Below are 144,179 nucleotides of genomic sequence, written 5' to 3'. Positions count from 1 at the left end.
GCAAGAAAGAATTTCGATAGTCCTACGAATTCCTAGATGACCAGCAGAGCGGTTATTGTGACCTTCTATGAGAACCGATTTCCTAAGGTGCACCGGAACAAATAATTTGTTGGCAGGTGTCTGCACCAGAGCGATTTTCTGGAAGTGACGAATAGTGGCTCCTAAATCCTGGGTGAGTCCGAGATGAATCGTGGTTGAAGGAACAATAGGCAACGGGTCAGGTGACTGAGGATGATGGGCCAAAAAACTTCTGGACAACGAATCGGCTTTAGAATTTTTGCACCTGGACGAAATGTGATGATGAACCTAAATCTGGTGAAGAATAGGGCCCAGCGAGCCTGCCTGTTATTCAGAGTTTTTGCGGTCTGAATATATTGGAGGTTTTTATGGTCTGTGAAGATGGTAATGGTATGTGCAGCTCCCTCCAACCAATGTCGCCATTCCTCCAATGCCAACTTAATGGCCAATAATTCACGGTTTCCAACGTCATAATTACATTCCGCAGGCAGAAACTTTCTCGAGAAAAATGCACAAGGATGTAACTTTTTACTCTGTGGGTCTTTCTGAGAGAGAATGGCACCAGCACCGACTTCCGAAGCGTCCACCTCCACAATAAACGGAAGTCCTGGGTCAGGATGTCTAAGGACTGGAGTGGAAATGAAGGCAGCTTTGAGAGCTGAGAAACTTGCCAGTGCTTCTGCGGACCACTCCGCTGGGTTAGCTCCTTTTCGAGTGAGGGCAGTGATAGGAGCCACTAACGAGGAGAATGAGCCAATAAACTTTCGGTAATAATTGGCGAAGCCAAGGAATCTTTGGATCGCCTTCAAGTTAGTAGGTAGGACCCAATCTTGAATTGCCTGCACCTCGGCGGGATCCATAGCGAATCCTGATGAGAAGATGATATAACCCAGGAATGCCACTGTGGACACCTCAAATTCGCATTTCTCCCGTTTTGCGTACAGATGATGTTCTCGTAATCTCAATAAAACCTGGCGGACGTGCTGACGATGCTGAGATAAGGATTCGGAATAAATTAAGATGTCATCCAAATAAACAACAACTGTTTTTCCCGAGAACTCACGTAATACATCGTTAATCAGGTCCTGAAAGACTGCCGGAGCGTTGCACAAACCGAATGGCATTACGAGATATTCGTAATGTCCCGAGTGGGTATTAAAGGCAGTCTTCCACTCATCCCCTTTCTTGATTCGGATAAGATTGTAGGCCCCTCGGAGGTCAATCTTAGAGAATACAGTAGCTGTTTTTAATTGATCGAACAGAACAGAGATCAAGGGTAACGGATACATGTTCTTAATAGTGATGCTATTTAGTCCATGGAAATCGATGCAAGGCCTCAGGCTGCCATCTTTTTTAGAAACGAAAAAACAACCTGCGCCTACCGGAGACTTAGAAGGGTGGATGAACCCTTTCTCCAGGTTTTCTTTTACGTATAATTCCATGGCCTGTGTTTCAGGAAGGGATAGTGAATATAAACGCCCTTTGGGCAACTTAGAACCGGGTACCAATTCAATTGCGCAGTCGTATTCCCGGTGTGGTGGAAGTGAATCAGTTTTATTCTTGCAAAAGACATCACTGAAGTCCTGGTAGGGTACCGGCAACAATTCTGGACTAGGCTGTATAACTCTAAGAGGCAGGGTCAAGCAGGACGTAGAGCACCCGGGACTCCAACGGACAATCTCCCCTGTTTTCCAATCAATAAGGGGGTTATGACTGCGAAACCAGGGATACCCCAATATCAAAGGAGCAGAGGGACAAGAGATAAGATAGAAGGAGAGCTCCTCCGTATGGAGGACTCCTACAGACAACCGAACCATTGGAGTCCTGGCGAGAATCCTTCCCCCAGGCAAGGGGTTACCATCCAAACCACATGTGGTGATGCTTGATCCTAACCTGATATGTGGAATATCAAGTGTCTGAGCCAAATGTATATCCAGAAAATTACCAGCCGCACCACTGTCAAGAAAAGCTTTCAGGTCCATGGATCTCTCACGGAAAGTTAGACGTCCAGGGACTAGTAAAGAATTGTCTGAAGAGGTAATCTGAAGACCCAAGCGCACCTCTTCACCTGCACTTAGGCTTTGGAGTTTCCCGGCTTGCTGGGACATGAACGAACTAAGTGGCCTGGTTGACCACAATACATACACAAGCCTAGCGAGCGTCTTCTGGAGCGTTCCTCCGGAGGCAAACGATAAGCGCCCAACTGCATGGGTTCAGAGGAATCGGGCAAAGTGTTATCAAGTTTAGCGAAAACGTCCATAGGAGCAGAGGACTCCCGTTCAGCCTTCCTCTCTCTGATCCGACGATCAATTTTTATAACGAGTTGCATCAAATTCTCCAACGTGTCGGATATCGGATACTGGACCAAAGAATCCTTTATCTGCTCAGTGAGTCCTAAGCGAAATTGACTTCACAATGCTGGATCGTTACAGGCGCTATCAGTGGACCATCGTCGAAATTCCGCACAATACTCTTCCGCTGAGCGACGTCCTTGCCTCAGCGTACGGAGATGAGACTCAGCTGAGGCTACCCTATCCGGGTCATCATACAATAGCCCCAGAGCTTGGAAAAAGGCATCCACTGACTGTAAGGCTGGACTTGTGGAAGGCAAGGAGAAGGCCCAAGACTAAGGGGTCGCCCTGGAGTAAAGAGATGATGATCCCTACCCTCTGTTGTTCGGAACCAGAGGAACGTGGTTTCAGACGAAAGCACAACTTGCAGCTCTCTTTGAAATTACGGAAGGCTGGCCTGCTTCCAGAGAATCGGTCAGGCAAATTCATCTTAGGCTCCGGTGTGTCACCAGCGGGAACTTGCTGGAGCTGCCGGTCTCTGGAAGCCCCTTCTTGGACTGCCAGGCGCTGGGATAAACTCTGCACCACTTGGGAGACCAGTTACAGATCTGGTTGGCCAGAATCTGGGCTGGGGACAGATTTGACTCCTCTCCGTCCATGGCCGTATGATACCAATCTTCCTTGGCCGGTTAAAATGTTAGGAACTCCCAAGTCAGTACAGTGAAACTCGGGAACTACTCTGAAGGCCAGGTGTTCGCTGGAGCCCATAGTGGTGGGGACAGACTGGTGTGCGGGCCGACCGAGGGTCGAGTAATGTATACTGACTTAAAGAAGTTTCCAGAAGTGGAGTGATTGGTGGACTGTAGTATAAGAAGAATCCTAGGTCAAAAGGTCACAGGCACAGATGCAATATCCAAGGGCAAGCAAAGGGTTAAACTCACAGGCAGAGAAGCAAAATCCGAATTCCAGGCAAAAGGTCAAGGTCAGAAGAGAAGGGTCACAGGTCCAATAACAAGCAGGGATCAAAACACGGGTAGTCAAATCCAAGGTAGCAGGAACCAAAACGGATAGCACAAGCAGGCAGCAGAACTGAGGACAGAACGCTATAACCGGCAGTGAGGCTGCAGACCTCACTGCCTTAAATACCAGTAGTGGCCAATCAGAGCCTAGCTCTGAAATCACATGGGCAGGCTCAATCCTGCCATATTAATCAGCCCACAGGCTTGTGGGCGCTTCTGCGCATGTGCCCGGCTGTTCCCAGCTGCCGGGACGCAGCGCCCCTGTAATTAGCGTCTGACCGTTGCCCTGTAAAGGCAGGAAGTGACGTCCCGGTTGCCACAGCGACGACCGGGACGCCTGCAGGAACTAGGTGAGAGTCGCGGCGGTGCACGCGGCAGCCGCGACTGCTAACAGTTGGTGTCTTGTGTGAACTGTGTAAAGGGTGGTAATAGGGTAACCTAGTGAGGTTAAGAGGGTGGTTGAGGAATATTATAAGCTTGCCTGAAGAGGTGGGTGTTTAGAGAGCGCTTAAAGGTACCAGGAGAACCCACACATTTTTAGCAGTCTATTTTAGTGGCTCATAGCACATACAACATAGCGCTGTGGCTGTTTAGTAATTGTACAGGGGGCGCAGTTTAAAAAAAAATTAATGCTTGCCGTTAGGAGAGAGACATCAGACAATATAGTAATGGTCAAGAGCATAGTATGTGCAGAATGTGCCAGTTGAGGTCACCAGTAAAGCTCGAAACCTCCGCCTTTTATAGCGCACACTTGTAGCACTACAAGTTCCAGCATGCACTTTCTGATATGAAAGGAACTGGGTAATTTTATAAATAATTGCCTATAAAACCGGGCTTTGTATGGTCTTTTGAACATTTCTAAAAACTGGTTCTCAACAGGAAGTAACCCCCATGTTCTGGCCCTCTACTTATTATGCCTTCTTAAACTAATATGGTCAAATACAGCAAAGGTTAGGACACCAATACAAGGAAAATAATTACAGTTTCCTCTATGCTGTGTTTACATATACATAGTGTTTTATACTTTCATTTATTCTAATTTATGACATATGTATAAAATTCATTTTATTAGCGTTTATCAATAAAATTTCAAACAATCAAAATATGATGATATATGTATGTATGTTATTACTCTAAATGTTCAGATATCCTCATGCAATAGAATGCAGAACTGTGGCTCTCCAGGTGTTGTGAAACTGAAAGTCCCAGCTTGCCCTGCCAGCTATCATCTACTCGTCTACTGGCAGAGGGATATTGGCTATAGACCATACTGGGAGATTTCTCTCTGTGTGTCTGTATCTGTCTCCCCATTTGCAGTTTTGTGTGTGTGTGCATCAGCCCCCCCCCTTGTGTGTGTACCTCTGCCCCCTCTTTGTGTGTGTACCTCTGTCCCTCCTTTGTGTGTATGTATCTGCCCCCCCCTTTTCTGTGTGCCTCTGTCCCCCTATGTTAGGGTCAGGGAAGTCCCTCAGTCAGTATTTTCACTATCTTAGCAGGGCGCGAAGTCTAAGAACCTCTCAGGTCTTCACCAAGAACTGCCACAAGGCAGGATGGGCTTGGCTGCTGAGAAACTGCAGGTCGCAGCCCCTACTAAGCCTACAGACATGAGAGACAGGTAGACAAGGGGCACTATAATACTGGAAAGGTACTTGTAGCCGAAGTCAGATGTACAGCAGAGATTCCTCCAAGGAGCAGTGAAGTACAGCCGGGTCTGGTACACAATAGCACATCTGTGTCAAAGGAAGATTCAATAGAATAGTGAGGTCCAAGCCGATGTCGAAGTCAGCAAATTGGATAAAGTCATTTCAATTAAAGTCTAGCAAACTTGGTTGTCTTTGTCTGAAAAGATGCGTATGGTACGCATCGACGTACAAGGGCACGCTACGGCGTGAAAGGGCGTACGCATCCACTACACGTGGCTTCAACAGTAATTGGTCTTTTACCATACATTCGCACAAACACGCATACTTATAATATAGTACACATTAATGGTAGTTGCAACACATAGTCAGTTATGTCAAAATATAGTAGTATTTATATGTTATATCAGAGTTACATGCATATTAGTGAAATACACGGAACGGGTTGAAGGAATAACATCATGAGTGGTATCATAATGAACCTTGTTACATATCCTACTGTTTGGTTCACTCTGCGAGGGAATCGCAGAGTGCATACACAAGTTATGAATGATAGGGAATTATGAACTACTCAAGACTAAGGAATCTTCGCAAGAAGAGCAGAGCATACCCCCTGCAGAGATGACCCCGGATTCTTTAGGATGAACCAGCCAATGATTGACAACCCCTTGGACATTCCTGAGACCTGGACCAATAGATGCAAGCTATACCATCTTCATTGTATTACTGTATTTGATTGTGTATATAAGCAGCAGCTTGTGATCCAGTATGCAGACATCTTGTCCCCAGACTTCAGGATTGAATGACTGCACTGGATCCAGAGCGCCTGCGATAAGTAACGGCTGTATTTACTATTACTTCGCTTGACCATATTATTCTACTTATTGCGAATAAATCTTTGTGCTTTGGAAACACAAATCGAGGTTCGACAATCGTTATTGGTTAGCGACAATACGCACATAACAATTTGGGGGCTCGTGAGCTTTGGAGGTTTCGTTGCCGACGATACGCAAGACCAACGGATTTCGGTTCCTCAACAAAGGGTGGAGACGCGTCATAAACGGGTAAGAACGCATGGTGTTCAAAACCTGAATTTTACTCTGTGTTGCGAAACCGAATGTCCGTTTTGCATTATCTAGGGCACGCTAACTAGAACCTAGAGACAAAAGAGAAAACTGTTTCTTTTTTCTGTCATTGTGCGTTTTAACTGTATTGCATTGCTTAGCGTATGTGTATTTCCTACTGTGCGTATGCGAACTTCCGGTAGATTTGCCACGTGGTTAAACAATCGTCTTGATAGTTATTATATGTGCATAATATAATTACTTGTGAAAACCTCTGGGACATTATTACTATTGTTGGGAATTCTTTTATTTTCTGCGCAGAAAAGGTGTATGTCGTGTGATTTGTTGACTTTAAATACACTAAGGTTTTATCTATTGCAAAATAGAGTGTCAGTTGCTGTTTGACGAGGCAGGTGCCCAACTGGTGTACGGTATACAAGGCAGGTATAGCGGGGGGCGGAAACTGAATAAGTTTTCGCGACGTGCACCCAAGGGTAATCGCATCGCTTACGGATTAGCTTTAAGCGTTGCGATTGCACCGCACGGCAAGGAAAGCCGTGATTGTGACTTGGGAGTAACGGGGAGGAATTACTTTGGTAAGGCTGGTAATTAACTTTACCGGATGCTACCAGTTGTAATAAACTCAACAGATTTTGTTGGAGAGTCAGGGGTGATCAGGAAGCTAATAACCCTTTAGTCCACATTGATATTTCTGTATTAGGGGTCCTTGTTTAATACAAGAGGAAGCGAGTGGACGCGGCTTGTAGCAAATACATCCACAGGCCGGTAAAATATCTCTAGCGGTAGTGTTGAAAATTAGTGGCTGAATATTGTGTTATTTCTGGAACCCTATTTTGTGGCAGGATATTGTGATATTTCTGGGACCCTATTGTTCAATATGGGTGCTAAGCAAACGCTAGAGAAGGCCAAGGTACTGCCTAAGGAAGGTCCTATTGGTTCAGCGAGATTTCTCATGTGTAAGAAATATGGTGCATACGCAACTGCGTATTGCGACACGTGGGTCAAGATGACCAAAGGTTGTGATAGGCCTTTCCCAACAATAGGGAGTTTTTAATGCAGACTAAATACTAAATACTGTAAAAGATAAAGTATGGTTGATTACCTCAACGAAAGTGAGGAATAAACATAATGATTGTTTAAAATTGTGGCGAATGGAAGGTAACACGTGGCAGAGCAGCGAATGTAAAGCGGAAGTAGGCGTGGCTAAAAGCACGCGCACAACGTAAGTAACCGTCGGGAAGCGTGGCGAACTCAGCGCAAGCGCGCCCCCGCCACCTTATGTGGCGGGAGGGGTAAGTACAGCCGTTGTTAAAACTGAAAATAGAAAAATTGCTAAGTTGTATCCTGTTTTAAGCCAGTTTAAATCAAGTGTATCTGAAAATGAAGATGAACCCACTGTGATTTCGGCCATTGCCCATGCCGTTAGTGTACTAGAGGCTCAGCGCAAGTATGAGAAAATGGCTGAGATAGGTGAGAGTAGCGTGATCACTAGGAGTGAAAGCGTTCTAAATCTAGAACCAGCAAATCCTGTAGTGTCCCCTGAAGTCAGTGTACCAGAGGGTGCGTTCCCAGTCCGCACAATATCAGTTCCCAATGGGAAACCGGATAAGGATGGTGTAGTTCCTTTAAGAAATGTTACAATGCATTGTCCCTGGACTAGATCAGAATTAAGTTCCATTATGACTGAATTCCCAGATCCTAGAAAGGAGTTAGCTAAATGTCAGAAATTTGTTAAAGACTTAGGAAATGCCCACGAACCAACCAATAAGGATTGGCGTGTAGTGTTGAGGGCATGTCTTCCTCCCAATACTAACATACAAAAATTTATTGAAGATTGTTTGTTGGAGGAAGATGACACCTTGACTGATGAGATTAACCAAAAGAATATAGAAAGAATTGTCAAACACTTAGCCATATATTTTCCAGTAGTGGTAAATTGGAGTAAGATTTTCACCATAAAACAAAAAGACAGTGAAACTGCAGCGGATTATTTTGGTAGAGCTCTTGCATCAATGACACAGTTTACGGGGGTATCAGATATAAGGGAGAACCCACATAATAGGGAAGTAGCGGTAACAGTACTGATGGATGGTTTAAAGGAAAATCTAAAAACAAGAGTACAAACCTCAACCCCTGGTTGAAGAGGCAGCACGGTAGATTCTCTTAGAGAAGTTGCTGTGGAACATGACAAAAATATCTTTAGGAAAAGGGAAGAAAAGAGTGACAATTTGATGACTGTGAGTATACAGGCATTAGGGGAAATGCATACACGACCACCAGCATATAAACCACATAACGGGAAATGCAGAATGTTCAGATGTTACAATTGCAAAGAAGAAGGACATATGAGAAAAGATTGTACAAAGGGAAGGTATATTCCTAATGAAGGGTCACATAGATATCCTCCAAGGAGGGATTCACATAGACTAGAAGACTCACATTTACCCGCGCTTATTACAGCAGCAAATGCTGCGCGGGAAATCAATAGTCAGCGCTAAGGGTCAGGTCATACCTGTAGTCTACAGCCAGTGAGTTTAACTGAGAGTCAGAGTGAAGAACCAAAAATGATAGTTGACATAGCTGGTAGGAAACAAACTTTTCTTGTAGACACAGGGGCGGCCCGATCTGTGATAACCTCTCCTTTCAATCTACAGGTGACCAGTAAAACCATTCCAGCTATGGGGGTAACAGGAAAAGTGTTACATTATCCTCTAACTAAACCCGCTGAAGTTACTATCGGGCCTCTGCATACTAAGCATTCGTTTCTCTTAGCTGCAGCGGCTCCTACTAACTTGCTAGGGAGAGACTTGTTATGTAAAATGGGATGTGTCATATACTGTACTTCTGATGGTGTGTTCTTAGATATACCGAAGAAGGTCGCACATGAGGTACAGGATATATTGGACACCCCTCAAAGGTTAATGTTACACTCAACTGTTATAGAACAAAGTCCATCTCAAGTAAAGGGGATGTTGCTGGAAATACCAGGTTCCCTATAAACCAGAGATGGACAGGACACTGGACTGATGGCAAACGTAGCCCCACAGTATCCATTAAAACTGGAGGTGGAACTAGGGGTATATCCTGTTATTGAGAGGCTGTTACAACAAGGGATTTTAATTCGTACAGCCAGTACAGCAAATAGTCCCATTTTCCCTGTGAAGAAGAATGGGGGGAGGGGCTATAGATTAGTCCAGGACTTAAGGGGAATTAATAAAGTAGTTGAGAGCCAATTCCCCGTAGTGCCGAATCCAGCTGTCATCCTCATGCAGATTCCACCGTCTGCCAGTCATTTTACTGTCATTGATCTATGTTCTGCTTTCTTCTCAGTCCCTCTTCACCCTGACTGCCAATACCTTTTTGCATTCTCCTAGAGGGGAGTGCAATACACATGGACCAGACTACCCCAGGGGTTCATTGACAGCCCCAGTATTTTCTCCCAAGCCTTACATGACTGTTTGCAATCCTTTCAACCCCACAATGGGTCTGTTCTAATTCAATATGTGGACGATTTGTTGTTGTGCTCTGATTCTTTTATGTCATGTTTACATGATACTAAATTGTTGTTGCTTCATCTTTCACAAACAGGGCACAAGGTGGCAAAGGATAAATTACAGCCATGTCAGACTAAGGTCAAATACTTAGGATACTGCCTCACTAAGGGGCTAAGACACCTGACAACCGACAGAATTGAGGCCATACAACAATTGACTCTGCTGCAGAGCCAGAAGCAGATTCGTACTTTCTTAGGGATGTGTGGATACTGTAGATCCTGGATCCCAGGTTTTTCTATTCTGGCATTACCATTGCAGGAGCTAGTCTCTTCCTCAAAACCAGAACGTGTTGTACACACAGAAGAGTCAGAGCAAGCGTTCTTTAATCTTAAAGATAGTCTGACTAGAGCACCTGCATTGGGAATACCTGATTATGAAAAGCCTTTTGAGCTATTTTGTACAGAAGCTGATGGTTGTGCAGCAGGGGTCATCGCACAGAAACACGGTGACGCTAGCAGACCGGTAGCATACTACAGTGCACAATTAGACAATGTGGCAAGATCACTCCCAATATGTTTCAGAAGTGTAGCAGCAACGGCTCTTCTGGTGAGTAAGAGCGAGGACGTAGTATTAGGACATAATTCAACTATCTATACACCCCATGCTGTATCAGGTCTGTTAAATTCAGCCCAAACCAGACATGTTTCTTCAGCTAGATTCACAAAGTGGGAACTAGCCCTGATGGCACCCTCAAACATCACCATCAAACGATGTAGCACCTTAAATCCAGCTACATACCTTCCGTATGTGTCTTTAGAGACACAAAGGGTGGGAGGTGAGGAGACCCTGGTTGATGATGAGTTAGGCAAGAATACTGACACGCATGACTGTATGAAACACCTGAATCAGACCTTTACTGCAAGGCCCGACATACGTGACACCCCCTTAGAAAATGTAGATTTTACATTTTATACAGACGGAAGTTGCCATAGACAGACAGAGACAGGAGAGCTATGTACTGGTTACGCTGTTGTAGACGATCAGGATGTGGTAGAAGCTGAACCCCTTGGTCCACCTCACTCAGCCCAGGTGGCGGAACTAGTAGCACTAAGGAGAGCGTGTGAATTGGCAGAGGGTAAATCAGCCAATATATATACTGCCTCTAGGTATGCCTTCGGGGTAGTGCACGATTTTGGGGCCCTTTGGCGTCTTAGAAACTTTACGACAGCAGCAGGTACACCAGTGGCACACTCACAACACATAAAAGGACTTCTGACAGCGATACAGTTACCCAGAACAGTAGCCGTCATAAAGTGCAAAGCCCATACCTTTGAAGAAGACCCAGTGTCATTGGGCAACAACAGGGCAGACAAAGCTGCTAAATGGGCAGCAGGGCAACCTATGACTGTATCGACCGAGACTATGATGGTTTTTCAGACATTAGATACGCAGAAATTAATTGAAATGCAAGATTTGTGTTCCCTGCAGGAAAAGGCGGTCTGGAAGGCGAAGGGATGTGGTCAAGAGTCCTCAGGACTCTGGAGGGATGGACAAGGTAAGCCTGTAGCTCCCCGAACATACTATCCAAGCCTGGCTGAAGCAGCACACGGTCTGACTCACCTGGGTAAAGAAGGTATGTGCAAACTGGTGAGAGCATACTGGAGTGCTCCCGGATTTTCCTCTCAAGCTGGTAAGAAAGCAATGTCATGTCTTACTTGTTTGAGGAAAAATGTTGGGAAAACTATTCCAACTGAGCCATCCCACATCCCTCCTACAGACGGACCTTTTCAGGTAATACAAATTGACTATATCCAATTACCACCGTGCAGGAATTTAAAGTATGTGTTAGTGTGTATTGATGTGTTTTCCGGTTGGGTAGAAGCATATCCGGCAGCCATTAATACTGCTGTGTTCACTGCAAAGAAAATTGTACAAGATTTTGTGTGTAGGTTCGGTATCCCTAGAATCATTGAAAGTGATAGGGGTACCCATTTTACTGGTGATATCTTCCAAAATATGTGTAAACTCATGGGAATCAGTAGCAGACTTCACACCCCTTACCGACCAAAAGCCAGTGGTAAGGTGGAGAGAGTAAATGGTACTATAAAGAACAAGCTGGGTAAGATAATGGCTGAAACTGGGTTGGCATGGCCTGAGGCTTTGCCGTTGGTCCTCCATAGCATTCGAACCACTCCTAGACCTCCTCTTAATCTGCCCCCTTTGAGATACTGTTCGGACGACAACCTCATTTGATCGTGAGTCCACAAGACGACTTGAAGTGTAATAATGAAGTGACTGTACAATATCTTATAAGAATGAGTAGATAGCTAAAACAACAACAACAAAAACTAAAAATGCTGTCACCTGGTATGCCAGAGACGAACTGTCATGATGTTGAACCTGGAGACTATGTTATGATCCGCAATTTCTTACGTTCAGGTTGTTTAACAGACCGTTGGGAAGGCCCGTACCAAGTGCTGCTGACCAGTACTACATCACTGAAGGTTGCAGAGAGAGACACTTGGGTCCATTCCACCCACAGCAGGAGAGTCCATAATCCGGAGAAAGTGCAAGATAAAACTAAGACTGACGACATAGAACTGTCACTTGTGAGCTTGTTCCGGGAGACCTAAAGCCTGCAGTTGAGACACCTGAACCAGAGACGTTGCCTCAGAACTATCTTTCCAGCGATGGAGTGGCGGTTTTTGTTTTTCTTTTGTTCCAGGATTTTCCTTGTTTTTACTCTTTCTAGGACATTCTATTTTTGTGAAGGAGGATGGAGGACGGAGGAGAGTTCTGGGAGTGATACGGATGAAATGGAAGCCGAAGAAAAGTTAATAGGATACTCAGAGCAGCCCATTATCAAACTTGGTCCAGGGGTTATGAAAAGGTCTGCTAGCTCAGGAACTCGGAGGCAGTGTGAGGGGCTATTGTCTGATGAGTATTGTATCTGCAAGTTCTGCGACTCCCTAGTTGAAGAGAGATACATCCAACGATGCCAGTCCCCCAGTACTCTGAATATAGGCGGACATCCTTTGGAGGATTATCACTCCCTGGTGGGTAAGGTGCTAAACCAAACCGAGTGTTGGGTGTGCTCTCACGTGCCTCAAGGGCAGCATAATATAGGACTAGTGCCATTCCCTCTAAACATATCTGAAGTACTCGAATTGAGAGGTGGGAGGCCCATAGAAGGGAGGTACAATAACACTAGGTCCCCTAGTCTGACGCTTCGACAATACTCCATAGGCAGATCTTTGCTCTGCTTAAACATATCTCATGCAAAGCGCCTGGAGAATTGGGAGGCTGACCTATCAGATCAGACAATGGCTCGCCACACTCATTTTAGAGGGAGAGTAACAAGGTCACTACTAGGCAGGAATGTTGATGGAGGTCACAAATTAGGGCGTATAACCAAACATAAGAAGGTATCCATTGGAAAAGTCTCTACAGATAAATGTAAAAATGTCATTAATGCCGACACGTGTCTAGAACAAATGGAGAAACTAGGCATGGTAGTTTTATCAAAACTCTGTGTGATATAATTCATGGGCATACTGCTCCTTATGTTCTCCCTGATGATGTGTATTTTGTTTGTGGAAGGAAAGCTTATTCCTGGGTGACTCCGAGTTCCAAAGGCTTGTGTTTCTTAGCTAAACTGGTTCCTGAAATCATGACTATTACTCATAAAGAAATGGTTGGTATTCACAAGACTACATCACCACCATACATACACACACAGTATGAACACCGTGGCAAGAGAAATATGATTCCTGGTGAGGAACCCATAGCTACAAAATTGATTAGTGAAACTGCTGGTTTCCAAGTTATGGTTGCTCTAGATCTCACCAGGACCGCTTGGGGAACATTATACTTTAAATATATCCAAGACCTAGCTAAATTAATAGATAATATCACCGAGATGTATGATGACATTTTCAGGTATACTGGAAGGAAGCTACAAGCGTACAAGAAGGAGTTGGTGCAACATAGACTGGTACTAAATTATCTCACCTCTATTACTGGTGGGTACTGTGTGACACTGGCCACCCAGTTCGGTGTCAAATGTTGCACGTACATTACTAATAATACGGATGACCCTAAAGAGGTTATAGACTGGAAGATGGATGAAATTTTACAGCTGAAATGGGAATTTCGAAAGAGCCATAATTCTTCGTTATATGAGGTCGGGGAAAAGGTGGCGGGTTGGTTCTCGTGGTTGAACCCTGTGAAATGGTTCTCCGGTCTGGGGGATTGGGTACAGGAAATGGTTGCTAGTGTAGGTAAACTCCTTCTCCTTATACTGGGTGTCATCTTAGCAATTGGTTTAGTTGTCAAATGTGTTCCTACTGTGTTGAAGTGTTGAAATCGGTCTCATAGGAGTAACACTGAGAAAGAGACTGAAAGGGTGGTACCAGATACCGAGATCATGGTCTGTGAAGAAGTATTGTATAATCCTGAACTTGAAACGGTGATTGGGTGATAGTTTATTACACTATCAAAGGGTGGAGCTGTCGAAGTCAGCAAATTGGATAAAGTCATTTCAATTAAAGTCTAGCAAACTTGGTTGTCTTTGTCTGAAAAGATGCGTACGGTACGCATCGACGTACAAGGGCACGCTACGGCGTGAAAGGGCGTACGCATCCACTACACGTGGCAGCAACAGTAATTGGTCTTTTACCATACATTCGCACAAACATGCATACTTATAAAATAGTACACATTAATGGTAGTTGCAACACATAGTCAGTTATGTCGAAATATAGTTGTATTTATATGTTATATCAGAGTTACATGCATATTAGTGAAATACACGGAACGGGTTGAAGGAATAACATCATGAGTGGTATCATAATGAACCTTGTTACATATCCTACTGTTTGGTTCACTCTGCGAGGGAATCGCAGAGTGCATACACAAGTTATAAATGATAGGGAATTATGAACTACTCAAGACTAAGGAATCTTGGCGGGAAGAGCAGAGCATACCCCCTGCAGAGATGACCCCCTCCTTTTGATTCTTTAGGATGAACCAGCCAATGATTGACAACCCCTTGGACATTCCTGAGACCTGGACCAATAGATGCAAGCTATACCATCTTCATTGTATTACTGTATTTGATTGTGTATATAAGCAGCAGCTTGTGATCCAGTATGCAGACATCTTGTCCCCAGACTTCAGGATTGAATGACTGCACTGGATCCAGAGCGCCTGCGATAAGTAACGGCTGTATTTACTATTACTTTGCTTGAGCATATTATTCTACTTATTGCGAATAAATCTTTGTGCTTTGGAAACACAAATCGAGGTTCGATAATCGTTATTGGTTATCGACAATACGCACATAACACCGAGTCTGGTACACAGGGGAAGATGACAATCAAGCCAAAGGGAAGCCCAGCAGAATAGTGAGGTCCAAGCTGGGTCTGGTACGCTAAGGAAGTCACAGGAGAAGTAGGGAGAAATGCAGGGAGAATCACAGGAAGCAGATACAGGTATGTAACCTGTAGCTCTGACACAGGGCTTGTGTCAGAGCATGATTTATATACAGAGGACAGGAGAAGTTTTGAATTCCCCGTCGGGAGTCACGTGATTGGCACTGCCACAAAGTGACTCCCGAAGGAAGTGACAAGAAATTAGTAGAGATGAGCGCTCTCGGATTTCTGAAATCCGAGCCCACCCGAACATTGCGGATCCGAGCCGGATCCGAGGCAGATCCGGGTATTCCCGCCAATTGCAAAACTGAAACCGAGGCTCTGAGTAATAATCCCGCTGTCGGATCTCGCGATACTCGGATCCTATAAATTCCCCGCTAGTCGCCGCCATCTTCACTCGGGCATTGATCAGGGTAGAGGGAGGGTGTGTTAGGTGGTCCTCTGTCCTGCTATATCTCATGCTGTTCAGTTCTGTGCTGTGCTGTGCTGTGCTCTGTGTTCTGCTCAGTCCAGTGGTGCTGTGTCCTGTGCTCTGTACTTCTGAGTTCAGTGGTGCTGCTGGGTCCTGTGCTGTGTCCTGTTCAGTCCAGTGGTGCTGTGTCCTGTGCTCTGTCATTCTGAGTTCAGTGGTGCTGCTGGGTCCTGTGCTGTGTCCTGTTCAGTCCAGTGGTGCTGTGTCCTGTGCTCTGTCCTGCTGAGTTCAGTGGTGCTGCTGGGTCCTGTGCTGTGTCCTGTTCAGTCCAGTGGTGCTGTGTCCTGTGCTCTGTCCTTCTAAGGGGATTGTTATTTCCCCATTATTCCCAAATTCTAAAAAAGTTATAAAAAAAAATTACAAAAAAAGTAATTATAAAAAAAAATATATATCCCAAAACAACAAAACAATCCTGCAGTATAAGTCCATTGGTGCTGCAATATTACAAAGTTCACTCATTCTGCAGTATAAGTCCATTGGTACTGCAATATTACAAAGTTCACATTCTGCAGTATAAGTCCATTGGCACTGCTATATTACAAAGTTCACTGATTTTGCAGTATAAGTCCATTGTTACTGCCATATTACAAATTTCACTGATTCTGCAGTATAAGTCCAGTGGTACTGCAATATTACATAGTTCACTGATTCAGCAGTATAAGTCCATTGTTGTTACTGCCATATTACAAATTTCACTGATTCTGCAGTATAAGTCCAGTGGTACTGCTGTATAACTCCAGTCCAGTGGTACTCTCCTGTGCCGCATATAATTTTTAAAGGCTTTGCCGAGTGTGTGTGGCTTCGGGGTACACTCTCTTGTGCTACATATAATGCAGAACAAAAATTTGGAGGATAAAGTAGGGAAAGATCAAGACCCACTTCCTCCTAATGCTGAATGAAATGCCATCAACGTCATCTGGCAAGCCCGATGCCCAAACTCCTAATACAGGGCATGTAAAATCCAAAAAGCCCAAGTTCAGTAAAAGTAGCAAAAAGAGAAACTTAAAATCATCTGAGGAGAAACGTAAAGTTGCCAATATGCCATTTACGACACGCAGTGGCAAGGAACGGATTAGGCCCTGGCCCGTGTTCATGACTAGTGGTTCAGCTTCACCCAAGGAACTAAGCCCTCCTCCCCCCCTACAAAAAATTTAAGAGAGTTATGCTGTCATCAACAACACAGCAAAGAACTCTGCCTTCTAAAGAGAAATTATCACAAATCCCCAAGGCGAGTCCAAGGGTGTTGGTGGTTGCGAAGCCTGACCTTCCCATCACTGTACGGGAAGAGGTGACTCCATCCACCATTTGCAGCACGCCCTCTGCATATGCTGGAAGGTTCACCCACAGTCCAGTTACAGATTTGGCTAATGAAGGTGTGAATGTTGTACACCGGGAGGAGGATATTGATGTAGCTGGCGCTGAGGAGGATGTTGATGATTATGATGCAGACAGATACCAAATTGCCTTTCTCAATTTATATTTATATTCTAGATTATATAACGGCTGAATAGTTTTCTATTTTACTCCTAGTGGAGAGGGGATCTGATGCAGACAGATACCAAACTGCCTTTGTCCATTTCTTTGTATATTTGAATTTCTAGCTCCACAGTCTGTGCAGCCTGCTTTTTTTATCTTCAAAGTATTTACAAGCCTTGCAATCTAAATTAACAAGAGGTAGTGACGTGCTAGAACTCCACCCTCTATATGCTGCAGAGGATGGAGGAGCATCAAAAGGCCATTCAAGCCTACACAGCCACCTACGACATAGGAAAAGGAGTGGGGATGCGCCTGAGTCAAGCGCACTTGAGAATGATTTCCGTGTTGTGCAAGGTTCTGCAGCCATTTGAACTTGCCACACGAGAAGTCAGTTCCGACACTGCCAGCTTGAGTCAGGTGATTCCCCTGATCAGGCTTTTGCAGAAGCAGCTGGAGAAAGTGAGGGAGGAGCTGGTAAACCATTGCGATTCCACCAAGCATGTAGCTCTTGTGGATGAAGCCCTTCGTACGTTTTGCCAGGATCCGAGGGTGGTCAGTCTTTTAAAGTCAGAGGAATACATTCTGCCCACCGTTCTCGATCCTCGGTTTGAAGCGTATGTTGTGTCTCTGTTTCCGGCGGACACAAGTCTACAGCGGTGCAAAGACCTGCTGGTCAGGAGATTGTCCTCTGAAGAGGACCGTGACATGCCACCAGCTCCACCTTCATTTTCATCACTGTTTGTGCAGTTCCAAAAAAGAGGAACTGCCATTTCTATTGCTACCTTCTTTCTTTCTGTATTTCCTGTGTCCTGTGGTCTGTTCTGCTAAGGGAATTGTTATTTCCAAGTTATCCAAAAGTTCTAAAAAAACTAATTTAAATTTATAAAAAAAATTATAAAAAATTAATTTAAAAAAAAATAAAATATTTTCCAAAAATAATTGGAAAAAAATATTACAAAATTTTAAAAAATCTAGCTTGTACTGCTATTTAAAAGTCTAACTACGATCATTCATTGTTGCTGTACCCAAAAATAATAGGTACTGCTATTAAAGTACAGTCCAGTGGTACTCTCCTGTGCCGCAGATAATTTGTAAAAGCTTTGCCGAGTGTGTGTAGTTATGTATCACAGGTTTTAAGAAGAGGCGCAACACTGACAACCTGTTAGAGAAACTGAGGGAAATAATCTCTCTGTGGCTCACCCCACTTAGACTCTCCTGGGGATTCGAATAACTGCCATTTCTATTACTACCCTCTTTCTTTCTCTATTTAAAAAAAAAAAAATAACTGCCATTTCTAGTACTACCTTCTTTCTTTCTATATTTAAAAAAAGAAAAACTGTCATTTCTATTACTACATTAATTGTTTGTGCAGTCACAAAAAAGAGGAACTGCGCCCTTAACTGCTATGTTGGTTTTAGACGTCCATCCGGTGTCCGCCATCTGTGCACTGGAATTCAGACCAGTTGAGGGTGATATATTGTGGCCCCGATACCAAATTGGGTACCGGACCACTCCACTATGCAGTCCAGAAAGCTACCTCGGTGAAACGTTTTGGACTAAAAACAATATTGTGAGGTGTGAGGGTGTTCAGAATAGACTGGAAATTAGTGGAAATGATTGTTATTGAATGTTATTGAGGTTAATAATAGCGTAGGAGTGAAAATAAGCCCAAAAACTTGATTTTGGAACTTTTTATGCTTTTTTTCAAAATAAATCCGAATCCAAAACCTTAAATCCGAACCAAAACCTTTTGACAGGTGTTTTGCGAAACAAATCTGAACCCAAAACATCAAGCAAATCTGAACCCAAAACACAAAACACGAGACACCAAAGTGGCCGGTGCACATCCCTAGAAATTAGGAGTCCAACTGAATTTTTCTTTGGTCTATTATCCTCAATCCAACAGCCATACCAAAGAGTTAATGAAATTCTGGGGCAATATTTAATGTACTACTTTCCATGCACCAAGATTACAGGTGTGATTTGCTTCCATGAGCAGTTGTTGAGCACTAAAAATAGATCTGTCCCTCATCTAAGTCCAGTTGACCAAGTATAGCTTTTCACCAGGAATATTTGTTTGCTCTAATAAATTGCCATCATCTTATATCTTTTACATTTATTTGTGGAAGCTTTTATTTTTGTAAATCACTATTCTTTCCAAAATGCTCCACTTAAACCTGTCAACATTCATCAACAAGAATTTAAGACTCCTGAGTATCTTGTAGAAAGCTTTAATATCTGGTTGATTGGAAGAGTTAGGGCACTAGGAATATTCCTTGATTACCATGTTCCTCATTTGGTACACTATCGATTACTTAAAATTTCCATTCAAACCTGGCCATCAGCCACCAGTGGTTACTTTTGGGAGAGGCGGCACTGTAAGGTAATGGTCAGCAGTTTCAAACCATTTGGGTTCTCTCAGGTTCTGTATTATATCTAATGTACATATCAGAAAGGGGAAATGGATGCACTAGTTCTATTTAAGAAAGGATTATTAAAAAACAATATTAAATAATAATTGTAAAGTAATAAGGAGAGCTCTTTAAACACATTCAGCAGAAACCAGTGTCAAACAAATAATGTACCATTAATATCTACATTACGTTAAAAAGGGTCTCCTCATAATGAGCTCAATATTAGAAACATCAACAGTTACTGACATAACCAAATACTAGAGATGTGCGCTGACCCTCGCGCTTTGGTTTGGGATGTGGCTTTGATTCTAAAATGTGTTTGTGTTTTAGTTTTGTGACAGATCTTGCCAAAAAATCACGAAAGCTTTTGGTTTTGGATCTAGATTTAACTAAAAATTGTGAAAAATATGTAAAATAATGTCTTTTTCAGCTGTTTTTGCTCCAATATTACTATTTATAGCACTGATATTAATTTCCTAGTCATTTCCAGTCTATTTTCTAATGATCCCTTCACAACTGTCAAAATTTTCACCAATTTTGGCCAAAGTCTGCAGCAAACTGTCTTAATGAAGGATTTGGTGACTTTGTCATTGTTGCATTTGATTTCACCGATTCCATTTAAAAAATAATTAAACTGCATAGTGTTCTCCCTTTCATTGCACCCAAACCTCATTCACATGTTAAATAACCACATGGACACCAATGTAAATTTGGCAAAAGGTCACAGTTTTTATTTAACCAAAACAGTGGCGGAGAGAGCAATGCAAGTCAGCTAACAGCTAATGGAAAAACCGAACAGTGAAAGGTCAAATTTAAATTATACCACTGGTCCCAGGATATAATCCTTTACTATTCTACAGCATCCTATAAACTGTCATAAGCTTTTAGAACTAGCGGGGTGAAGACCTATAGCAACCACTTTTCCCATAGAGTTGGATGCACTCACAAGTACTCGGATGACCCCAGGACTTAACCCAATGCAGTAAAAGCTAAAAAGCAGGAACCGGTTGCATGGAAATAGGAGGAGGGAGTCAGGTGACTCAGTACACAGATAACCAGGGTCAGGCCAGAGGTCGTGGGTCAGAGGCGAGCAGGGAGCATTAGAAACAGGCCAATAGGCTGGGCTGGCAGCAAACAAGGATAGTCCAGAAAAATGCGCCAAGAAGTCAGGTGCAATCAGCAATCAAACAGGGTCCAGAAAGCAAGCCAAGGGTCACAACAGGAATCAATCTTCGGTATTCAGACATTTCACAGCACAGAGAGCAGGTGAGCCTATTGCAGGGCAAAAGTGCTATAGCTGACAAGGAAACTAAGTCCCCCCTGCCTTTTAAACTGATAGGGACCAATCAGAAATAGGACTAAGAGCACACCCCTCATGTCCACTCAGGAGGCAGCAATAATTGAATTACAGCTGCGCACCCAGACTGCCTGTTACTAGTCAGGACACAGCAACAGTGTGAGAGGCATCCCAGTTGCCTGGCAATGGCCAGGATGCAAAAGACTGGAAGGACTGTAAAGCAAAGGACTGGAGCTGTCACGAGTAGTGCGACGATTCGTGACATATAATTGGCTGGAGTAAAATCTGGCATTGGTGTGACTACACCCCTTCTTGATTCAGAAGGGCAGCATTATGGCACAAATCTACTTCACTCCAAGGACAACGCCATCTTGACTTGCACCATTTAACATTGTGCCCTCTCGTCCTTTTTTAAATGTCTACTAATTCTACTGTTGATAGTTGAGGTGTTTTGTCCCTATTGGAGCATTTGATTTCTCCCATTAAATTCCAAAAATAATTAACCAGTCTATACAGTTCACAAACTCCATCACATAGCATAAATCATCAGCCATCATATCTCCATTTATACATGTATTATTTGCCAGTGCTAAATTCTGTCCTCTTAATTTCTCTGAATGTGGACTTTCAATTGCATTGTCTTGTTAAGACATATGTTTTTTGTCAAACAAATTAGCATCAATGTCAGTTATACACACTGTGTAGGAAGGCCAACTAACGGCTTATCTGAATTGTCTGTTTTACATATTTCTTACACTTCACTAATAGAACATATAAATATTATTTAAATACATTCCATATTTGTATATGTGGGTCTTGGGGAGCACCTCTGCTGCAAGTTTTGGGCAGTCCTCTAATCCTGGGGTTAGAGGAAGCTTGCCCTGGGGAAATGATTCTTCAGCCCTCCCTCCCCATAAATATATATGAGTTCCCTGGTTTGATTCAGAAGGGTAGCATTACAGCACAAAGTAAAACGAGGTATCAAGGTCTGCTCTTGGCTATCGATGAATTCTCTAGCCATTGAAAAATGTATTGTTTCTGTAGTCTTTGAAATTTTTATTATGGGTGCAGGCCTCCTTTGTCTATCAGTATTATCATTTATTCATGTAGTGGCAAGGTAAGGAAAGTCCTGCTCTTGGCTATCGTTTAATGCTCTACCAATGCATTATGTGCATAGTCTTTGAAGCTTTTAGAATGGGTTTAGGCCACCTTCTTCTATCAGCATCATCATTTATTTATATAGCAGCAAGGAAAGGAAAGCCCTGCTCTTGGCTACCTATGAATGAAATATATTTTGTGTGTAGTCTTTGATGTTTTTTAGTATTGGTGCAGGACACCTTTGTCTATCAGCATCATCATTTATTTACTTAGTGACAGAAAAATACATAGCTATTTACAATTGGGTATCTACTTGTTTAAATATCTACTGATGCTTCTGTCCATCTAATTACATCTGATTGTTACTGCCTCTTCTCCAAAATGCATGCTGTGTAATGTTCCAAACTTAGTGTGTGCATAGCGTTTCAATATTGTTGTTGTTTAATTATCTACTGGGCTTGCATCAGTTGGTGGCATGGCAGATGAAAGCTTTTTGTAGCTCCTGCAATGTTCTATATGCAATCTATGAATGTTGAAAATGCCCAGAAAAAAACCCTCACACGCAAACATCCTTTATTAAATATAGATTTCACTAGAGGACCCTTTAAAAATTGACAAGTATTGAAAGATAGAAAATATTAGAACATATAGCTTTTTTGAGGGGGTGTATAGCTGCTGCTGGCCCTCACATTCAAACACTCTTTTTTATTATAGATGTCACTGAATGACCCTTTCAAAACTGACAAGTTTTGTAAAATAGAAAAGATTAGAATATATACAACATGAAAAACGGCTACTGTCTCATATAAGTCTTGGGAATAAAGCTGGACTAAAGCAGTGGTTACAGTTCTATCAGGAAATAAAGTAAGTCCCTCTGGGTAAACTAGCCTTGGAATGAAGCAGTTCTAAAACTATCCCGGTTCCTTAACAAAGTTATCCCCAAGACTTATATGAGACAGTGGTTGTTTTTCATGTTGTATTTGGTTATGTTATAAAATTGTTGATTTTTTTTCATTTTGAGCTCATTATGATTACAGATACTCTTTTTTAAAGTATTGTAGATAATAAGGATACATTGTTTGTTTTACACTGGTTTCTGGTTAATGTGTTAAAGTATATTTTATTATTATTTTACATTTATTCTTTAATATGCTTTTTAATGATCCTTAAATACACCTAGCACTGCTGTTTCGCCTTTTTGCTGTGCATGTAACTATATAGTGAGACTGCAATATCTCCCTTTGGCAGGCATCTTGTAGTTAAATGATTTGCCTTGTTTGCTTTTTATTTTATGATACTATATATTCCTCTTAGCTGCAATTGCCACCTTTCTAATAGTGCCGAAGTTAATTGTTATTGAATTACTGTGTACCGACCTGGCTTGATTTGGCAAGTTTGATTTCTTGTAACCTTGATTCTCTGCCTTAATTTTCCATTTGCATCTGTGTTGCCTACCCTTCACCTTGGACTAGATTCTAATTTTAAACTTGAGCTGCATGCCCTGACCTTGGCCTGAATTCAACTTTCTTTTAACAGCAGCAACCTAGCAAGACTAGGCCGCAACATGTGTATATGCCTCAGAGAACTATATCATCAGCAGCAGCAGCATCAACATTTATTATATAGAGCCAGAAAATTCCATAGCACTTTACAATTGGGGCCAAACTGCCAAACTGCTTTATTACATCTGAAATAACAATATATTTTAATATAATATCTATCTTGTATCCAGCGCTCTTGTAGTACACTGGCAAAAGGTGAGAGGGAAAAGGGGATATAGAGAGCTCTACTGAGTAATTTATGCATGAAGTGTGAGGGGTCATTTCGTTCTCTGCTAGTTCCGGCCTAACTCACAATTACAGTACCTTTTGTATAACAAGAGGAGAAAAATCAAATAAAGCCTCTACTGCTAAGGTTGAATATCTTTCTTATACGATAACGAAGAAGCGGTTTATGTTAGAATCTGCTACTTTCTTACTGCCTATATGTATGTATGTGTACTATCCAGATAAGCATTCTATTGTTTTATCTTCTGTATGTGATTTTTTTTTACTTTTAAATAAAATGTATCTCTTTTAAATTTAATATATCATATACTGCTTCTCTGGGGGGAATTCAATTGACTGCATTTTTTTTTTAACACCGTGTTAAGTCATTTTAATGCGGTTTTCACTCATTTTGGAGCTGGTTAACTTTACACAGCATTTAATTAAATTTTTAACGCACCTTTGTTTTTGCTCAAACGGTCCTATCACAGACAAGTTGATGATCCATTGAAAGAATAGGGAGGGAGGAAAGAGGAAGCATTAAAAGCTATTTAATTCTTTTTTTAATGTGGCCCCGTAAACTGTCAAATCTCCAGTTTTATATCGCACCTCTCATGGCTGTGCAAAAAATTAAAAACATAAGAAAACTATTGAAATCATGTAATAATGTAAAAAAAAAAGAAAAATTATGTTTCTCAGTAATGAATAACATGGAAAAGGTGATATTTTTTTTTACAAAAGGCATGAGCCAGAACACAATTACATTTTACAAAATTGAAGAAATGTATTTCAAGCATTAAAAGGCAGCAAAAAGTAGTCATTATATTTATCAAGACACTGGTATTTTTCCAGAGGTCCGATGATTACAATGCATTATGTGGTGCAAGTCTAAGCATTTAAACTGACTTACATTATACTCTTTTACGGCAGCACTTAAAAATAGGTGCTATTGGGGCATTTGGCATATTGTGAACACCAGTGTCTTGATAAGTATAACGGCTACAACTTTTTGCTGTCATTGAATGACTGAAATAAAAATCTCTCTATCTCTCTATCTCTCTTTATCTTGTTACAATGGTACCTGTCATGGGCTGGGAAATATAAGGCAGCAAGTGAACAGTCATCAGTTCTTGAAGTTATGTATTAGAAGCAGGAAAAGAAGTAAGGATCTGAGTGACTTTGAGAAGGGTCAAATTGTGCTGGCTAGACGACTGATCAATCCCATAGAAGAGCTACTATAGTACAAATTGCTGAACAACTTAATGCTGGCTATAACAGAAAGGTGTCAGAACACACAGTGCATCACAGCCTGCTGCGTATGGGGCTGCATAGCCGTAGAAGGGTCAGAGTGCCCATTCTTACCCTGTCCACTCATGAAAGCACCTACAATAGGCAACTGAGTGCTAGATCTGGACCATGAAGCAATGGAAGAAGGTGGACTAGTCTGATGAATTATGTTCTCTTTTACCTCATGTGGACGGCCAGGTACATTTGCGTTGTTTACCTTGGGGAAGAGAAGGCATCAAGATGCAGTGTGGGAAGAAGGCAAGCCAGTGGAGGCAGTGTGAAGCTCTGGGCAATGTTCTGCTGGGAAACCTTGGGTCCTGGCATTCATGTGGATGCTAATTTGACACGTACCATCTACCTAAACATTGTTGCAGGCCAAGTACACCGCTTCTTGGCAGTGGTATTCATGGCCCCTTTCAGCAGTATAATGCGCCCAGCCACACTGCAAAAATTGTTCAGGAATGGTGTGAGGAACATGACAAAGAGTTCAAGCTGTTGACTTGGCCTCCAAATTTCCCAGATCTTAATCTGATTGAGCATCTGTGGGTTGTGCCACAAAAACAAGTCAGAGCCATGAAGGCCTCACTGCGCAATTTGCAGGACTTAAAGAATCTGCTGCTATGGTCAAATGCCACAGGACACCTTCAGAGGTCTTGTGACGTCCATGCCTCGATAGGTCAGAGCTGTGTTGGCAAAGCAAGGAGGGACCCACACAATATAATGCATGTGGTTTTAATGTTGTGACTGATCGGTTTATTTATATATATATATATATATATATATATATATATATATATATACATAGATAGATAGATAGATAGATAGATAGATAGAGAGATGTAGATATATAGATATATGTATAGATATATAAAATAAGTGCTATTGTTTATTGTTTACATGACTGTCTTACTGTGTACACTCACATTGATTATGCTGCCAATGCTCAAGTGCTCAAGGCCACATGTGTGATCTGAAAGATCTTGTAAAAGTTAATCCATGTTAATTATTACATAGAAGATGATAAGATTTCTTACTGATGCATCATCAGCAAATAAATGTCAAGATTTCATTTCACTTTAAACACTAGGGACTGAGACTACAGAACTTTGGTAACCAGACTCCTGACAGACGAGGTCGTCCAACATTGTGATAAGGTACAGAAAGGAAACAGGGTGTGATAACTTAGCAATTTTTATTGCCATTTACATCTACATGTTATGCCGCATACTGGTATTTCTGAACAGCATACTTGAAAATATTATTAATATGATACATGATACATTATACACATGATACATTATCACAATCTACATTTTCTGTAGTATTGCACAATGTATTTACACTGTACATGATATTCTTATAATAACTGATTTTATTGAGTTTCAATGTTAATTAGTATTTCTATTAACATCATTAAAACACATTTAAAAGAGTCAATAATTTAGATGAGACATCCCACAGAAAATTCCAAACTTTACTTTGTTTATATCTACACTGGGCAGTTGCACCCTCTTTGTTGTGGATACATCCTGTCTAATAATTTTTCATTTTTTTTGGTCATGTTTAAAAGTTATGTTTCAGGTCCAGTGTAATAATTTTCACATAAATATGTTTTAGAGAAGCTGTTATTTTCACAAGCTCATGCTTGTTTCTTTCTGTATATCTGAGTATGTTGATTGGAAGTATACAATTGTCAACGTTATTATGTCATTCTTAGGATATGTACATATGGGAGGTACAAATTAATGGATCTGAAGCTCATACATTCTGCTAAATTCTATTTAATGTATAGCTTATGAAGCACAACATTAAATGCACACAAATAGTGCTGGCTGTATTATCAAAAAGGTAACTCAACGCACAGCAATGTGAACCAAAAGGAAACTGCTTGTGTTTATGGTACCACAGAAAATCATACTGTTCTGTTTAGATGCATCTCATGTGTGTCTCAAATGAGGGAGGAATGCATCAAAGGTCTTAGAATTATAGGAGATGCTTTCACTTTAATAGCATATTTCCCGAGTGCGTTACTAGTGACAGTCTATTACACAACCATGGGCTGCAGACACAAGTGAATAATAACATATAAGCTTTCTGTTTAACTCAATTAATGCAAACATACAGGTAGATAGTAAAAAATGGAAAATGAAAAAAAATTTAAATTAAAAATGGAAAATATAAAGTCATTTAATATGGCATTGGTCCAATATTGTGAAGCCTTTGCTGCCTGTATGCACCATGATATTTAATCTACCAATGTCTGGTATAGTACAGGGGGGATTCAGCTCTATTCTTGCACAAGAGAGTCACTCTACTTATGATGGTAGTGGAAAACCATGTCCAAGATATGGTTCCAGAATATCCCGTAAATGCTCATTTGGTTTAGATCTGGTGGCTAAAAAGACCATGACATGGATAATATCAGTGTCATACTCATCAAACCATTGGGTGACCACATATGGTCTGTGGAGGATGACATTGTCATCCTAGTAGACACCTCTCCTATCCAGAAAGAAATGCTGCAGAATGGCCTGAAGATGATTATGAATGTGTAACGTAATATTTGCACCCAAACCATGCCAGGTGAACATACCAAACCACATTATAGAACCACCTGAGCTCTTCACTGTTGAACAAACACTCAGGACTGTAGAGTTCTTTAGTTTGGTACCACACAAGCACTCATCCATTTGTCAAGAACATGGAGGAGGGTGAATTAACTGACAACATATCCTTCCTCCTCTCCTCAGTAGTCCATTGCTTGTGTTCATTGCACCACTAAACTTGGAAACTATTTGCAGGTGTAAGAATCGGCTCGTGAACTGCAACCTGACTATGATATACAGCTCTGTGGAGTTCTTGTCGAGCCATTTATTTTAAAACTGACTGCTCGCACCATAGGTTGAAACTTGTAGTCAATTGAAATGTAGTTGGTCAGTTGTTTCAAATTGATGCCCAAATATCTCAATCCTGGAGTAAGCACTTAAGCTCACTGTGCCCTTTGTTGATGTTTTCTCTCGGATGTCCGTGCTGATATCTCCTCAGACTGCATCGCTCATTACATTTGCCAGTTGAGCAATATTGGTCACTGAAGTCCTTGAGAAATGCACATAACAATATCTTTAGCAACAGAACATAAATTTGTGACAATATAACTGCTCTGTTGCTTCACATAATTTTTTAGATGTGTTATACCTTCATTAAAGGGTAACTCCAGGAAGAAGCTAATTTATAATAATAAGCTACCACAGCGCATGGAAATTACTGTGGGTTCAGGAAATATTCACTCATGGCAAACATTAGTAGGCTAGTATTTGTCAAATGGCCATTGACCCTTTTAGTTACACTGTTTAGGAGTAAGATAAAGTAGACTGTACCTAAAGTTCCCCTTTAAATTATGGAAATTATTTATTGTGTACAGGCCTGAATATGGTTTTTCTAACATCTAGCTCCACATTTGCTGAACCTCTATCCCTTCCCTCTCACCACTACTGGTGCCAAGCTGTATGGCCCAAAACTACACCATGTCCCATTTGTAGAAAATATATCATATTTTAAAAGTAATTCAAATAAAACAGACGTTAAATTACAAACTGATGGCAGAAACTTAAGAAAACATTAGACAAACATGGCAGTCTTCGATGCCACTAGGACTGGCCCATATGGTCTTTCCACAAATCTTGGTTTGTCCAGGAATATATCTTAAAAGAGATTCCAGAGAAAATTAACTGAGCTCACTTGAGAAACCAGTTTTGGATAAGTAGTACTAGTAACTATCCCTGTTACATTGTCACAGGAGAGTCCACTCAATCCCTTGTCTCCTGTCTGTCAGGCCTATCTGTATGTACATGTTACATTGCACTATGCATGTGGTCTGCTGCATTGGTATATACATTGTTATCTATGTGCATTGTATTTCTTTTATTCTAATGTGCATCAATGTATTATCTGGGTTATGTATTACTATTGTATTTGTGTGTTATTACTGTATGTATTTGTTTTGCATTGATGAACCCGTATTGTATGGCACTGCGGAACCTGTGGCTCTTTAACAATAAATTATGACGATAATAATGATGATGATGATGATGATTGCTGTATGTGAGTTTAAAGGGCCAGTAAACATTTATTTAAAAAAGCTACTAATGACATCCAGAAATGTATAGGTAAATGTACTAATATTGTGGTAGAACGTGAGCTTTATAACGCTGTATTTACATTTACTGTGCAGTGGCTAAAGGAGAGGAAAATACTGGCACAAAGTCTGCTGAAGGAAAATATCTACCCTCACAATGACAACCTTATCTAAAATGTATTCAGTTCCAATAAGATCTTGAAACATTTAAATATGTACCTATGAACGCTATTAGTAAATTAGTAGTATTAAATAAAGTTGTTAACTGAAATGTTTATTATCATGGGGTACATATTCTACAATACTATAACATATTCTTATTTATACTGTAATTGAATGTGATCCCAGGTAGTGTACAGTACCTTCTGCTTCATCTTGAAATCTTCATGAGACCATTTAATTAAAATGAATGAATATATATCAATTTAGCTTACATTAATATTTATTTTGTTCTCTACCTTGTTTAGGTCATTTCCTTACATATTATTGTTGGATATAATTAACAAACTACTTACTAACAAGTTCAATAATTGGGAGCAATAATGGAGCCTGTGGGGAACCAGTATGTAGTGTCCAGACCTATATACTCAGAAAATATTTTCTCTGCTGAGAATGAAAAATTGCATAGATATCACAAAACATTTTTGGATCATCTACGTGTATTTTTTGGGTAAGTTTTATGTTTTTACAACATAACTTTAATTTGTTTACCTATATAGCAGTGCATGTGTGGATAATATATTTAAATAAACTCCTATGATGTCTTTGCTTACAGCTAGTGAGTTCTGATGTGATTAGTAAAGCTTATGCATTATAAGAAATAATGTATACTGTACATTATAATAGATATATTCGATGCCAACTAAGATTTAAGTGACTTGTATAAAAGTACTTGCCCTATGACTTTATACCTTTGTGCCATCCCAACCTGCTCATGAGTAACAACACAGCTAATGACATCATTTGTATTTTGAGTGATGCCATTTTCTCTGTTTTCCGTGAGTTTATAAGCTTCAGAATGAGATCAAATTCATTGCTACAAGATACTTATTGAAGAGAAGAAAAAGGTGGCAAAGCAAAGCTAGCATGATTCATTTATCTTTAAGTTTCCTTGAATATCATCTTTGACTAAAACAGCAACACTCTCTACATCTGGAGACGGAAATCCACAAGCGATGGAAGTAGTAGTGATTTAAGACCTATAATATTTTTTTATATTTTTTTGTATGCACAGTACATACATATTTAGTTTGTGATCAATATGTTTGTAGTTAATCCATGTCAACTATTTAGTTTTTGTATTACAGTACTAAGTGTGGGATTGATGTTTATGTTATACTATACTGCCATATATATTATACTATATACAGTATATAAATAAACATTGGATCCTCTGCACTCACCAAAACTTTATTAATGCTGTTCTAGCTTAGCTACTTCAAGCTATGCCCTGTATTAAAAACGGGGAATGTTAGTTCCACCTGTTGCAAGTGGCCAGACCTACACTGAATATAAACATGAATTCAATATGAATTTTTTATATATATAATGTTAATATGTTCTATATTTAAAAGCACAAACATTGCTGTGTGTATGCAAATTATATTTTGCCCCATAACAAAACAATAGGCAGCAATCTTACTTACTGAAGACTCGGGCTGTATTATCTGCTCTTAGCTATTGACAAATGTCTACATTTCACTGATACATTTTTATTAGTATTTTCCTGAGTTAATGGAACAGAGAGGAAATCTAATCTAAGATTGAATTAAATAATGTGGGGATCCTGTGAAAATAACATAAAACTAGTGTTTTACTGAATTAATATTTGCTTGTTTTGTAAACTATTTTCATTATATATGAGTTTTATAATAAATGGCAAAAGAATATCTACCAAAAATAAGGTGCATGTATCATGTTTTGTATTCTCCTGAGTTGCAAATAAACATGTTATTGCCAATCAGAGACAATCTAAAGGGTTAGAAAACAATTGAGTTCCAGCCTATACTTTAACATTGACAAACGGTTGGAGCGCGATAAGACCGTTTCGGTGAAAAAAAAAAAAGATTAGAATTGCGGGAGAAGTTTCCGCGCTCGAAAATAAGAAAAAAAGACTTAACTCGCTCGAAATTACAAACTCGCTAACAATTGAATAGCCCCCTAAATTGCAGTTTAGAAATAAAGGTGGACCATGGTCAGTAGTTTCCCAGCATGCAAAATAAATTTGCAGTTGCACCCCTTTAACTGCTGCATGGATTGCAAATATGCACCATTAACCTTGATTTTCTCATAACCATAAATAAGACCCACACTGTTCCTATATATCTCCCACCCACACATAATATAAGATTTGTTATTAAAAATAATAAATCATGTAGGCACCTTGACAGACATTTGGATTCAAATTATTTGGACTGTATGGACAGTGTGGAGACTTCCCCTCTGCTCTTGCTTGTGATAATGAACCAATTCACATAACATTGCTAACATTGTCTGTGACAGTCTCCTATTCTGAGTAGGCTGCATTTCCAGATATGCCTGTTAGGAGGTGTATCTTTTAAGGCAACTTAAGCCCTGGTGTAAGGATACATGCTGATCATGATCACCACATATCTTTACAAGTGTAACATCTTGGGGTCCCCCTGCAAAAGCTGCACTAGCACAAGGCTATACCAGACAGGGCTGGTCACATTATAAGAGAAGGACCCACAGCACTGCGATCCTCTGTCATAATAGGTACTATATGAATAACGATTGGAGATAGGAGTACAAATAAACCAGATAGTAGCTGGTAGTAAGATGGGACAGATTAGGTGGAAGTAGCAGGTGAAAATTAGAGAGAAAAACCATAGATGCGCATAAAAAGTAATAGATGGAGATGGAATGTTAGGGATGAATGACAATAAAAATAGAAATATAATACTAAAAATGAAATAAAAATATGAAATTATGAAATAACGATTAATTGGATAAATCAATAATTATAATTAAAACTAAATTTATTTCAAACACAAATAATTAGAAATAAATAGAAATTGGAGTAAATTGAATGGCAAACTGTTCTTGTAGTGTAGGTAGGTAGGTTCCAATTGTTTTCCACTGACTGCCTGTAAGATAGCAAATCTGTTTCAAGATTGACTTATTGACATTCAAATTCCTACACAACCAGGGTGCTGGGTACATGAAATAGCTGCTGATGCCCTATACTCAGACTTACTCACTTCGATCTGCAGGTGAAAGGCTACTAACAGTTCCTAAATACTCCCATACTTCATTTTGGGTTTGAGCTTTTAGTTTTGCAGTTTCTACTCTCTGAAACTCACTACCTAATAAAGTCTGCCTTGGGTGTTTATTGCCTCTGTCATTGTGGATGTGACACTTTCAAAAGAATACACCACCTGATTGATAATATTGCACTAAATAGGATGGCCCATTTGTAACTCTTAAGAAGCCATCAGCTCTCAAAACTGCTGATGTTCTGCTCTGAGATTTCTCTTGTCTTTGTGGCATTTAAGTCTGACAGGAGATCTCAATTCATATCCACAGTCTGATGACAATTCTGTTCTATGTTACATATCAAGTTTCAACTGTTGTCAACTTCTCATACGCAAGTTATAAGACTCAACGTATGCATTGTGATGTTATTGCATTAGATATGCTTAATGTTTGTAGATACTCCCTTATATGTTTAAGCTTGAATCTTTAGTGATGGTCCCTAAGACCATGGGGAATGCTGGGAAGTGGGTGTGGGGCGGTGTGCAATGTACCCGGAGTCTGCAAATGGCTGAATAAAGAGCTCAGCAGTGCCCACCCATGCTTCAGTGTCCCGATGAACTGATTTACAAGTATATTAACAAAACATGGTGTCAGAAGAAGTTTTAACTGGACTGCTAGAGCTCAGAGTGTGAAAGGATCCTGCAGAAGTCTGTAAAGCTGTGACACGCAGTGTCTGAATAACTGCCTTGTGCTCTGGTCACATCAAACAGTGAGTAACTATGGATAGGCTGTCTCCTCCAGCAGGCATGCTCATGTCTGGCAACTTGTCTGAAAACTGGAAAAGATTTAAACAAAGGTTTAATATATATCTTGCTGCATGTGGAGCTGATGCAATGGAGGATAAAACAAAGTCATCCATCTTCCTCCATGTGATAGGAGAGGATGTGCTGGACATTTATAACAGTTGTCAGTTTGCTGAAGGGCAAAATATGGTGCTATCTTCTATAATGCAAAAGTTTGAAGATTACTTTGTGCCAAGGAAAAATGTGACATATGAAAGATATAAGTTTTTCACCTGTGATCAGAAGTTTGGAGAAGGATTTGATCAGTATGTTACAGAACTGCAATCACTCAGCAAAACCTGTGAGTTTGGTGATTTAAAGGACTCACTGATTAGAGATCGTATTGTCTGTGGAATACCTGATAATGGACTCAGAGAAAGATTGCTGAGAGAGCAAGACCTAACACTAGACAAGGCAATGACTATGTGCAGATCTGCAGAAATGACCAGACTGCAAGCCAAACAGTTACACAAGGAATCTGATACTACTGTATATGTGGTAAAGAAAACAGAGCCAAGCAAACCACCATTCTCTAAAATGAAGCAGTCTAAAATGCAATCTAATAGGAAAATCTGCAGTAGATGTGGAAATACTCACAATCCTAAAATGTGCCCTGCTTATGGTAAAACCTGCATGAAATGTGGTGGACTTAATCACTTTGCCAAATGCTGTAGAACCAATAGTGAAACAAACAAAGTGCATGCCGTTGAACAAGCTACGTCTGAAGATTTTTTTGTGAATTGTATTGAACTTTGCAATACAGACAAGAAAGAATGGATTGTTCCTTTAACAGTGAACGAGATTGTCATTCCCTTTAAGCTTGATACTGGTGCGCAGGTGAATTTGATATTGTTTCAATACTATAAAACTTTTAGAGTAAAACCTAAAATTCATCCAGCTAATGTGAAAGTTACAGGCTACACTGGGGAGGAAATTCCTGTGAAAGGTACATGCCTAGTGACCCTTAGCTACAAAGGACAAAAGTTCAAAACATCTCTACTGATTGTGGATAAAGATGCACAACCAATTCTAGGATTAAGTTCATGTGAAAAGCTTAACTTGATAAAGAAAGTTTTCATGGTGACATCACAAGTAGAAGATGAATGCAAATCAGTGTTTACAGAATACAGAGACATGTTTGAAGGTTTAGGTTGTCTGCCTGGCGAGCATAAGATAAATCTAGACACGCAAGTTCCTCCAGTGATACACCACTGTAGAAAAGTGCCATTTGCGCTGAGAGAAAAACTAAAACAGGAGTTAAACCGCATGGAAGCTTTGGGTGTGATACAGAAAGTTGATGAGCCTACTGAATGGGTGAGCTCCTTAGTAATTGTTGAAAAGAAAAATGGACAACTCAGAATATGTCTGGATCCAAGAGATTTAAATAAGGCTATTAAAAGAGAACATTTCAAACGACCAACCAGAGATGAAATCATGTCACAATTTGCGGGAGCAAAATGGTTCAGTAAATTGGATGCATCTTCAGGATTCTGGCAAATGAAGCTAGATGAAGCCAGCTCAATGCTGTGTACATTTAATACCCCAGAAGGTCGATACAGATTCCTTCGACTACCATATGGGATATTGTCTGCTCCAGAAGTATATCACAAAAGGATACACATGATTTTTGAACACATTCCAGGTGTTGAAACAATGATGGATGACATTATTGTCTGGGGATCTACAAAAGAAGAACATGATTCTAGACTGAGACAAGTAATGGAACTTATCAAGAAAGTGAATCTAAAGCTGAACAAGGACAAATGTGAATTTGGTGTGAAAACACTTACCTTTATGGGTGACGTGGTCTCGGAGGAAGGTGTGAAGCCTGACCCGAGGAAAATATCAGCCATAATAAACATGGAACGTCCTAACAACAAAGACGACGTGAGAAGATTCCTAGGAATGATTACTTACTTAGGAAAGTTTATTTCTCAACTCTCCGAACAAACAGCATCTCTAAGATGGTTGTTGGACAAAAATAATGAGTGGATGTGGTCACATGAACAAGAAGAAAGTTGGCAAAACTTGAAACGGACCATCACAGAGCAACAGGTTCTAAGATTCTTTGATCCTACAAAAAGAATAAGAATTTCAGCAGATGCCTCGCAATTTGGCCTAGGCTCAGTGTTGTTACAAGAACATGAGGATACATGGCAACCGGTAATCTATGCATCAAGAGCATTGACAAGTGCTGAAACAAGATATGCTCAGATAGAAAAAGAACTTCTAGCAATCACATATGCATGTGAGCGATTTCATCAATTTGTGTATGGTCAAGCGTTTACAGTGGAAACTGACCACAAGCCATTGGTAGCTATCATGGCTAAATCTTTACATGACTGTCCCATGAGAATTCAACGAATGCTTATAAGACTACAGAAATATGATGTCCAATTGCTGTACTGTCCTGGTAAATACATGTACATTGCTGACACACTTTCCCGTGCTGTGAACAAAAGTGAAGGTTCCGAAAGTCTGATGGATAAAGAGATAGACGCATATGTTAATTTGATTGTAGCTTCTCTACCTGTGTCTCTTGCAAGACAAGAACAGATAAGAAAAGAAACAGAGACAGACATCACAATGAAAGTGTTACAAGACATCATTCTGAAAGGATGGCCAGCATAAAAAAATGCGTGCCCACTGTCTATTCATGATTATTGGATGTACCGCACTGACCTTACGGTTGTCAATGGTATTATTTACAAAGGCAATAGAATTGTTATACCTGCACGACTAAGAAAAATTATGCTGTGCAAGATACATGAAGGCCACTTAGGAGAAAAGAAATGTAAACGGAGGGTGCGTGAAGTGATGTATTGGCCAAGAATGAACCAGGACATAGCACAGACAACAGCTACATGTGAACTGTGTCTAATGTACAGACCAAAGCAACAAGTTGAGCCGCTGAGTCCTCATGCAGTGCCAGAGAGACCATACCAGAAGGTAGGCGCAGATTTGTTTGATTGTATTGGAAAAAACGCACATTGTCGTGACTGATTATTATTCTAATTACCCTGAGGTGCAGACTCTACCTACAACTACTAGTAAAGCCATAATCAGTTGCATGAAGTCAATCTTTGCAAGGCATGGTGTTCCTATGGAAGTGTTCACTGACAATGGACCTCAGTTTTCCAGCGCTGAATTTAGACAATTTACTGAAGAGTGGGAATTTGTTCATACAACATCGAGTCCCCACTATCCACAGTCAAATGGGTTGGTGGAAAGTTCAGTAAAAACTGTAAATAGTCTAATGAAAAAAGCACAAGACGGCAAAGAAGATTTCTACAAAAGTCTTTTAATCTACCGCAGTACACCTCTACAGAATGGACTCTCTCCTGCACAAATGCTGATGGGAAGGAGGATTAGAGCAAATCTTCCGATAAGTGATGAACTGCTTAATACGCATAACTCAGCATTGGTGAGACTGAGTAAGGTACGTCAACAGGAGAAACAGAAACTGTACCATGATAGGCGAGCAAAAAGCTTATCTGATCTAAGATCAGGTGACCAAGTCCGTCTCCGAGATCATGAGAAAGGCATTTGGATGCAGAAAGGTATTGTGCAAGCACAAGTAGCACCAAGATCTTATATTGTACGTACAGATCGTGGAACAGAAGTAAGAAGAAATCGGGTCGATTTAGGATCTCAACCCAACCATAGTGATGCCAACACGACTGAAGAATACCCTTCATCTGACATGTATGATGGACTTGATAATGGTGAACAAACCATGATGGAAGAAAGGTCCAACATGGTTGACGAAACACAGACTTTGTGTGAAAGACCCATAAGAGAAATACGCAGACCTGAGAGACTCATTGAAACGTGTTAGATGATGTTCTTAATGTTATATCGTTGAATTGTTATACTGAAGGATACAGGGCTTATCTTTAAAGAAAAGAAGATGTGATGTTATTGCATTAGATATGCTTAATGTTTGTAGACACTCCCTTATATGTTTAAGCTTGAATCTTTAGTGATGGTCCCTAAGATCATGGGGAATGCTGGGAAGTGGGTGTGGGGCGGTGTGCAATGTACCCGGAGTCTGCAAATGGCTGAATAAAGAGCTCAGCAGTGCCCACCCATGCTTCAGTGTCCTGATGAACTGATTTACAAGTATATTAACAAAACATGCATGAGACTATGGAGCAGTATTTACATTATTACATTAGATTTGCTTTAGATGACTGGGTGGCTTTTCTTCATGCTCCCTACAATAATGTTGTACATAGTTCAACGGAGATTAGTCCATTCTTCACTATTCATCCTGCAACAGTTTGTAATACCTCAGTGAGTGGCTTTGTCCAGCCATTTCAGAATGCCTTAGGACAAAAGTTAGGATAAAAGTTCATTGACCTATTCCCAATCATTGCTCAACGCAATCATGTATGTTTCAGGCTCCATCTTCCTGGCTTCTTGAAAATTAATTTAGTATTTCACAGACTCTTTTGAAGTTGTTGGGTTCTTTTTAAATGTTGTAGCCCTTCGATCCCAGTGATGTCATCTCCTCCGTGAATGGTAAAGAGGAATTTTAGGTTTTTGACTTCTTGGATTCACAAATATATTGGGGCCATCTGCAGTATTTGACCCACTGGTGTGGATATGATCCTAAAGACCACTCTTGGAGCTGGCTTCCCATGTCCATGCATCACAGCTTCTCCAACAATTTAATCTTCCTCATTCCAATAAACCAGTACTTTCTGCAACCTGAGGCCACTATTTGAATTGAGATGCGATGTCAAGAAAGAATTATCTATCTCTGAAAGTCAACCACATTTCAGAATGGGACAAATCTGTTCATCCATATTTACAGATTGGCATAAAACAAAGATATATCAAAAGGTTAACAATATTAATATGCAGGGGGAATGCAGGGAAAATGCCATCAAAGTGACCAACTGTCTTAGATTTCTAGGAAGAAATTTCTCTAATTCTGAATATTTGATGTAATTCTCATCATATAGTTATATTCCTTGGCCTTATATGTGTTTCTCTGTATTGAGGAGGAATATTTAAATACTAAAAAGAATACATTATAACCATGTTAAGCAAACATATCATGATAGTGGGCACAAAGGACCATCTATCTATCCAACAGAGAACATGACAGGCTTAGATGCTGCTGTCATTGGGAACCACACACACCCACTTACACACATAATCATCCCTAACAGGAACAATAATACCTGTTACATGTGTTTTATTTCTGAACCAGCTTCATTATTTTCACTACTTTACTTCTGTAATCCAGTAGCACCGATTTATATATTGCAGGAAACCAAAGTTTTATTTTGAAATGCCACAGAGAGTCCTACACATATGCTTATCCCAATGGCATACTATATATATATATATATATATATATATATATATATATATATTAATTTGTTTTCTTTGGGCAAATTCCTTACACTGAGTTTTACCATTTACTTTATAAGGCAGTATTACTGCCAATGTCTTCTTTGATGATGTTATCATTAATTAAATGAAAAGACACCATCCATTTGAGGAAGCAGTACAGTTCATAATTGATCTTCTCAAATCTGTTAAGCATACTCGCCTACTGTCTCAACTTTTAAGACCTGTCCTTTGGGATCTCCCGGAGGACAGGTCTTAAAAGTTGGCAAGTATGCTGTTAAGTGTTTTAATAACTGTACATTTCAATAAGGCTCTTTCCTGTACTTGTAATGGGATATTTTTCAAAACTCCATGAACACTGCGTGGTACATTTTAAGCCTTAAAAAAATGTTCTTGCGCTAGATCTTCCCCTCAGCTATATAACATTTTGTAGAAGAAACATGATATTTTTGTCCAAATGAACAGGGAAAATAATCATTTTTGATAAGTGTAGCTTATCTATGTATCTAATTTTCGCTAGTTCATATGGTCTTTAATAGCTGTAAGATGTATGTATCTGCATTATTATAAAATAAAAACTGGCAACTGTTATCCATTCCAGGTGTTCCAGAGAGAAAGCCAAAAGAATAGCTTTCACATTTTTCCCCATTGCTTCGTGGTTGCCTATGTATCGGATTAAGGAATGGATTCTCAGTGATATTGTGTCTGGAGTCAGCACTGGGCTGATAGCGGTCCTACAGGGTAACCATTTCACTATTATTATTGTTTATATGTTAGGCACCACAGTGATCTGCGGTGCTGGACAGTGGGGAAATAGGACATCCTTAGAATAGGGACATATAAGAGAGAGAAAATAAATGCAGGCATAAAAACACAGGGTAGGGAGGGCCCTGTTAATAAGAGAGCTTACAGTCTAATTGGAAGAGGGCACAGCTGAAACAAAAGGAGAGTGTGTGGCTCAGAATGCAGACTAGGACAGTTGTGTAGGTGCACTAGTGTGTGTAGCATAGGTGGGACCAGGGTAAGTTACCCAATGGTAGCTATTGGGTGTGATAATCAGTAGATTTCATTTTTTTATATGACACCTGTTGAACAATGGGTTGTGTCCCCTATATTTTGGCTAGTTTTAGCAGTTTCATCATCAGCTCTGGGTCAGGCAGCTGATCCACGCAGTGCTTCCCACATACTGAACAGGTGATGCTGTGACAGTTACATTTACACATACCAGGGTTCCGTAAGGTGGCATTTTTAATGTGACCTCACCTTAGGTAATCTGTAAGTCATGTGACAATCCTAGCAGTGAGCTTAATACATTAGCTGAAAAATACCTTAATATAGTGTGTATGTAGTATAGTGTGTTTTGACAATTCAAAATACCTTAATATAGTGTCTGTAGGAGATAAATAATATATTAATTGTATAATATATAACATATATGAAGTAGAGATATATGTTATTATAAACACTTTATACTCTTACGAAATGACCATGTTATCTATTAATATCAATGTCGTATGTTATAGCAAGTCAGGTTTTAGTCCAGGCATAAGACAGTTTCATGTTGCAGCAGTACTTCTAAATCAATTATTATAAACTACAATTATTAGTAATCATTCTAATTAAGAATATCAAACTACGAGGAAATTTGTGTGCATTATTTCAATTGGGTGAGTGGTAGAACCTACTGTAATGTCTAATAGCGTAAATTAAGTAGGTTTTATTTCTATATTGATGCAAAAAATTTCTGAAAGAGGTGACCTAGAAATATTGTAATGTTTGAAGTAAATATGATACATACAGTAGAGTTCTTTGTGGTATCATTAAAATTTGAGACAGCGCACAAGAGCCGCCAAATAAAAATAGAACTGACCCAAATAGACTCCAAGACCCATGGATAGTATTTATACACAATATTACATGAAGTTACCATATAAACAAGAGCTCTTGTATAAAATCCTTGTTAAATCATCAATACAAGCAATATGGCCAATTGCTGAACTATATATACTAGTTACTCATAAAGAACATATCAATCTAAAATAAATCTATAAAAATATTGCCATAAAACACCTTACATTGCAGATTTTTGTGCTTAATACATAAGTATATTTTAAAGGAAGCTAGAAAAAAAATCAGATCTGTTTTCATATAAAATGTACAGCCTGTGAACAAATGACTGTGGACCAGTTCTAACAACACTTAGTTGAATAACGATGTGTTCTTGAAAAACGAACAGCCAGTCTTTAGCAGGGAACCTGCAACTATATTCTCCGAAAGACAAGACACACTCTTAAGAATTGGAATTTTGGCATTAACGTTTGTAATGTCCCAATCTCACTTCACAGCTGGATAAACATGAAACTCAACTAGTGTTAGTAGATAAGACACAGTGATTTGGCACTCTAGAGAACTGCAGTGAGAAAAAAATTTATCAGACCTTTATCCGTCGACTTTTTCTGTGTGTGACGAGCCACAGCTTCTACTCTGTGCGCTCGTTTAACTTTAATTAAGACAGGGTCCCAGCTCGTTCTTGTGAACGCTGAAGTTGTGCAATAAATCACAGCTTTTCCCAAACAGCACTTCTTCTTAGATGTTAAATTAATAGTATAGAATAGAGCGTGACTACTCTTCTGTGCACTCATAAAACATAATCCAAGCTGACAGCAGGTACAGTCGCTGAGGCTCTTGGAGTCAAACTGCAGTTACTCCCAAATAACAGTGCCTGCAGATGATCGCTGTAGCTATCAAACGGAGATCATCAATTAAACAAGTTTCCTTTAAAGATGTATATTAGATGTTTCCTTTGTGGCAAAAATGCTTATAATAAAGAGTAAATAGATTCAATAAAACTCAGTATATTACAAAAAATGTTCACACAGTCTGACCAGTTTCATTGCTATGAGCAATTTCTTCAGAGACCTAAAAAACATACTTTGTAGTATCATAAATAGTGAGCTCTTAGCTTACATGAGGTACAACTGATGTAGACTGAAATATCATCTATAGCCTTCAATAGGATAGTGCCTCTTGTGACCGAATGATCATGGGTACCGGCTTAGCATCTGTAAAGTACACAAGTACCATTGATTTATACATCAAAAAAGGCAAATCAAAAAGTAATTAATGATTCAGCGTTATATCCCTTTCAATGTTTTATAATTTTCCAGGTCTAGCATTTGCCCTTCTAGTGAATGTTACCCCAGACTATGGACTGTATGCAGCATTTTTTCCAGTCATCATTTACTTCTTTTTGGGTACATCTAAGCATATATCAGTTGGTGAGTGGTTTTACTTATATAAACAGTTCATTGCCTCATTATTTTTAGTGTAATGTATTAAATTAATGTCTTGTTACTGAACTGACAACCCCCCTAAAAAGAGGACATCACATAAATAAACTTATGTTACAGAATTGGTAAAATTGAAAAAAGAAACCTGTTTTTCAGTGAAATTAACCACATGAAGTATCTATCATTGAACTATATATGTCAGTAGTAAATGTTGTGAATTCAAATACACAACTTGCATTAAGTATTAAGTACAATACACTATATTTACATTTATACTCTGCCTTGTTTAGTGGTGCAGGAAACAATATCTGAAACTACCAATGCATTTTCTTGTTTAAGTAATGTTTTTTAGTTGAACAAAATTTTGGTATTGTAAAGTGTCTATTTTTTAAAAGTTATTTTGTAATAAGAACACATTTAGCAATAATCGGAGACTCTAATGGGTTGATTCAGGGGCGGGCCGCTCAGTCAGACCGCTATTAGGGCCGGGGGGTAGGCTGGCCGGCCGGCCCATGGATGCAATATACACATTTTCACACATGACAGATCGGTTAAAATTACCTTATAGATGTGGAGATTCTCTTGACTTATTCTAGGATAACAGCCAGAGGTCAGTAAACTTGGGCTAATTTGATCATTTCACATCTTTGTACTTTAACTTTTCAAACCCAATATTTTAGGTCCATTTCCAGTGTTGAGTTTAATGGTTGGCACCGCTGTGCTGCGCTTATATCCTGAGAATAACGAGGATCCAGATTTGCTTCAGAAAAGAGTTGTTGTGGCCTCTTCTGTGACGGTACTTGCTGGAATCTTCCAGGTAAGTGGCGCTGGAACATCTCAATCCATTCACTACTAGCCATCAAATACACTGACTAAAACTAATCGCTGATATTTTCTTCTAGTTGGCTCTAGGACTCCTACAAGTTGGATTCATAGTCATCTATTTGTCTGATTCCTTAATTAGTGGGTTCACAACCGCTGCTGCTATTCACGTTTTAGTATCACAATTAAAGTTTTTATTTGGATTAACAATTGATGCATACAGTGGACCTTTGTCCTTGTTTTATGTAAGTACATTTATGTCTTTATAATGTTTTGCTGCACATGGAATGTTTTTCTCAGCATGCTTTTTTAAATACAAAGACAGAATGAATAAATTGTGCTAAACATTTTAATATTTAAAATATGTCACCTCTTTGCAATCTTCAACTCACTTCTCTGCCCACCTGCACCTCCCCCCCCCCTTCCTCCCTCACAGCCTATGATTTTGCCACTTACTTCAGCAACAAAATTGACACAATTCGACATAATATTTCATCATGCCAAACTCCACACTTCATCCACTCTACCCACCTTCACCTGCATTCCCCAGTCTGCCCTTAATTCATTCTCTCCAATAACTTAAGACGAAGTCTCTACAGTCATCATCTCACCCTACAGTCTGTCCCCTCGACCCTATTCCTTCCCAAATTCTCCGCTCTCTCTCCTTCACTGCATGCCAACATATGGCTTACCTTCAACCTGTCTTTTTCCACTGGCACATTTCCATCCTTCTTTAAACATGTGCTCATTTCACCAATTCTAAAGAAACCATCTCTCAATCCAGCCTCTCTCTTCAACTACCTTGCTATTTCTCTCCTCCCTTTTGCCTCCAAACTACTTGAGCGATTAGTGTAAAAAACACCTGTCTCACTTTCTCTCCTCTCACTCCAATCTCGACTCTCTGCAATCAGGCTTCCGACCCCAACATTCAACTGAAACTGCTCTCACAAAAGTGATCAATGACATACTTACTGACAAGTTTAAGGGTCATTTCTCCATTCTCCTTCTCCTGGACTTGTCTGCTGCTTTTGATACTGTTGATCACCCTATTCTCCTACACATCCTTCACTCCATTGGCCTTCATGACTCAGTTATTTCCTGGTTCACTTCCTACCTATCAAACCATTCTTTTAGCAATTCTACCTCTGGCACATCCTCCCCTCCACTCCCACTATCTGTTAGGGTCCCACAAGGCTCTGTTCTTGGCCCTTTACTTTTTTCATTGTACACATCTTCTCTTGGGCACTAGTTCGCTCACTCAGCCTCCAGTACCACCTCTACACTGATGACATCCAAATCTATATTTCTCCCCCTGACCTCTCCCCTTCTGTACTATCTCGTTTAACCAACTGTCTTTCAGCTATCTCCACATGGATGTCCCAAGGCTACATATTCAAAACAGAGCTTATTATCTTCCCTCATGCCAGAATCAACACCTCCCCTCAAATCTTCCTCAATGTCAATAACACCACAATTTCCTCAGTCTCCCAAGCCCACTGCCTTGGTGTCATATTTGACTCCGCCCTCTGCCACATTTAGACTCTCCTAGTCCTGTTGATTCCACCTTAGAAACATTGCCAGAATATGCCCTTTTCTTAATCAACATGCTACCAAAGTCCTTATCCATTCTCTCATCATCTCCCTTGACTATTGCAACCTCCTGCTATCAGGCATTCCCTACACTCATATATCCACACTTCAATCCATCCTAAATGCTGCTGCAAGACTGATCTTCCTCTCCCACCACTCCACATCTGCTGCACCACTTTGCAAATCCCTACACTGGCTCCCTGTGTCCTCCAGAATCCAATTCAAATTACTCACCCTTACCTCAACAACACCACCCCTTCATACATCTCATATCTAAATACTCTCCCTCCTGCCCTCTTAGATCTACTTCTGACCTGCAACTTATCACGTCTCTGGTAACCACCTCTCACTCCCGCCTACAGGACTTCTCCCCTGCTGCTCCCCAAGTATGAAATTCCCTACTATGCCCAATCAAGCTTTCCCACAGCCTTCCAATCTTTAGACATTCTTTAAAATCATCTCTTTTTTTTAAAGTTTTCCTTATTCATGAAAATACTATTCTCACTGTTGCACCCTCACAGCTGTCCCAATCTCCACTCTAAGCCACACTCGCTCCTCTTGTTTTAGCTGTGCCACCTTACACTTAGAATGTAAGCTCTCTAATGAGTAGGATCCTCCATACCCTTTGTTTTCATTTCTGAATTTATTTTGTTTGCCTTGTGGGCCATTGTTTTATGTATGTCCTGTTTTCCCTACTGTGCGGCGCTGTGGAACACTGTGTTCTCTTGTTCTAATACTTCTCTTCCTTTCAAGAATGTTACATTAATATATTATAAAAAGCAAACACTTATAGATTATAGATTTTTTAGACTAGTCAGTATGGAACCTGCCCCTTATGCACTGGGAGGGCCCTGAACCCCTACTCTAACACTCCTGAACCCCTACTCCTACACCCTTCATATTGTAACTGAGGGTGGTTGAGAATTTTATCAGCTTGCCTGAAGAGGTGGGTTTTCAGAGAACGCTTAAAGGTTTGAAGACTAGAGGAAAGTCTTATTGTGCGAAGAAGGGAATTCCACAAAGTGGAATCAGCCTGAAAAAAGTCCTGTAACCAGAAATGGGTGCATGTAATAAGAGTGGATGATAGACACAGATCTTGTGTAGCGTGGAGGTGTCTAGTTGGAAGTTATTTGGAGAGAAGTGAGGAGACGAATGTTTCTACAGTTTTGTTGATGGCATTGTATGTATGTTATAAGAAGTATTTTATATTGGATTCGGTGAAAAACAGGCAAACAATGTACAGTGGCCCAGCAGAGGAAGAACAATTTTAAGGAAATCAATCTAGCTGCTGCATACAAAATAGATTGTAGGGATGAGTGTCTGATTCGAGAAAGACCAGTAAGGAGAGAATTGCAATAGTCAATGTGGGATATGATGATTGCAGGATTTAAAGTTTTTGCAGTATCTTGTGTGAGATATGTGCATATTCTGGACATGTTTTTTAGATGTATGTAACATGTTTTAGATATAGGGTCGATGTGGGAAGCAAAGTATAGTTCTGAGTCAAGGATCACATCTAGGCAGCGAGCTTGAGGGGTTGAATTTATGGTCATGTTGTCAAAAGAAACAGAAATGTCAGGTAGGTAACTTATGTTGGAGGGTGAAAATAATATTGTCACATTATTATTGGAACTGGAGGATTGCTTGCTGGATTTGGCTCAACTCTACAGAGAGGTGCGGAGTCTAACATGCCTCTGGTCTTCGCCAGGGACCCCTGCAAGGGAGTTTGAACTTAGCTCTTTGGCCTTCAAAGAGAGTAATCAGCGAAGCAATTAGACCAAAGAGAGATCCACAAACTTAGTCAGGCAGCCAAAGGCAGTCAGGAATAAATGACCAAAACCAGAAGGGAGAACCAGGAGCAGGTCAGGATACAGCTGAGGTTATGCACAGGAACAGCAGGATGCAAATAAAACACAGGAACCGCTGAAGTAAAGGGACCCAATACTCTGGCACCCTAATGGTGCCAGAGTTGATTATAAAGTATAAGTAAAGGGAGGAAGGAGCGAAATTACCGGCGGCAGTAATTCACAGTGATATAGCGTCCCATTGTCTAGCAACGGGACGAGCATATGCAGAGCCGTCCAGTAGGTGGGCAGAGGCTATGCTTCTAGTTGCCGAGCAACTAGACGCGAGCGTGTCACAGGGAAGGTTACATCCTGTATTATAGTGCTAGTAAACACTGTAGAAATGTAGAAATATTTTTGCAGAACCGCTTCAAATAGAGTGGGGCATGATGATCCTCCTTGTTGACCCAGGATCTCTCCTCTGAACCAAAACTCTTCCAATAAACTAAAAACTGACGACTGCCATGGAGAATACAGGAATCCAGAATTCGACTAACCTCATACTTGTCGCCTGCAGAGGTTTGAAAAGGAGCTGGGCAAGAAGGGAGTTGGGTAAATTCATTAATTATCAGCGGCTTCAGAAGGTAAACATGAAATGTATCATGAACCTTGAGGGAGCAAGGCAGGTGAAGTTTGCAGGTCACTGGATTGATGACATGAGTAATGGGAAAAGGTCCAATATGGTGAGGAGCCAGCTTTAAGGAAAGAACTTGGAGCTTAAGATTACAGGCAGACAACAGACTTTGTCACCAACATGGAACACGGGCAGAAGTCGCCAATAATGGTCAGCGAACTGTTTGTAGCGTTGGGAGGATTCCAAGAGTCTAGCTTTAGTCACTGTCAAGATGTACAAGAAATTCCGCACCAAAGAATCAGCCGCGGGAACAGGGGAAGAGACACTGGATGAGAAATATGGGAGGGTGGGTTGAACCCCAAAAACTGAGCAAAAAGGGAGTGAAGCCAGTGGACTCATGAACTTGAAAGTTGTGGTGAAAATTCTGCCCAAAGAAGAAGGTCAACCCAGTCCGCTTGATTATCAGAAGAGAAACATTGTAAAAATACTTCAAGATCCTGATTAACCCATTCGGTTTGCCCGTTACTGTGCGGATGATAACCAGAAGAGTATTTTAGGTCCAAGTCCAGGTTTTTACAAAAAGCCCTCCAAAAGCGAGACACAAATTGGACACCCCGATCTGAAATGATTTCACCAGAGCAACCATGCAGTCTGAATATCTCCTTAATAAAAATGAGAGCCAGCTGAGATGCGATAGGAAGAGTGACTGTGATGATTAGGTAGTATATCTAATGACTGATTGTTATTTTTTGTTGAATTCATGTATGACAATGTGTATATTTTATGTTAACTCTCAAATTATGCTTTGCTGACTGACCTAGATGACCTGTGCAATTAACAAAGTCTTTTGAAACTAGCCAGATAGATAAGGATCTCGGAGGAGTTTGCAGCCCCAAAGTTGTAAACCAGCTAGCCACTCAAGCAGAGCAGAGGTGAGAGATTCTCTGAGGTGCCCAAACCATATATCTTAGTGATAGATAATTTACTTTAGAAAGCTCTGTGTCATTTTGAGAATCAATCTAACTTAATTAAAAATGTAATTCATAAGGTAGGGGTGAAGAGCCTGTAAGAAGGATTTAAAATCTTCTGCTTTATACATTACTGTGTGCATTTTCATGAGGTAGTCTATCAAGACTGAAATGTCCCATGTTCCTCAATTGTGTTTCCTCACACACCAGGGGGTAAATGTATCAAGCTGAGAGTTTTCCGGCGGGTTTGAAATGCCAATCAGATTCTAGCTATCATTTATTTAGTACATTCTACAAAATGATAGCTAGAATCCGATTGGTTGCTATAGGCAACATCTCCACTTTTCAAACCCGCCGGAAAACTCTCAGCTTGATACATTTACCCCCAGGTCTTAACCAGTAAGTAGTAATTCTGATTTTATTTCCTATTTTATTTTTTGAAAATCATTTGTGCAACATATTGTATGTCTTGTTATTAAAGTTTGTAAATAAGCCTTTTAAACATTTTTCAGATTAAATAAATTGAATCTAGTGTATTATCCGTGATTCTTTGTGAACTTACAAAGCCCAGGGAGGCTCATGCTACATGTGTATGGGATTTAAGTGTGAAACATTAGTAAGTGGTTTTGGTGAATGTAAGGGCAGCATAATAAATCCTTCAAGGTGGCAGAAAAGGTGTATTCATCGCTAAGTGACTAAGGTGATGCCAGTCACGGCCAGCTGTTCAGATTGCTGTATCTGGGACAGGCTGGGCGCTCGTGACAGTGACCAATGGAACGAAATGAGCCATTTTAAAGAAACTATCAACCACGACCCAAATGGTAGTATAGCCATTGCTGGGGGGAAGATCCGTGATAAAATCCATGGATATACTCTACCACAGGGTGTCGGGGGTAGGAAGCGGATGCAAGAGTCCAGAAGGAGCTAACCTGGGGTTCTTATTCTGAGCACAGATCATACATGACAACACAATTTTACGAATATCAGAGTGCAGAGTGGGCCACCAGTAGCATTGATGTAAGAATGCATAAGTTTTCTTCACTCCAGCATGCCCGGACAACTGAGTGTGCCCAATGTAACGCTTTAGTGCCAAAGTGTGGTTCCACATACGAGCATCCTCTGGGAGGAGTCTTAGTAGAGGTCTTAGTAATAGCCACAATACTGGTGGAGTCCACAATAGATTGGGGTTCAAAAGGAGTGCAGAGGTCAGAGTTATCGAAGGAACGGGAAAGCGCATCGGCTCAAAAATTCTTGGAACCAGGATGGCAAATAAGGATGAGGTTAGAGCGAGATAAAAATGATACCCACCAAGCTTGATGAGGGTTGAGACACTGGGCATCACGAATATAAATAATATTTCTGTGGTCAGTGTAGACCATTACAGGATGAAGGAATGGCAAGGAGCTCCTTGTCACCGATCCCATAATTCTTTCATTAGTAGAGAAGCTCTTGGACCACAAGGGTGGTGGCCACCGGAAAAAGATTTCTGAAAGGAAACTGCTCCGATCCCAACGTAGGAGGCGTCAACTTCTAGAAAGAAGGGTCTTTGCTGATCAGGTTGAGAGAGGACTGGAGCCAAAGAAAGAGCCTGGTTTAACTGGTTAAAGGCTGCCACTGATTCGGGAGACCAACACTTAGGGTTGGCAGATTTCCGGGTAAGGGCAGTAATAGGGGTAATGATAGTAGACAAACCCTTAATGAACTACAGATAATAAGTGGCAAATCCCACAAATCTCTGGATGGCTGTGAGACCTTGTGGCTGAGGCAAATTGTTGATAGCTGCCAATTTCTCAGGATTCATTTGTAAGCCAGAACCAGACACATTGAAACCCAGGAATTGACCTTGGAGATGCAGTTTTCAAGTTTGCAGTAAAGCTGAAGAGAAAGTACTTCCATAGCATGAATCAGATGGGAAGAAATGTCCTGTGAGAAGATCAGGATGTCATCAAGGTAAACCAGACTTATACAGAAGGTCCTGGAAAATCTCGTTGACAAATGACTGAAAAAAGACCAAAGGGCATTATGAGGTACTCATAATGCTCATCTTATTAAAGGCGTTCTTCCACTCATCCCCTTCTTGGATACGGATAAGGTTATGGGCCCCGTGGAGATCCAACTTAAAAAAACTCTGTGCACCACAAATCCTGTCAAATAGATTAGAGATGAGGGGTAGTGCGTAGCGATTTTTGATGGTAATTTTGTTCAGCTGGAGATAGTCTATGCAAGGATGGAGAGAACCGTCCTTCTTCTTTACAAAGAAGAACCCCACTCCAGTGGGTGAGGAGGACTTCCTGATGAACTTGCAAGACAGATTTTTGGAAATATACTGACATTGCTTGGGTCTTCGGGAGGGAAAAGAGATAGATCTTCCCTCAGCAAATTTGTTTGCCCAGAACCAAATCAATTGGACAGTCCTGGGGCATGCGGAGGAAGAACTTCAGATTTGATCTTGCAAACGATGTCTCTATAGGCACTGTAGACCAAGGGTAGAGAAGACTCAAGCAAAGGAACCTGACAGGAGGTTCAAAACACCAAAGAACGAGGCAAGGTGACCGACTGGTTGTGACATTGAGGACCCCAGGAAGTGACTTCAGCCAGGAACCAATCAAACTGAGGGGTATGGGCACTTATCCAAGGCAAACCCAAAATGAGAGGATTCACAGACTGAGGTAGAACTAGAAACTGGATTCTGTCTTGATGCCAAGCTCCTACCAACAGCCGCACAGGAGAGGTTATACTGGAGTTAGAACCATTTCTGATATGATTGTCATACACAGTGGTGAAAGAAAGCGGCTGGGACAAGGTCTGGATAGGTAAATGGAGCTCCAAAAAAGAGAGGCTAGGTCCCCAGTGCCATTGCTCATACAGAAACAGGAGGGGTAGCAGTGTTCTTGTCACTTGACAAAAATTGACTGGAAATGATTGAATATCAATGTTATTGAGGTTAACAATAATGTAGGGATAAAAAAAAGCCAAATTATGTGATTTTAGCAACAAAAAAAATAGGGATTTTAGAAAAGAATCAGGTTCCAAAACCATTAAATCCAGATCCAAAACCAAAACACGGGGGTCAGTGAACATCTCTAATATTTACACCAAGCTACTAGGCATAACCCTGGAGACCGTGCTTCATGTTTAGCTCATCACCATATTTCTATCTCATTCTTGTCCGTGTTCAGGAATGTGTCAGGTGTTGTATAAAGTAAGACAATTCTTAGAGATGCTATTGAAGACATTTACAAAAACCTGTCATATGTAGCCACAATTGGAATTTGATTGATTGCCATGGGCAAAACCCCATTTTCTACACAGATATTTGTATGATATACATTAATAATATCTCCCAGTGTGTTTGGGGTAAGGGTGAATTCTATAAAGATGCCTATAATAGGTTTTGGGGGCAGAAACTGAACATAAATCCTCCTGTACTGTACGCGATATATGTGTTTATTTTATGTAAGAGAGGAGAAGAGTGTCATTTCTCAGGCAGTAACACCCCTGGAACAGTTTTCTCATCATGCCTCATGGGGAGGATGGCCCTAAACATGTTTTCTTACTTATTAGTAAGATAATAAAATATTATAATGTTTACTTTTCTATGGTAAAATGAAAACTGCTCGACAACAAGAAACTCAATTGCCAAGTCAAAAACAATCTCAGATTTCACACTTTTTTTTGATAGTTATGTTTAATAAGTTACTTCAAAAGTATTTATTAAAGAAAACATTTTTATATGTTAGATAATCTATTGTTATCATATGCCCTACTCCCGTTACAGCATGTTCTAATTATGTTTACAATGAAGGAAAAAAGGAATCACTGCCCAACTCCATAGTCTCTTTCAACTGTAAATATTGACTAAAGGGATCATTGCTGCAATTTACACTCTAACATTCAGGTTTATATTGTTGTTGATTTTGTTTTACAGACTTTGAGAGATATCTTTAAAATAATAACAAAAACAAAGATTGCTGATCTTGTCACATCTATAATCATAATGATTGTAGTCTTTGCTGTAAAGGAAGTCAATGACCGTTTTAAAGCAAATATACCTGTACCAATCCCTATTGAAGTTATAATGGTAAGTAACTTAAATGACACAAAATGACAAAAAAATTACAGCTGCTTACAATTTATAACAAATAAAATATGATTATGTTGGCTGGCATAAAGATATTGCTGGTCATATACAAAATGCACATCCATTCAAAAGACGATTTTACACATTTGCATCGTCCCCCGTTAGAAGTCATTTACAGTACAGTACACCCAACACTCGGTTTAAAATTTAAATATTAAATCTACTTTTAAAATAATAATAAAATCAGAAGTCTAAGTTATATACATTTACAATATAAACCATCCACCACTTACCAGATACTTCTGCTAATAGGATTGTCCAAACTTTAATCAGTGAGAGTACCAACATTGTGTCACTTATTTATGTATAATTAAAGTGAGAGCGAAACATAGCAGAAGGAACCCCAAAAGCTTACAAAAAGTAACGCAAACCATGGTAGGAATAAAGGGGATAAATGTGATCCATTATTCATACTCTAATTACTTAAGAGCTCTGACCATCCTGGTAGTAGTACGGACCACTTTATAAATTATGGATTTTAAATATATTTGCAAATGTATTTAACAAAAACATTTGCGTTTATTATTATTTTGGAAGCAAGTATCTTAAATACATTTTTATTTTATTTTATTTTGTTGTTTGCTGGCTGGTAGCTGACTGCTGTGGGATCTTGTTTCTTTAGGTTTGGCAGAAACCACCTTCCCTTTTGCATATTTTGCCAGTTATAAAGTTATTGTTTAATATGCCTTTTGTATGGCACTTGTATTAATATAGGATTATTGGGGGTGAAATGGAGCAAATGTATAATTGGAAAGAGTTTACAATTTGCGCATACTGTAAGCTCTCAGAAGTAAGACTTTGTTGCTAAAATGTATGAAAAAATAGAAAAGGTCTTCACTAATTGAAGAGAGAAGCTAGTGAAATTAAATGGCATGTGAGCATTAGTTTCATTATGGAAACCACTGATCTGAGACACTTTATATTTGGCTTATACCTACTTAGTTTTCTGTTTTGTTTAGGGGTAAAGGCTTACTTTGGTCTAGCTTTATTTTTTATCTTGCAGACAGTTATTGCGACTGGTGTATCATATGGATTTAATTTCACGGGTAGGTATGGCGTGGACACTGTTGGAAAATTAGAGAAAGGGTGAGTATACCTGTTATATTTTTGTTTGTTTACTAGCAAGAAAGACTACTGCACTATATTTCTTTATTCATGGGATATTACTCATTTTGATATCGCGAATAAATAAAGCAGAACTAAGTAGTACATAAATAACAAAAATTGAAAACTTATGCAATTAAAGATACAGAAGTAAATGTATGAACCTCCGGAAATCGGCGACTTTGCAGTGAAAATTTAAAGCGGCAATTGCTTTTAAAGGCAAACTTGCCTATACAAGCCATCACCGCTTTAAATTTTACTTGCAAAGTCGCCGATTTCCGGCGACTTGCAGAAATCGGAGGTTCATACATTTACCCCATAGTCGTAATTAAATAATTAAATTAAAAAAAATGAATCTAAGGAAAATGTCAGACACACTGTTAAGGCACATAGATATTTAATGACAAGTAATGTTTAGTAGAAACAGAATATTGAGCTTCGATATGAGACATACTATTGTGTATTATTAATATGTAGACTGTTTATAGGTTTGTTTTTTTATTGGTTATTTTAATATTGTTTCTTTGATTTTATAAAGTAGAGCCCCACATGTTTCTTTTGTAATGTGTTGTATGACTAAATTGTGACTATATTTTTAAATCTATGATTTTATCATTTTGATTAATATACTTCTTAGTCCTGGCAAACTTGTAGTTTTATAAATATGACTTTGCTGATGCATTCATTACATTATTGGATATTTCCTTTACTAGCTAGCACAACAATGTCCAAGTATTTCCATGAAAGGAACATATTTTAGTATATGGAGATTTTATGGAACCTGGGTAGCCCATAATAAATTTGAAGGCATATAGACCACGAGATCATCAGCCTTAGTTAGGATATCTTTTGGTGGGGTTTTAAAAAACCCCCATAAAAGACAGGTAATAAAGAAGATGTCAAATAAAATATCTTATCTGTATGTGCAACAGTTTTATTAAACTTAAATTTTGCCCTTTACACTAACGTTGTAACCCATTATTACGACAAGATAAAAAAAGGCATATAAACATTAAATCATGTATTGTTTCCTCATTTTTACTTTTCTGTCAAATAGGTGCAAATATATATAGTGTAAGAAGTCCTATAATGTATTATAAATTTTAATGTTAAATCTTCCATCTTTTTTAAATGAAATTCTATTTACTCTGCACAGTTTTCAGGCTCCAATGGCACCAAGTCTTTCAGTGTTTCAAGACTGTGTAGCTGATGCTTTTTCCATTGGAATTGTTGGATTTGCAATAGCATTTTCTGTGGCCAAAGTCTATTCAATAAAGCATGACTATGTGATAAATGGTAATCAGGTATGTAACAGAAATAGTTATTACTCAAAGGTGATTACAGTTTCTATGACAGTTATAGTTACAGTTCTATTACAGATTACAGTTACTATTTTTTACTACCATTTTCAACACAAAATAAATATATTTCAAATTAATATAATATGAAGGGGACTGAGAATTGAATAATAATAAAAACAATAATAAAAATTGTAGTAAGATTGAAAAAGGACACATTTATCATATTTATCATGTTTAACCTTTAATAACTTCTAAATAAATTACTTTGTACACTTGTTAAGAAATCTCTATATATTTACAGTTTAAGGGATCATATAACTCATAGAAGAAATTTTGGTCAAATAAATAATCGCTATTCATTAGAGCAGCGGTGGGCAACAGATGGGCCAGGGGCCGTTTGCAGCCAGCCAAGCCTTCTCTTGTGACCCATCAGCCGGCTGCTCTCGATCTTATTCGAACAGGGCATCCGGGTTCCACGTCACGTGACGTCCTCTGTACAATGCAGGGAGGCACCCAGAAGAGAGTGCGCTGTTTCTGTGGCTCTCTAGGTGCTTCATGTTGCCCCTCACTGCATTAGAGAGTAGTAATTTACAATGTTGCGCATTTTGTGTTTTCGAGGGTTTTTGGCTAAAAAAATACTTTTACACAAATGTGACAAAGTGCAACAGAAAAAGGAAATCCCATCCCATTGTTCATATGTATTTGGTTTATACAAACCATTTTTAATATGTCTTTTTTCTTGGATTGCTGAACCAAACTCGCCTTTCATAACTTTATTTGACATTCTTGTCATACACTGAGAAATATTTGAAAGTATTAAAAACCATATGGTGATTCCTTTACAGAGATTTTATTTTTTGACATAAAATTAATTGACAATTTGTTTATTAAAATGCATTGGTAGTTATGGGACTATCAGAAAAGATTCCGTGCCCTGACAATATAAATAGCCAAGGTAACATGCAATCTTGTCATTAATTGTATTTGTCTTCACTATTATCATTCTTGTATTCTTAGCAAAGCATCCATGTTCAGATTTCTTGTTCAGAGTTTGTACTTCATATTAATGTGTATCTCTGGATATATTTTATTGCCTTGCAGGAACTGGTAGCATTTGGATTAAGCAACATATTTTGTGGCTGTTTCAGAGGGTTTGCTGCAAGTACTTCATTGTCAAGATCAGCTGTCCAGGAAAGCACAGGGGGGAAAACTCAGGTGAATATTTCAGTAACACTTTTACACCATAATAAATTAGTCTACAAAGAATTATACTATTAGGCCAGTAACCTACTGTTGTTAAAATCATGCTTTTTCTAATGTTTGTTTTTTAAATTCCTGTAAAAGTATGCAGGTACCCACCTCCACTTGCCCTTAGAGCAGCAATAATATCTTTTGTAGTCTGCACCCTCCATAACTCTTTCCGGCCTGTGGCTGTACTGATGTTCCGGTGGGTCCGCCGGCTGTCAGCACAATTTTGATGGTTCTTTTTTTATTAACTGTTTTGTGTCAGCGGGTCCAGTGGCATTATTGCCGCCGAGTCCGCTGACATTGCCCTTGGACTGTCAATCACAATGTCCACATTTTAAGCATGCTGACACACAGAATATGTCAACAGCCCGACTATCACACTTTTGGTGTCAGCAGTCTGACTGTAAACAGATTCACCGTCACCAGATTGTACCCAACCCGCAGAAATAGCTCACTGTTTAAACTGCCTCTGTCATGCAGCTTCTGTAATGCATCCCACATGCCCTTCACTGTAGTCTCATGTCTTATGTGAGTTAGCTGATCATCTTCAACTGATAAACTTATGGCTGTTCATGCCTGACTGTTTTTCTTATCACAGAGGTTATTAACCTCCCACAAGTTACCTCAGGATAGCAGTATCTCAGCTTTCAATTTCCACAGCTGATATTTGTCCTTATTCAGGATAGCCACTGCTAGTTTAAGTTCTGAGCTGCTGGTCAATGTCTTTCTATTCCGTTAGAAATGCAGGGCTGGGGTACTCACATACAATGCAGATTTCAGGGGACGATTGCTTGTATTCTTCTGTTGTGCAGTATCTGGGCATCAACACGAATGTGATAAGAACTTTACTGTCACCATTACCAGATAAACTCATATCATGGGGGATCACAAAAGAGAAGCAATCACATCACTATAACAATAAAGAGAGACTACACATATACAACCTAAGAAACAGCCATATAATGTCCCTCCACAAAAATCACGCAAATAGTGTTTCGCCTGTGGCTGTTGTTACTTTACAATAACTACATGCTTGAGGGCTAAATCTTATTTACAATATTTTGTAATAGAAGCTATGGAGGATCCCATGGGAATTGGAGATGATAAAAAAAAATTGCCAGGATGTATTTTTTTTTCTACATTTATAGAAAAGATGTCTAAAGACACAGGGATTGGAGAGGACAAATCTTCAATGACCATATCAAGGACTATTACTTTTCATCTAAATTACATGTTCTTCACTCAATGTTTTGTATACATCTGCAGTTTCCATCAGGATGCATTTCTACCTAGTACATTAATTCCAATACTTTAGGTTACAACACTCATCCCCAGATGCACGTTTGCATTTTACTCTGTGTGAAGCATATAATGTAGATAAGTAAGTATACAGCTTAGTATATCAAGAGAATCACTCAGTGTCTGACCACACATAAGTTGTATCCTGCTTGTACAAAATAATGCATCTATCCATATGGTAATAAGGGGCATGTCACACTGCTGGTTTGTCTATTATATTTCTAGAAATTTTTATTTTATTCATTCATTCATTTTTTTATTTTATTCTTTTTGTATTGATAGGTGGCAGGCCTTTTATCAGCTATTATTGTCATGATTGTCACTTTGGCTATTGGATTCCTCCTTGAACCATTACAAAAGGTAAGGTTGTAAGACATAAGTAATTAAAATATTTTTAAATTAAATTAAGCATAGCATGTTTATTCTTCATTCTGATATAACTTATTAATATTTAGTAGCTGGGCTATTTAATGTGCTTTAAAACCATGATTAACACAAACTGCATTCTATATAGAAATAAGTGTCCTAGGTGTCTATAAAATTGTCTGCATATCCAGATGCACTTGTAGTTTGCAGAGGCGTCTTCTGAACATGGATGCCCCCCTTGATGTTTGATGGGCAGACCATCAAAGCAAAACTTAGGCATTCTGTAGTGCACATGAAGGGCCTGAGTCATTAAGACATGTATTTGCAAGGAGTAGTAAAATAGGTTCTGCTTACACCCGCAGTCAACAAGGAACTGATCTTAAGATACGTGCCTTGTTGACTATGGGCCTGATTCATTAAGGATCTTAAATGAAGAGGTATCTTATTTCAGTCTCCTGGACAACACCATGTTACAATGCAAGGGGTGCAAACTAGTTTTCTGTTTTGCACATGGTTAAATACTGATTGTTTTTTCATGTAGCACACAAATACTTGATAGCTTATTTGTACACTGAAATTTAAAGTTGATATGTGTGTGCTACATGAAAAAACTGTCAGTATTTAACTTATGTGCAAAACAGAAAACTAGTTTGCACCCCTTGCATTGTAACATGGTTTTGTCCAGGAGACTGAAATAAGATACCTCTTCATTTAAGATCCTTAATGAATCAGGCCCTATGGGTGTATTTTCACAATCCTCTCTGTTCTGCTACACAGGACACTAGAGGATATGTCAGTTCCTGCAGCAGCCTGCAGGTCCAGGGGCATTACAGCCAATGGACCATGCCTGTTCAACGCAGTGTAAAAATAATAATTAAAAAAATTGTGCCCCCCCCCTTCCTCATGATATTAACTCAGCCTAGTGCTGGTAAGTGCAAGGTCAGTGGGGCGGGGAGCGTGGGGTCCCCCCAATTTTACTCCAACCAGCACTAGGTAAGTCAGAGGGGGTTGTTGGCATTATAGCTGGGGAACCCGAAACGTAGGGTCCCCCTGTCATAATGACAAACCAGCCCAAGGAGAAAAATCGGTAGAATAAACAGTGTAGGGTCCCCCCATTTCTCCTCCAACCAGCCCTAGGCTTTGTCAGCTGGGGCTGGTGTCACTAAAGCAGGTGAACCCGCAGTAAGAGGTCCCCCTGCCATGATACCAACCAGCCTCAAAGCATGGGGCTGGAATCCCTAGGAAGTTGGGGTTCGTAGTGGGAATGCCCCATGGTTATAAATAGACATTGCGTCTTTCATATTTCATTATGCAGCGTTTGTTCTTGCATACAGGTCATCTGTGAGGGTTTATTTTTTTGCCAAGCCAGATCCAGTGGATTATTTTGGGGTTCTTCAAGATTCAAGAAAAGATTTTTTTTTCTTAACCTGTGGAATATTTTTGGGGGGTTAACTTTTATAGACGACTCCAGATCCTTGGGTGCAAAGTTTTTTGAAAAGCTATAATACCTGGAAGGTCTTGGCTTTTATTATGGATACAAACCTATTGAATTAAAAGCTGGGTGTCAAGGCATGCAGGCACTTGTGGCTTTCCAGTGCCAACATACCCTGGCTGCCATGGGTATGCTGGTGCTAGTAGTTCTACAAACACCAGCATGCCCAGACTGTTAATGGCAGCCTGTACTTGTTAGGATCTGTAGTTCCACAAACTAAAATAGTATTTACACTTAAACTATTCACTTTATTAACCCACTCCCATCCCCAGGGGCATGGGAAGAGCCCTAGTGCTTTCAGCACAGGGCTGGGTACCCCTAGGGGGGGTACACCTTTGTTTTGCAGACACCAACTCTAGGGGAATCCAGTCCAGTGCTGATCAGCTTGGGGCTGGTTGGCATCATGGCAGGGGGACCCCACATTGGGGGTTGGAGTAAAATCAAAAATCAGAGGAACCCCACACTTTTTTTTCCCAATCAACACTTGGCTGGTAGCACAAGGGAAAAGCTTTTTCATTCTTTTTTTTTACATCTGTCTTTTACAGCTGCATGGGAACACTCTTACTGTACATAGCCTATGTTCATCCGCAACATTCCCCACCCCGTTCAATCCCCTAAAGGTTAGGTTGTAGTAAGCCATTTAAAAAAAAAAAATCAGCATGTGCAGGACCATTTTGTGGAGGATATGTTCAATACAGGCAGATACGTGCCTTAATGACTTAGGCCCCAAGTGTGTGTCATAAATTAGGTGCAATGTATTAAGCATGCATCATTATTTTTCTGCTGTCTTATTTGTGTTTTTCTAATCTTAATCTTTTGAGTACTCTCAGTGTTGGGGAGAACAGAAGTAGTCCTGGCTGATTGCACCCTTGCTTTAAATACGTGTTGAGTATATTTACCCAATGTTAGCTGCTGGCTGCTGGATGTGTGTCTCAGACTGCATGTGTGGCAGGAAAACTTGTGTTCCAATTGGTCCATCGCAAATCATGCTCTTCTCCTACCTTCTGTTCCAACGTACTGAGATCACACTATCAAGACTATATGAATTCAAACCCAAGCTCCCCCTCCTCCTTGGGCACACAACAAGCCAATATCCCTTTTTTTTAGGACAAATATAATCATTTAAAAACAAATAAATTGCCATCCTCACAGTCCTGCTGCCCTATGTTTTCTACCCACAAATCCTGCCTGTTTTCATATGATCATGGAACTCACAATGCAGAATACATCCCCTATATAAGATGTAAATAATAAATTAATATACAAAATAAAAACAATTACAATTATGATATACAAGGTGAGTTCAAAGTTAACCATAATTCCCCTATAACATTCTTGTTGCTTTTTTTTATTTATTGCTTATTCTAGTCGGTACTCTCAGCATTGGTCGTTATCAATCTAAAGGGTATGTTGATGCAGTTCAATGAAATTCCTAATTTGTTCCGGAAAGATAAATATGATTGTGTAAGTAGTACATTTGACTATAAGCCATAACTTCTTGCGTTTTGTTGTCAATTGAGCCATATAACATAATAATAGTGCAATGTCCAAGGACAAGGGCCAATAATTAATGAAAACTGATGTATTGACTTGAAATTCTTTAGACTGCTGCCAAAGTGGAAAAAAAAAACTTAGTTTTAAACAATGAAATACACATCTTGTTTGCATAGTGTGATTGCCAGTCTAGGTCCAAAGTATTATAATAAATGTAGTAATAAAATGGGAGTCTATAGAGTTTTCGACTCAGTAAATTACTTTAACTAATTTAGATAGTGGTATCTAGCACAGTTAAAATATCATTAAGATATTTATCTATAGCATGGAAAAAATTGATGGGTATTGTATAATGTATTTAGCTACCCATGGAAGAAATTGCTGGATATGGTATGAGAGATTTATTAAGATTTGTTTGAATAAAGTAAAGTGAGCATTGTATTATGGCCTGGTGTACACATTAAATGAGTGAATGAGCTCCAAATGACTGAAATGGCTAATCATTGATCCTTATTTTTCACAGTTAGTATGGGTGGTGACCTTTATTGCTGCTGTTTTACTTGGGCTTGACCTTGGATTGGCAGCAGGAGTAGGATTTGAGCTGCTGACTGTGGTATTCCGTGCACAGTTGTAAGTACAGTAGAACTTTTAACTTTTAGCATAAACACCATGGGCCTGATTCCAATCAGTACGCAAGTTGCGGTTTAAAAAAGAGCACAAAACATGATTATTGTTCCGGCTGTATTCAAATCCAAGTAGATCTCAATATGCGTTTTAACTTTAATCTGGGTGTAAGTACGCTCTGCCTAAATGGTACTTGCTGTATGCTAACAGACAGACCAAGGTGCAACATACGCACAAGCATATCAGAAAGCATATATAACAAAATGTATATTATAAAATAAATAAAAATAAACAAGTCTAAACAGTATAGTCATTAATAAAAATATGGTTGGTTAAAAAATATATAATTTTTTTACATTACATATATAAATCAAAAATGTCATAATGCGTTTTTATAGTCGATCTATCTTATATACACATGCTATCTAGTGGTACACATTGTAATTTTCCAAACAAAGACTATGCCGTGAAAGTCATCACTATTAGTTGGCGCTTACACCTGCCCTGTAGCTGGTACAAATGAACTTAAGAGAAACCCTTGAATCGGCTACATCTGAGCCGTAGGCAATAGTAAGTATTATTTGCTTTCGAACATGAATAGGAGTAAGATCCGTTTCTGAGCATGCACAGAGCTGTTTCACGCAAGATACGCTACGCAAGCGGACTTACAGCTGAACATGAATCAGGCACATTATTTTTATAGGCTCTATTCCACATACCATGTCTCATTTTGATAAAAGAATACTAAATATACAATATTCACACATGCATTAATATATTCTACAAGCATTAAAGCTGTGCTTGAATGGAAGGACTCTGCACCACCACCTGGTGGTCACAAGTGGTAGTTTTCTCCTTTAATTTGGCAACTTTTGGAAAATATTTAATGGCTGTGGAGTTCCCAAGCAGCTCCAATAATCCCTAATATAGCTAGTGTCAGAGGTTCTGGAGGTCATTTATGAAGTACGATTTATTGCCATGCAAAAGCTACTTGGAACTGCTGTTTGCAGCAATTTGAGAAAGTGTGCCTATATTCCTACTGAGGCATATGTGTTTATGAAACAATATTTTTGTATTTGCAAAGGAGAAGAAGTTTGCAGAGTTGGACAGGGTGGAGGTGTAGACCCCTGTCTGTCTGTTGTGCTCTGTAAGTGTATTCACTCAGGATCTCTGGAGATCCTCAAACATTTCACAATTTCACAGATTTAGTTCATTCCTCTTTTTCCCAGGATGCATTTTTTTTCCCCAGGCAGAGCAGAATGACAGAAGTATCACTTTACATGATGGCCCCAGAGCTGATGCTCTTTCATCCTGAGATTGTCATGATCTTTAGTCTGGACCTGTTATCATCTCCACTTTTGCTGTTCTACCACTTGCTTCACATAGTACTCACAAGTCAACAATTTTTCACACATAATCTATGTATACCTCTTAGGGGTCGATGTGCATTGGAGTCCCTCTAGATCGGTTGTGGAAGCACTTTGTGGCTATTTAATATTGCACATTTTGCTTGCACCCCAAAGAGGGGGAGTGGGAAAATCCACAATGTTAGGTACCGTACCTGAATATGCACCCAGTTGAACGTTGTGGTCATACTCTGCCACACATCTCTTTGCATTAAATTTCCCCCTTAGAATGGACATCCATGTTCCTGCACTCTTCACTTCATATCAAGCAAGGCTGACAGCACCTGCTTTGGTTATGCCTCTGATCTCTCAAAGCTTCTTTCAGCAGTTTCACTGACTCCTCTGTCTGCTCTCCGCTTGATTCCAGGTTTTGGTGGTAGTTGAGGTTTTCTTCCTGTCTACCGGAGGGGGCACTTAACTGCTCCAGTCCCACCACTACATTCTAGACTGCATTAACGGCATTTCCATTCATACCACACAACTCAGGGTATCACACAGGCTCATACAGCCAAAGAGGATGTCACTAAGGAGTGCTTAGTAAAGTACAGAGTAGGCACACTGATAAGGCTCATATTGAAGACCAGTGGAGAAATGAAATTTCTTTTTCTGGCCTGAGAATGTTATAATGAGATAAAGAGGGGGTATTTTTAGTGCCATTCTTTGGTGTGCAAAGGGGCTGTATAACTTATTTCCATTCCGTAAAAAGATTTCCGTTTTGTTGCATCTCAAAGCCCGTGCTCTTTGGGTTTCGATCTCTTTGAGACCCATTTTGCACCTCCATGCTGCACTTAGTGGTGAATTTTATCCATGGAGCACTACCTACTAATACTAATCAGGGCCACCAAAAGGTAGTTCCTATACATCATTTTGTAAAAATGAATAGTTGTTGCTGTGGATTCTGCATGCAGACAGGACAGTCTGCACCTCCTCATTGATACGATAATATTACATCTCTGCCTTTCTGTCTCATAATTCTATGGAGTAGTGGTATGCAAGACTGATGGCTAAGCATCACCTGAGTCACCTGTGAGCCGCAGCATATGTCCAACAGCAGTTCCCAGACTTTTCCAACATCCCCCCCCCATCCCGCTTCCCTTTGTCCAGCTCTCCACTTCCGGGCCAGTCCATCCAAAGTCAACACATCCAAAGTACCTGGGGCCTGTTTTTGTGGCTCCCACACAAAGACAGGCCCCAGGTATTTTGTTCTCACCCCTTTTCCCTACATTGGCACACCTGCTTAGCCATATTAACTAAGACTGCATGCCTAGGGGCTTTTAAAATGTATGATTTTATTAAAAACAATCAGTCACTGTATATTGGTATATTCTAATTAATTACTGTATTCAATGGAATATTAAACAAAATCCTACAATATATTATGCTTGTCACTTGTTCCAATAATCATGTTTACTGCTAGTGTGAGCAATGCTTACGTTTTTTTACAAACTTTTAAGTACTTCAACAATGCTTTCTGACATTTTTTTCTACATCTTTTTCAGTCCAAAATGCTCCCAAGTGGCGAATGTTGAAGGAAGTGACATTTACAGGAACAGAAAAGACTATAGAAATGTACAGTATATTTTGTTATTTGTACCAATAAGTAAATAGACCTGCTTATTTTGTGTTTTACAGAGAATCAACAAAGAGATCATTGGTTCAATTCACATCATATTTAATCCATATTTATTGGGTTCAAATATTTATTAAGTGAATCAGAACACTAGAATTTCTCTCCAGTGGTGGACCAAGATGGAAATGAGCCCTCTTCTCTCCTTAGAGGAGCTGTGATCTTTGTGATAGGTGCTCACAGCTACCAGACCTATAATGTTAATAAGAAAAAAGCTAAAAAAAACTGGTAATGTACACTAAATTGTATACATATTTTACCGCCAACAATAGGCTATGCCATTAGTAGCATGTTGTTATAACACAGCGGTAACGCATATGCACTAAACCCCAGTAGTATTGTTTCCAATACTGAGCAGTAGCACAAATGGTCATGCTGTAACTGGTAGCAGTAGCATTAATAGTAATGCCCAGTACTGTGCCCATCACTAGTATTGCCAATAGCAATAGGTAGCGGTATTATTTATCATACAGAGTACTATGGTCATTAGTAGCAGCAAAGAGACCCTTTTATCCTCTCATCCCAAGTGCTTTCTGGATAATTCCACTCTGTAATTACTGTGAGAGATTTTCCAATATGATGACGTTGTGTATATCACTTATTCTTGTGCTTGTCTTTTGCAGATTTATGAGCCTCAAGGAATCAAGATTTTCAGATGTCCATCGCCAATATTTTTTGCAAATATTGATTTTTTCAGGGATAAACTTGTGGCTGCTGTAAGTTATGGTACCTTAGTTATATATATATATGTATGTTTTTACACTTTTTGAAATTGTAATTTCATATGTACATATCTATTGCAGGCAGGGTTTAGCCCACTGAGGGTGCTACGCAAGCGCAACAAAGCTTTAATAAAAATAAAAAAGCTATTGAAAAAAGGGGAACTTCAAGTCACACCAGTAAGTATTAAGCATATGTTAAGTAAATAAGTTTTCTGGAGGTAGATTCTAGGTGATAAGTGTTGTTAGCTGCAGGGGTACATAATCTGTTCAGGTAATTGGGTAACCTCACCACATTAGAGTATATTTAAAGTATTTAAGTGTTTAAAGGACAAAGAGGCTAAATTAACTCAACCTCTGGACTCAAGCGACAGACAGCCTAGATCTGATAGCATATCACAATGGTGGGTTTTGCGCTTACACAAGAAAATAAAAACAGCAGATTGAGTTGTAAAGAATATCAAGAATTCTATGGTGGATTTGAGAGGCTGTACTATAAAATATACCCACATATTCTATCACTGGAATTAGCATCCGTTGAAACATACATATATACCTGTTAGGAGGCAAATCTTTTGCAACTGTTATGGCACAGGTTCAAATAGTCTCTAAGGATGACTTATTGTAAACCAGGCACATATGCTGCTGATACAGACATGGACGCCTCTCCATATGCTTATGGCTCTATAGTGGGTGGAAATCATTTTCCATGCTCTTTTTTTAAATATACTTTACTTCTGTTTTGCGGCAAACTCTGCTTCAACCCCATAATGTCTCCAACAATTCCTGCTCCAGCACCCTCAGTTCTATGGGAATGGGAGCTGCTAAAGGTGAAGGCCACGTTCAGTTTATTTCTAAAGGTTCATTCCCGGAGTCTGGTGCTTAGCATCATAATTATCTGCACACAAATGGCTAGACAATGGATAGAAGCTGATTTACAGATTATTGGTACGACAATTATAAATACATAAAACAGTAATGAATGTCTGAGGAACCCTAAAAATAATATCTTGGTAGCCAGAGTTGAAGCCAGTGATTGACACAAACTGAGATCTTCCTAATAAAGTGGAATGAAACCACTTTAGCAAGTGCTTCTATACCTGGGCAAAAAGTTTGCTTAGCAGTTTAGTGTGAGCCACAGTTTCAAAAGTTTTTTCAAAATCTAGAAATAATGTCCATGTTTTATTCCACACAGTAGATTTTTAGTAAGGTTGTTACCATGAAATGGTTTGGGTGTAATTTCGTCACATAGGACTCTGTCAGGGGTATCTTACAAATGGATGTGTGACACCTCCTGCCAAAGTCATATGTGATGGAGTGCATAGGGAGTGTGGCCTGGCATTCGTTTTTGAAATCACAGAAATCCACAGCAGGGCAACAGATGACAAATAATTACACTTTTATGGTGGATTTGTAATAAAGTCTTTTATTACACTATAGAGAGACCCCTTTTTTCTCTTCTGTTCATATATATACAAGTAGTCTAATGAAAAATGATAACAATTTTGTATGCATAGTTATATAAAATAATGCATTTTAAGTTCAGCTATTAGAATTTTGATTATTATAAGGTTGAGCTATATATTACTGGCTGCACCCTTACCTATGCTCATTCTAATTTGATGAACCTGAGAAAGATTCTACCCCTATAAATATCTGAGAGAGTGTAGCAAATGTCTGTACAAAGGCTGTGTTATACTTAAGGGTCATTTACAAATGGGAAAAATTGCAGAGGAACAACACAAATGCCATTTCTTCATCTTTTGTATTGTTTATTTCCATTTATGTGCATGTAAAACAATAATAATAACGTATAGATATGACACATGAAATATATATAGCCCCCACAGTACCCTTACTCTCTTGACCTAAATAAGACATAATGTTCCAATAAGTATAATTTTAACAGAAAAAAGAAAAAGTTGCAATTATCAAAACAAGTAAGTATAGTATTTTGAAATGACATTTTTACTATTACCACTTTTCATATTCTTCCAACAAACAACAAGCCTGCAAAATGTTGTATAAAGCATCTGTAAAACTCAAACATAAATAGGTAGAGTGGGATGTACATATGTATGTGCATGGTGAGTAAATAGGAGCATATAACCACTGTGTTACTGCTAGTAAGGTTATCAGGGGGAGGGGGGTTGAAAAATAATAAACTTAACCTAAATAATGTTATATACGGCACTTGTCAATTATGTAATTACCGTATATACTCGAGTATAAGCCGAGTTTTTCAGCACATTTTTTGTGCTGGAAAAGCTCCCCCTCGGCTTATACTCGAGTGATACTCCAGGACCACAATGCACGGCCATAACGAGGGTGGTGCCTGCCTCCATAGCTTCAGCCCTTAAGTTCCGCTTAAGGGCTGAAGAGAGAGAGAAAGAAAAAATCAACTTACAAGAGTTTGGTGCTTGTTGCCGTAAGTTCCGCAGTGGAACGCATGTGCGTTCCAAATGCCGAACTTCCTGTCCGTGGACAGGAAGTTCGGCATTTGGAACGCACATGCGTTCCACTGCGGAGGTGGAACCCTGACTGACCTAGTCTCCGCGCACACGAACCCTGACTGACCTAGTCTCTGCGGAGGTAAGTAAAAGGATGAACTCTCTCTCCCTATCCCCCTCCCCCTCCCCCTCGGGTTGAAGTTGGACATGATAAAAAAAACAAGTGTACTAAGAACATCCTATGGCTGCCGGGTAAGCAGTAAATGTGGCATGTGGGGTGGGCTGTGTGCGCTCTTTATGTTGAGCTGAACTTTCCATGTTTTTGCCTCTCCTCACACTGAGGGGATTAACACACTTGTTCCACTTCATATGATCTACTGAAAACACAATACAGTGAGAGCACTCACTCAGATAACTGTTTTGTGGGGAGTTTCAATTGGAGACAGCAAACTTGAGAAAGCAAAAAGAACAAAACTCCATATATTTCTCCAACCTCAGGTTCTCTGAGTAGGTCTGATAATGCCCTCTTTGCTATGGTTAACTGAAAGGAAAACATCCTCTTGGATTAATGGGACTTCATGCCATGTCTGGGAGATTTCCTTCCCTCTGACCACAGCTTCATGTTTTACTTCACTGTTCATTAAACTCTCTCTCTACCCTAGACTTATACTCGAGTCAATAAGTTTTCCCAGTTTTTTGTGGTATAATTAGGTGCCTCGGCTTATATTCGGGTCGACTTATACTCGAGTATATACGGTATGTTATTTTCTGTTTACCCTGAAAACAATGTAATAGCATTTTATTTAACTTGCTAATAATTTATATTGCAGAAAGGAATGATTTGTACATCATATAATCCCAAAGAGTCTGATGATGAAGAACTGGACAATAACAGGATTGAAGAGCTGGACCAACCAATAAACACTGCTGATCTACCCATTGTCATAGACTGGAACAAGGATCTTCCCAATAATATTGTGGTTCCCAGAATAGATCTTCACAGTTTAGTCATTGATTTCGGAGCAGTGTCTTTCCTAGATATGTCTGGAATGAAAGGCCTAAAAGCGGTATGTAATATACAGTAAAAGCAGTGTTCATAGATAGGTAGATATAGTAATTGCATATTCTAATGTTGTTTTGTTTCTCACATATAAATTCATTACAACATTATTGGCTTTTTCCATAATAACATACCTACACAAAGTATTTTTATTTGTATATAAAGACTCAAAATGTTTCAGCAAGAAGACTTGGATAAACAAAGAATTTTTGCAAATCAATAAAAAATGTATGGCCAATAATACAAAATATATATGTATATACAGTGTAGAGCTGGTAAATTTTAGCCCGGCGGGCAAGACACGACTTTTAAGGGGAAAAAATGCAGGTGACCCAGTGACCCAGGTAGCCCATTATGGGAACAGCCCAATGGGCAGATGTCCCCCTGCCCCCCAACCCAGCCTGCCCCTGTGTATATATATCCTAACCAGCAGCTGCAGTTAGAACTTGCCAATACAAAAAAAAACATTTTATAAATTAATACAAAACATACAGCGCCCGGTAAAAAAAATATTGTCCTAAAAACAAACCGATCTATGTCCGCAGATCAATTAAAATAACACTATTTGTTAAAACATTATTCATACATGTCAGAAAAATTAAAACAGTGAATTTACAATGGCAAAGGATAAATATATATACGCAACAATATATGTATGTACTACTGCAAGCCTCAAGTAATTAGTATTTAATGCCTGATACTAAACCTCTGGTTAATTGTATTTCTTTGTATTTCAGCAATCAACCAGATACATTAAACCTCTCTCCTGTACTTAGAATAAGACATATATCAATATATGATTGTGCTGTCACCACTCAGCAACACTATAAATTTCTAGAGCATAAATGAGAATATCACACTCTTCAGTTCAGAAATAGCAGTCACAAAAGCATGTCACTCTGGAAGCAGCTGACATAATAAGAAATCCAGCACAGGTGAACGTCCCTTAGGATACAACTTTCTCCACCATCTTTCAATAAGGAATGTGACATAGAAACTTTTTAGCGTGAATGTAGTGCTGCTGTCAATAACAAAACATTTGATAAATTCATTTTGTTTATACTTGTAAAAAGCCAGATTCCGTGGTGAAGTCTGGAACAAAAGTCATACGAAGATGATAATGAAGCAAACTTTTGTTCAAACATATAAGTCATGCCACACAATACCGCTCCTAGACTATATTATACCTCATCTACACCCCCATGCTGGTCCCATAGTGGTCTACCTTGGGCTGGGCCACCTGCATTTTTTTTTTTCATTTAAGATGATCCTAATAAGCTGCTGAGTCGAGTCTTGTCCTCCGGGCTAAAGTTTTCCAGCCATCCCCTTTTTGTGGCTAAAAGAGAGTCAACTCCATTTGTAGTAGAGATGGGCGGGTCCGGTTCTCCGAGAACCGAACCCACCCGAACTTTGGGTATCCGAGTACCGAGCTGAGCAGCTCGGTACTCTCCCGCCCATTCCGAATCCAATTCGAGGCCGAACGTCATTGTGACGTCGTCGGATCTCTGGGCTCGGTTCTCGCGATACTTCAACTTTATAAATACACGCCTCCACAGCAATCCATCGCCATTTGACAGAGGGAGAGAGCAGGGTGTAGTCATAGGCTAATTAGAGCAGGGACAGAGAATACAATATTGTTCTTGCAATTGCTCTAACCAAAATCGCTAGTGCAGAGAGGAGGATAGAGGTTTATTATTTTTTCTTCATATTTGGCACTCCCCAGCGCTTTTGGGGTGTCCCCCATAATTGTGCATAAATATTTCTGGCTGTCAAAAGTCATATCTGTCAGCAGTATCTACTAAATAATTTTTAGCACTCCTCAGTGCTTTTGGGGTGTCCTCCCTAATTGTGCATTAATATTTCTGGCTGTCAAAAGTCATATCTGTCAGCAGTATCTACTAAATAATTTTTAGCACTCCTCAGTGCTTTTGGGGTGTCCTCCCTAATTGTGCATTAATATTCCTGGCTGTCAAAAGTCATATCTGTCAGCAGTATCTACTAAATAATTTTTAGCACTCCTCAGTGCTTTTGGGGTGTCCTCCCTAATTGTGCATTAATATTTCTGGCTGTCAAAAGTCATTTCTGTCAGCAGTATCTACTAAATAATTTTTAGCACACCTCAGTGCTTTTAGGGTGTCCTCCCTAATTGTGCATTAATATTTCTGGCTGTCAAAAGTCATATCTGTCAGCAGTATCTACTAAATAATTTTTAGCACTCCTCAGTGCTTTTGGGGTGTCCTCCCTAATTGTGCATTAATATTTCTGGCTGTCAAAAGTCATATCTGTCAGCAGTATCTACTAAATAATTTTTAGCACTCCTCAGTGCTTTTGGGGTGTCCTCCCTAATTGTGCATTAATATTTCTGGCTGTCAAAAGTCATAACTGTCAGCAGTATCTACTAAATAATTTTTAGCACTCCCCAGTGGTTTGCGCTCAGAATGGATTCAAAGCAGTCCACATATGATCTGAATGAGCAACCAGGTTCTGTCACCAGTCCTGATGTTAGTGTTCCCAGTACTTCATCTGGCCAAGGCGATGTCAAACAACAGAGTGTTTTCAAATTAGTGCAAAAAACAAAAACCAAAAAAAAATTTACTGTATTGAAGCGAAAAAGAAGTGTAACTGAGCAAAAGTTAAGTGACGATAAAAAAAAAATTGCAAGCATGCCATTCTACACACGCAGTGGCAAAGAGAGAATGAGGCCTTCACCTTTGGCTATTAGTGGCAGATCCCAAAAAGTTACCCAGCCTACAATTGGTGCACAACTACTGTTACGCGTCAAAGCCGAGCTGCAAGATAACAGTGAGGCATTACAGGAGAATATTTGCTCTGATTCACAAATGACAACAATCCCTGTGGAGAGTCCATCCAACAGTGGGATGTCTAATCGTGAGCATTCTGCTGATGTGTGCCTTAATAGCCCGAGTGTAGCCGGTGATACCCAAATTGAGGATGCCACTTTGGAATTAGAAGAGGATGAGGGGGAGATTTGTGTAGGCGACGAGGGCGCTAATGAGGATGTTGATGAGGATGAGGTTGTTTGTGTAAGTCCTGCACCAGTGGCAGCAGTTCTGGCACGTGACAAGAAAAAGGCCATTGTCATGCCTTGGCATAAAACAAAAAAATCCACTTCTTATGTGTGGAATTATTTCTACCCAAATCCAGACAACAATTGTATAGCCATTTGTAGTGTATGTGAAGCCACAGTCAGTCGAGGGAGGGACCTTAACCATCTTGGAACCTCGTCTATGTTACGCCATTTAACGAGAGTTCATGGCAAAGTGTTGGGAAAAGCTGAAAGTTCTTCCCAAAAGAATACAAGCACTCCCTCATCAGCTAAGACCCTCCGCTCACCGACATACCGACGGCTACAAAATACACCCACCACACCATCCTCATCAATATCCTTAGTAGCGCTCGGAGTTAGCCCGGCATCCCACTTAAGGCTGGATGACTCCGGCACTATTATTGATTCCTCTGAAGAAAGCGTTAGTCCTGCTGCTGCTGTTGCTGCTGCTGGGGGTGAATCATCATCCCAGAGGCAGGTTAATAAAATGAGCAGTCCTACATTTCAGCAATTAACTGTGAAACAATCATTTGCGAGGGGAAGCAAATATGACAGCAGTCACCCAGTCGCCAAGCGAATCACAGACGCCATGGCTGCAATGTTAGTGTTAGATCTGCGTCCAATCTCCACAATAAACGCAGCTGGTTTTTCACAGTTAATTGAGGTTTTGTGTCCGCGTTACAGAATTCCATCGTGACACCATTTCTCCCGTAAAGCTATTCCACAACTATACCAAAAAGTGTGTAAAAATGTAGAGATTGTGCTGAAAAATGCCATTCTGCCCACTGTTCACTTAACCACAGATATGTGGACAAGTGGAAGTGGCCAAACCAAAGACTATATGACTGTGACAGCCCACTGGGTTGGTCATTCACCTTCACCAGCAGGAACAGCAGCAGCATGTACACCACTACGTAACATTTGTCACAGGCAGGCCACTCTTTGTATCACCGGCTTCACTAACAGGCATACGGCTGACAATTTGTTACGCAAACTGAGAGATGTGATTGATGCATGGCTTATACCACTCGGACTCTCCCCAGGGTATGTCATTTCAGATAACGCCAACAATATAGTGCGAGCATTACAGCTGGGTGATTTCCAACATATTCCCTGTTTTGCTCACACCATCAACTTGGTGGTGCAGAGCTTCCTACGAAATAACCGTGAGGTGCAGGAGATGCTTTCGGTGGCCCGTAAAATTTCAGGCCATTTCAGGCATTCAGCCACAGCATGTAGGAGATTACAGCAGCTCCAAGAGCAGTTTAACTTGCCCTGCCACCAACTTAAGCAAGAGGTGGTAACTCGGTGGAATTCCACCCTGTACATGCTTCAGAGGATGGAGGAACAGCGCAAAGCCATCCAAGCATATTGCACAAGTCATGACATTGGGAAAGGAGGGGGGATGTATTTCACTCTTGCACAGTGGGGAATCCTTTCAGTGCTGTGCAAGGTGCTGAAACCATTTGAAGTTGTGACATGTGAGGTCAGTGCAGACTCTGCTAGTTTGAGCCAAGTCATTCCTTTAATTAGACTATTGGAAAAGCAGCTTGAGAAAATGAAGGAGGAGCTGAAAGCAAGCAATTCAGCAAAGTATGTTGGCCTTGTCGATCAAGTACTTAATTCGCTTCACAATGATCCTCGAGTTATTAAGATCTTGAACTCGGATCAGTACGTTTTGGCCACTGTGCTTGATCCAAGGTTTAAAACCTACATTGAGTCTTTACTTGTAAATGAGCGAGATGTGAACTTTTGCAAGGAGCTATTGCTCAGCAAGTTGGCCGCTGAACTGGGCCTCGGCTTGACGACGTGTCCTCCTTCACTTTCTCAAGCTGTTGCTCGTAAAAAATTTAATTTCCAAAAAAGAAGCAGGGAAGACATAGGGGGCAGACCAGAACAATTTAACATCTGGGCTGGTTTGAAGGATTTTTCAAAAAAATGTGTCACTTTGCCCATAACTCCATCCAATATGAGTATAAACATGCAAAGGATGGTGGAGGATTACTTTCAAGAGGTAGTTGATATGGAAATGTCAGACAGTCCCTTTCCTTACTGGGAAGAAAAGCAGGCCATTTGGAAACCCATGTACAAACTTGCTTTGCAATACCTAAGCTGCCCACCCTCCAGTGTGTACTCTGAACAAGTGTTCAGCACAGCAGGGAACTTAGTCAGTGATCGCCGTAGAAGGTTACTTCCCAAAAATGTGGAGAAAATGATGTTTATAAAAATGAACTACATCTTCCACGAGGAAGGCCTTCACCATCCAAGACATCCAAGCACTGACTGTTCTCTAATGGCGGATTCAAGCGGCGATGAATTGATAGTCTGTGATGATGACGTACACACTGATGAGGGTGAGGATTAAGCTGAAGATGATGGCGATAACATCTTTTTAAAACTTTCTATGTAAGTGTAGGGTGCAATCTACCCCCAAAGAGGAAAGGGACTTGTGGCATTTCCATATCACATACCATCTTGAAAGGCTGCTGTTAGGGCAATTTATCCTTAAGGGTAGGGTGTCATAGACAGAGTGACCCTAAACTGGCTTTGTCCATTTTTCATAATATTGTACAGTCTATAATGGCTGAATTTTTGGGTATTTTATACAAGTGGAGGGGGGCCTAGAGAGACAGAAACCAAACTGGCTTTTTCCATGTCAATTAATATTGTACAGTCTATAATGGCTGAATTTTTTGGTATTTTATACAAGTGGAGGGGGGCCTAGAGAGACAGAGTGACCCCAAACTGTCTTTCTCCATGTCAATTAATATTGTACAGTCTATAATGGCTGAATTTTTTAGTATTTTATACAAGTGGAGGGGGGCCTAGAGAGACAGAAACCAAACTGGCTTTCTCCATGTCAATTAATATTGTACAGTCTATAATGGCTGAATTTTTTGGTATTTTATACAAGTGGAGGGGGGCCTTGAGAGACAGAAACCAAACTGGCTTTTTCCATTTCTTTACATATTTAACTATAAGTGTAGGGTGTAATATACATTCAAAGACGATGGCTGCATTGCCAATATGCATAGATGGAGAGGAAGACAATCTGTTTTGTGTGTAGAATAGGCCTACCAACGAAGAATTAAACTGTTTTTTTGGATGATTTATTACCTCAACAATTAGATTACTTGTCTCTAAAACAGTTGGAGCACTAAATTGGGTTAATTTAGGCCCAAAAACATGGATTTTCCAAAAAAATAGCAAAACAAAACCAAACAAAACCAAAACCAAAACCAAAACACGCAATGGCGGTTTTGCAAAACCAAAACCAAAACCAAAACACGACGGTAATCCAGATCCAAAACCGAATCCAAAACCAAAACACGGGGGTCAGTGACCATCTTTAATTTGTAGGTACAATCCAAAAATGTCAAGAAGCAGCAGAAGATGATGATAAAAGAAATCAAACGTACTATGTAACATAAACATGTTTCGTTATACTAAACTATGTACTCTATCACAGATTTAAGTCTGTATTAATGCATTTGTATGGCAGGCTGAAAGGTTATGTGTAGCTTGCACACAAATGGTGTATTTTTATTTAAACCAGTACAGTATGTACAGGAATTTTAACAAGGCCTCTAACAACTAATTTATAGTGGCAAATATCTATTAAAATGTAAAGAATGTTTCTTTATTGCCATTTAGCAGGGTTTTGTTTTCAACTGACATTTTTATTTAACTTTTAGATTTTGAAAGAATTTATGAAGGTTGACGTTGATGTATATATTGCTGGACTAGACAGTAAGTGACAATCTTTAAAACACTTTTATTTGCTTATTTATAATATTTAATGAATCAGCTAAGAATCTGCTCTAATACAAGGAGGACCGATAGTAGGGATGCTAAGAAGTGACAAATAGTGGAATCTGCAAACATCTCCCTAAAGTATTCAAAAAAATGTTCTCAAAATGTTTCCTGTTAATATAATATTCATGGAGGTGTTAAGTAAATTATCCATTATTTACAGTGACAGGTTATATATACTTATCATACCCCTTAAGTAATTACCATACAAGTAATTGTAAAGTAATTGTTGTGCATTCATTGGTGGAATAAAGACATTATATAAAAGTGGTTTAATGGGTGAAAAATGTATTAAGAAGAGAAGAAAACCTAAAGTGCATTAATTTTGAATGCAAATATATCTTTAAAAAACTATTTACAAAACCTTTTTTTAAATATCCCATTAATTGTGCTACACCCACTTTCAGTGAGAACATTTTTAACATGGCAAAAATACATTTGTCATTTCTTGGAAAGCTTGGAAAAATACATTTAATAGCTTTGCAAATTCTGTGAGCATATTTTTCTTAGCAATCTCTAACAATTCCAAATGAAAGCAGAACGCCCTGCAACAGACTTGAAAGATTAATAAAGACCTGTTATTTAATTTCCCATCATCCAATTAACACACATTAACACACTACCAGCAGTAGGTATAAATCAATAGGTAGGAAGGGTCCCCATCATAACTTTCAACTGTCTCAATTTTGGCATGTTTGTCCCAAGGGTGGGAACATTGGCATAGCAGAGCAGTGGTGCACACCTGCTATTGGTGTATGCTGCAGTGTTTGGAGGGTAAGGGAGGTTTCTAAGGGGCAGTCCAGTGCTTCACAGAGCTAGACAGCCATCTGGGGGAGTGGCCACATCCCCATCTTGACTTGACCATGCCCCCATCTGAAGTGACCACGACACCTGTCCCATTGCCGGGTACTCAAATGTTGGGAAGTATGCCCCATGATCATTCCATGTACTGTACAGTCATGAGTCATGGCCAAAAGGTTTGAGAATGACACAAATATTATTTTTCACAAAGTCTGCTGCCTCAGTTTTGATAATGGCAATTTGCATATACTCCAGAATGTCATGAAGAGTGATCAGATGAATTGTAATTAATTTCAAAAACCCTCTTTGTCATGATAATGAACTTTATCTCCAAAACAATATTTCCACTGCATCTCAACCCTGCCACAAAAGGACCATCTGACATCAGGTCAGTGATTCTCTCGTTAACACAGGTGAGAGAGTGTTGACGAGAACAAGGCTGAAGACCACTCTGTCATGCTGATTGAGTTAGAATAACAGACGGCAAGCTTTAAAAGGAGGGTGGTGCTTGAATCCATTGTTCTTCCTCTGTTAACCATGATTACCTGCAAGAAAACATGTGCAGTCATCATTGCTTTGCACAAAAAGGGATTCACAGGCAAGGATATTGCTGCTAGTAACATTGCACCTAAATCAACCATTTATCGGATCATCAAGAACTTCAAGGAGAGAGGTTCAATACTTGTGAAGAAGACTTCAGGGCGACCAAGAACATCCAGCAGAGGCCAGGACCGTCTCCTAAAGTTGATTCAGCTGCAGGATTGGGGCACCACCAGTGCAGAGCTTGCTCAGGAATAGCAGCAGGCAGGTGTGAGTGCATCTGCACGCAAAGTGAGGTAAAGACTTTTGGAGGATGGCCTGGTGTCAAGAAGGCCAGCAAAGAAGCCAATTCTCTACAGGAAAAACATCAGGAACAGACTGATATTCTGCAAAAGGTACAGGAATTGGACTGCTGAGGACTGGGGTAAAGTAATTTTCTCTGATGAGTCAGTTTTCAGATTGTTTGGGGCATCTTGAAAAATGCTTGTCCGGAGAAGGAAAGGTGAGCGCTCAGGATGCCAACAGTAAAGCATCCTGAGACCATTCATGTGTGGGGTTGCTTCTCAGCCAAGGGAGTGGGCTCACTCACAATTTTCCTAAGAACACAGCCATGAATAAAGAATGGTACCAAAACATCCTCGAAGAGCAACTTCTACCAACTATCCAAGAACAGTTTGGTGATGAACAATGCCTTTTCCAGCATGATGGAGCACCTTGCCATAAGGCAAAAGTGATAACTAAATGGCTCGGGATCAAACATCAAAATTTTGGGTCCATGGCCAGGAAACTCCCCAGACCTTAATCCCATTGAGACCTTGTGGTCCATCCTCATGAGACGGGTGGACAAACAAAAACCCACAAATTCTGACAAATTCCAAGCATTGATTAGGCAACAATGGGCGGCCATCAGTCAGTATGTAGCCCAGAAGGTGATTGACAGCATGCCAGGGCGAACTGCAGAGGTCTTTAAAAAGAAGGGTCAAAATTTTAAACATTGAGTTTTTGCATAAACTTAATGTAATTGTCAATAAAAGCCTTTGCATTTGAATCTGTGTTATAACTTCACTGTGGCAGGAGGAACTTTTCTGAATGCATCCATCCAGTAAGCCATGTGGATTTCTGTAATTGTCAACACTGCTAAAAGAATAAATGATAGAACTAAACATTAGTCTTCTGAAAACCCCACTGAGATTACACTGTTCAGTGCAAATCACAAGATCAACATCACAGTTCTATTTTTAACATGTTTTAATCAATTAAAAGGAACAATGTGCATACACTCATAATGTGTTTGGCTAATATATACTGAAGTTATATTCCCAAACTAAAGAAGAAGAGTCCTGATGAATAATGGTGTATGATATATTAACATTGTTCACCTAGTTAGACACTAATTTATATACACTTTAGCACAATGTTTCAGGTTACTGTTTTCTGTTTTCAGGTAATGTTTTCGAAAAAATGCAGCAATGTGGTTTCTTTGATGATGAGCTCACAACCTCAATTATTTTCCTGACAATCCACGATGCTGTGTTACATATACTGATAAAGAAGAATCTGGATAGTGTATCTAAATTAAAAGAATTAAAGGTATTTTTTTGCAAATCATGCACATTCTTTGTTAATATGACCCCCATGTAATAGTTGCTTGGTCATCTAATTCTGTTCTGTGAACTAGAGTATAAAATAATACTGTATCCTAATGTAAGGAAATGGATTTCAAATATGAAAATTTTGACAACAGAGGCTGTGTTGGCCAGTGCCTCACATGGTTTTAAAGAGAAATTCACAAATAAATATATAAATATACACAAGTGACAAGTGTAATAAAGACAGTTCAGATGTTCCTTTACTTTCATGATTAAATTAATAAATAAGCAAGGAATTCTAGAAGTTTAATGGCAGATTAGATACCAGGCAGAAACTGCACAAGCAAGATGACTGAAGGTCTGCTTGTTTAAGGATTTCAGTGTGCTATGTTTACTTGAAAATAGAGAGATCAATGCCAGGAGACAGAAAGGAGTAGAAAATGTTTGTAAGAAAAAGCATCAAGTCAGAAGCTAAGGGTTTGAGTAGGTGAGAAGGAAAGAGATCAGGAAAAAGGATGGAGTCAAGGGATGGGAGGTTGGGACCCTTACTTAGTGCAAAGTGAAAATTTGTACTGCGCATGCATACAAACAATGTGTATGCCTACAGTCATATGAGGATTCATTTGCATCTGACATTCACACCTCTTTCCGCTTAGAGAGGCAGGTGGTGGGTAGGGACTAGCAAATGTAGGCAGCGTACAATAAAGGTGTGTTCACTCAAACAAACTGGCAGCTGAAAATTCAGGGGAATAAACAGCCAGAATGCCCCTTCCCCCCTTCCCAAAAGAGCCACTACCAGCGCTAGACTTTGACAGGCAGAGCTGGCAACACTATGACAGGGAAATCTGCAGTCATTCAGCTTGATGGGTTTGGGAGCAGAGAGTATGAAAGTTAAGCTAAGGGCAGGTATGCACCAGGAGATATAATTGGGGCAGAAGTACTGCAGACATAGGTAAAGCTATGTTTTTATTAATGTTCTAATAAATTGTGTTATTGATGTTTGCACACTGTGTCAATATTTATTATTATTATCATTATATTGAGCCACTTTCAGTGCTGGATTTTTCTGTTTTTGTATACACATATTATAGGTGGTTTCCACAGCCTCTTTCCATCAGCTATTTTTGGCTCACTATAGCTGTTTTGTGGTTCTTCAATCTGCATTGTTTTTATTGTTTATGTTTTCATATATACTTATTTATATTATCTCTATTTTAAATATTTATATGTAATTTTATGTTTGCTTATTGCATGATTTGAGTTTATAGTTTTTAAGACTCATTAGACTTACAGTGTGCCATAGGTTTATTAGATTTCCTCTACAACATACATAAGAAAGACCAACAGGGAGATAATCCCCTCCCAGCTATCCATGAATATTTATCTTCACAAAGGGAGCCCAGGATTGACTTTTTCACCTCAGATAGTCTGAGCGGAGACATCACAGAGGAGAAAATTGAGGATACTATAAAATGCCAAAAGCCCTCTAAGGACGCAGACCCTGATAGATACCCCGGGCCTGAGTCATTAAGGAGAGCAAGGCAAAAAAGGCAGTAAATCTAAAGTTGGACAAACCATGTTACAATACAAGGGGTGCAAATTAGTTTATTATTTTGCATACAAGTTAAGTACTGGCTCCTTTTTCATGTAGTACGCAGATACTTGATAGCTTTATTTTTACATTGAAATTTAGAGTTGATCTAGGACATACCCTACTCCAACTATAAATCTATCCCCACATTTTAAATTTACCTCCCCCTCCAATGCAACATGGTTTTGCCAAGGTGTAAAGTTACTCCTTTATTTTGCTTTGCTCTCCTTAATGACTCAGGCCCCCCTATGTCCTGCTGCAAAATGTTTGTGCCTAGTTTAGTCCCTCATCTGTGGTCAATGTTCAACAGCATCCTGGATGGAGGATCCTTCCACCCAGAGATCATCAAAAGGAAAATAATTGTCAACCCGTAGATCAGTGAAAGACCCTACAGAATACCCAAACTATCTCCCTCCTAAATATTAATCTTTAGATTTTCGCCAAGGTTTTAGCAAACAGAGTGAAACCACCAATGGGGAGTATGAATTTATCAACAGAAAGGGGCGAAAAAAGAGAATCATGTTTCACACTTATTACAGACTATCCAGGGGTCAGAATTTGCCAGACAATGCAGCAGTGCAAATTACTCTGTCTTTGTTTAGATATACATGAAGTTCTACTTAGAGAAGACATGAATGATCTATCCTGTCCATAACGTTGCAGAATGTGCAATAATAATGTCACTTATTTTATTTTCATTAGGAGGAAGTAAAAGAGACAAGGTTTGATGGGAAATTAAGTACAAATGGGAGCACCAAGAGCGAAATGTATACTGTGAGTTTATTTCTTTAAAAATGTGCTTATATATCATTGTATACACTAGAGAGAACATTTACACACTTATGTATCAATGTATTTTTCCTATTTATGCTACATTTAGCTCCATAAGAACAGAAGATTGTTAATGATAGCTAGTTAGTGATAACTAGCTCTAGCGGCAGCATAATTAATAACACTGCATAGCCACCATTGCAACAGGACAGGTATCTATATACATTCTGAAAGGATGTATATACAGTGAGCAGCTGGAAAGCTGTTTAAATAAAATATATAACTTTGAAATGTAATGAAATCAATAAGAATTTTGACTGTGAATAAGGATATATATTTTGCAATGGAAAACTAACTGTTCATTACATTTAGTCCCAAGGATGATGCTATAGCAATACTGTTAGCAGATGAGTCACATACATACAATACCTACATACAAACATACAATGTATACAATACATATTATAAATTATTGTGATATTGCCAAGAGCTTCTCATTAAACATGGGCACCACACTAAATAATTTTCTTCGAAATGCAATAAAATCATTGTCAATGGTGGTGGTATTTTTACTAACAAAGTGGAAACCTGTAGTAACTCTTATACCCCTTTCACATTGCCTATAATATATATATATATAGGTTTTTGCCAGGGCAAGCCCCAACAACCCGGGTCTTGGCTCAGTGTTAAAGGGGGTCCCTACATCTACCAGGATCAGATGACCCTTAAATTATACCCGGGTCTTTTGGAGGGTTATTCCCGGGTCCAACCTGGATAGAATTCAGTGTGAATGGTGAGAACCGGGTTTTTCAACCCAGATCTCACCGACACCTATTGAAAAGTACAAAAACAAAAACAAAAAATCACAAGAGGAGCAACTCAGTGCTCCTTTTGTCATGTTGCCATGGAGACCCGGGCAGACCTGTGTTCAGTGTAGTCTACCAGGGTATTTGTCAGGGTCGGAGGATCTGTCCCCCGGCAATATCCCCGGTTCATATACCCAGGATATTGCCGGGATGGCAATCTGAAAGTGGTATTAGTAACCAATCACCAGTTTTGGTCTGGTGAAGTTAGACAACGAAAGCAAATGTATGATTGGTTGCTATGGATACAGTACTTTTGCAGATTTGCTCTCTGTGCGCACACAGTGCCCTGTGACTATATACTAAATCATATGGAGCTAGAGTACCATTATTTCTAAGTGTGTCTAAATTGTTCTGTATTACATTTTTTTCAGATGGCCATTGGGTCTCAATTGTAAACACATGAATACATACAGCAAGTTACTTGAAGAAATTCTTGACGTATTTTCCACTGGAATGACTTGTATGAATGGTGAATACAAGATGCACATTTTGCATTGTATTTCTTTGTATGAAAACACTCAGGCTGGATTTTCTAAATTAAACAGGAGATGAGCTAATCGGCATCACTAGTAATATTATTATAACTGGATTTCCTGTGGTGTTAGATTCAGAGTCAGTCACTGTGTATGAATGTTGTTCCCTGTCACTGCTGTTTAATTCCATCTTTAAAACCCCTGAACTGCTGAAACTGTCCCTTGAAATTATGTATATTTATGCCAACAATGACAGCAGGGTATACTTGATGATGTACATATTGTTTTGTGGCTCAGCATTTTGAAGTCACTTCATTGATAAAGTGTCCAGTTTATCTGACTTTATGTTTATACCTGTAAATATAACACTCATCACCCATACAAAGTGAATGCAGCCTTTCTGTGGGCTGAACGAGTATTCATGAGAATGCGTTCTATGATTTCAATAGGAATCACTTTCTATATCATGCCTCAGTGATATCATTGATTCCAAGTGGACAGATTGGCTGCATTATAATTAATATTGGTATAGCCCACAAAATTGCTGCATCCACCATATATAAGCAACACATACATTTTGAATAACTCATCCTTCATAGCTAGTATAGCTAATGTTTTTTCCCAGACAAGAAAACCTATCTAGAATAACACATAGCAGTTAATCCAATATACCATTTCATTACAGTTTTCATAACTACACTGCTAAACACTGATATCTGTTTGTTTTTTTGTAGATTACAGCATATCATCAATCTTTGCTCCATGGTGTAAAAACTGTATATTTTAAATTGTATGCCCCATATGTATATATTTTAATGGAAATAGAGCAAATTCATATTTTGAGTTGTAAATAGGTTTATCTATTTTACTTTAGATATGCAAAATGTTTTTTAGTGTTTACAAAGAACAACTTTATATTTTATGTTTGAGAAATTTACCTTGTGGTCAACTGTCGAGGAACTGTTTGTGCTGAATTCATAATGTATATATTTATAGAAAAAGGAAGTAGGAATTTTATTTAGAATGTAAATGTATGATATTCATGTATTAATAAAGAGACCATACTCTAAGCAGTGAACATGGAATTGGTAAAGGATGTGATAATTAATAAAAAGGTATTTATTAATAAGCAACATATAGAATGTGCACTGAAAGGCGTCACGTGTACACAAGAACCCAGCAATTTCTGGAATTCAAATGGGGACGACTGATTATAAGATATCTATGTATGTAGATGATATTCTTCTTACAGTTACCACTCCCCTCACCTCCATCCCATCTCTACAAAAAGAACTTAACGAATATGTCGCTGTATCTAACTTTAAGATCAACATGGACAAATCGGAAATTCTCCCTCTTAACCTACCTTCCCACCTATTAGATACCCTGAAGAGCCAAACAAATTTCCGATGGCAATGAGATAAACTTAAATACTTGGGGATTTACCTAACAACCCATTATAATCAGACATATACAGCTAACTTCCCCAGGCTTTTAGACTCACTCAAATGTGATCTTGAAAAATGGGATAGGCTATGTATCTCTTGGCTCGGCCGCATGGCGGCGGTAAAAATGAACCTCTTGCCACAAATTCTTTATTTGTTTCAAACCCTACTTGTTCGAGTACCCTCTCTTGCGCTACAGACCCTCCAGAAGCAAATTACCAGATTTGTTTGGGCGGGCAGACGACCCCGTGTGTGGGCTTGCACGCTCTTCCGACGAAACTCAGAGGGAGGGGTGGGCCTCCCAAACATCTCTAAATACTATAATGCTGCACACTTGACCCAACTAGTTTTATTTCACTCCCCATCTTCCCCAAGGCTCTGGGTAGACATTGAGGCTACTTTTTTTGCACTTACTCTCGCCCTATACATTACTTTGGATATCAATCAAACATAGACCGCCACTCTCTTTACTCTTATCCACCACCCGTTTCTCCCTCCAGATATGGGACTACAGTACTCACACGTTTCAACTAATAAAAAATTCGGAAGCTATGTTTCCACTGTGAAACAATCCAGCCTTTCCACCAGGACAGCAACACTCCTCTTTTCACCACTGGTCCCGACGAGGTCTAAGATTCATTACTGACATAGCGCCTATGCGGATATTCCCAGAATTTGCTGACTTACAACGACGATATGGCATTCCCCATGACCGTTTCTACCAATACCTTCAGTTAAGACATCTATATCAATCGATCCCAACGCTTAAGCTTATATACCAACTTACACCTTTAGAAACTTTTTGCAGAGGTAAATCCCTCCCTACTGGTTTAATCTCTACTTTTTACAGCATCATGGTGGCATTTCGTCAACCTGCCAAAGATCGCTATGAGCTGAAGTGGGAAGAAGACCTTGGCGTGGAACAAGAGGTAGAAGAGTGGGCTAAGATCAGGTCACGAGTCGCTAAGAGCTCTATTTGTGTCCGTACCAAAGAGAACTCGTATAAGCTCTTATATAGATGGTATTTAGTTCCAACCCGCTTGAAAGCCATATATCCTGACTCCTCTAGTCAATGCTGGAGACTATGTGGGCAGGAAGGCTCATTCCAACATATTTGGTGGTCCTGTACGAGACTTGTGGAATTCTGGCGGAAAATTCACAATTTAATTGATAGAGTCACCTCAATAAAACTCCCCCCCTGCCCCTCATACTCACTATTACATAGGCCTATACCGGATGTTAACAAATATACAATGGCGCTTATGGGCCATATACTCAATGCAGCTAAATGCGCAATAGCAGCAAATTGGAAACATCCAGAATCCCCATCTCTGCCTGAAATTATCAATAGAGTATGGCAGACATATAGCTGTGAACACATTACAAGCATTCTCAATGACTGTCCTAATAAATTTTGTGCGATTTGGGATCCTTGGCTCGCCTCCTATGGTGCAGAACAGCCAAGGCCTGATTAGATTGGAGACTGATGTATATAGAGTCAGAAGACGTTCAATTTATGGTCTGTACCTGTAATACATTTAGATGCTAAGCCAGGTGCCCCTTCTCCTTCCCCCTCTCACCATACTAACATTTTTTCCTTTCCTTTCCCTTCCCTCCCCCTGTCCCCTGCTCTCTCTCTTTTCTTTTCCTTTCTCTGTTTTTACTTTTATTCACATTTTGTTCACATTGTTTTTGTAATCCGCAATGTATTTGTTGTTTGATCAATGTAACTTAATCTTTACACTGTTTTGAATATTGAAAAATCTCCCTAATAAAATATGTTAAAAAAAAAAAAAGAATGTGCACTGAAAATAAACTATGGCACGAAAATATTTTTTGGTTGTTTTTAATTGTTTTGCTTTATGTTTGATATGAACATACTAAATTAGCATCTGCAGTAGTGTATAATAGCTTAAATGTATATGTATTATGATTTATCCAACCATATTAATTGTGGACGTGATCAATGTCTATTGCCTCGTTCTGGAAATGACTATAAGTAATCATACGAGGGGCTTTCTATTTACTGCAGGGTAAAGGAAGCTGTATTGGAGCTTATAACAAGGATAATGGATCCTTATATACAATGAGAAGTTCATAGACACAAATATTACAGAAAGCAGGTGATGAAATATGGACACAACATACACTACTTTGTTCCACCAACCAGCTTGCTATAACATTTGCATGCAGACTTTCCCATCAGCATAAAGATCAATGATCCCTATGTGAACCGCATTTCTCACTCCATTCAGAACATGATATGGTGAAGGAGCACAACTCAGAGATTGCCCATTTACTGAAGGATGTATTTTGTATACATGCTTATGCAACAATATTACCAAAAATTCCCCTAAATGGCACTCGGTATCAGCAACTAAAAGCTGCTATTTATGAGAGTCAATAGAATTTCAACTACCAAATAAATAAATAGCACTAATTAATTGCTATATACAAATCGATATAATAACAACTGGTGGATGTAAAGAAATGCATTTTTTAAATGTATTAAGTAACTACCAATTAATATACCTACTGTGACAGGATGGACTGCTTATCCCACCCTGTCTGTTGTTGCTGGGAACCGGCTGGGCTTACTTTGCCACTGTTCCCTTTCATTATCCTGAATGCGCCCTCTTGCCGCAGTAGGAGGGGCTTACAAATGCTGCCACCACTGAGCTCCTTTATGGCGCTCAGAACCACATTCCTTCTGGGTAACTGTCACTGTTAGTGTACTCCTGTACTGGTACACTTGGGCTGGTAACTCCGAATCTCTTACTATGGATCAGGGTTACTGTGGATGGATCCCCCTGGCCAGAGCTGCAGGGTAGCAGCAGAGCGGTGGTACTGGAGAGCTGGGTCCAACCTCAGAAACAGCCGGTGAACGGATTTGATTTAAGGTCTAAACTGCAGGTCACAGGATTGCAGCAATATTGAAGAAGTTGTCAAGCAGGGTCTTGAAGCAAAGAGAGATGTTTTATTTCGCTCAGGTGCCCTGACAAGGGCAGTTCCATTGATTAAAGGTATCAGTGGTCAGGTCAGATGGAACATCAGAATGATACATTTCAGTGTACAGGACAGTGCTTTTTATACAGATTTGGACACAGGCTATTTTTAGAATTAGGATGCAACCTGTTTAGCAAAACATAGATTTACAAGCATTGCAAAGCTAACAATATTTACACTTATTTGTGATATCTTACAAATTCAGTGATGTCCTGTATCTTGTTTTTAGACAAAGGAAATCTGGTATCAAGGTCTTAATTAACCCTTCCTGTCTTCAAAAGGACTCACACGTCTAAAGCCTGATTAACATATTGGCCTTTCTTCAGACAGTTCAGAATACACATTCACACAAAAGGTCACAAACCCCAAACAAGCAATTTTCCCCACATCACAATACACAAAAGGCTTCCATCCACAAAGGCTTATTGTATCAGATATATATTTTAAGAAATAATACATTTCCTTTAGCAAGACTAAAAAAAGAAACAAATTTTTCCCCTGGTCTCAGAAATTACAGGTTTCCCTTACCAAAATATACACAATATCAAAAATAAGTGCATGTGCAATTATATAAATAAGCGCCCTGCACTATTTCCTTTAAATAAATTTATACCAGAAGTTATTTATATGTGATCCAGGCACGCCTACATATAAAATCATATACATACAATTGCATTTCACAAATACTGCATATAAAAGGTCTGACAAGCTCACAGTGGAGACGAAAACCCAGTGGGATATGTTTGTTGATACCAAGCGACTACAGATTTTTCAAACCATATTTGTAGTTGCTGTGCCTATTTGATATTTCAAATCAACTTTGTAGTGACTGGGATATTTATTTCTTTCAAACAAAGTAAATGGAACACAGTTTCTTATCAGGTCATCCAGAGGTGAAGTCCATTATTTAGCAATGTCGAGTTTTGCATAGATCAATGGCCTCATAACAAAGTAACTTTCCTTCATTCATCTGTCCTGGCCTGAAAAGTGAAAACTAAAGGAATCAAAAAAATGTAAATAACTACCTTTCCCCAAAAATTGGGAACACTCCAGCGCTATTAGGACTCAACAGTAATAAGTAATAACTAGCAACCCTGATAAATTTACTAAAAATAACATCAACAGTTGAGTAAACAAATCAATCACACTGCAGCTAATTCTCAGGGCCTATTGCACACCCTGCTAACAACCAGACATATACATACAAAGAACAGCGCTGTGGTTTGAAAAGTATCCAGAAGAAAATTGGTTTGGAGGATTCCAAAATTACTATATGAAAAGGATGAGTCTCAAAATTAAAAACACAATAAATCGGTGATTAAATAAATACAATCAAATAAGAAATAAAACATGAAACACAATGCAAGTCACCACTATAATATACTATTTGCTTTTATGATATTTTTTATTGTTTCTATTGTGTTTTATGTTTTATATTTTATTTTATTGTATTTATTTAATCACCGATTAAATGTGTTTTTAAATATTTCCTGTGTGTGAATTCCAGGGTGGAATGCATATTGTTGGTAGTGCCCTATAGAGCAGGGGTCAGAGAACTTTTTTACCTTTTACCCCAAAATATATTTAGATATGAAAAGGATGGGTCTCAAAATTAAAAACACAATAAATCGGTGATTAAATAAATACAATCAAATAAGAAATAAAACATGAAACACAATGCAAGTCACCACTATAATATACTATTTGCTTTTATGATATTTTTTATTGTTTCTATTGTGTTTTATGTTTTATATTTTATTTTATTGTATTTATTTAATCACCGATTAAATGTGTTTTTAAATATTTCCTGTGTGTGAATTCCAGGGTGGAATGCATATTGTTTGTAGTGCCCTATAGAGCAGGGGTCAGAGAACTTTTTTACCTTTTACCCCAAAATATATTTAGATACGCCGACGTTACCCCCTTGATTTGAAAAGAAGGAAATCATATATTATTAATTATTGAATCTTATCAAATTTCTTTGAAAGCTTCAACTTCAAAACTTCAGGTTTTGGAGAAATGATGGTGCTTCATTTTTGATACGAGAGCATCAATATTGGGGCATTTTGATGTCAGAGCAATTTGGATACAGTCTTCAGCGTCCAATCGATTTCTCTGCTTTGTTTTTATGTTCGTTAGAGTGGAAAATCCTTGTTCGCAAAGGTAGGTTGTTGCAAAAGGCAGCAACTTTTTGACTGCCTCCTCATGTGCAATTGTGAATGCCTTTGCAGCTGTTGACATCCAAAAATATGACAGATCTGCTTTGTTTTCAAATGCAATATGTGCTTCATTATTGCATCAAAACTCAAGCAGTGCCTCTGCCAATCCTTGAGGCTCTTCTGGTACAACACATTTAAAGGGGTCTACAATCCAACTGACAGCATGTGAATCGGCAGCATTACCCCCAGGAATTTAATTTTACCCCATTTGGGGAAATTTACCCCTGTTCCCTGACCACTGCTATAGAGAATACAAAGGAGCCATTGTCTTATATATTTTGCAATGATATGCAAACTATAATCTTTTGATGAATCATGAGCTGCAACTGAAGACAATCTGAGATTGCAGAAGAAGTCAAGTAACTACATGTTTTTTCTGCACTATGTGGTTGTCTTGACTATGGTCTAAATGTAGGACCAAACCATTGACTTATAGTGTGAATTATGGAATTGAATTAAAAGAAAAATAAAGCAGAATGGTGATTGTATCTTTTATTAAACTGCCATGTATTTTTGCAGCTACTCAGCAACTAATTTGAGCCAGCAGCTCACTGCAGACTTTGGCTTAAATTTGTGAAAATTTGGACAGTTCTGAAGAGATCATTAGAAAATAGACTGTAAATGACTGTAAATGAATGTTATTGCTGTAAATAGTAATATCGGAGAGTAAATAGCTCAAACTCACATCATGTTACCTACTATTAAAAAAATGTGATTAAATCCAGATCCAAAACCAAAACAAAAATCCTTCAGAATTTTTGGGCAAAACCTGTAACAAAACCAAAACACAATGTTTTAGAACCAAAACTACATTCAAAACCAAAACACGGGGGTCAATGTAAATCTCTATTTTATATATATATATATATATATATATATATATAAATATTCATACTACAACTACAAAAGAAAGAAGTGTAAACCATTAAATATATTCATATGCTGCATGGATATTATAAACAACAACATTATTTCTATCATTATTGTAGAGCAATACAGTATCATGTGTCTCAATAAATTTTGATGGTAACAAAGATAACAAATGCAACCCACAATTCTGTAAGACATAACACAGAGACATAGGGTTATTTTTATAAACTGCAGGTTTGAAAAAATGGAGATGTTGCCTATAGTAACAAATCAGATTCTAGCTATCATTTATTTAGTACATGCTACAAAATGACAGCTAGAATCTGATTGGTTGCTAAAGGAAACATCTCTACTTTTTAAAACCCGCAGGTTAGTAAATATACCTCATAGTATTATTACTCAATGACATCCGGAGCGTATGTCACCAGCCTATATCTATGAAGTATAAAGTCATCTAATAATTTGTCTATAGTTCCATCAATCACTATTATATGTAAAATAAAAGCAGGTTATAATAATAAATCCCAAACCTATTAATTATTAATTCATAATAAAATCATTAACTATATGCATAAAGAAAAGGCCAAGTTATATATTAAACACTATTATGAATCCTAGAATTTACAGTATTTCATACAACTCCAAGGTCTCATTTAACTGCAGGGAACAAGAAATGTATTTAGTGTAACCAAAACACCTCCTGTTTACATAGCAGTTTATACCTGTCACCTATGCATATTAATGTCCATAGATTTGGAATGAGATGTCCAACCAGCACATAAGGATGTGATGTTTTGGGTGTACACATACTTTTGTAGTGCATTTGTATGTCATTGTGGTATATACAGCACTTATATCTATAAAGGGATACAGTAACTTTTGTTTTCATCTTACCATCAGTGGTTTATGACAAGGTTGTAATTGTATGTGTTATCTGTGCTGCTTTGGTGAATTTGAGTGTTACATGGCAGACACAGTAATGTGTCTGCCACAGTAATGTTATGTCAGTTAATGTCGAAGAACCATATGCCAAAGATTGTGATTAGTGTTCACTCTCAACCATGTGATGACATACACACATGATGTATGCATAACATAGATTAAACAGACACACTGATCTTTATGGCAAGGAATAGGGCCTCTCAAAAACACATTAATAATAAATAAAATAAAATAATTTCCAAATACTACACCATACTGTGCAACTCCTAGGGATACACAACCCGATGGCAGAAGTTTATTGTAGGGTTTCACTAGTTATTACGAACAAGAATGGTCCCTAACCACCCACCCCCTTTTTGTGTCTCTTATGCAGGGGTGGAAGTGTTGTCTTCTCTTATGGATTAAGTGGGTGTAGGATTTCCTCTCTTATTCAGAACAGAACCTCCACCCAAATCTTGACACGTGGCTTCTCTTCTGTGGAGTTTTTGGGACCACAAACACCAAAGGGAGACTTGGGGAACTCCTTGCCAACCACTATAACTATGAACACAAACACAAATACCTGGCACATTTATTAGCTGAGGATTGGTCAGCAAATACTTTTCTGTATTTAATAGCAAAAATATTTATTTTTGTCTTAATGAAACTATTATCTTTACCCCTCACTTAGTGCCTATAGATGAGGTACCTCTGGCTCTTTAATTACTCTAGCTCAATTCTCTCTGTTCAGTTGCTTTATTTTTCTTGTAGTCCTATAACTTCTGACAGCAGTAGTAATGTGTTAGCTCAGAAAACATATACCGTATATACTCGAGTATAAGTCGACCCGAATATAAGCCGAGGGACCTAATTTTACCACAAAAAACTGGGAAACGTATTGACTCGAGTATAAGCCTAGGGTGGGAAATGGCGCTATATAAATACCGTAAATGGTGATGATGATGATGATGATATCTGTCAGTTTACAAAAATACCCCCCCCCCAAAAAAAGAATACAACAAATCTTTTGAAAGACTATATGACACAGAAATACACATTTATCTCTCCCTGTTCATCGTCTTATAAGTGATTTATATAAACTTTTGACTAGGACTGCACTGCTATAGACATTAATATCTCTGGGGATAAGGCAATGGAACCGTGGGTATATATCTTTGCATGTGTATTTATATTATGGTGAGGTAGCTGAGCATAAAACATTACCTCTGTGTGTGCAATAATGTATTTTTCAGGAAGCGTGGTATTGGCTGGAGCCAGGCTGCCCCCCTCTCTCCCTGAATGTCTGTAAGACTGTCTGTGCCAGAACGCACATGCGTTCCACTGCGGAACTACACAGACATTCAGGGAGAGAGGGGGGCAGCCTGGCTCCAGCCAATACCACGCTTCCTGAAAAATACATCATTGCACACACAAAGGTAATGTTTTATGCTCAGCTACCTCACCATAATATAAATACACATGCAAAGATATATACCCAAGGTCCGATTGCCTTATCCTCAGAGATATTGATGTCTCCTCCCAACTCACAAGAGTTTGGTGCTTGCCGAAAGCTCCGCAGTGGAACGCATGTGCGTTCCACAGACAGGAAGTTCGGCACTTGCATTGCAAGTGCCGAGCTTCATGTCTGTGGAACGCACATGCGTTCCACTGCGGAACTAACGGCAAGCACCAAACTCTTGTGAGTTGATTTTTTTTGTCCACCAAACTCTTCAGTTAATGTTTTCCTTCTCTTTCTCTTCAGCCCTTAAGCGGGCTGAAGCTATGGAGGCAGGCACCACCCTCCTTACGGCCGTGCATTGTGGTCTTTAACTATCACTCGAGTATAAGCTGAGGGGGGGCTTTTTCAGCACAAAAAATGTGCTGAAAAACTCGGCTTATACTCGAGTATATACGGTATATCACTTGAAGCAGGTCAAACTCAGTCTCAAACCTAACCACATATGATAATCTCTATTTCCCTCACAAAAGATATCTCAGTCCAGCACTAGCAAAAGGGCATAACACAAATCCACATCCTCAGGACTCCCCACAGTATTCCTATAGTCTTCACTGGAAGAGTAGTGTTTTAGTCCACCTGCAAATAAGCAATATCACCAGCTAAAGTTATTTGCAATTCTTCCACTCCTTGTTTGAACTTCAATGGCTACTGTTTTACACTCCCAAATGGCAGTTTCAGGTTTCTGTTTATTCTCTTTTCACACTATCTCTATCTCACTGCTTTGCTGCTGTCTCTCTCTGCTTCAGCTCTGTTTTCTCTCCTCTCACAAATTTGGTGCCTTCAGCTCCTTTGTCTTCACAGACTTCTCCCTCAGATTTCTCCTCACACACTTTGACTCTGTCTCCCCTATTTTGGCACCCTTTCTTTCCCTTTGAGTATGAATATACACTAGGATGGCTTAACTCATCCTCTGGCTTCTCCCCATCAGCAATGGAGCTTGCTGGGAGATATATATAGCCCTATATATCTGAGAAAGGTAATTTATAAATCAAGGGTAGGGGAGAATGGTGGGGCATTCAGGAAGAAACAGTGTAGGTTATTCAGCGTTCTTAACTTTAGGGTCTCCACGCTATTCCCTGAGTCTGTCTATTTAGACATACTTTGTTTTCATATTAGACTTCTAGAGACTTATATATTAAAGTCAGCACGATATGATATAGGATAGACCAGAGATATACTACACTAGCTACCACCAGGGGGACTGCTTTGAAATGTTTAGAGGCATCTCTCCAAAGATATTCTTTACTATTTGAAACAAACTATACAATCAGGGGCTCTCTCTGATAGGTCACTCACTATCTCAATATGGTTAACCATGACACATTAGCTAGTCATTATTATAACCTCTACCAAGGGGATTCCTCTGATTTATATAGGCATCTTTTTAGATCCCATATATTGCTTAAGATAACCTAGGAGTCATTATTGTTAATAGGGAATCCTTCTCAATAGTGGAATTTACTATTTCTATATCAACTAATATATTATAATAGCGATATCCTTCATTCTGAGTTTATTATCTATTACATGACCACTGAGCTAAGTTTGCAGTGGATCTGCAATTTTAACAATTATTGTTTTTGTTTTTGGTTTTTAATATTTTGCCAGCTTTTGGGTTTAGGATGAAATGTTTATTTATAATTTTAAGGTATATAAATAAAAATTTATTTTATTTCATATATACACTCATCCATCGTCTCTGAGTGCCCCTTAGTCACCTACTTTTCTTCTCTCTGATATTTCATTATACTGGACTGACCTGAACCCTGGACAAATGAAGACCTCTATGAGTGTTATCTGTGTACATAGTACATAGTAACATCATAAGTATTTTTTTGTTAACTGAAACTGCATATAAGCAAGCTCCTCTGGGTCATTGTTCTCTTTTCCTGACAACATGACTGTATCTTAACCTGGGCCCAGGTGAAGCGCATGCGTAATGTATTCTTTTTTTATATTTTCCTGCTTATTGTTATATCTTTTAATGCATGGCTTGCTGAAAATCCTGCTATATTTTGCAATTAAATATCTTTGCTCTTTGGAACCACAATAATTGCATTGGACAATGTTTATTGATAACCAACAAAATACTGTGTGATCTTTGTTATGTATTGTGTTCACTTATTGCTCGGCTTTCCTTACTTTATGTACCTATACATTTTCCATTTAAAGAACATACTTGTGGCACTACAAGTGGCAGCATGTATTTGTACCCATGTTTTCAAAAGTGTATACTTTCAATGGAGTCCCTATCTGGAAATATTAAGTGTTGCCACATCAGAAAAAAATGATTATTGCCTAATGAAATAGTATGCCACATAATAAAATAAAATAAAAAATCCCCTTAATATTTTAGCAGCTGCCAAAATATTTGAGACAAGCTTGTCAGAGTACTACGCTCAAGTTCTGTGCATGAATCCCCCCTGTTTTCAAAAAGCAAAAAACCTTTAAGTATAATATATCACCTAGTTATTTATTGGAGGTTAAAGAAATGCAACTTCCTGGTGGTTGGTTCAAAAAGGTTAAAGGGTGATATTACCTATTGTCATAAAGATACAAAAATAATGATTATACTAACAAGGTTAGAAGAGTCATCAACTCACTAATGAATTGTAACACAACATTTGTGATTTGCCTGTTAGAGTCCTATTGTGATCTAAAATATATTGGAAAAACAAAAACACCTCTAAAAATCAGAATATTACAGCATATTCGAAATGTGAATAACAAGGTTGAAAACCATGACATTCACTTTAATAAATATTATTTAGCAAATTCATATGGACAAAGGTTTAAAGTGTTCAAATGTGTAAACAGAAGTATAAAGCATTTTATATTTATGTCCACTGATAGCTTGTATTATTTTGTGTCTAATGATGAGAACCTACTTACTAATACAGAGCAGCTTTCCCATGCTCTGATCAATGATGTCTCAGTAACATATTACTATATACTAATGTCCAACACACCATGAACACGCATGCATGCAGCTCTGGAACAGAAGTCAGAGGAAACATGTATGTGTGCCCTGATGGATTTCATTTAAGACCAGTAATGTGTCATTCTTATGGCATGTGCCCAAAGGCATTAATTTCTGGTTTCCACAATGTGGTCGCCTTCTCTGTGGGATGTAGCCAATCTGTTGACACTGAACACAATTTACTACACATCCTCACATTTTCAAATGGTTTTGAAAGGAGGCTGCTCTCTAATTACAGTGTCGGAATCTGAAACCACAGACTCACATATAGCACTCATACCCTTAGACTCTACTCAGGAATATGTGAGTGCCCAAGTTGTTCTTCAGCTTCAGTGTTTGGAGGTGACAGACCTACACTCTGAGCGAGAAGGTGGAGCATGGGAAGTTACGGGCATTCTAGTACACATACCAGCAGTACCAAGACCATGACCAGAAAAAAATGGGCATCGTCTAAGTTTTTTCTTGCCATTGCGGGTGGGAATATGTATCTACAATGTAATAAAAATTTAGACAAATTTAGACAAAATGAAAAACAGTCAGTATTTAACTTATGTGCAAAACAGAAAACTAATTTTCACCCCTTGCATTGTAACATGGTTTTGTCCAGGAGACTTAAATAAGAAACTTCTTAATTTAAGTTCCTTAATAAATCAGACCTAAGAAATCTATTTGTTTTTTGGGGTGTACTGCTCAGAGTCATACAGCACCCTGCTATTTCCCCACTAAATAGGTCAGATGTCTAGACTATATATACTACTAGTTGAACTTTCCCGCGTTGCCTGGGTTTAAATCTTCAAGTTGTAAAGTTATCAACGAGTTGGATGTAACTGTCAACATTTTAAAAATAATTAGCAGCTCAGATGTTATCCAAATCCTTCCAGTGGAAGGCCCAGAATAAGCTCCCAGTGTCAAAGTTCTACCCAGCGTATCCCTACTGGAGATCCGATCCCAACCACTCCATTAGGCATCCCAGTATAATTGAAACCCATTTTTGAATTTTTCATCCAAATCCATACAGTGGAAGGCCCAGAACAGAGTTTCTGGATCAAATTTCTGGCCAGCATACACCAATGGGAGGTCTGACCAGGTCCCCAACTACTCCATTATGCATTCCATATCAATTGCCAATGAAGTTTTCATCTAAATACATCCAGTAGAAGGATCAGAACAATCTTCCCAGGTCAAAATTCTGCTCAGCATACACCAACTGGTAGTCCGATCAGCACCCCAACCACTCCATTTGGCATCCCAGACCAATTGCCACTCGTCTGTGAAGTTTTCATCCAAATCCATCCTGTGGAAGAGCCAGAACAGGCTCCCTTGGTAAATATTCTTCCCAAAGTACACCAACAGGAGGATGGACCTCAACCATCTAAATGTTACCACTCTGCGAAGTTTTCATCCAAATCCATCCAGTGAAAGGCCCAGAACAGGCTCCCAAAGTCAAAGTTCTGCCTAGCATACACCAAATTGAGGTCCAACCGGGACCCCAACCACTCCATTAGGCATCCCATACCAATAGCCACCCCTCTGTGAAGTTTTCATGCAAATCCATCCAGGGGAAGACCCAGAACAGGGTATCCGGGTCAAAGTTCTGGCCAACGTACAACAAGGGGAGGTCCGACCAGGTCCCCAACTACTCCATTAGGCATCCCAGACCAATTGCCACCCCTCTGTGAAGTTTTCATCAAAATCCTTCCAGTAGAAGGCTCAGAAGAGGTCAAAGTTCTGCTCAAAGTAGAGCAACGGGAGGTCCAACAGGGACCCTAACATCCCGAAAACTGTCCAGGATCTAACTGGACTACATTGCGTTGGTTTCATCCTAAGCGTTGCAGGGATGTCCGAATGCATACCCGGACAGGCAAACAAACAGACCAATAATTTTTTTATGTAAGATAATATAGCATTACAACCACTAGTAGCCACTGCTTGTTAACTCCTCACTCAATGACACCCAATTGATCAGCACACATTTATAGCAGACTGATCTCTAAATAAACTGCAGTAAAATCACAGCTATTGCAATATAAATTACCTCTTTCACTCTGTCCAATTTTCTTAGCACAGAATTGCATCCAACCTCCTGCATGCTGTCACTTCTAAAATGGCAGATGACAACACGGGGGAGGGCTATATATAGAAATTACGTTTTTTGGATACGAATTTGATGTTATGGCTCGGCTCGACCCAAAATTCGGATCTGATTTTTCTAAACTGCTTACCTCTAATTTCTGCAAATATTTTTTTGTGGCCTATTACTCTACATAAGAGCATTTCAACTATTTCACCTCTTACTGTTTCCCATTATGTACCACAGAATCACTGATCCATCTCTCTCTGAATGCTCCGGTATCTAGGATTAGTATATGCCTAAATACACTCTATTGGTTTATATTTCAATATATAAATGATTGTAAACCATGTTTACTTAGCTACAGTCGATGATGTCATTGTTGGTATCTTTGATGTCACCATTCTAGAACAAATGAGTGTGTCTGGAACCCTGAATATTTAGAGTCAATCTTGAGGGAAGCTCAGAGTAAGCTACAGTTATAGCAGATAAGACTTGGCTTCATTTTACTTTTATTATTCAGCGCTGAGTTAGTCTGTAAGAGGTACGCTTTACCACCTTGTCTTTGATGTATCTAGCATTACTTACATTTATAGTGCTATCTACACTCCCTGCCATACATTATTCATCTCTAACTCTCTGTTATCTTCACACTTTCTCTATTTTCAATCTCAGTTACCATCACTCCATATACTATTTTCCAACTACAGCATCACAGTTTAAGAAAGGAGATTATACTAAGTATATCAGTTCCTATAATATGCAGCACTGAATTAATGAAGAGAAATATTACAATTTTCCACAACCATTGTTACCAATATGACCAGGGGCAAACGCAGGATTTGTAAAGGGGGCTTTCCAAATATTATGCATATAAGTTAATTGTATATATATATATATATATATATATATATATATATATATATATATATATATATTAGGGATGAGCGCACTCGGATTTATGAAATCCGAGCCCACCCGAACGTTGCGGATCCGAGTCGGATCCGAGACAGATCCGGGTATTGGCGCCAAATTCAAATCTGAAACTGAGGCTCTGACTCATAATCCCGTTGTCGGATCTCGCGATACTCGGATCCTATAAATTCCCCGCTAGTCGCCGCCATCTTCACTCGGGCATTGATCAGGGTAGAGGGAGGGTGTGTTAGGTGGTCCTCTGTCCTGGTAGATCTCGTGCTGTGCTGTTTAGTTCTGTGCTGTGCTGTTTAGTTCTGTGCTGTGCTGTGCTGTGCTGTGCTGTGCTGTGCTGTGTTCTGCAGTATCAGTCCAGTGGTGCTGTGTGCTGTGCTCTGTCCTTCTAAGGTCAGTGGTGCTGCTGGGTCCTGTGCTGTGTCCTGTTCAGTCCAGTGGTGCTGTGTCCTGTGCTCTGTGCTTCTAAGGGCATAGTTATTTCCCCAATATTCCCCTGTGTTTAAAAAAATAAAAAAAAGTTTTTTAAAAAAATACCAAAAACTACTTTAATTTTTTTTAATTACCACAAAATTTGCACAACCAATCCTGCAGTATAAGCCCATTGGTACTGCAATATTACCAAGTTCACACATTCAGCAGTAAAAGTCCAGTGGTACTGCAATATTACAAAGTTTACACATTCTGCAGTATCAGTCCAGTGGTGCGGTGTCCTGTGCTCTGTCCTGCTGAGTTCCGTAGTGCTGCTGGGTCCTGTGCCGTGTCCTGTTCAGTCCAGTGGTGCTGTGTCCTGTGCTCTGTGCTTCTAAGGGCATAGTTATTTCCCCATTATTCCCAAGTTTTTAAAAAATAAAAAAAAAGTAAAAAAAAATAAAAAATTTAAAAAAAAAAAAAAATATATAATAATTATAACCAAATTTGCAAAACCAATCCAGCAGTATAAGTCCATTGGTACTGCAATATTACAAAGTTTACACATTCTGCAGTATCAGTCCAGTGGTGCTGTGTCCTGTGCTCTGTCCTGCTGAGTTCCGTAGTGCTGCTGGGTCCTGTGCCGTGTCCTGTTCAGTCCAGTGGTGCTGTGTCCTGTGCTCTGTGCTTCTAAGGGCATAGTTATTTCCCCATTATTCCCAAGTTTTTAAAAAATAAAAAAAAAGTAAAAAAAAATAAAAAATTTAAAAAAAAAAAAAATATATAATAATTATAACCAAATTTGCAAAACCAATCCAGCAGTATAAGTCCATTGGTACTGCAATATTACAAAGTTCACACATTCTGCAGTATCAGTCCAGTGGTGCTGTGTCCTGTGCTCTGTCCTGCTGAGTTCCGTAGTGCTGCTGGGTCCTGTGCCGTGTCCTGTTCAGTCCAGTGGTGCTGTGTCCTGTGCTCTGTGCTTCTAAGGGCATAGTTATTTCCCCATTATTCCCAAGTTTTTTAAAAATAAAAAAAAAGTAAAAAAAAATAAAAAATTAAAAAAAAAAAAAATATATAATAATTATAACCAAATTTGCAAAACCAATACAGCAGTATAAGTCCATTGGTACTGCAATATTACCAAGTTCACACATTCTGCAGTATCTTGTGCTACATATAATGGAGACCAAAAATTTGGAGGATAAAGTAGGGAAAGATCAAGACCCACTTCCTCCTAATGCTGAAGCTGCTGCCACTAGTCATGACATAGACGATGAAATGCCATCAACGTCGTCTTCCAAGCCCGATGCCCAATCTCGTAGTACCGGGCATGTAAAATCCAAAAAGCCCAAGTTAGGAAAAAGTAGCAAAAAGAGAAACTTAAAACCATCTGAGGAGAAACGTAAAGTTGCCAATATGCCATTTACGACACGGAGTGGCAAGGAACGGCTTAGGCCCTGGCCCGTGTTCATGACTAGTGGTTCAGCTTCACCCACGGATCTTAGCCCTCCTCCTCCTCCCCCCCCCCTACAAAAAATTGAAGAGAGTTATGCTGTCAGCAACAAAACAGCAAACAACTCTGCCTTCTAAAGAGAAATTATCACAAATCCACAAGGCGAGTCCAAGGATGTTGGTGGTTGTCAAGCCTGACCTTCCCATCACTGTACGGGAAGAGGTGGCTCGGGAGGAGGCTATTGATGATGTAGCTGGCACTGTGGAGGAACTTGATGATGAGGATGGTGATGTGGTTATTGTAAATGAGGCACCAGGGGGAGAAACAGCTGATGTCCATGGGATGAAAAAGCCCATCGTCATGCCTGGTCAGAAGACCAAAAAATGCACCTCTTCGGTCTGGAGTTATTTTTATCCAAATCCAGACAACCAATGTATGGCCATATGTAGCTTATGTAAAGCTCAAATAAGCAGGGGTAAGGATCTTGCCCACCTAGGAACATCCTCCCTTATACGTCACCTGAATAACCTTCATAGTTCAGTGGTTAGTTCAGGAACTGGGGCTAGGACCCTCATCGGTACAGGGACACCTAAATCCCGTGGTCCAGTTGGATACACACCAGCAACACCCTCCTCGTCAACTTCCTCCACAATCTCCATCAGATTCAGTCCTGCAGCCCAAGTCAGCAGCCAGACTGAGTCCTCCTCAATACGGGATTCATCCGAGGAATCCTGCAGCGGTACGCCTACTACTGCCACTGCTGCTGTTAGTCGGTCATCTTCCCAGAGGGGAAGTCGTAAGACCGCTAAGTCTTTCACAAAACAATTGACCGTCCAACAGTCGTTTGCCATGACCACAAAATACGATAGTAGTCACCCTATTGCAAAGCGTATAACTGCGGCTGTAACTGCAATGTTGGTGTTAGACATGCGCCCGGTGTCCGCCATCAGTGGAGTGGGATTTAGAGGGTTGATGGAGGTATTGTGTCCCCGGTACCAAATCCCGTCGAGATTCCACTTCACTAGGCAGGCGATACCAAAAATGTACAGAGAAGTACGATCAAGTGTCCTCAGTGCTCTAAAAAATGCGGTTGTACCCACTGTCCACTTAACCACGGACATGTGGACAAGTGGTTCTGGGCAAACGAAGGACTATATGACTGTGACAGCCCACTGGGTAGATGCATCCCCTTCCGCAGCAACAGCAACAGCTGCATCAGTAGCAGCAACTACAAAATGGCGGCTCGTGCAAAGGCAGGCAACATTGTGTATTACAGGCTTTAATAAGAGGCACAACGCTGACAACATATTAGAGAAAATGAGGGAAATTATCTCCCAGTGGCTTACCCCACTTAGACTCTCATGGGGATTTGTGGTGTCAGACAATGCCAGTAACATTGTGCGGGCATTAAATATGGGCAATTTCCAGCACGTCCCATGTTTTGCCCACACCATTAATTTGGTGGTGCAGCATTACCTCAAGAGTGACAGGGGTGTGCAGGAGATGCTTGCGGTGGCGCGCAAAATTGCTGGACACTTTCGGCATTCAGCCAGTGCCTACCGCAGACTAGAGGCACATCAAAAAAGCATGAACCTGCCCTGCCATCACCTCAAACAAGAGGTTGTGACGCGCTGGAACTCCACCCTCTATATGCTGCAGAGGATGGAGGAGCAGCAAAAGGCCATTCAGGCCTACACAGCCACCTACGACATAGGCAAAGGAGTGGGGATGCGCCTCAGTCAAGCGCAGTGGAGACTGATTTCCGTGTTGTGCAAGGTTCTGCAGCCATTTGAACTTGCCACACGAGAAGTCAGTTCCGACACTGCCAGCTTGAGTCAGGTCATTCCCCTGATCAGGCTGTTGCAGAAGCAGCTGGAGAAAGTGAGGGAGGAGCTGGTAAGCCATTGCGATTACACCAAGCATGTAGCTCTTGTGGATGTAGCCCTTCGTACGCTTTGCCAGGATCAGAGGGTGGTCACTCTTTTAAAGTCAGAGGAATACATTCTGGCCACCGCGCTCGATCCTCGGTTTAAAGCGTATGTTGTGTCTCTGTTTCCGGCGTACACAAGTCTACAGCGGTGCAAAGACCTGCTGGTCAGGAGATTGTCCTCTGAAGAGGACCGTGACATGCCAACAGCTCCACCCTCATTTTCTTCCACATCTATGGCTGCGAGGAAAAAGCTCAGTTTTCCCAAAAGAGGCGCTGGCGGGGATGCTGATAACATCTGGTCCGGACTGAAGGACCTGCCAACCATTGCAGACATGTCTACTCTCGCTGCATTGGATGCTGTCACAATAGAAAAAATTGTGGATGATTACTTTGCTGACACCATCCAAGTAGACATGTCAGACAGTCCATATTGTTACTGGCAGGAAAAAAAGGCAGTTTGGAAGCCCCTTTACAAACTGGCTCTATTTTACCTGAGTTGTCCCCCCTCCAGTGTGTACTCGGAAAGAGTTTTTAGTGCAGCGGGGAACCTGGTCAGTGAGCGGCGAAGGAGGTTGCTTCCTCACAACGTTGAAAAAATGATGTTTATAAAAATGAATAATCAATTCCTCAATGAAGTACAGCACTGCCCTCCAGATACTACAGAGGGACCTGTGGTTGTGGAGTCCAGCGGGGACGAATTGATAATGTGTGATGAGGAGGAAGTACACACTGTAGGGGGAGAGGAATCAGAGGTTGAGGATGAGGACGACATCTTGCCTCAGTAGAGCCTGTTTAGTCTGTACAGGGAGAGATGAATAGCTTTTTTGGTGTGGGGGCCCAAACAAACCAATCATTTCAGCCAAAGTTGTTTGGTAGGCCCTGTCGCTGAAATGATTGGTTTGTTAAAGTGTGCATGTCCTATTTCAACAACATAAGGGTGGGTGTGAGGGCTCAAGGACAATTCCATCTTGGAATTTTTTTTTTTGCATTATATGACCAATCAACAGTCGTTTGCCATGTTCAAAAAGTAAAACCAAATTTAAACAAATTCAAGAAATTAAACCAAAAGTAAAATGCCCTGTCATAATTTAAAACAAGAGGTATTGACGTGCTTTAAAACTACTGTATTGTTGTTTATATTTTATAAACACTACACTTGAAAGCTTGAGTCTTTCAATAAAAAAGTAACTGTCCATTGCACGAATATTTGCAACAGGGACAATTTTAGGGTTAAGAAAGTCAACTAATAACACTTCGACGCTGTCTGTCTTTATAAACACTACACTTGGAAGTTGGAGGAGGTATTGTGGCCCCGGCACCAAATTTACTACCGGGGCCACTCCACTGTGCAGTCCATATTTAGGTGTATCAGATATTAAACAACGGTGACAGTTGATGCCCAATTTTTTAATTATATTGTGGCCTCGGTACCAAATTGTGTACCGGGGCCACCACACTACGCAGTCCAGATACTTGTTTGGTGGAATTCAGACCAGTTGAGGGTTTTATTATTATATTGTGGGGACCACTCTATCTATACCACACTACAACTCTATACCACTCTATTTAATACTTTAATTCTATTTAATACTTTAATTCTATTTCATACTTTAATTCTATTTAATACTTTAATTCTATTTCATACTTTAATTCTATTTCATACTTTAATTCTATTTAATACTTTAATTCTATTACTAATTACCATAAAGAGGAACTGCCGCTTCTATTTAATACTTTAATTCTATTAGTAGTTACCATAAAGAGGAACAAAATAAACCAATTTTACCAAAAGTATAATATGACTTAGACTTACAAACACTACACTTGAAAGATGGTGCCTTTAAATGAAAAAGTCAGTCTTCATTGCACGACTATGTGCAACAGGGACAGTTTTTTGGTTTACAAAGTCAACCAATAACACTTCGACCCTGTCTGTCTTTAACATACTTGATGGGATCTCAATGACGAATTGTCTGTACCATGTTTGGAGGAGGTATTGTGGCCCCGGTATCAAATTGGGTACCGGGGCCACCCCACTACGCAGTCCAGATACTTGTTTGGTGGAATTCTGACACGTGGAGGGTGTATTTATTTTATTGTGGCCCCGGTATCAAATTGGGTACCGGGGCCACCCCACTACGCAGTCCAGATACTTGTTTGGTGGAATTCTGACACGTGGAGGGTGTATTTATTTTATTGTGGCCCCGGTATCAAATTGGGTACCGGGGCCACCCCACTACGCAGTCCAGATACTTGTTTGGTGGAATTCTGACACGTGGAGGGTGTATTTATTTTATTGTGGCCCCGGTATCAAATTGGGTACCGGGGCCACCCCACTACGCAGTCCAGATACTTGTTTGGTGGAATTCTGACACGTGGAGGGTGTATTTATTTTATTGTGGCCCCGGTATCAAATTGGGTACGGGGGCCACCCCACTACGCAGTCAAGATAGATAGATGCGTATCATAGATAAAGTACATTCAGTGGTGTGGGGCAAATTGAAAAATATTCAAAATGCACTGACATTATCAAAAACAAGAGGTTGTCACACGCTAAAACTCCAACATGTATATGATGGAGAGGATGGAGGAGCAGCCGTATGTGTAGTGTAATGCAGACCTGTTGAATGTTTTTTATATATTTTATTGTGGTGCCCAGTGCCCACTCCTCTAGGCAGTCCAGGTACATTTATTGGTGCGATTCATAAAAGTTCAGGGTTTTTAATATATTGTGGTGACCCACTCCTCTAGGCAGTCCAGGTACATTTATTGGTGCGATTCATAAAAGTTCAGGGTTTTTAATATATTGTGGTGACCCACTCCTCTACGCAGTCCAGGTACATTTATTGGTGCGAATCAAACAAGTTGATGGTTTTCTTATTATATATATTGTGGTGACCCACTCCTCTACGCAGTCCAGGTACATTTATTGGTGCGATTCATAAAAGTTCAGGGTTTTTAATATATTGTGGTGACCCACTCCTCTAGGCAGTCCAGGTACATTTATTGGTGCGATTCATAAAAGTTCAGGGTTTTTAATATATTGTGGTGACCCACTCCTCTACGCAGTCCAGGTACATTTATTGGTGCGATTCATAAAAGTTCAGGGTTTTTAATATATTGTGGTGACCCACTCCTCTACGCAGTCCAGGTACATTTATTGGTGCGAATCAAACAAGTTGATGGTTTTCTTATTATATATATTGTGGTGACCCACTCCTCTACGCAGTCCAGGTACATTTATTGGTGCGATTCATAAAAGTTCAGGGTTTTTAATATATATTGTGGTGACCCACTCCTCTAGGCAGTCCAGGTACATTTATTGGTGCGAATCATAAAAGTTCAGGGTTTTTAATATATATTGTGGTGACCCACTCCTCTACGCAGTCCAGGTACATTTATTGGTGCGATTCATAAAAGTTCAGGGTTTTTAATATATATTGTGGTGACCCACTCCTCTACGCAGTCCAGGTACATTTATTGGTGCGAATCATAAAAGTTCAGGGTTTTTAATATATATTGTGGTGACCCACTCCTCTACGCAGTCCAGGTACATTTATTGGTGCGAATCATAAAAGTTCAGGGTTTTTAATATATATTGTGGTGACCCACTCCTCTACGCAGTCCAGAAAGATACCTTGTTGCAACGTTTTGGACTAATAACTATATTGTGAGGTGTTCAGAATACACTGTAAATTAGTGGAAATGCTTGTTATTGAATGTTATTGAGGTTAATAATAGCCTAGGAGTGAAAATAAGCCCAAAAACTTGATTTTTAAACTTTTTATGTTTTTTTCAAAAAAAATCCGAATCCAAAACCTTAAATCCGAACCGAGACCTTTCGTCAAGTGTTTTGCGAGACAAATCCGAACCCCAAAAATAACGAAAATCCGGATCCAAAACACAAAACACGAGACCTCAAAAGTCGCCGGTGCACATCCCTAATATATATACACATGCACCCTCCTCTTGCGTTTGGAACTACAGTGGATCTACAGGCTTAAGGCATTAGCTCCATCTGGTTTTAACAAAGTTTTCAAAATTAATTGTTTTCTTGAATTGACCTTTAGTCATTTACTGTATATATTGATTTTTACTTCATTGTTCTATTTCTTTATTGCTTTGTTTTTGCTTTTTATTATATTTTCTTTTAGTATATTCCTTTGCATTTTGGACACATGGGGTCAGATTCATTAAGGATCTTAAATGAAGAGGTATCTTATTTCTAGAGATGGGTGGGTCCGGATCCCCAAGAACCGAACCCACCCGAACTTTGGGTATCCGAGTAACGAGCTGAGTAGCTCGGTACTCTCCCGCCCGTCCCGAATCCAAATCGAGGCCGAACATCATTGTGACGTCGTCGGATCTTGGGGCTCGGTTCTCGCGATACTTCAACATTATAAATACACGCCTCCACAGCAATCCATTTGACAGAGGGAGAGAGCAGGGTGTAGTCACAGGCTGATTAGAGCAGGGACAGAGAATCCAATATTCTTCTTGCAATTGCTCTAACAAAAATCGCTAGTGAAGAGAGGAGGATAGAGGTTTATTATTTTTTGTTAATATTTGGCACTCCCCAGTGCTTTTGGGGTGTCCCCCATAATTGTGCATAAATATTTCTGGCTGTCAAAAGTCATATCTGTCAGCAGTATCTAGCAACTAATTTTTAGCACTCCTCAGTGCTTTTGGGGTGTCCCCCATAATTGTGCATAAATATTTCTGGCTGTCAAAAGTCATATCTGTCAGCAGTGTCTACCAAATAATTTTTAGCACTCCTCAGTGCTTTTGGGGTATCCCCCATGATTGTGCATAAATATTTCTGGCTGTCAAAAGTCATATCTGTCAGCAGTGTCTACCAAATAATTTTTAGCACTCCTCAGTGCTTTTGGGGTGTCCCCCATAATTGTGCATATATATTTCTGGCTGTCAAAAGTCATATCTGTCAGCAGTGTCTACCAAATAATTTTTAGCACTCCTCAGTGCCTTTGGGGTGTCCCCCATAATTGTGCATAAATATTTCTGTCTGTTAAAAGTCATATCTGTCAGCAGTGTCTACCAAATAATTTTTAGCACTCCTCAGTGCTTTTGGGGTGTCCCCCATAATTGTGCATAAATATTTCTGTCTGTCAAAAGTCATATCTGTCAGCAGTGTCTACCAAATACTTTTTAGCACTCCTCAGTGCTTTTGGGGTGCCCCCATAATTGTGCATAAATATTTCTGGCTGTCAAAAGTCATATCTGTCAGCAGTGTCTACCAAATAATTTTTAGCACTCCTCAGTGCTTTTGGGGTGTCCCCCATAATTGTGCATAAATATTTCTGGCTGTCAAAAGTCATATCTGTCAGCAGTGTCTACCAAATAATTTTTAGCACTTCTCAGTGCTTTTGGGGTATCCCCCATAATTGTGCATAAATATTTCTGGCTGTCAAAAGTCATATCTGTCAGCAGTGTCTATCAAATAATTTTTAGCACTCCTCAGTGCTTTTGGGGTATCCCCCATAATTGTGCATAAATATTTCTGGCTGTCAAAAGTCATATCTGTCAGCAGTGTCTACCAAATAATTTTTAGCACTCCTCAGTGCCTTTGTGGTGTCCCCCATAATTGTGCATAAATATTTCTGTCTGTCAAAAGTCATATCTGTCAGCAGTGTCTACCAAATAATTTTTAGCACTCCTCAGTGCTTTTGGGGTGTCCCCCATAATTGTGCATAAATATTTCTGTCTGTCAAAAGTCATATCTGTCAGCAGTGTCTACCAAATAATTTTTAGCACTCCTCAGTGCTTTTGGGGTGTCCCCCATAATTGTGCATAAATATTTCTGTCTGTCAAAAGTCATATCTGTCAGCAGTGTCTACCAAATACTTTTTAGCACTCCTCAGTGCTTTTGGGGTGCCCCCATAATTGTGCATAAATATTTCTGGCTGTCAAAAGTCATATCTGTCAGCAGTGTCTACCAAATAATTTTTAGCACTCCTCAGTGCTTTTGGGGTGTCCCCCATAATTGTGCATAAATATTTCTGGCTGTCAAAAGTCATATCTGTCAGCAGTGTCTACCAAATAATTTTTAGCACTTCTCAGTGCTTTTGGGGTATCCCCCATAATTGTGCATAAATATTTCTGGCTGTCAAAAGTCATATTTGTCAGCAGTATCTTACCAAATAATTTTTACCACTACAAGTGCTTTTCGCTCAGAATGGATTCAAAGCAGTCCACATATGATCAGAAAGAGCAACCAGGTTCTGTCACCAGTCCTGATGTTAGTGTACCCAGTACGTCATCTGGGTAAGGCGATGTCAAACTACACAGTGTTTCGAAATTAGTCCAAAAAACCAAAACCCCAAAAAAATTTACTGTGTTGAAGCGAAATAGAAGTGTTACTAAACAAAAGTTAAGTGCCGATAAAAAATTTTTTTGCCAACATGCCATTCTACACACGCAGTGGCAAAGAGAGAATGAGGACTTTACCTTTGGCTATTAGTGGCAGATCCAAAAATGTTACCGAGCCTACAAGTGGTGCACAACTACTGTTACGCGTCAAAGCCGAGCTGCAAGATAACAATAAGGCATTAGAGGATAATGTTTGCTCTGAATCAGAAATGACACCAATCCCTGTGGAGAGTCCATCCAACAGTGGGATGTCTAATCGTGAGCATTCTGTTAGTGTACCCATAAAGAAGGGCCCTTTCAGCAGTTCTGCTGATGTGTGCCTGAACAGCCCGAGAGTAGCCAGTGATACACCAAGTGAGGATGACACTTTGTCTTTAGAAGAGGATGTGGGGGAGATTTGGGTATCCGACGATGAGGATGCCGTTGATTGTGTAAGTCCTGCAGCAGTGTGGCACCAGTGGGAGCAGTTCTGGCACATGAGGTTCTGGCACCAATATGCACTTTCCAAACACAAGCAGGGATGACGCAGGTGGCAGACCACAACAGTTTGACATCTGGGCTGGTTTGAAGGATTTGTCAAAAAAATGTGTGACCTTGCCCATAACTGCAACCAATCCTACTATTAACATGCAAAGGATGGTGGAGGGCATATCAGGGATTAAACTGTATTTTTCCTAATTTTCACTAATAATGTTTGGGTGTAATATACACCCAAAGACGAGTGCTCAATTGCTAAGAGTCATTGATGAAGAGGAAGACAAGCAGGCTTGTCTGTAGAATTTGCAGGCAAATTGTGCTGCGTTATATAGGTAACACCCAAAGAGAAGAGCTCCATTGCTCCATTGCTAATTGTAATTGCTGAGATAGAAATAATAGGGCTGACAGTCTTGGTCTAAACCTGCAGTTACATTTTATTGTACAATAGCTCACTGCGAGACAGGAGAGGTGGCAGGGTTTAGTGATAATCTTCCTCAAACAATACTAATTCATCCCACATCATAGAAGTCTGTGTAGTATGATGTAATTGCCGATAATGGCCTTCCAAAGGGAATGACTAGTTGATTTTAGGGCAGAGCTGTCACGATTTTTGGGCAATTCTTTTACAGCACAGCAAATATCAAAATGTTGAGCGGACTCATCTGCATCACCACTGGGTGTCTTGGGAAAGCAATTTATTTTACAACCAGCAGTTGCCAGAGAAACTGAAGGAGAAGACGTCCCAACAAGATGTTGATAGGTCTGGGATCCTTGCAAAGAAAATTAAGTATTTAATCTAGAATTAAAATATAGTTAGCACATTTACTTTGCTTTATTGCACACTATAATTTTCTGTAGCACCTTTTCAAAATGTATTATTAAGGCAATCACTTGACTCAAGCTAACCGTGTCTGCACTTTCTTCACAGGTAACTACTTCGCTGGACTAAAGTATATTCCCCTCAAATGCTAGTCTTCTTGCAGCTGCTGCATTCTCCTACATGCTGTTGCAGAAACCAGAAATTGACCCAAAATGTTTCTGGACACAAACAGCATCTCCTGCATGTCATTTTTAAAAAGTTCTGTAACACCAAGTTGATAGTGTGTGCAAAACAGGAAATGTGATGGAATTCAACCCCGCTGTAATGCTTGACCAATATTGGGGTCGTAATCAGAAATGACATATCCTCAGGAGAGTCCAAGCAGGATTAGCCATATTTCAATGACATCCCTTAGTTTTTGGAACAGTTTGTCAGCTGTATGCCTCTTACTGAAGCCGCTGATACACAGAGTAGCCGACTTCTCAAAAATGTGACGTACTTGGGTACATGCTGCTGCTGTCAATGCTGGGGAAGGGCTTTAACAGTCATATAATCTTTAGTTTGCCCAGTTCCGCTTCTACACATATCTGTGTTTAAGTGTACAGTGGGTAGAATGCCATTTTGTCGCCCAATAATTAAATTTTTAGGAACTTTCCGGTACAGGAGAGAATTAGCTTTTCACGTAAAATGGTATAGTGATGACATTTGTTAACAGGGACAGAACACCTCAATTAAATGTCTTAAACCAACTGTATTAATAGTGGACATTGGATGCAGATCTAACACTAGCATAGTACCCAGGGCGTCTGTGATCCACTTCGCGACTGGGTGACAGGTTTCATTCTTGCTTCCTCTTGCAGAGGATTGTTTAACTGCCAATTGTTGGTTCAGGGGATATTGATTATGAAGCTGTTGGGAGGAAAGATTGCAGGTGCTGGGATGTAGATGAGAGCAGGGAGGTAGATTATGCTGGAATGCTTGTTGTTATTTTTTTTAACTGAAGTTTCTGATTTTCCCAACAGTTTTCCAAGAACTCGCTGAAAAATGACGAAACATGGATGAGGATCCCAGATGGTTAAGGTCCCTACCTCTACTGAGTGTGGCTTTAAAAATGCTACAAATAGATAGATAACTCTTGCCAGGATTTGTGTAAAAATAATTCCACACTTAAGAGGTGGATTTTTGGTCTTATGGCCAGGCATGACAATGGCCTGTTTGTTATCAGTGGCAAGAACTGCAGCAATTTTTCTTTTCAAGTGTATGAAAATCATATTGTGACATAGGAGGTGTTCAAAATTGAATAAAAAATGACTGGAAATTAGTGTTACTGAGGTTAATAATAATGTAGCTACAAAATAATACCTAAATTATGTTATTTTAGCACCAATAAATTTAATTTTTTTAACAAATTGCAAAACAAAACCAAAACCAAAACCAGAACACGCAAGGGCGGTTTTGCAAAACCAAAACCAAAACCAAAACCAAAACACGACGGTAATCCAGATCCAAAAACGAATCCAAAACCAAAACACGGGGGTCAGTGACCATCTCTACTTATTTCAGTCTCCTGGACAAAACCATGTTACAATGCAAGGGGTGCAAACTAGTTTTCTGTTTTGCACATAAGTTAAATACTGACTGTTTTTTCATGTAGCACACAAATAATTGATAGCTTATTTGTACACTGAAATTTAAAGTTGATATTTGTGTGCTACATGAAAAAACAGTCAGTATTTAACTTTATTTTTGGGTCCAGTTACCCCAGGAAATTCAGCCCTGAGCTGAACAAACTAGGGCTGGATGACACTATGGCAGGGGCACCCCATGCTGCAGGTATACCCTGCTATAATGTTACCAGCCCAGCTTGTCTTTTCCTTGTGCCTTTAGCAGCATTATCAGGGAGACCCTACTCTGTTCATTCCTATGAAATTTCCACTACCAGTCCATGCTATGAGCACTAATGGGATCTTCATGCAGCAGACGTATTTTACATAGATCGCTGAGTCGCACATTTCTTAAGCACTTCATACTATGTAAACTGCGGATTCTTTATGGGCAAATTTTATATGTGTTTTTTTACCGAAAATGCGCCGTATATTACATGAGGCCCATTATCTCCAAAAGGTTTCTACAAAGAGTGCAATATCACCCCTTTTTTATAAAATGATATATACTGTATATATCTAGAACATACATTTATGCTATAATATATATATTTTAGACATGAAATCAAAAACATAGGGCTAGCATCCCTTTAGGTGTATTTGTATTTCTACTAATATATTTGTGGTCTATTGCTCTACATAAGAGCATTCCAACTACTTCTCCTCATACTCGCTGTTTCCCATTCTATACCATAGTGTCACTGATCCATCTGTTTTATAGTGATCCAGTATGTATTTGTCCTATATGACTAAATAAACTCACTTTCTATTTAAATATATAAATGATTGGAAACCATGTTTGCTTAGCTACAGTTGGTGATGTCATTGTTGGTGTCTATGATGTCAGCATTCTAGAACAACTGGGTGTGTCAGGAACCCTGATTCTAGAGCCAGTGTTGAGAGAAGGTCAGAGTGAGCTACGGTCATAGGAGATAAGACTTGGTTTCATTTTATTTCTATTATTCCGCGCTCAGTGAGTCTGTAAGAGGTACGCTTTACCCCCTTGTCTTATACCTCTCTAGCATTATTTACATTCATAGTACTATTTACACTCTCTTTTTTACATTATTCATCTTTAACTCTCTGTTATCTTCACACGTTATCTATTTTCCTTCTCACCCACCAACCTATACACTTCCAACTAGAGCATCACAGTTTAGGAAAAGAGATTATACTAAGTATATCAGTTCCTATAATGTGCAGCACTGAATTAATAAAAGAAAGATTAAAATTTTCCTTGACCATTGCTACCAATATGACCCATGTCACTGAGCCAGTCTACTCCTCCAGCATTGAGAACAGGGGCGAGATCTGTTGCATCTCTCCAATGCAAGTAATAGGGTGGACCATGAAGAGGGGTGGTTTTTGCTCTTTGACCACAGGCACAGTGGTTAGTATCTCTTGCTTACAGCGCCGAGGCCACGTGTTCGTTTCTGACTAAGGCCCTATCATTGTGGAGTTTGTATGTTCTTGCAGCCATGGGTATGCTGGTGCTTCAGCATTAGTGTTTTGGTTGTGGGCCCAGTTACCCTAGGAACTTCAGCCCCAAACTGAACAGACTAGGACTGGTTGACATTATGGCAGGGGCACCCCATGCTGCAGGTTTATCCTGCTATAGTGTTACCAGCCCAGTTTGTTTTTGCCTAGTGCCTTTAGCACCTTTTTTGGGGAGATCCTATTCTGTTCTTTCCCCCCAAAATTACTGCTACCAGTCTGTGCTATGAGCACTAATGGGATCTTCATTCAGCAGACGCGTTTTTACATAGAGGGCTGAGTCGCACATTTCTTAAGCACTTCATACTATGTAATCTGCGGTCTCTTTATGGGAGAATTTTACTTGGTTTATTGTACCGAAAATGCGCCGTATATTATATAAGGCCCATTGTTTTCAAAAGGTTTCTACAAAGAGTGCAATATCACCCCTTTTCTATCAAATTATATATCCTGTATATATCTAGAACACACATTTATGCCATAATATATATATTGTAGACATAAAATAAAAAATATAGTGTTAACATCCCTCCCTTTAAGTATATTTGTATTTCTACTAATATATTTGTGGTCTATTGCTCTACATAAGAGCACTCCAACTACTTGTCCTCATACTCACTGTTTTTCATTCTATGCCATAGTGTCACTGATCCATCTGTTTCATAGTGATCCAGTATCTATTTGTCCTATAAAGCTAAATAAACTCACTTTCTATTTCAATATATAAATATATGGAAACCATGTTTGCTTAGCTACAGTTGGTGATGTCATTGTTGGTGTCTATGATGTCAGCATTCTAGAACAACTGGGTGTGTCAGGAACCCTGATTCCTTAGACCCAGTGTTAAGGGAAGGTCAGAGTGAGCTACGGTTATAGCAGATAAGACTTGGCTTCATTTTACTTCTATTATTCAGCGCTGAGTAAGTCTGTAAGAGGTACGCTTTACCATCTTGTCTTATAGCTATATGACATTATTTACATACTATTTATACTCTCTCTTTTACATTATTCATCTCTATCTCTCTGTTATCTTCACAAGTTTATCTATTTTCCTTCTCACCCACCAACCTATTCACTGTTTAATAAAAGACAGTATACGAAGTATATGAGTTGCTGTAGTAAGTAGCACTGAATTAACGAAGAGAAAGATGACAGTAACGGCATAGTATGGTGGCGCTTCATAAATAAACAATAATAATATGGGCAGGAATGAGTAAGAAGAAGTGAACAGCACTTAAACTTTAGTTTATTTAGTAAATACATATGGGGGGGAGTGAAATAAATTACAATATGTCAAGCGCAGGTTCTGTTGTACGCTAGATATCAGAGGAGGACTCTGCACTCTTTGCTGACATAAAAGTGACTTCTGGTATGTATATGACATCAGACTGGGGGCTGTGAACTGTGGTAAACATCAGAGGTCTGTTCTGCACTGTATAGTAGATAACAACGGGAATCTGCACTGTATATTGGACATAAGGGCAGCATTCAGTTATAGTTCTCTGTAATTGCCTCTATATAATGCCACATACTCTCTAAACATTGCTTACAACAAATTTACATCTGTACAGCTAGGAGACCAACCTTGCACTCTACACTGGATCATAACTTGGTGTGCACAGGGGAAAATTAGTAGCATTCTATGTGTACAACAACTTGAACATCTGTTTGCATATTTGGTTCTGCTACAAAAAAATGACTGCCTAAGCTAAAAGTGATCATATTTACTTTAATTTTCTCCTAGATCGAGGACATAACGCTGACAATGGAAACAGGTTTGTATCTGATTGTTTCTCACACATAGAGCTCCCATTTGTCTCAGTATTGACTGGAGACCTAGATTTTGTCACTGGAAATCTGTATTCTGGACACTTTATTCTTCTAGTATTTAGACTTCTAATGCAAGTACATTAACATAATTAATAGCATAGGTTTTTAAAACAAGAAGTCAAGAACTTCTATGTATAGAGCAAACTTTATGCCACATGGTAGCCCCATAATTTTACTTAGATCCCTAGAAAACACAAATCTATAATGTATTGGCAAGAATTAGGTGGTTGTACACAGGTTAGGAGACTTGCTATGGCATGTAGTGTGATATATATTAACCCATACATTCATCACAGGTCTCCTGGTGAAGAAAGAATAAAATTGGGTAACTAGTCATTGACTATAAGCAGGGAAGCTGTCCCATGACCATAGTTGGCCTGTAGAAGGGATGGATGCTGAGGGTGGAGTAGAAAGATTGCCCCTTCCCCTATTACAGTTGTTCAGTCTCAGAAACTTTGGGGAGAGGTGACTATATTTTTTTATATAAGGCTAATGATTCAGGTACAGTATTTAATTAACAGCTGCCTGGTACCTTCCAATGGTATCACAGTCCTTATAGCTAAAGGCTAGCCATAATGCATATATACATACCTTTATAGAAAGTGTTAAATAAAAAAAAGCATTTCTATCAAACTACATTTTTATCATAAAGTTGCCGGTCAAAACTGTCATTATAGCTAGGGTGCACTAGAAAAAAGGTAACACAAAATGGAATATATACATTGTAATGTACTTTAGGACAGAACATACACTTGGGGGTAAATGTATGAATCTCCGGATTCTTCATCTCCGGAGTATTCAGCCTCTTCAGCGCTTAAATTTAAAGTGGCGCTGCATTGTAAAGGGAAGTTTCCCTTTAAATTTAAGCGCTGAAGAGGCTGAACACGCCGGAGATGAATCCGGAGATTCATACATTTACCCCTTGGGGGTAAATGAATCAATCAATGGTTTGCCATCATTATTTAGAACAGCAACCTTATTAAAAGCAAAGCCATAAAGGATACATTTACGTGTGTGTGTGTGTGTGTGTGTGTGTGTGTGTGTGTGTGTGTGTGTGTGTGTGTGTGTGTGAAAGAGGGAGTAATGTGAGTGTGTGCACATACGTGAAAGTATATGTGAGGATTACATATGTATATACTATATTTTTCTTTTTTCTTTTGCAGGATATTTTACAGATGAGATGTAAGTTAATTAAATTTTGTTATTAAATATATATTTTTTTAAATACGTTTGTTATTGACACAAATTGCAATATCATTTAAGAAATACAAAACACAAATGCAATGCAAACATACAGAATAATATAATACATAGTATAATCTGACAAATTTACTGTGTGACCTCTTTTTTAAAGCAATCAACAGACTGTGGATAAAACAGAACATCGAGAAAATGAGAATAAGAGTAATACAGAAAATAAAGAAGAGGTAAAAGTTGTTGATGGTCAGAAGGTGAATATAGTACCTATAGAAGAGGAAGAGGAAGAGGCAATGAAAGACAATGATGAAGATGAAAAACTGTCTAGTGAACAGGAAAATGACACAATTCCTATTGGGAAAGAAAAGCATATTGGAGAAGAGGAGGAGTTAATGAAAGTAAATGAGGAAGAGGAAGATGTATTTGATGGTCATATGGAGAACACACTACCTCTGGTAATAGAAAATAACATTAAGAAAGAGGAGGACATTATGAAAGGAAATGAGGAACTGTTTATTAGTCAAGAGAAGGAAGCACCACTATTGGAGAAAGAAAGGGATATTGAACAAGAAGAGAAGATAATAAAAGGACAGGAGGATGAAGGAAAAGTTGTTGATTTTCAGAAGCTGGATACACTACCTGAGGAAGAGGTAATGAAAGACGAGAAAGATGAAAAACTGTCTATGAATCAGGAAAATGACACAACTCCTATTAGGAAAGAAAAAGATATCAGAGAAGAGGAGGAGCTAATGAAAGTAAATGAGAAGGAGGAAAATGTTTTTGATGGTCAGAAAATGGATACACTACCTCTGGTAACACAAACGGAAGCTGGAGAAGAGGAAGATGGAATGAAAGACAATGAGGAAGATGAAAAACTGTCTATGGATCAGGAAAATGACACAACTCCAATTGGGAAAGAAAAAGATATCAGAGAAGAGGAGGAGGTAATGAAAGTAAATGAGGAAGAGGATGATGTATTTGATGGTCAGATGGAGAACACACTACCTCTACTAATACAAAATAACATTAAAGAAGAGGAGGAGGTAATGAAAGTAAATGAGGAAGAGGATGATGTATTTGATGGTCAGATGGAGAACACACTACCTCTGATAATAGAAAATAACATTAAAAAAGAGGAGGAGATAATCAAAGGAAATGAGGAACTGTTTATTAGTGAAGAGAAGGAAGCACCACTATTGGAGAAAGAAAGGGATGTTGAAGAAGAAGAGGAGATAATTAAAGGACAGGAGGATGAAGGAAAAGTCCTTAATGGTCATAGCTCCAGAATCCACAAGACAATGGTGCAACTTAGGAGATTCTTCAGGAGACGTTCTGCTACAGTCTCTCCACAAGAGTGAGTAACACTAATATCATAACACTGCACAGCTTTTATAGAGATCACAATTCTATATAGATAGACATACCAGAGCAACAAAAGAAAAAAGTTTAGTTTATTAAAATAAGTCTTTAAGTAAGAGGATCGTACTGCTTAATATAAAATGTGCGTTCATACAGGTGTGCCCCCTGATATAAATAGGTAATTAATATGTCGTCACACCTAGAGCATATCTCCCAACATATCAGTACCCGGCATCTGGACAGGGTCACGTCACAATGGGGGCATGCCAATGTCTTGATGGGGGCATGGCCACTCCCCAAAGGGTTACCTAGCACTGTAAAGCACTAGCCGCCCCTTACAGATCTCCCTTCCCCTCCAAACACTGCAGAACACACCAGTAGCAAGTGTACCGCACCTGTCACTAGTATGCTGAGCAGTAGTGAACGGAAGATGCTCCCAGCATTCCTACCCATGGGATAAGTATGTCCGCGGGTGGGACAGCAGGACAGAACCCTAAAATTGAGACTGTCCCAAAATAATTGGGACTGTCCCACTAAAATTTAGACAGTTGGGAGGTATGGATAAAAATGCTGAGTAATTCCAGTGGCTATATATTTTAGCTAGATTGGCTATATGAAGAGACCTCAGTGTCTTAGAAAGAGGGCTGATTGTTGTGGAATGTTTGGCAGGAGCTGCAGTGAAAAAGTCTGGTCAACAGCCAATCAACAGCCATATATACATGTATCATTTCTACCTCCTCTATTATCAGTGACTGTTTATTTTCTTTCTAAAAATGATTATGCGTGCATTATAACGAATAACTAGATAAAACGAGTTCACAGTTCAGAACACATCACTTCCACAAAGGAAAAAGCCACCGCTAAGAATGCCTGCACTATCACATAACCTTTCCTTCTTTCTCCCAATATATTGCTTGTGTGATTGTCAGTTATGTTTCATGTGACTGCACAAAGTAAGGGGATATTGAGACAGCCTATATTTCATACATTTTAGATATCTGAGATAGCTCTGAGATAATATGTTAAATCCAGAATGCCTTTATACGCATGAAGTCTCAGCCCGGCCAGTTAAGTTTAAATATCCTTTTTGACAACATGGAAATTATTTTCAGGGATTATATGCATAGTAATAAGCATCATTGTGCCTATCTTTCAGAATATTGCTTTTCTCGTAGGTCCACATAGTATCTTCCACAAATTTGATATAGTCTTGCACATCCTTCCACAGTTCTGCAGAACTGTGGATGGATGTGCTCATGGGCAAACATTTGCTCGGAATGATGGGTATGTTGGAACGTTGCTTATGCAAAAATGAATCATCACATTTATGGAAATAAAGACACACCGTTTACTTTCATCAGTTATTGGTGAACTAACTAAAGGCCAAACATGAAGTACAAGAAACAGGCTCACAGTTAACACAGTGAAAAGATCACAGAAAAGCATCTGAATAGAAGAAAAGATTCTACTGTATTTTAGACAATGACCCTAACTTAGAAAAAATTCTCAGACTTCAATCTATTTTGAGGGATAGACAGGGACAAGTTTCTGTATAAAGGATTATATAAGCTGTTCAGTTACGCTATAATAACTAACTATATTTCCGCTATTTATCTCCATCTGTAGTAATACCTATGATGACAGCATAGCTGATATAGTGGAGTTACGGTCCAAACAACAGACTGGACGAATTCATGAACTGTTCGAAAGACTCCGCAAGATTGGACAAGATATGAAACTTTGCCACACCAACACGGAGGATCCCGAATAGCAGCATTTCAAGTGACTTAAAAAAAAAAAGTTTTCAGTGCCACAAAACAGTATTAACAAAGATTTTTTTTTTGTTTTTTTATTGAAGTAAATATATATGTATATATGAGAAACAATGTGTTGTGTAGTAATTTCCTGCTTAATCTTTGAATAGTCTATGAAGCATTTTATTGGAGGTGGTCATATGAACGCACACTACAGGCATTTCATGGTTAGGTGTTTTGGTAAAATATTCATATAAATTATTCCATGTTTTAGATTAATCCATAAACCAACATGGCAGCCAGTAGTATATTAAACTATGATGTGAAAATAAATAAATAAACAAACAAAAACTAAATCTGGCTAAGTGACACTGACACTGATTTCCCCTGATGCTAAATACACTTGTGTAGGTAGGGAGCCAGAATAGCCATGTATATATAAACTTGTATAGAAGTTCAAAAGGAAATCAGCAGATTGTCTGACTTTCATGCATTGCTGCCTGCAATGGAAACACACCACAAGAGGATCAATCCGCACCCAACACCTAAAATCTTAATGGAATGCAGTTTGCAGGATCCACTGGGTCCCCTTGTGCCATCCATGGTACCACATTTCTCTGTTCTATACCCTCCAAGTTCACAATAGTGTAGCATTGACACTATTAAAGTAATTCTATAGTTTTCAAATAAGCATTGCCAAAGCGATTGTATTGTGTTTCTAACGCACAAAGTGATTTATTTTAGCAGATGTAAATAGTCAACAATTCAATACATTATTATATTATGATACAGTACAGCCAATACCAAAAGATAAATACATACCAATGCAATCGCTTGCGCTCGCTGCGCACCCACGGGACCCGGTGGACAGTATATCTGTTAGAATACTGTGTCAGAGTTGACTGAGGGCCAGGGTGTGTGCAGCAATGATTATATACAGTACAGTGTTACACTTGAACAATAGAGATGACGTAGATTGTTTCTATAGGTCCAGACGTTGGGTGGGTCCAGGGTAAACAGATCATAGGTTGATTCAATCTAAGGAATCCAAAGGTGGGGGTCGTCTCTCCAGGGGGTCTGCTCCTTTCATAGCCAGCATCATACAAAGGATTATTCCCTAATATCAATAACTAAAGTATGCAATGTGCGATCTCTTCGCCGACTGCACCGGACAGCTGCTGATGATTAGGGGATCAATATGATATCAGGCATGACACCTTTCCTATAACCTAAACCTTTAATAACACTACAATGTACATATAATCACTATATATATATATATATATATATATATATATATATAGACTAATAATAAACCAAATACTATCTGCTCCTGAATTACAGTGTAACAGAACCAATATGAAATTATATAAATAACTAAATGTTGTAATGCGAGTGTGTGCGTGCGTATTTTACCGTGCGAACGCACCACGCCACGTGTTACGTGGCGTACGGATCGCATTTGCATGGCTAAACAATATTAAACCAATATACTTTCGTTCATCCAATTATACGACTTCAACAATACACACCCAGCCCGTATGAAGCAGGCTGTACAGTAGGAGTATAGAGCAGAGTGGTGCTGGACAGCTGACGGCATCAGAGATCTCAGGAGATCATCAGGCTACACCCTTATGTAAATCTCCACTTTTTGTTTTAAGTAACTAAACTCCACTTAATGCTAAAGTTATGTTTTATGTGAAATTTTCCTTTAATTATACTAGTTGATATAATACATGAAATTAGGCATAAGTTATTTTTTGCGGGCCCTATGAAATTCAGCCCCATGCTGAACAGGCTAGAGCTAATTATGGCAGGGGGACCCTATCCTGCGGGTTTAACATGCTATAATCTCACCAGTCCAACCTGTCTTAGCCTAGTGCTGGTAGAGACCCATCTCTGTTCTTTTCCCCTGAAATTGCCACTAACAGCCTAGGCTAAGAGTGTTAAGGAGATCTTCAGGCAGTAGATACATTTTACATTGCATGATGAGTCACACATTATTTTAACATATAAGTGACTCAGCATAAGCATTTTGGAGGGGTGTATTTTACATGTGTTTTTGACACGAAATGCATTCAATTATATCTGAGGCCTACAGTCCCCAAGAGGTTTGAACAAAGGGTGCAATATCACCTATTTTCTATCTAGTTATTATGTCATAGATAGGAAGTGGTCTGTACTCCACCACTGGCCGTTAGTGGAACTGTAAGAGACCAGGAGAAGTCCTCTGCTGCATCATTGAACCACCATGGTCCAAAGGAAGCAGAGAGAAAAGGAGAGACTATCACAGTGTTCTCCCACCACAAGGAAGGTAAGAAAAGTGGGGGTATGAACAGTCCTAATGTCTCTATAACATTTTTTGGTACAATTATGGGAATCTATCTATATATCTTTTTTTTATTTCTTTAAATATAAATATAAATATTCTTAATGGCATTGGTGGTAGCTCTGTTTCTCTTCAGAGGTAAGTGATTCAGACACTAGTAACAGCAGTGATGAGATACTATTACAAGGAAGCAGTACAAAATAAAAACACTTGTTCTACACACAGTGGTTCTCTATCTGATAACAACAGTGTTTTAAACACAGAAGGCTGAAAATCTAAACACACTCTTTCCAAAAAAGTAATGGATCCAGAGCGTATTACAAAATGCAGTATTGCCTCTACAGTGAGAATGATCTCAAAAATAGCTCAGCCTATTAGGCAAGTTTATCATAATGAGACTGAATTTGCCTGGGTGGTTACATTTTTCAAGTACTCAAAAGAAAGACATATACAATTTGAACACCTTTGAAATAAAGGCATCTATCACATATCGCCCCAATACAAGGGGCTCGATAAGCTCAACTGCGGTGACCATCTTGATTCCAGATCTGCGCATGCGCAGGTCTGTCCTGTCAGATAGAACTCCTCCTCTCTGCTCCCATTCGTCCAGCCTGTCATCACCTCACTATGTAAGGCACCTGGGCCAACACTCAGTTGCCTGTCCTTCGTTTGTCAGCCCTGACTGTGTAAAGAATTGGCTCCATGGCTCCAGTTTACCTGTTCCCACATGTTGATACTCTTTCAAAAGTTCTCAATTTGGAAGAGATGGGCATTGTTACAGATGATAGGTTGGAAATCATGTATCTGATATATGGTTTTGACTGGTACGTTGGTCATTTATATATACGTTCTTCAGAACCAGTCCAGCTACAGAGTGATGAGTTTTTGGGATGAGCAATCTCCTGAACCAAAGATGCATGTGGGCATACATTCAGTTGACACTTTCCTGTCAAAAGGGAGATGGTATGGACCTGGCAACATGGGACCAAAGCCCAGCCAAGGCTTCCATAGGTCTGTGTAGTATGTTGTTTTCTCTGTGTTTTGCAAATTCATAATGGACAATTCTGCTTCCTTTTAGGTTGTAAAGAAGTGCGTAAAAACACCTGAGACAAAGAGGAGATCCAGAAAGCATGATTGTGTCCCATGTATCATGGCTGAGCCATCTGCACTGAGAGATCGAAAATGGTTCTGTGAAATTCTGCATAAAATAAAGGATAACAACTATAAATAGATGCAAAAATAGTTGACTGTAACCTGTTTGATGTGTGTGTGTACTTGCATTCATATGCTTGTGGGGACATTGACCTGTTTACACACCAACACTGTGGGACCTGAGTCATAGTGGGGACAAAATCTGAGGTCCCCACAAAGCTTCTCAAGGCTAATCAATGCAGGAGACCTTGCTGATTTGCTAAGCATAAAAATCTGGTATGTCCCCACTAGTCACATTTGTCAGAACAAAAGTGTGCGTGTGTCCAATGTGGAGGGGAGGGGAGAAAGTGTGTTTGCATCCCACCGATAGATGCCAGTATTCCGTCCAAATTTATAGCAGGAGCAGGAAAAGGAAATAGCTGCATCCCGCCGGCGATTTGTACACCAAGCATGTAAAGACACAGTCGAATCTGTGAAGGTAAAGCGGAGACATTGAAGTATGACAGAGCCCACCAGTAGCTCCGACTGTAGCCCGGAGAGCAGTGGAGATGAGTATTCTCCTGACACTTTGGAGGAGAGTGGGTCAGACACCAGCGGTGATGCCCCTTTGCACACCAGCTCAGCAGGGTGCAGGTACCCAGAGATGAGTTCTATGTACGACCATTCTTGACCTTCTGCTAGCTGTGTTTTAACACAGAGGGTCGGAGAGACAGCACGGTGTCTGTCCAAACACTATCCAGAAACAGTGATGGCTCCAGGGCGTATAACAAAAAGCAGTACTGCCTGTACTGTGAGAAGCCCCTCTTAAAAATTGCCCGGCAAATGGAGCATGTTCACTGCAATGAGACTGATGTAGCCTGGGCTCTGAAATTCCCCAAGCACTCGAAAGAAAGGTGAATGCAATTGGCACATCTTCGCAATAGGAGCAACTTTGCACCCAATGCTGAGGCAATGACGGCAGGCCATGGCATTCTGGTCCCGTGCAAACTTCCAGACAAAGAGGTGGAGGCTGATGGCTTCATGCACTGTGTAGCCTGCCAGGGCTTGTTTGCAAGGAAATACCTGTGGCGACACATGAAGAGATGTAAGCTAAACCGAAGCGGCAAGAAGCTCACACCTGGCAAGAACAGAGTCCAGTCACTGTGCGCCTTTGCTCAGCCTGTTCCACCTGACATCAGTGAAGGCTTTTAGAAGCTCTTGAGTGACATGACCCAGGATGAAGTCTTACTTGCAGTCAAAAATGATCGATGTATCATGCAGATGGGACAGCATCTGTTCAACCGGGTCGGATCAGATGTTGGCAGGCGCGAGTACATCCGTCAGAAGCTTAGAGAAATGGACAGGCTACCGTTACAGGCCAGAAAAGCTACCCCTTTGGAGAGGATGGAAGATTTTACCGCTCTTTCAAACTTTCTGCACGTAGTAGACGCTGTGAAGTTGGTAGCTGGCTATGACAAGGAGACAGGTACATTTAAGATGCCCTCGTTGTCACTCAAGGTCAGACACGGCCTGCAAAAGATAGCGAGCATTGTGGAGTGTTGAGCCATGATGCAGGGCTGTACTGCTGCGGTTGAAAACACACGGAATTTCAGGAAGCTATATGAGGTGAGATGGAACGAGTTGATCTCAGCGGCTGCCTTGAAAACTGTTAAGGAGTCCAAGTGGAACATGCCTCAACTCTTACCTTTCACAGAAGATGTGAAAAAAATGCACTTGCACCTCGATGAGAAGCAGCAAGGCTACCGAAGTGGACTATCCACCGAGACTACGGTTAACCACTGGGCACTTCTTGCAAAAGTCACAGGTAATCTTGTTCAATCGAAGAAGGAAAGGTGAAGTTTCAAAAATGTTGCTGACTACCTTTTCCTCAAGAGATACCTCAGATTTCCACTAAGATGTGTCCCTAGCGCTTTCCGAGATTGAGAGGAAGCTCTGCCGGCACTTCACTCGCATTGAAATCTGAGAAAAATGAGGGAGAAAAATCCCCATCCTGCTGACACCAGCTGTAAGGAATTACCTTGAAATTTGCACCTCCAAACACTAGAGGTCTCTGTATTTGCAAACTTGCCTTTAGATTTGCCCTTATCCAAGATGTCCAGTTTGGAATCAGAGAGAAACCATCTTGGATCCTGTTTCCTGTTTGGGCCTATAAATGGCACTTCCTGGTTCAGACATATGCTTGAGTATTCTGCTTGCTCAGCTCCTGCTACCTGCTACTCTACCTTGCATCTGTGACTACCTGCTTGTGTACCGACCCGGCAAACGTCTGACTACCTGCTTGTGTACCGACCCGGCAAACGTCTGACTACCTGCTTGTGTACCGACCCAGCAAACATCTGACTACCCCCTTGTGTACCGACCCAGCAAACGTCCGACTACTCTCTTGTGTACCGACCCGGTAAACGTCTACCTACTCTCTGGATATCTACTCGGCTATTGGGCTCCAGATAATACCACCAGTATTGTTACACCAGCTATGCAAGCTGCAATGGAACTTCTCGCCGAAAGCGTGACACATGTGGAGTGGATAGCCAAAATGTCTACATGTTCACCAGAACAGCTGCCTTGTCACACTTTAGAGGCTCTGATTGCATACGACTGTTTGCCCGAGAGTGTAGGGCCAAGCATCCCAACACTCTGTCTTCCACGAAGCTTTGAAAGCACAGTGCCACTCTCTCAAAGATCCTCAACCGAAACGACACAGAACTGGATCAGTTGGCAGACTTCCTTGGGCACATCAGGGTGCACCGGAAGTATTACCGCCTCCCAGAAGTTACTCTTCAACACGCCAAGATCAACAAACTGTTAATGGCTCTCAAGAGTGGCAGACTGGCTGAATTCAAAGGCAAGAATTTGGACGAGATGCACAGTGATCCGGACGGTAGGTGGAAAATCTGGTGTCTGATGTATGCTTTTGACTTTTACCTTGGTCATTTACATATCTCTTTCTTTTCAGAACTGATCCAGCTACAGAGCGACATGTCAGAAGATGAGTAATCCGCCATGACAGAGGGACAAGTGGCCAGGCCTTTAGTCGATACTTCCATGATAGACAGAAAAACTTTGATAGGCAGAAAAACTTTGCCTTCTCTGCATTTTGCGGAGCCATAATGGACCACTTGCCAGCAGCCGCGGCGGCCACGGGCACCACCGCGACTCTCTGTCCTCTGTTAGTGGTGTCCCGGCTGTCTCCATGATGACCTGGGAGTCACTTTCGGTTCCCTCGTCCTGGTATCCTAGGCAACAACCGGGACGCTTCAGGCTCCCTGCCGCCGGGCCCCGCCAGCTGTCAAACAGCAAGGCACGCGCACAGAGCTGTCTAGGCTGAGCCAATTATGGCTGATTGGTTAAACGCAGCTGGGCACTCTGCTCGTTCACTGGCAGCAGTGTTAGTAATTTAATATGCAACCTGGGAGCATTTGCTGGGCTTTGCCCTTATTGGCCCTTAGTACCATTTAAGGCAGTGAGGACTGAGCCTCACTGCCGGTTATAGCGTTCTGTTTCAGTACTGCTGCCTGCTCCTGTGCTGTGTTGGTGGTAACCTTAGATTGTTTTCCCGTGTATGACCTCTGCCTGTTCCTGGACTCTGAATCTTTGCCGGTGACCCAGATCTTTTGCCTGTACCCGGACTGCGAACCTTTGCCTGTGGCCCTGACCCAGCTAGCACCTAAGGTCTCCACCTGTGCTCGGTCCACTCCGCAGATCTCTGGCCGGTCCCTACTCCGTGTATTACCTCCTGCACCTGTGTGCTGCCGTGTGAACATAAACTTGTACTACACTGATTGTAAGTCCTGGGGGCACCCAAGTACCTGGGAGCATACCCAGTCTCTACGGGAAAGGCAGCTGCTATAGGTGAAGACCTCTTCTGCTATCGTTCTACAAGTTTATGCCGCACTGGTTGCCATAACATCACCCTATTTCCTTTCAAGTTGCGGAGGAAATTCTGGGACAGAGAGGAGGTTCAGGCTGTGGAGAAACACCTAATGAGGTTTATACAGACATGCCGGGTGCCCGGAAAGCGAGACTGTGTTGCGTGCCTCATGGCTGAACCATCCATACGCAAAGATCGTAACTGGTCGGAGGTGAAATTCTACATAAAGAACCGTATAACAGCTTTAAAGAAGGATCAAACTTGTTAAAATGATGCAAAGTGGTTGACCGTAGCCTCCATGGCTAAGTTTCGGTGCAAGCGTGCGGATTTCCTCAGACAGCTAGAATAGACAAAACTTTCCTTACCATTGTTATTATTTATTTATTTATGTATGCGGGAATGTTGATGTCCTCAGACAGTCAAAATACATGACACTTTCCCCATCTTGCAGTCCGTGTCAGTACTTTTAACAAAGTCAAAGTGCAAATCTCATGTGGTAACTCTGGTGACAAACCGCTCCAACACATACCCCTATGATTGTTCTGTCGACAGGGCATTGGGAAAGGGGTGCCCCTATATGCCATGTTCCGGACATGGGTCCTCACGATGCAATAAAAACTGTGTGTGTGTGTGTGTGTGTGTGTGTGTGTAGAAACTAGACTATAATTCCCAACGGGACAGGGACTGATGTGAATGATTAATTATTCACTGTACACCACATAATGTGATGCTACATAAATAAATAATATTATGGGGAAGAAATTAAGAAGGAGTGGACAGCTCCCTGCCTGATTTGATTAATTTAGTATATATCGATCTATATATATATATATATATATATATATATATATATATATATATCTCAATTAATACAAATGAGTAAATGAATTCAATCAATACACTCTAAAATACAATTTTATTTTACTTTTTTATAGAAAAAATTATAGCAAATATGCTTATAGAGTTGATATCGGGAACAGTGGTTACAGATGTTAGCCTGTGAAGTTTTTGTACTAGATTTTAGAAGCTGTCTGAATATTATAAATCATTACATTATTATAATCATTACTTTACTGAAAGACTAATAGGGAGTGGGAGATCATCTATCAGATTAGTCTCTACACTCCACTCAGGGGAGCACGGAGGATTGGCGGGGGGGAGGGTTTCTCCCCGCCGACCCAAAAAAAAAAAAAAACGCCAGCGCTGTCCTAAACAGCAGCCACGGCGCTGTCTAAGAAGCATCTGCGGCGGTGCTGTATACAATACAGCACCGCCGCGGACGCTTCTTTGACAGCGCCACGGCTGCTGTATAGGACAGTGGCCACTTAGTTAGCGCAGGGGGGGTTTCTAGAGACTCAGAAACCCCCCCTGCGTGCGCTACTATCTCTGTTTCAAGCATGCACTTAAAACTCATTTCTGTATTCAAGCCTATCAGTCCTCCCACTAACTCCTTTTCCTCAACTATCACTTCCACTCCCCCACTCATTACCTTTATATTTGTGTCTCCCCTTCCTTTTAGAATGTAAGCTCACACAAGCAGGGCCCTCTTTCCTCGCTTCTACCTCCATCTCCCTCTGTATCTCTAGGCCTGCTTCCCTAGCCCTGTTTTCTTGAACCCAGGCCCACTTCATGTGGCACATTACCATCACCCTTACTCACTGTCCCGTATATAATGTGATCTGGTTATCTGTATATTTATTATTTGTTAAATAGTAAATGTCTGTTTTTGGTATAATTTTGCTTTCCATGTAATGTGTTATTTATCCTTGCTCTCTGTTTATTGTAATGTAAATGTCTTGCACGGGCACTGCAGACCTTTTGTGGCTCACTATAAAAAAAATTTTTTTTAGATATATATATATATATATATATATATATATATATATATTCCATAGACAAAAAACCTTACGGTTTAACATGTCCGATTAAGGTTCCTTACACACCATCTAAACATAAAAAAAAATATTGAAACTCTTTCACTCAAACTCCAAAAAGCAATGAAATTACGACAATTAAGGCAGAAGCCTTAATGGACATGTTCCTTGAGCAATACAGACATGGTATGCCATCACATCCTGCGGTTATCTGCAGATTCAGCACTATCATGTAGGGAGACTGCTGTCACTCACAAAATTGTGGAACTGCTAATTCCCAGATTTGTGTGTTCACTGGAATACACACATACAGTACTATTACATTTTCTTAGTTTAGCTTTATCGTAGTTTAGGGCCTGGGTGTCTTAGAAAGAGACAGTAAAGCAACTTCATAAAAAAATTAGAACTACAAAATAACAATAGAGGTAAATTAAATTGATGTATAAGACTTAGTTTAGTTTTCAGTAAGCAATGTCTGACATTACATTCTTTCACAACCCCTAAGCTAACATTTAAGGATACATAAAGCCATCAAGACTATTTTAGTAAATTGCACAATAGTGTAATCCAAATGTATAGAAAGATTTTCTTCAGGAATCCATCAGCCACAGGAACCATATTTGGTGAGGAGGAATGGGCCATAGTTATCTGCCTATACTCACTTTTCCCCTCCCTCTCTCTCTTTCATGCTGTGCCTGAGCCCCCAGAGTTATATTGCTTACTGTTACTTGTACTGTGCTGTTTCACCTTGTACTGTGCCATTGTTTGTCCTTGTACGGCGCTACGGATACTTTGTGGCGCCCTATAAATAAAAATTAATAATAATAATCATAATAATAATAATGACAGCCAGAGGAGAAGGGGATCGGATGCATCCAATATGATTATATTATCCTGCTGCTAGATCCAATTTTGGAGTTCATCAGTTGCTATTATTTACATATCTCTGTTAAATCAGAGGGTTGTAAATGTCCAATCTTATTACCCTGAAAATTATGTTCTTCATAAGTCATCTAGTAATATCTGATGCGCTATTAATTCTAAATGTTAATTCAAAAGAGCATCAATGTCCAATGTTGTATTATGTTATATTAAGTTTACATAACTTAACACGAGAGCATGAATAGTAATTGGTCAATCAATCAATCCTCTGTTTTACACATACATCGGAGATAGTCACGGGAAGCAGAACATAAGCATTCTCGACCATATCTAATGTACCAAAACAGACCAGACAAAATAGAATGAGTTTCTTTTACAGTATTAGAGTAATATCACTCCGGCATTCCAAATAATAGTCAATTTTTAAGTAGAAAATCGCTAGCATGCTGACACGTTAAATTAGGATCTCCCATCGCTTGTCATACTGGAGTCCTGGGGGTAAATGTATCAAGGTGCAATTTTGCAAACGCAGCGATTTCCTCAGGAGAGTTGAAACTCAAAGATGTATGAAGCTGAGATTTCATGTAAAATCGCCAGAGTTGTGCTTCTGTCAAAATCGCTATTTGCAAAATCGATAGAGATCAAACTCCCGACTGTTTGCCACTGCAGCTATACAAGTCTCAAATGTATGAAGCTGTGATTAAGCAAACTCAGAAGAGTTAGCTTTCAAACATGCCAGATACAACCAGTGTCGGACTGGGCCATGAAGGGCCCACCGGGGGACTGCAACACTAGGGGCCCACCAGAGGGGGTGGGGTCAGCCATCATAGAGGCGGGACCAGACACTAGAGAGGGAGAGGTCAGTCCACAAAGGACAGCTAGCACCATAGTTTAGTATATAAAGAATGCAGTGTGTGTATAAAGTATACACAGTGTTGACCTGCCCCTTAGATTGGGCAGAACAGTCGCCAAAAATCAGGATTGTCCCACTAGACCTGGTTTGGCTAACCTGTGGCACTCCAGGTGTTGTGAAACTACAAACCCCAGCATGCTTTGCCAATATATAGCAGCTTATTGCTGGAAGGGTATGCTGGGACTTGTAGTTTCACAACACCTGGAGTACCACAGGTTAGTCAAGCCTGCACTAGACTCAGAACATTTGACAGACTGTCCTACCTGTTCTTGTCACTTTTACCACCGGTGTCTGCTGGTTTCTTTAGTTGCGACTTGTCTGGATCCTGGAATGTTGAGGGCCCTATTTGGAAAAAAATAATGGGTACATTTAGAAATGACAACCATCCCTGCCATTAAATCAACAACACCCACATTTAATAATTAGGCCTCTCTCCAGCCTCAACATTAAAGTAATAGTGCTCACATTTGATAAATAGATGTATAAATAAACCTATTACCCTCCCTCCAAACAGTCCCAGCAATAAATTAATAGCATTTACGTTTAATACATCCATTTCCCACAACCATTCCTAGCATTAAATAATTATTAATGATCTTATAAATGTAAGTGTGCTGGCTCACACAGCAACTGGTCACATTGTCGCCATTCATCATAGACAAGGGTACATTGGTGTGGCACAGCGTGGAGTAGCGCTGTCCTCTCTAATATAATCACACCAATGGGCAGGTGTGGTTATATTGGTGAGGACAGTTCTCCAAATTTTACTATTTACAAAGAAAAGTTCTCTGCACCAGGTTTTTGCTATTTCAGTGGTTTAGAATCATAGGAGATTACTCTACAACTAGAATTGCTATAAAATAATGGTTTAATATGTCATTTTTAAACAACAATATATTTGAAAGAAATAGCAATAAATTGGACAAAACAAACTTAAATTGCTTGTTTTTTATTTTAAGACAGATATATTACCTACAAAATGTAAAAATAAAACGTATCCCAACAAATGGCTCTGCAAATAAAACTGCAAGAGATTGTCTCACTAATAACAATCAGGGCCAAATTCACATTGTAATATCTTCTAGCAAAAATACCTTAAAGAGGTGGACTTTTGTAAGAGGACAATGAGGTTTGTGACTCGGAATTTAAATTGGCAGGCTAATTTAATAACAAATGTTTTGGAGGCCGAGCTAGTAACTTGGGGACAAATTAAATTCTAAAAAAAAAAGGCTGGCTGGCTTGGGAGGGCAGTGAGTCACTTACCTGTGACTGTGAACTGCTCCGGCATTCTGCTCCTCTGGACGGCCAACGCTGGTGACAGGAAGTCAATTCCTCTTCCCCCCTGCTGAAGTTAAAAACACACTACCGCGCAGGTGCAGAGAGCTCTCTGCACCTGTGCGGTAGTGTGTTTGTTACCGACACTGCCGCCGTCGCCGTCAATCAGTGAGCTGTTCCCTGCAAGCTCCGCCCTAATATTGGAGGGGGCGGAGCTTAAATGTGCCAGGGCCTACCGATGGATAGCCCGACTGGCCGGCAGGCCAGTCCGAGGCTGGATACAACATGCTGCTTGCTAGCACTAGGCAAACCAGCCGGAGTTGGAGGCACTATAGAAGGGGGACACGCGGTAGGGGTTCCCCTGCCATAATGACTAACCAACCCCAGGCTGTTCAGCGCTGGGCTGGATTCCCTAGGGAGTGGGGTCCACCGAAAAAAACAAGCGAACCCCCCTAGGTACACCCAGCCCAATGTTGATAGCACTAGGGCTCTTCCTACACCCCTGGGCTGTGGGTGTAGGGTAATAACGGTGATATAAGTCATTCAAAAAAAAACGGGCGCCATTTTGTTTGGTTTGTGGAACTACAAGTCCCAGCCAGCCAGGTTGCCCTAAATAGTGTGGGCCTGCTGCTGCTTGTATAACTACAAGCACCAGCATACCCAGGGCATGTTGGCACTTGGAGAACCACAAGTGCCAACAAGCCCTGACACCCAGGGCTGGCTGGGACCTGTAGTTCCACAAAATAAAATGTTTACAAAATCAGAACACCCTCATTATAACCACTAACATTTATTAAAAATAATAAACCCACAATAATGACAGTAAACACCAATAATGACAGTAAACAGCCTCATTTACACCACATAATATATTAAAAATAATAAATCCCCGATATACTCACCAATGAAGTTTTCTTTTCTTGTCCGCAGCTTTCAATCCAAAAATGGCTGTAAACAAATTCAAAAATACATTTGTATCCAAATGTCCATGCTTGCCCCGTCCCAAATAAATTTGTACCTCCAAATGTACATGCTTAAAATCTCTTCAGTTTTTCTGCACAGTGGGGGCCCATTGTTGATTGCAGTCTTTTGTTTTTTGGCCAGGGGGGACCCATATTTGTAAGATCCACGAAATTTGTTGCTTAATTGAAGAAAAATAAAAAAAGGGAGGAGCCGCCGCAAACAGCTCCTACCTAGTAGGAGCTCAGATACGCAATGAGCTTAGCTCATTGCGCTAGGTCTATTTCTAGTATTAGGGGATTTTCCCATGCCTGCCGGAATGGTGTGCTGAGTGCATTCCCCATCCAATCCGGCTGCCGAAAACGATGGCTGAGTGCATTCCCCATCCAATCCGGCTGCCGAAAACTATGGCTGAGTGCATTACCCATCCATTTCGGCAGCCGGAAAGGAGTGCTGAGTGCATTCCCCATCCATTTCGGGCAGCCGGAAAGGAGTGCTGAGTGCATTCCCCATCCATTCCGGTAGCTGGAAAGGAGTGTTGAGTGCATTCTCCATCCATTCTGGCAGCCGGAACGGAGTGCTGAGAGAATTCGTCACCCATTCCTGCTGCCGGAACGGTGTGCTGAATGCATTCCCTATCCATTTCGGCTGCCGGAACAGAGTGCTGAGTGCATTCCCCATCCATTCCGGCAACCGGAAAGGAGTGCTGAGTGCGTTCCCCATCCATTCCGGCTGCCGGAACGGAGTGCTGAGTGCATTCCCCATCCATTCCGGCTGCCGGAACGGATGGCTGAGTGCATTTCCCATCCATTCCGGCTGCCGGAACGGAGTGCTAAGTGCATTCCCCTTCCATTCCGGCTGCCGGAACGGAGTGCTGAGTACATTCCCCATCCATTCCGGCAGCCAGAACGGAGTGATGAGTACATTTTCCATCCATTCCGGCAGCAGGAACGGAGTGCTGAGTGAATTTGTCACCCATTCCTGCTGCCGGAACGGTGTGCTGAATGCATTCCCTATCCATTCCGGCTGCCGGAACAGAGTGCTGAGTGCATTGCCCATCCATTCCGGCAGCCGGAAAGGAGTGCTGAGTGCGTTCCCCATCCATTCCGGCTGCCGGAACGGAGTGCTGAGTGCGTTCCCCATCCATTCCGGCTGCCGGAACGGAGTGCTGAGTGCATTCCCCATCCATTCCGGCAGCCGGAAAGGAGTGCTGAGTGCAATCCCCATCCATTCCGGCTGGTGGAACGGAGTGCTGAGTGCATTCCCCATCCATTCCGGCTGCCGGAACGGATGGCTGAGTGCATTCCCCTTTCATTCCGGCTGCCGGAACGGAGTGCTGAGTGCATTCCCCATCCATTCCGGCAGCCAGAACGGAGTGCTGAGTACATTCCCCATCCATTCCGGCTGCCGGGATGGATGGCTGAGTGCATTCCACTCCCGGAATGGAGTGCTGAGTGCATTCCCCATCCATTCCGGCTGCCGGATTGGAGTGCTGAATGCATTCCCCATCCACTCTGACTGCCGGAATGGATTGCTGAGTGCATTCCCCATCCATTACTCTGGCATCGCACTGAGGGATAAACTTTGAAATAAAAGCGGTGCCAGGGCTAAAAATTATACAGTGTGCCCCCCCCCCACCCCCCCCTTCAGATCCAAAACACTAACCAACCTACCTACAGCCAGTAAATATCTGTAATTTATCTGTAGTTTACAAATCAAAAGCGGTATGCGGGGGAACACACTGCTATATTTGTGCTCCCAAGTGAAGCCACATATACTACACCCAGCACAAGACTCTATCTGACATGTGCAAAGTTGTGAAGTTCTCTGAAATCCCCTATCTTTAAAATGGGGCATGTTTTACCAAATTATAAAAAAAACTGTAACTTTCTCAAACTTGTGAACCCTCAAAGGCACTCCTCAGCCCTAATAGCTTTCTAACAAAACTTACTGCGTGTCTTTAAACGCCCTGTACACCGAGTTACGCTCTCCCAAAAATCCCAGAAAAACTGCGACTTCTGCGAAACAGGAAGTGGAAAAAAACGGCGAGATTTTGAACTTTAGACTGTTCCTAAATTTTCATTTTTTATTCTTTTTTTCTGAAATTTCACATGTGGCACCTGTGGACAGTTCTGCATTCGCATGCCATTTCAGTTTAATAGCTTTAATACGTTTTAAGATGTAGACCCTCACACACCATGCCCCCCCTCTAACAGATTCCCTATGGCAAAATGACGTTATTTACATGTAACCTTAATATAAGGGCACGACTGTGCCCTTATAATAAATATATATATATATATATATATATATATATATATATATATATATATATATATATATATAAATTATCTATATAAATATAATGTGTTTCTTAGCTTGGTGAACATGAATGATCACAAGACAATAAATAAAAAGGTGCTCATTTGTTTAAAAGAGAGAGCAGGATAATTATTCCTGTAAAATTAATTGGCACCAAATGAACACAATTTGAAATTAGCTAGATGAAGTAACAAAGTAACATTTCTTCTGTTAATTTAGGCCCCCAGTAAACTTACTTATAGTCTTTCCCTATGAGTCTTAATAGGTAAAACCCTAGAACCAGGACATGCTTATTATTTACTACAGACTATGCAGAGTATTGAATGATGAATATTGCGGGACTGTATACTGAGCGTATTGTGTACTCAGTACACTGTATACTGTCCCTATGTCCATAAGGCATATTGTTCTGGGCACTTATTACATTTCTAGCTCTTGATATAAAGACATCAAGAGGCTGCTGGGCTCAGTGTTCTATGACATCACTACATATGTCACAGTCACCAAGATTCACCTGTGATGAGCAGGTCATTATCACCGCAGAGGAGAGTTTGTCAGACAAACTACTACAGATAAAAAGTGTTGCTGATTTAATATTCATCAGAGTTTATTTTATTTATTCAGACATTTACTTTTTTAAAAATGTCAAATCAACAAAGACCTCCTGACAGGAATGTGAGTATAATCTGGTAATATTCCTATATAGAGCTATATTTGAGACATTATCAAGTGGCCATTCTGTTACTGGTGTGTTAGTGTTTGACCCATATTACTATATAAGGGTCTCTAGCAGGTATTATAATTGTTCATGGATGCTGGGGATGCTTAAACTTTTTTACCAAATGAATGGTAAACCATCCTTCATATCTATGTTATCCATCTTGTGGTATAAGTATAAGGATGTTATTTTAATTAAAATCATTTTTCCTCTTGATGTGGAGTATAAAAGAGATTTCCACATTAGACATCTCCTTTTTGTTACCTGTTAGTTTGGCCCCTACACAGGGCCCCCATATAGTTCTGGGTCAGAGCCTCAAGTGGTTTTCAGTCCTTCCGGCTGAAGAACCAGAGACTTAAGTCATGTCTGAGAGATCATTGTATGGGCTGAGAGGCAATGGTTTAGGAAAAGAGAAGAGGATTATGAGATATCCGCTAAAACAAAGGCTCTCTAATGCATGTCTCTACAATCACAGTTAGCATTAGAAGCTAGTGCCTGCAAGAGGAATCCTATTATTAAAATATGTCTTAATATTTACATATACAAAGGACAAAGAAGTAAATATAGAGAGTTAATGTAAGAAAATGTGTTTTATAGAGGGTTATAAAAAAAAAGGTTGTAATAAGTATGGTCTAGAACACCTATTAATGTATTATTTGGAATGTAAGCAGAATATTATATTCCTCTATGAATAGGTCTTTGCTGGGGTAAAAGTCATTTAAGGGACTCAGGATGGTAACCCCAAGTTCTGCCTGATTAACATGTCTCTTTCCAGTTACACTGTCCCAGATTGTGACAACCATCCGGGCTGTTCCTATCATGAAGTGAGGTGAGAACCTCGTCTCAGGCAGCACAACTCTAGAGGTGGCAGAGATGAGGTTCTTACCTCACCTCCTGGACCCCACCTTACTTTCCCTTCATCCCCTTTACCCTTATGTAGCCAGTCACGAGGCCACCAGTCACTGGTGCTGGGGGGTCTGGACTGCAGGAGGCAGCACTATGACTAGGTCACAGATGGCAGAATGCCACTAACAAGTACCACCAGCTGCTCACATCCCTCTTATCAATGTTGTGTTGCAATTTCCTGCTATATAACGCAAAACAATACAGACTATTGTATAAGTTCTGTGCTCTGGATATGTATGAGGGTTATGTCTTAAATTATTTAACTAGTTAGCATAAAGACTTCATGTCTTTAACTTTCTACGGTGAAACAGAGTAAAATTCCCTGTCTATGGGAGAAGAAAGAGGTTGGCTGCAAAAACATCAGATGCGCCTATATCCACGCGAAGGCCAGGTACATAAATGGAGTGTTCCTGCCTCCCTCTATTGGTAAGTAGCTTGTTTATCACAATATTCTGCTTATAAATGACCAAAGAACTACTATCTGCACTGTCTCAGCCACTTCTATACTAAGAGGGTCATGGGTCAGTTTGTACTATAGGACCAATACATTTACACTTCTAGCACCAATATACAAATCTTGTTCACAGATTTAGACATTTTAAGGGTATACAAATGTGTTCATAGTTAAAACATATTCTATTGTTTTCTTAACATTTTCAAACACATTCACTTAATGCAAAATTGATAAATTGATCAAAATGTAAAATTTGCTGAAATGTTTTGTTCTTCTCCAATAAATACAATAAAACAGATGTAATATTTTGAAGTGCCTTTTGACCTTATTTATATAGTTACATTAATGCTAAAATGTGATAAAAAGTAAAAATAACTTACCATGTCTTATCTGCAGTGTCAGAAATAACATCAGAGACACCAAAGACCCGATCCATCCTCCTGTCATTATCAATCTGATGGACGATGATGAGTCTGAAGAGGAGGAAGATCCAAATGACTGTAAATATAATATACATTATTTACAATTGAGCTTTTATTGACAGGTCAGAATTGTTATAGGTCAGGTAATGGGATTGATCCATTTATAATGAATCACTGATCAACTTTTGGGATAAGAATTATAATTACAGTATCAGCTGACTTGTCCATATATACTTGTGCTGTTCCTGTCAATATATGTTACATATACAATCATATGATAAACATACCATTAGTACTATGCCTACATAGTGAGTATGACATGTAAAACACAAATTTTATATAGGGAATTTATATTTTATACTCCAAAACTAAACTCCAGAATTAGGGGGAGACCTCCTGGACTCTGGAGGGACCAGTGTACTGTTCCGAAAATAGTGCTTACTTGCTGCAAGGTGGGCAGGGAAATGACACAATCTGCCACCACATAATAGAGCCCTGCCCCCCTCCTCTATTCCCACCGTGTCTCCGCCACTCCTGGAAATTAGGAATAGAAGGGAAATACGGTTATATTTGCAAAACAATCCTGTGTGTGTGTCTACTTGATTTGTTTAACCCCTCAAAGAAAGACGACAAAAGAACTAAGCCTTTAAATGAACAAGTATCACATTATTGCTATTTGTATGTTTGTCAGCTTAGATATATATCAGTGTTTGTGAATTTAGGCAAACATGTGTGTAAGAATAAATATGAATATTTTAATTGTACTTATCTGTCACTCACCGGACTGTGAGTGCCATTTCTCCTGTGTTCAGGAACCGTGGCCGTCCGCCATCCTGAGGGTCTGCGCATGTGCAGCCCTTATGAAACCTTCAGTACCTGTTGCTTTTAATTGATTGGATGATCAGGCAAACCTCCTTATTTAAACCACCTGTGATCATTACCTAGTTGTCTGATCTTGGAGTCTCATTCCCCATGAGCCTCTGAAGGTGTTCCTGTGTTTCCTCGTGTATTCAGCTCCAGCTGATTCCTGTCTACTACGATTGTGGTTTCCAGACTACTTCAACTCTCCTGTGTTCATCGTGTCTGCACTCAGCTGATTCCTATCTGCTACTGCTGCCGGATTTCAGTCCGCCTCAACTCCCCTGTGTTCATCGTGTCAGCTCTTCACTGATTCCTACCTGCTACTGCTGCCGGATTCCAGACCGTCTCTACTCTCCTTTGTTCAGCGTGTCTCCCCTCCGCTGCCTTCACTACTACTGCCGGATTCCAGACCACCTCTACTCTCCTGTGTTCAGCGTGCCTTCCCTCCGCTGCCTCCGCTACTTCTGCCGGATACCAGACAGCCTCAACTCTCCCGTGTTCATCATGTTTCCAGTTTTACTTATTACTGCCTCCTGAGTATTGCTCCGTTGATTACCGCTTACCTTCCGTGAACCAACCTGACTACCGCTTCCATCCTCCAGTGGTCTCTCCTCCTGCCGGCGTTCAGCCGTTCAGGTATCCCTGCACGTCTCCCTGACAGCCTGCTCTCCTGAACCGCGGTATGCATACTTTCCATTGACTTTGCATATCCGTCTGGACTGTGTTGTGTTCATCTCCGGAGTCTTCCATCTACTGAAGCTATTGTTACTATTGACTTTGTTTCCTATTACCTGGATCTCTATAGTGACTTTGTATACTTTATGCAGCGCTTGTCAGTTATTATTATATTGTGGTTCATCGTGGGATCAAGTTCCGTGTGCCCGTGTATCCTCTGCATTCCATTCATCTCCTCGTGCCCCTCCTCACATATATATAGCAGTGGTACAACTTGCTGAACGCAGACCACTGACTCCTGTTTCCCATTGGCACCAGTTTCAAGTATCCTCTCACATAAGCAGTGGTACAACTTGCTGTACGCAGACCACTGACTTCCCCGTTACCTACTTGCACCTGGAATCCATTCCTTCACTATAGACAGTGGTACAACTTGCTCTACGCAGACCACTGACTTTCACTACCTCCTCTCTACTCCTGGACATTCCTCCTCACTATAGCAGTGGTACAACTTGCTGTACGCAGACCACTGACTCTCCTCATGTTTACTTGTCCATCTGGTTCCTCGTGTACATACATCTAAGCCATTACCAGTTGCTGCTAGTCATAGACTTTCCTTAAGCATTCTCTCACCATCTGCTGATTCTCCTGTTCCGTTGTCACCCAGCTACCAGGGGATCATAGTACCAGCTATATTACTCTGGTAAGAACATCATCTGGTGATATCCTGGGCAAAGACTCCTAGTGCCCGTGACAGTAAGATCAGGCTATGACAGACCCAGGAGCAGAACCTACAGCTAAAGAGATGCTGCAGTATCTGGTTACCCATATTGAACAACAGGATGTTCGCCAACAACAATTGCTGCAATGTTGCCAGGCGTTAGCCTCCCAAAGAACGTCTGCGCAAAATATCACAGCTACTGTTGATGCTCCTGTGCCTTCCTCCGTTTCCCCAGTGCCATCCCAGGTGTCTACTGCTTCCACGCTACACCTGCCTACTCCTTCAAAATATGATGGAGACCCTAAAACATGCAGGGGTTTTCTAAATCAATGCTCAGTTCATTTTGAGCTTCAACCTCACAATTTCTCTACTCATCGTTCCAGAGTGGCCTATCTCATTTCCTTGTTTTCCGGACAAGCTCTCGCATGGGCTTCCCCTCTGTGGGAAAGAAATGATCCATTATTACAAGATAGTGCCAAATTTATTTCCACGTTTCGAAGTGTATTTGATGAACCTGGTCGTGTTATTTCCGCTGCATCCAGCATCCTCCGTCTACGTCAGGGTTCTCATACTGTAGCCCAGTACGTCATTCAATTTCGGATATTAGCCTCTGAACTTCAGTGGAACACTGAAGCTTTAATTGCCGCCTTCTGGCAGGGGCTTTCTGATAGAATTAAAGATGCACTGACTACTCAAGAACTACCTACTTCTCTAGAAGATTTGATTTCTCTTTGCCATCGTGTAGACATGAGATTTCGTGAAAGAGAGTCTGAAAAAACAACTTCATTTAAAGCACCTCTTCGCTCAAGTTCTCAAGTTCGCCAAGTTTCATCTCCGGTGATACCTATGGAGATAGGTCGCTCCAAATTAACTTCAGAGGAGAGGGACCGAAGAGTAAAAAATAGACTTTGTATCTATTGTTCTGATTCTACTCATATGCTCAATTCATGCCCTAAAAAATCGGGACATGCCAGGCCCTAACCAGTTCTGGAGAGGTGAAGTTAGGGTCCCTGGAGTCCTCTCCATGTTCTACGAAATTAAAAGTTTGTGCTTTTGATTTTACGGTTTCCTTTGCTACTAAATCTTTCATGTCCCAAGCACTTATTGACTCTGGAGCTGCAGGAAACTTTATTTCTAAATCCCTCATGAATCAATGGTCCCTACCAGTGATTACTTTGAAAATACCTATTACTGTGACTGCTATCGATGGATCACGCATTATTAATGGTCTCATCACCCAGAGTACGTCTCCAGTAACCCTTCAAATTGGTGTATTACACCAAGAAGAAATTTCATTTTTAATTCTTCCTGTTACTACCAGTCCGATTGTATTAGGCCTTCCATGGCTTCAACGTCATTCTCCCCAGATTGACTGGCACACTCCTCAAGTTACGTCTTGGGGGCCTGAATGTCATCATCGTTGCCTCTCTCAAGTCATTCCTCTCAAAATACAGCAATCCTCCATTTCACCTTGTTCACCGGGACTTCCTCCTCAGTATGCTTCTTTTGCCGATGTATTTGATAAAATTCAGTCTGAACGTCTTCCTCCTCATCGTTTGTGGGACTGTCCGATTGATCTTCAACCTGTCAAGACTCCTCCCAGGGGTCGTGTGTATCCACTTTCGTTACCTGAAACTCAAGCCACATCTGAGTACATCAAAGAGAATCTCCAGCGAGGATTTATTCGACCTTCTACCTCTCCCGCTGGAGCAGGGTTTTTCTTCGTAAAAAAGGATGGGTCACTACGTCCTTGCATAGATTTCCGTGGACTTAACGCCATAACTATCAAAAATCGGTATCCCATTCCATTGATTACTGAGTTATTTGATCGTATCAAGGGAGCTTGGATCTTTACCAAGTTGGATCTTCGTGGTGCCTATAATTTAATTCGAATCAGGTCCGGTGACGAATGGAAGACAGCTTTCAACACCAGAGACGGGCATTATGAATATTTAGTAATGCCCTTCGGGTTATGTAACGCCCCCGCTGTTTTCCAGGGTTTCATTAATGAGATCTTCCGGGACTTGTTATATGTTTGTGTCGTCGTCTATCTGGACAACATATTAATCTTTTCTCAAGACCTGCCTTCTCATCATCAACATGTGGCAGAGGTCCTTTCCAGACTCCGGAAAAATTCATTATTCTGCAAGTTCGAAAAATGTTCATTCGAGTTGCCCCAGATTCCATTTCTGGGATATATTGTCTCCGGAGTTGGTCTTCAGATGGATCCAGAAAAGGTGAATGCTGTATTACATTGGCCTCAGCCAACTACTCTTCGTGCAATTCAGCGTTTTTTAGGTTTTGCCAATTACTATAGACGCTTCATTCAAGATTTTTCCTCGATTGCATCTCCTATTGTGGCCCTAACTCGTAAAGGGGTCAATACTAAACAATGGTCCTCTGAGGCCCTTCAAGCCTTCCAGTTTCTCAAAGAGTCCTTCTCCTCCACTCCTGTTCTTCGACAGCCTGATGTGACGCTTCCCTTCTTCCTAGAGGTAGATGCCTCTAATGTTGGTTTAGGAGCCATTCTCTCCCAAAGATCGAAGCAACAAAAATTCCATCCTTGTGCCTTTTACTCTCGGGGTCTTCTGCCTGCAGAGAAGAATTATACCATCGGGGACAAGGAGTTGCTGGCTATAAAAGTAGTATTAGAGGAATGGAGATATTTGTTGGAAGGAGCTCGTCATCCTGTGACAATTTTTACTGATCATAAACATTTGTCATATTTACAGTCTGCTCAATGTTTGAATCCTCGTCAAGCAAGATGGTCTCTTTTCTTTTCTCGTTTTGAACTAATCATAACCTTCAAACCAGCTGCGAAAAATAAAAAAGCAGACGCCCTATCTCGAGCTTTTGTGACGTCCTCAGACATTGAAGATGGTCCTAACCACTCTATATTAGATCCCAAATGTGTTTCTCTGGCTGCTTCTTCCACTAAGGTGCTACCATTTGGGAGAACCCTCGTGCCTCCTGCTCTTAGGAAGAAAATCCTTTTGTGGTTTCACTCTTCTCGTTTTTCTGGACATTCTGGTGAACGCAAGACTTTTGAAATTCTTTCTCGAAGTTACTGGTGGCCTTCTATGAGGAGAGATGTCAAAGATTTTGTGGCTGCTTGTGAATTGTGTTCCCAGTTTAAGACTCCCCGCAGAACTCCAGCGGGTTTGCTTCAACCACTACCCATTCCTTCCAAGCCGTGGACCCATATTAGTATGGACTTTGTTACTGATCTTCCTCCTAGTAAAAAGTGCAATACTATTTGGGTAGTGGTGGATAGATTTTCGAAGATGGCACATTTCGTTCCTTTGACCAGTTTACCTTCTTCATCTACTCTGGCTGATTATTTCATCAAAGAAATCTTCCGTATTCATGGATGTCCTTCCGAGATTGTTTCAGATAGAGGAGTGCAATTCGTTTCCAGATTCTGGCGGGCCCTTTGTAAGACCTTGGGTATCCGATTATCACTCTCATCCTCCTACCATCCTCAATCAAACGGACAAACCGAAAGGGTCAATCAAGATCTTGAGACTTTTATAAGGATGTTCTCTTCAGCCAAACAAGACAACTGGGTAGATTTGCTTCCATGGGCTGAATTCGCTCATAACAACATGTATCATGAATCATCTTCTAAAACTCCATTCTTTGTGGTTTACGGTCACCATCCGTCTTTTCCGGAATTTCCTGCCCTCCCGCCCACCCAAGTTCCTGCTGTAGAGACTGTTTGTCAGACCTTCAAAAATATTTGGTCTCAGGTCAGAACCTGTTTAAAGAAGACATCTGCCAGATATAAGTCTTTTGCAGATAAAAAGAGACGGGCTATTCCACCACTTAAAATCGGAGATCGTGTATGGTTATCAACCAAAAATATTCGTTTGAAGGTCCAATCTATGAAGTTCGCTCCTCGTTTTATTGGTCCATATAGGATCATTCAAGTGATAAATCCAGTTTGTTTAAAACTTCTACTACCTAAGAACCTTTGTATTTCCAATGCCTTCCATGTGTCTTTGCTCAAACCTCTTATCATCAACCGTTTCTCGGTCCCTCCTTCAGCACCTCGGCCAGTTCAAGCTCATCAAGAGGAGGACTTTGAGATTACTCACATATTGGATGCAAAAATTTCGCGAGGAGTGCTTCGTTTCCTCGTTCATTGGAAGGGCATTGGTCCTGAAGAGCGTTCATGGATTAAAGCAGAAGATCTCAACGCTCCAGCTCTTCTTAAGAAGTTTTATTCCAAGTTTCCGGACAAACCCAGTTCCAGGTGTTCTGTGCCCACCTTTAAAAGGGGGGGTACTGTCACTCACCGGACTGTGAGTGCCATTTCTCCTGTGTTCAGGAACCGTGGCCGTCCGCCATCCTGAGGGTCTGCGCATGTGCAGCCCTTATGAAACCTTCAGTACCTGTTGCTTTTAATTGATTGGATGATCAGGCAACCCTCCCTATTAAAACCGCCTGTGATCATAACCTAGTTGCCTGATCTTGGAGTCTCATTCCCCTTGAGCCTCTGAAGGTTTTCCTGTGTTTCCTCGTGTATTCAGCTCCAGCTGATTCCTGTCTACTACGATTGTGGTTTCCAGACCACTTCAACTCTCCTGTGTTCATCGTGTCTGCACTCAGCTGATTCCTATCTGCTACTGCTGCCGGATTCCAGTCCGCCTCAACTCCCCTGTGTTCATTGTGTCAGCTCTCCACTGATTCCTACCTGCTACTGCTGCCGGATTCCAGACCGTCTCTACTCTCCTGTGTTCAGCGTGTCTCCCCTCCGCTGCCTTCACTACTACTGCCGGATTCCAGACCACCTCTACTCTCCTGTGTTCAGCGTGCCTTCCCTCCGCTGCCTCCGCTACCTCTGCCGGATACCAGACAGCCTCAACTCTCCCGTGTTCATCATGTTTCCAGTTTTACTTATTACTGCCTCCTGAGTATTGCTCCGTTGATTACCGCTTACCTTCCGTGCGCTGAACCAACCTGACTACCGCTTCCATCCTCTAGTGGTCTCTCCTCCTGCCGGCGTTCAGCCGTTCAGGTATCCCTGCACGTCTCCCTGACAGCCTGCTCTCCTGACCGCGGTATGCATACTTTCCATTGACTTTGCTATTGTATTGCATATCCGTCTGGACTGTGTTGTGTTCATCTCCGGAGTCTTCCATCTACTGAAGCTATTGTTACTATTGACTTTGTTTCCTATTACCTGGATCTCTATAGTGACTTTGTATACTTCAAGCAGCGCTTGTCAGTTATTATTATATTGTGGTTCATCGTGGGATCAAGTTCCATGTGCCCGTGTATCCTCTGCATTCCATTCATCTCCTCGTGCCCCTCCTCACATATATATAAAGCAGTGGTACAACTTGCTGAACGCAGACCACTGACTCCTGTTTCCCATTGGCACCAGTTTCAAGTATCCTCTCACATAAGCAGTGGTACAAGTTGCTGTACGCAGACCACTGACTTCCCCGTTACCTACTTGCACCTGGAATCCATTCCTTCACTATAGACAGTGGTACAACTTGCTCTACGCAGACCACTGACTTTCACTACCTCCTCTCTACTCCTGGACATTCCTCCTCACTATAGCAGTTGTACAACTTGCTGTACGCAGACCACTGACTCTCCTCATGTTTACTTGTCCATCTGGTTCCTCGTGTACATACATCTAAGCCATTACCAGTTGCTGCTAGTCATAGACTTTCCTTGAGCATTCTCTCACCATCTGCTGATTCTCCTGTTCCGTTGTCACCCAGCTACCAGGGGATCATAGTACCAGCTATATTACTCTGGTAAGAACATCATCTGGTGATATCCTGGGCAAAGACTCCTAGTGCCTGTGACATTAT

The 144,179-nt window shown here is 40.1% G+C and overlaps 1 protein-coding gene across 1 annotated transcript; it reads left to right on the top strand.

The window, feature by feature from the left end:
• Nucleotides 1–29,466: 29,466 nt before the first annotated feature.
• On the top strand, nucleotides 29,467–82,695 carry LOC142150771 (chloride anion exchanger-like). Its single transcript, XM_075205963.1, has 21 exons — nucleotides 29,467–29,594; nucleotides 38,948–39,087; nucleotides 41,514–41,624; nucleotides 42,317–42,453; nucleotides 42,539–42,703; nucleotides 51,363–51,515; nucleotides 52,579–52,661; nucleotides 53,836–53,983; nucleotides 55,082–55,195; nucleotides 56,810–56,887; nucleotides 59,754–59,849; nucleotides 60,403–60,509; nucleotides 63,409–63,478; nucleotides 64,160–64,252; nucleotides 64,340–64,435; nucleotides 67,536–67,772; nucleotides 74,528–74,582; nucleotides 77,431–77,576; nucleotides 79,869–79,940; nucleotides 80,047–80,080; nucleotides 82,529–82,695. The coding sequence occupies exons 1-21, from the start codon at nucleotides 29,467–29,469 to the stop codon at nucleotides 82,693–82,695; spliced, it is 2,430 nt and encodes an 809-aa protein (XP_075062064.1).
• Nucleotides 82,696–144,179: the final 61,484 nt, after the last annotated feature.

This window comes from Mixophyes fleayi, chromosome 4 (assembly GCF_038048845.1).
Source record: "Mixophyes fleayi isolate aMixFle1 chromosome 4, aMixFle1.hap1, whole genome shotgun sequence".
NCBI classification, from domain to species: domain Eukaryota; kingdom Metazoa; phylum Chordata; class Amphibia; order Anura; family Limnodynastidae; genus Mixophyes; species Mixophyes fleayi.
This window is presented reverse-complemented; position numbering and strand designations above follow the sequence as displayed.

Excerpts from the sequence above, each read along its gene's own strand:
- LOC142150771 (XM_075205963.1), top strand. The coding sequence starts at position 29,467 with ATGGAGCCTGTGGGGAACCAGTATGTAGTGTCCAGACCTATATACTCA. Across the intron at positions 42,454-42,538 it reads TACTTGCTGGAATCTTCCAG|TTGGCTCTAGGACTCCTACA; the intron begins GTAAGTGGCGCT and ends ATTTTCTTCTAG. Across the intron at positions 55,196-56,809 it reads GCACAGGGGGGAAAACTCAG|GTGGCAGGCCTTTTATCAGC; the intron begins GTGAATATTTCA and ends TTGTATTGATAG.